General features: G+C 46.9%; 1 long non-coding RNA gene across 2 annotated transcripts; it reads left to right on the top strand.

Moving 5' to 3' along the window:
• Positions 1–14,920: 14,920 nt before the first annotated feature.
• On the top strand, positions 14,921–62,042 carry LOC132647998 (uncharacterized). Of its 2 annotated transcripts, XR_009586322.1 has the most exons (5): positions 14,921–15,289; positions 15,389–15,517; positions 16,382–16,529; positions 59,739–59,804; positions 61,825–62,042. It is a non-coding gene; the product is annotated as an uncharacterized LOC132647998 (long non-coding RNA). The 2 variants fall into 2 exon arrangements; XR_009586323.1 differs by lacking the exons at positions 59,739–59,804; positions 61,825–62,042 and adding an exon at positions 17,936–18,065.
• Positions 62,043–134,053: the final 72,011 nt, after the last annotated feature.

Raw genomic sequence — 134,053 nt, 5'->3', positions numbered from 1 at the left:
GGTCATGGTGGTGCGCGCCTATTGAGATGGGAATGGGAGGATCCTAGAGGGTCACTGGGCCAGCCATGTTAGCCAGTTTGTTAGCTCCATTTCAGTGAGAGACTTTACTTCAGGATGACACCCAAGGTTGACATCCAACCTCCACAGGCACAAGCGTGGTCACACGCATTTGTGCATGTAAGTAGACATGCGCACACACACACACCATACACTTTCTTTTAAAGTGGAAGATGGAGGATGGAGACCAGAGTCAGAGAGCCAGATGAGATGGCTGGCTTTGACCCTGGGGCTGGGGCCACGAGTCTCGCAGCTGCCTCGGGAAGAGAAGACAAAGGGGCAGATTGTCTTCCAGAAAGTTCCCGGCAGCACTTGAACCTTCAACCATTGAAGCTCATTTTAGATTCCTGCCTCACCAACCTGAAAAATGATAAATTGGGTGTTTTTAGGTGACCACGTTAACAAATTGTTAAGCCATCTAGGTTGTTGGTTTGTTTGTTTAAAAAAGCTAATGCATTTGAGACAGTTTGACCTCTCGAAGTCAGTTTATGTTGCATGTACAACAGAAAAACTGCTGTCTGCTTGCTAGAAATATTGAAAACGAAGTTCCATTTCCCTACCTGGTGCAAGTTACATGACAAAGAGAGTTACATGAGTGAGGCTTCCCAACCTGGTTTTCCTGTTACAGGAAGTCATACCCCTCCTCCTTGTTGGCCCTCCTATTGCATCCCTTGACTTATGTGTACAAGGAAACAGCACCACTAGGCTGAAGGACCACACATGCCTGGTACCTTATTGTGATTTTCTTTTCAGAAAATCTGTATTGGGGAACACTGTCCTCCAGACATGGTATGGGCATTTTTGTCTTGAAACCAGAGCAGCTCTGGCTACCCACACAGGACTCTGACAAGATTGGGAGACCTCTCAGGAGGTGCCCGTGAGAGGGCACAGAAGCCCTGCCCTCCATGAGGGCACAGAAGCAGTCAGTGACGCTTCCTGGGCAGGGCAAGGTCGACTTTTCCTCCTCCTCCAGAGTGCAGCCACTTGTACGCTGTCTATTCTTTGGTAATCCACCACTGTGCTCTTGTAAGTAAACCCAGTTAGACCCATTGTCTCCCCAAGCTAGCCCCGGTGTAGCTGAGTCTTTCCTTTGTGGTTGGTGCCATAACCAGGGTGAGTGCATGTTTTCTCACAACTCCCCAAAGAAAGGTAGCTGATAAAGTTACTGGCCCTGCCACCTAGTTTTGATTAAATACCTTCTCAGCCTAATAAGGTCAGGTGTGTGTGTGTGTGTTTAACAGCAAAAAGTAATATTCAGGTAAGAGGTGCGGAGCAAACTTTCTAGTCTAGTGGAGATTCAACCTTCCTAGCTCTCTACATACATAATACATACATACATACATACATGTATACAGACACAACACACACACACACACCATTCATCATACCCTGAGTCATACTATGGAGCTGCTGCTGTCACCTCCCATCTCAGCTCTAAGAATTAGAGGCGGTGGGGAAGATGAAGGAGAGATGGTATGAGGTAGGCTTGACATTTTCTTTTCTCCGAGTAGCTTTTACCATCCGATAATTTAATTATGGCCTTCTGAGACAGAAAAGAAAGTGTCATGACTAGTCTTGGAGAGGAAGCTATGTGCCAACTAGTATAGATGAGAACCAACAAATATATATATTATAGCATCACAGAACTGCTGCCGTTTTCTTGCTTTTTGCAGATGCATGCACAGGACATGGACTTACCTTGGTGTGATTGGCTAAGTTCCACATATATCCCATCCTTCTTACAGGTGCAGACACTGGGTTCTGGGCAGTAAATGGGGGTGATTCTTTTCCTGTGGAGCTGAGAAGCCATGCTCTCCTGTGGTCTCTCTGTGGTGAATGTGATGGCCCCATGTTTTTGCTGGTCTTGCTACCCAACACACTGGGTCCAAAGCCAACCTGCAGGGCAGAGGCCTGCTATCCCACAGAGGGGGTTGAGAGCAAAGCTTACATTTTGGAAAATGTTGTAGTGTAAAATTTATGATTCCATGTTTGTAATGAGCTCCTGGGATGTTGGAGTGGCTGGTTTCTGCAGACTTCCGTCCTTCCTGCCCATGGCTTTGGAACATGATGTGGTGAGAGCAATGGGCTCCATGTGCCCAAGAGTATTTTTCCTCCCATTTTTACATGTGCATATATGTGTGCATGTGTGTGTAAGAGTGTTTGAGATGGGTATGTGGGCACGTGGAAGTCTAAGGTTGACGCTGGGTATCACCTTTGATCTCTCTTCTACCTCGTTCATGAGGACAGCATCTCAATCAAAGTAGAGCTTGCTGATTTGGCTATTCTTCTCGCTAGCCATCTTCCCCTGGCCATTCCATTTTCTGAGGCTAGGCTCACAGGCAGGCTGCCACGCCCACCTGTGTTTGCATGAGCTCTGACCTTACATATGCTTAAACTGAGCCCTCATTCCAGTCCCCAACAGTCTATCTCTCTACAACAGCTGACGACTCATAAGAACTTTATTCCCATCTTTGTGTCTGCCACTACAGTCAGCTTTGTTAATTCATCCTTTCTCCTTAATTCCCAACACAACACACTTAGTTCTGAATAAATATGAAATCGTCCATTGTGTGTTCCCGTATTAATTAACTGTTAACAACATAGTGTGAGAACAGTAATATGGCTTAAGTACTAGAACAAGACCAGAGCCTATGGCCTTCATTTGTTTTCATTCTCAGTTGGTTTCTCAGACATTATGACTGTAGCAGAAACATCTGGGCGACAGGTCAATGTGTAGTAACAGCATATTTGGCAGCCATACTATTTCTCCCACAAGGCGAGGCTGTTAAGATAAAACCATACCCTCTGCATGCGTCTAAGAAATGTGGAAAAATGGAAGTTATTTTGTGATACTATCAAATATATTTTTTGGTTTCCATCCACACTCCGTGGCTCATGGCTCCCTCTTCAAATTCATATATGAGAATTTCTCTTTTGCTCTTCCCCTTCTATGCTGAAGTAGCCAGCGGACTCTCTGGGACTCACTTAGTGATCTTTTTGATTCTGAGGAGGAAGATCTGGTTGATGGCTGGTGGGTCAGGAGCACAGGTCACAAACTGGGGCTTACAGCCAGTAGCTGGAGGGGGAGACAGCCTTGGGGACAAAGTCCTGACAGACCTCCTCCAGGCAGCCAATCTCAAAGCTGTATTGGGCTGTGCCACTCCCAGCTGATGTCCGCTTGGGTGGAGAAGCCTGGCTGCACATGGGGGGCAGGTGGCAGGAGCTGGTGGTAGAGAAGTTGGGTTTGGGTTTGAGCTGATTTTCCCATAATCCCTGGAGGCTTTTCTGAGTTTTATCTCTGTGTAAGAGGAAGTAGGAAACACAGCCAGCATCGGCTGTAAATCACACAAGCACCACACATACAACTTAGAATAAGGAGTTTAGAGGAGTTGAGAAATGGTCATCACAGCTTCCCTTACAGCTCTGTGCTTCTGTTTCACTCTCTGGGAAATGGGGCCATTTTACAATTGAAGATACAAAGAGGCAGCTGAATCAGACTCTAATATCAGGAAAGGTTCTTGCTACAGGAGCATTATAGCCTAGCTGTTTCGTAAGTTCTTTAGCCGTTCGTGTCTGTGAAGTGAGGCTAGCAGCACTTAGATTTTAGGATTGTCAGGTGAATGAAGGGGACAGACATCCCTGGAGTTAGCTAGCACATAGTTGCTCTTACTAATCGCTCTCTCTACTTCTGAAAAATGAATTTAAAATATCAAGTATCCTAGATCATACTAAATACAGCACCCCCTGAGTTCGCTTGGCTTTTATTGTAGTGTAACATAACTCTAACTTTGGAGTAGTCAAAGTAAAGCCTGGACCAAAATAAATTTCTCCTCTCCATTTTTCTAAAGATCGTTGAGAAAATGATCAGTCTAGAAAATGGCAGTCCTGGGTGAAAAGAGGAGGAGGGAGAGGTCCGTTCTTCTATAAACGGAGATTCGCTGAGTAAACAGCCCTGCGTGGCCGAGCAGCGTCCAGATGAGCAATGATTTATGAGTGGGAAATCTGGGCTGCCCGGCTTCAGCTAAACAGCGGGGGAAGATGGAAAGCAGATGTCTGACCTCCATCCCAGAGGCCCTCGGGTGAAGAGGCGAGTGGGAGTGGGGCGAAATGCAGCCAGGAATCTCCCGGATCCTTTGAGCTCTGGGGATCCACAGAGAGAGCAATGTGGGGGATGGGGTAGGGAGAAAAGGCTGAGGGGATTAGAGTCCCCTAAGCAGGAAGCTCTCGGCCAGACCTTGTGCTTTTGTGGGATGTGTGCACTGCTCTCACAGGTTCCTATGGAAACCAGCTGGGAAGGTTCAGTTTTCATTGACTGGACTTAGATTACAGGTGTGTGTGTAAGCATGCGTGAGACTGTGTGAGGGCGAGCGTGAGTGAGCAGAAGTATGTCTGAGTGAACCTGAGCGTGTGTAAGTGAGCATGAATGTAAGTGTGTGAGAATGTGTGCATGCAAGTGTGTACGAGTAGATGCCTATGGGTGTGCAAGTGTGTGAGTGTGTGTGAATACGGCTGAGGGGGTGTGTTTGTGAGAGTTGTGCCTGTACCTTTGTTTATGAGTTGTGTGTTTGGTGTGTATGAGTAGCATGTACGTGTGTGCGTACACAAGTCCCTAGGTATACACATAGAACACATTTCAAAATACATTGTAGCATAATGTCTCATCTCCTTCAATCAAATCTCTGCCAAAGTCAAGCTTCCTAAAACAAGGTTAGGTTTTAAGGTAACTCTAACAAAGCTAAAATCGTTCTGGAGTCTGTTTGTCCTCACTGATAAACTGATGGGAAGGGAGTGGAAACACAGGACCAGACAAATGGTACTAGACAAACGGTGACCTGGAGCTTAATTCTTGTCCACCGCTTGTTTTGTAAAGTTCGTGATTACATGTCACTCAAAGACTCATGTGAGATTGGTGTGACCATTCTTGAGGAAGTCTGCTAATTCTTGATCTAGACTGTGACAATACTATAAGTGAAATTTCACACATCCATGGAGGGGCAGCAGGATGATGGCTTCCGTGAGGGGACAATGAGGACAATGACTTGAAATACAGTAGAGAGCTATAGGGTCCTTGCCTGGGTTATAAATTTACCTCCTCACCAACTGTTGAGCCTCTGTGAGCCAGCTGAGAAGTGAGGCACCCAGGAAGAGGCTGGCCCCGCTACAGGGAGGGTGTTCTGGTCTGGATGGAGTTTGGGGGCTCCCCAGCTCAGAGCTGGTACTCGTCTTCCAGGCCTTACAGGAGCATGACCCACGGACCACGAAGTCAGGGAGAGTGACGGGTTTTGCACTTTGGAGATTTCCCTAGAATAAGGCACACAAGGAGAGGCTGTCATCAGACAACCACAGTTGAGGTGTGTGTAGCCATGAGGATGAAAACATGCTACGTGTGATAATATGGTAAACGCAAACAACAGTTAAGCTGAAGGCAACTGAGATCAATTGTGTATGTGGTGTGTCAGGAACTGTGCTGAGCATCTACCGTGGGTCACCATGCTTAGCCGCCATCCTGGCCCTCTGAGTCTGAGCGGATAGACCCAAAAGGAAGGTGGCCTCTCTAGAGCCAGGTACCACAAAAGGTGGAACCATGGTGTGAGATCCAATGTCAGCCTTCAACTTTATCATGTCTCAAATGAGGAAAATCCCGATGCATATTGTCCAGTAGTGCACAAATGGAATTGAAAATATAACATATTTTCATATATATATATAATATCATCACAAAATATAATATTTATTTTATCTTCCTCTCCCTTCCCCCAGAAGCCTGCACGAAAACCCTCAGTGCCAAGAAATCACATTATGTGGTGCTAGAAGTTATTTCCCACAGAATCTGACACGGTCCCTATCAGGCCTCTCTCGGTATTGTAGACTTTGTCTTTCCAGAAAATTATGACTCTCTTGCTATTATTTCTTGTTCCTTGAAGCTAAGGTCAGCAGACAATACAATGTATCTTGACTCTACTTGGTCAATATACACATGCTCTTCCCAAAGTGTGTCAGAACATTTGGTGATCTCTTATCACAGGAGGCTATAAATGTTCAACGTGTCCACTGCAGAGGACATACATGGGGTTTCAGAGAAGGCTCACTCATGGCAGACATATCCCTTGTCCATGGGCTCTGTCCACAGGCAGAGCCCTGTTGTACAAGGAGGTCAGTAGCTAACAGAAAGGGCAGGATCTTCTCTCTGAAATTCAGTGTGCACAGCTTTTACTAAAACTGGCCAAACTCTTATCTTTGTTTTCCTGTGGGTAACATGATGGGTGCCTTCAAAACTTTCTTCTTTGACTTAGTTGTTAAACAGTTCAAATGTGAAGTGCTGGGGTTTCTGTGTTTTGAGGGAATCTTTGAGTTTCTTGAATCTGTCGTCTAATGCCTCTCATATATATATTATAACATTATAACATTAATATATAATATAATAACATAATATATAATATTATATGTGTATATATACATATACACACATATATACACATATATAATATTATATGATATAATCTTGCCCTCAACTTCTTCCAATAGTTCTTTTGACCATCTTGTCTCTTTCTTATTTATGATTAAGTTTGTGTTGGATTATTTTCCATTTGTAAGAATTGTATTTTACACAAGTGACAAAATACATATACAATTCCCAAATAGTTTTAACCTAAAACACATGCAAGTTCTTTCAAAAGTTGTTCTTTCCTCCCCAGTGTAGCTGTAGAATGGTGAATGCAGCCCGAATCCTTCTAGTAGACACTCGTGTTAAAGTCGTTGACTATATGGAAAGAACAGCTAGATTTATTTGAATGCATAATAGTGTCCAGATGCTTTTGCTTTTGTGGGAAAGACTCCTGAAATAGGATTATTATCAGGGCATGTACACATGGTAAATATTTGTAATAGCCATTAAGATATTGCTTTTGAGATGCCTATAAATAGATAAATCAAATTTAAGAAAAACAAATTTTAGCAGCCACTGAAGCTTTTCTAGTTGTGCAGGGGTTGCCATGAAGATCTTTGATATATTTTCCTGGATTTTTTTCCTATATTAAGAATAAGAAGTAAGGCTGTATAGAAGCCATTTTATGGTGTGTGTCTGTGTGTGTGTGTGTGTGTGTGTGTGTGTGTGTGTTGATGAACATACTTGAGTGTGCATGTGCCCACAAGCACAAACACACAGCCAGAGAAGAATTCCAGAGAAAAAAATCTTCTCCCGCTGCTGTGTAAGATTAATTCTTGAACGCAAGAGTGGATACTCTCGAAACCCTTACTCTTTTTTAAAGCAAAGGCTGTGTTCTTATTTTGACAAATGTTACCCAGAATGCTTGTAGCCGAGGTTACTTTAAGCTCTTTTAGAGAGGCAATACTAGGTTCAGGATTTCATGTATGTGTTAAGGATTGTGGTCTCTGTCTTGCGAGGTTGAGACCCACTAGAGACTCCCTTATGTAGGGTGACATGGGATAATACTCACTTTTGGAGATGGTAGATGCAATGGGTAGAATGGACTGATGAAGGCACAAGGGTGGCTGCATCTTCATCTCTTCAAGGTCAGAACAGGAAGGACGTGAGGTTGCACAGCAGAGACAGCAATGGGTGTGAACGAGAGTGGGTGAGGAGAGCTGAAGGATAAGGCAGCTACGGACATTGTCAGGGTCTGGCCTGGAACCAGAGGCTGCCTGGCTATCGGGTTCGCTAACGTGGTGCTGGGCTTCTCTGGGGAGCGAAGGTGGGGGATGGAATGCATGCTAAGCAGGCTGGGTCTAAGGAGCCCTTTAGAACGTCACATGGAGCTGGCGATGGTGGGATTGCCTGAGTTGAGCTCAGATGGAGGCGGGGCGAGAAACAGACATTTCAGAACATTCAGCCTACAGGTGGCGTCTGAAGTCATGACACATGCAATTGTGCAGCAGAGGGTCAGCGTGGAGACGCAGGCCTCCGCAGTCTGCAGGGACTCTGGGTGGAAGGTTAGAAGGAGCAGAGCGGAGCCTGAACGGAAGATGAGAAATTGCCAAGCAGCTGAGAAGAGAGCAGGGAGCATGTGTCTTGCAGGCTGAGATTTGAGGGATGAAGAAATTATTTGAATGAAGCATGTTCTCTCAGAGAGTGCATGTGGCTTTATGTGTAAGGCTGTAGGTTAGCAAGAACACGGGAAAGTGTGATGCTGGCTAAAATAGGGTGCATTCTTAAGAGCCCCATGTTTTACTTTAGGAAGAATGACTCTTCTGAAGGTCACTTCCGCGTTTTAAATGAGGACACCATAATGACTTCTGCATTTGGGAAGGTCTCCATTGTCCTCCCCAGCCCCCAAACTAGATGGAAACCGCAGAGCTAGCAAGTCCTGTGGCATTTAAGCTGTGGCCAGATTTTTCAGCCCTATAATCTGCTTCCCCTTGGGTGGGCTCCTTTGTCTTCCATGAGTGACTTTCAAATTGAAGTCGGAGAACTCTGAAATGCTTTTCTTGGGATAGCCCCCAAACCAGCCTGCCTTTGAGAAATCCTACCATCCAGAAGTGGTTGTTTCTGCCTTGGGCTGCGGTCGTGGGCTTCCAGCAGCTCTTTCTTGCTCATTTGCTCTCTCGGGAGTGTGCCAAAGCTTTATTGGTCCACCATTGCTTAAGTTCTCAGTGAGTCAGATCCTCTGGGAAGTGAAATGATGCTGCATTGTACACAGAACCCTTATTAGGGAAAGGAAATGTAACTAACTTAGAGGCCAAAGCAGGAATCCTTGGACACCTGAATCCAATCCCAGCTACCCTCTGCAGCATGTTGGGCTCTCTCTGCCTCCAGACTGTCCCTAATTCACTATTTAGATTTTAAGTAGACCAGATCATTCTCTGAATATTCTGATTTTTTCCCCAGTTGAAACAATTATTCTTGTGCAGAGATGGCAAAATTCCACATTTTTTTTCTGTCAGTGATAATTTTGGGATAGTACACATTTTGCTAAGTGTTCTCTATTCGGGGAGAAAACTTTTTAAAGCGATGGGTACTGTGGACTTTCTCACACAACAAACATTTTTCCTGTACACCAGTCACATAAGATGCGGTGTGGGGCACTGAGGACCCAGACAGGAACATGATGGCAGGGCTACAACTGTCTCCGCATAGCTTGTATTGGGATTGAAGCTGATTTGAAGGAACCAAAGGAAATAATGGGCCTGCTGAGACCGTCTGCTCCAACTCTCAGCTCCTACGAGTTTGTTCCTCCTCTAAGACAAGGCGCTGACATAGGTCCCCTCGCCTGTGTGTACAACTACTGGAAGAGAACAACCACCAGAGCAAATTGTTTAATACAAGCGCAATTATAGACCCCAGGGTTGGAGGGACGGCTCAGTCCCTAAGGTGCTTACTCTGCAAGTGTGGAGACCCGGGGTTGACCCTCAGGACATGCATAAAAATCATACATGGCAGTGCATGCTTATAGGGCTCCCAGCACTGGAAAGGCAGAGACAGGAGGATCCCTGGGACTTTCTGGCGACTGAGTCTTGGGTCCCAGTGAAGAGATGAGTCTCAAAAACAAGGGGGTCTTTTTAAAACCCTCGAGCTTTGTTTAGTGTCGCCAGTATGTGAATGGCTGGAGGGCCATCCACTGGAGCATGGACAGCCTATGAGAGGTCACATCCCAGAAGAAAACTCTCTCTTCCTCTTCCTCTCCCAGCAGCTACCAATCACTGATGGCTCTTCAGATAGTGGTGAGGCTGCCTGAGCCCCTTTTCATCCATTCTGGAGTTTTGGCTCACTTAATCTTGTGTAGGTCTTCCTATCAAAATACATTATATGTATTTGTAACTTTTTTAAAAAAAGAAAAGAAAGTTTAAAAAAAGTTGGGTGTCTTCTGAGTCATGAACTATACCCGCCTCCATTGGCTTTTAATACGCACGCACACGCACGCACGCGCTCGAGAAACTCCACTCTATTCATCAGTCCGTCCACTGAGGCGTTACACAGACATGGTTAGGACCACATAGACTTTCTAGGAATTCTCTGTCTACGAAGCCAGCCTCAGTGTGCTACCTCCTCCTGATAGTCTAGGGAAGGCATTCTTTATCAAGCCTGCTACAGTGAATGAGAAACACAATCTCTCCACACACACCCCGCTTCAGGCAGGGCTCTTGCAGCCCAGGCTGGCCTCAAACTCACTATGTAGGTTATACAGCTGAAGGTAATCTTGAATCACTGCTCACCCTGCTTCTACCTCCAGAGTTCCCTGGCTGCGGTATGTCCCACCGGCTTTAGGGAGGCAGCTCTGAGTGTTAGTTACTGAGAGCCGAGTCCTCTTCTCTCTGCTGCAGGGTTTTAAGGTGTTGAGATAAACTGATGTTGTTGAGCTGAAGAAAGTCTCAGAGGTTGGGTGCATAGGGTGTGGCATGTCCAGAGGGTGTTCCTCCAGGCCAGAGATGTCAGGGCGACCTCTTCTCACCACCATGGGTCAGCTGGCCTTGTTTCACTCTGAGCCCTTGGTGTGAGTGAGCGCAGAAGTTCCTGCAGATACAGACATGGCTAGTTCCCATGGCCTGTCTTGGGAGCTGTTGACGATATTTCCTTTAAGGATGAGTCACTAGGGAGTGAGCAAGACGTGGGGGAGGATGGTCTCTAATGGGTTCCCTCGCTGCTCTGGCCGATGGGTGTCAGCTCCCACAGGCACAGTGCGACTTGTTGAGGTTCGCCTCATTCCAAATAAGCTCAGAACTTCTCGGTCCTGTTAAACTGCAGCGCAGAGATTTACAGCCGTCCTTTAAAAATTCCAACTAGTCGGTTCTGGCTCCCACTCTCACTTTCCTTCCGCACAGGCTGAGGACGGACCGCTCAGACCTTTCTCAGCTGTAACTTTCATCGAGCTGCCTTGCTAGACTCCTGCCACGTCCATGCCACGTGCCACACAGATGAGGTCCCAGGAGGTGCCTGCTGGAGCTGCAGGATGTGAGGACATGTGGGATGGCTGCCCTCATGCAGACCCCAAAGCTGGCATGCGCGATGAGATGCCATCCCACAGAGCTGCTAGTGAGTTGGGCCTCTCCCGTTCCTGTCTTGCCAAACACCACACCTGCAGACTGTGCGCGCCTTCAGACCTCACCTTTTACGTGGTCCCGGGGTATATCACCAGCAACTTTAGAGCACCTTCCCACCACTACCCTTAGATTACCCATCTCTGTCTTCCTCTGCTGTATGGACTTGACTTCTAAGCATCACTTTCTCTGTATCCTCAGTATCTTTCTTCTACTTCATCCCTCAGTACCATATGCCCTGGGGTCTGGTCTAAACCAAACAAGGAAACACAGACATATCTGCCAATGTTTCTATCTCACAGTCTTCTCCACAATTCAGCTCAGTGTCACAGCCAAGCTTCTCCCACCCCCTTTAGATGTCAACTCCACTGCAGAGGATACGTCTCACGCCCTAACTCTCCAACACTGCAAAATCAGACTGTGCTTTTGTCAGTGTCTAAGGGAGGTGATTTGTGGCTTTCATACCTCTGACCTCTCTGAGAACTTGGCTTCTCTCAGCTTCCTGGACTCTATTTCCCTCTGGTCTCCCCTGCTTCTGTCCCGATCATGAAGTGATCTGGGCTCTGTAAAACTGTTTGCTCAGAGGCTTGCCCTGTTCTGTCAGTAGGTACAGCACCGGGGCCTCTTTAGAGCTCTTGATTCGTAAGTGAGATCACCACCTCAAGACACGTGAGAGTTGTCAGGATGGAGTGAGGCAGAAGCACCAAGGGGAGGGTTGCAATTTAGATAGCTCACATGGAGAAAAGCAAGCTCTGTTGGCAACTCCCTGATATTTTTATTTTAATTAAAATATAATTAGATGCTTTCTTTCCTCCATCAACCCCTCCCATGTTCTTTTTCTTTACCACTCTTTCCTCTCTTATTCTCTCTTTTTTTTTTTAATTCTTTTTTTTAAATATTTATTTATTTTTAGTATGTATACAATGTCCTGCCTACATGGACGCCTGCACGCCAGAAGAGGGCACCAGATCTCATTTTAGATGGTTGTGAGCCACCATGTGGTTGCTGGGAACTGAACTCAGGCCCTTTGGAAGAGCAGCCGGTGCTCTTAACCTCTGAGCCGTCTCTCCAGCCCTCTTATTCTCTCTTTCAAACTGATGGCCTTTGTCTTTGATGGCTATTGTCTCACACACACACACACACACACACACACACACACACACGAATGAATACAGCTTCCTGAATCCAGTTAGTATTGCTTGTATGTACATGATTTCAGGGCTGACCACTTGAGATTGGATAAACAATTAAGAGGTTCTGTTGATATGACCCTTTATATAAAAAATGTTTTATGCATTATCAGTGTGTGGAAAGGATGCTCTATATTTACCAGGAATGACAATGACTAAAGTATGGAGCGAGTATGTGGTTGTGAGCTCACACAGTAGTTGGGGAAGTGAAGGTGGCCTCCAAGTGTGTATGTTCAAGTACTTGTCTTGCCTATGGGCTTTTGTGAACATCCACTTGCTCTAATGTAAGTTCATGAGACCTATTAGCTGAATATTCCTACTCTACTCTGTAATTTGGGAACTCCTGCTTGTGTGCAGCTCTATCTTCTAAGGAAACAGCATCCCCTGCCTTAATTCACGTAAGTTGGAGTTCAAAGCCTCCACTAGCAGGGCAGTGTTCAGCCCTGTGAGCAGAGGGTGGAACTGATGTCTTCATGGCTTAGGTCCCAACTCTGACATCTATCAAGAGTTTTATGTTGTAAGTACCCAAGCACAGGGGATTCCACCTGCCCACTGTAATCCAGAATCCCCTGTGAGGCTAGAAAGTGTGAGAGATGACAGTCAAGAGACCAAATAGATGATGGAGAATGATGGACAGTCAGATAGATGGAGAGACTGACAGAAAACCAAGGAACGATAGGATCCGCCCGCTGTGAGTATCCTCAGAAGGACATGCCAAGTGCTGCTGGTTTCACAACCACATTTCAAGCTTTTATTCCCCTCTTTTTCACTGTTATTTAGCAGACTACTTATCTTTGTAAACTGTATTTTTCAACCCCCCTCCCAAATGTTGGCAAAAAAATGTAGGCCAGATGGGGGGGTTCATAACTGCCAGCCAGATGCAGGCTTTCTCCAAGGCCACGTCCTTTCCTGTCCTTTTATCTCCCTTCCTTCCCTCCCTCCTTCCCTCCTCCCTTCTTTCTTCCCTCCTTCCTTGCTTTCTCTTCCTTCTTCATTCCTTCCTCCTTTCTTTCTTTCTTTCTTTCTTTCTTTCTTTCTTTCTTTCTTTCTTTCTTTCTCTTTCTTTCTCTTTCCTTCCTTCCTTCTGTCTTTCTTTCTAATGGAGGGAACCTAAAATGACAGATGACAAGTGACCTGGAGTCATCCAGGCCACATGACTAAGCTGCACTCGGCCAGGCCTGGCTGTGGCTGGTCACAGCTTAGTGGCTGCCTTCTACTTGCTCCCCAGTCAACAGAGCCCTCCTCTGTCGCCACTAGTTCCCAAGGGTAGTATGCGTACGGTGTTTGTCCCCTTGTCCTTGCCATGTCTGCTGGCCTACCTGTGCCCTTCCCCCACATTGGGGTCTTTCAGACTGCCTCTCTGGAGCTGTTCTTCCCTCTTATGTCATGGTCCTCTAAAGTTAGGTCCAAGGACCACTTCCTCCTCAAAGCCTTCCTCAGTGCCTACTGGTTTTCTGGTTTGTCCCGAGATTGTCACTTGGTGTTAGAAGCTTTGTTTTTGTTTGTTTGCTTGTTTTTTAAATGAGAAACACACAACTGTGAGCCAGAGTCTCCTCTCCCAGCTGGTTTTCCTTGCCGTCAAGTTCTGAGATAAAGTGAAGCTAGAGTGCTCTTCCTGGAGGGTGGGCAGGGTCCTCCGGAGCAGCTGCAAAGCTGCTTGAATGTCAGGAGACCTTCACTGAGGTAGCTGAGGGGCTGATGTTTGCGAGGAGACGAGGAGGGAGGGGCTGGAGCAGGAGCTATTCCCCAAATCTCGGTGGCATTGATACCTGGTGCCTGACTGGCCACTACAGCAGCTACCAGACCTAGAATAAATGGCTTCGTGGCTCCTGTCTAGCACCTCCCTTGCTCTTGCTGATAGAAGCTGGCAAGGTGTGTTTTAGTGGCAAAGATATCCCCTTTTCCCAGAGCTACCCAGCTGTTTTGCCCAAGGTTAGGCTATCACATTATGGTTGTTCTCTACCCAGCCAGGGGCCTGAACAGAGTGGGTGACCCCAGTCCCTCTGCCATTTGCCCTCTGCTGAAGGGGAGCTTCAAGGCTCCCTAACACTCAGGGATAAAGGCAAGTGCTGCTCCCCTGATGATAAAGTGCAGCCAGAAAGCAGGGGACAAGTGGGTCTATGTGTGGACACTCCTACCTTCCATACTGTCCCAGCACCCAGCACAGACATCCCTGCCAGCCACATTTGCATTTTAGTTTCATAGGTGGTGGGCAGCTGGCTTGGTGGGAAATGCTCCCTGGGGGAGCCATTTAAATTGTGCAGAGCAAATCCCTGAAAACCCCTTCATTGACTAGAATCTAAGTATAGAGTGGCAGCTGCAGCTATTTCTCAGGTATGTCCTGAGGTGAAGGGAGGTTAGGGAGGAGGACGGGTTGAGAAGCCAGGGCTAGTTGGAGCCTGCTTCTGGGGGACAGGGAAGCCTGGGGCCCCAGCCTCAGAGCAGGCTTGGAGACAGAGCGAAGCCTCTTCTGAAGAGTTGAGGGTGAGCAGCTGTCCCTGCTCTTCCCAGACAGGACGCCGAGGCCTCCAGGGGCTCCGCCAGCAGGCACGGGAACAGAGGCTGACCGTTCATTCCTTTCCCCACTTGGCAGGGAGTGGCCCCAGTGTGGAAAAAACATTCAGACTTCTGCTTGGAGTTTTGCAGCCAGCCTTCTGCTAATGGCAGAGCAATGGAAAATTCATAAGGAGCTCAGGAGCCCCGTCTGCCTGTGTTCCCAGGGAGAAAACCCTGGCATTTATTTAATCCTTTCAGACTAATCCAGGCAGTATTTCCCCAGTGGCTTCATTTGCATATGCACTAATTGGATTATCTTTACCTAGTTGTGATTATTCATTAGCCAAGTGAATAATTTTACAGCTCAAAGCACCTAAACGCAGGCACCCACGCCAGATGCCAGCATCTGCCTAATTGAGGGCTGTTTTATTTATGTACACTTGATGGGGTGGTCTTGTTTACAAAGTCATCTTCATTGTTTCAATTGAGTGACAAGGCAATCAGAGAGAAGAGAGAGGTCCTGGAGCAAGGAGCTCTGCACGATCACTGGGAAGGTCGGCAGGTCTTTTTCAGGGTCTTGGTGAGGTCTGAGAACACACTAACTGTCCATACACAAGCATTCAGTACACGCTCAACTCTTTTCGTCATTTCAGGGTCAAGGGTATGTAGACTCCGAGCTTAGCAATTGTGGTCCCCATGGCAATTCTGTGGAGCTGGATCTCACCACATTCCGAATAAAGAGAAGGAAGTGATTTCCCCTGTATCTCAAGGCCAGTAAACAGGTAAGCTGGGATTTGTATTCCTACAATGTCTGGCGATGACCTGGAGTTGCTCTGGAGTTGAATCTTTGTTTCTTTGGGAGTGCAAAGAGTTTATCAAGGCTGTCCTACAACCAGCAAAAAGGAGACAATGGGAGGGCCGTAGGGTGTCTGGGACAACAGGGAGGACAAGCAAGAACAAGGCAATTTGAGAATGAAGCAAGTCTCTACTGCAGACAGCTGCGGGGAAGGAGGTGAGCTGGGGGCCGAGGAGGTAAGAAATCCTCCCGTCCCCTTCAGTGTCAGCAGAGCTCTGTGAAGAGGGCGCACAAGCTTGTACAGATCAGAATGGGTGACTGGGCCAAGGCTGGACCCAGTGTGTCAGAACTGGAGCTATTTCTAGAGTTGTTCTTGATATATTAGGGAAGGGGTATGGAAACTTCCAGAAGGCAAATGCCTTACCCAATGTGATGGCTTCTGAGCTATTTTCCTTGGCAGACTGTACTTCGTGGTTGCTCCAAACTCCCCATCATTCATTCCTGACAATTCAAACAGGGCACCAAGTATAGAAGTGGCATTGAGCGCAGGCTGCCAGGGATCCATGCAAAAGCTGTTTCCACAGAAACAGACCTGTTACCATGGAAACCACATGAGGTCACTTGGGACAGAAACAACTGCTTCGTATTATTGGTTCCAGAATAAAATGTCTTTTTGATAAATTCTGTCATTTTTTTTTAAATAAAAAGATTCTGTTTCCATCCTAAAAATAAAAATCTACAAATTTATTATTAGTCTGTGTTCCCGGAACCCAGGTGATCAGTTTTGCATGGTGAAAGCCTTTACCTGCTGGGCCAACTCGCCAGCCTGATTTCGTTTTTATATTCACAGGTAAATTTTATACATTCTTACCACCTGTGCACCTGGCCGAGCCTCTCAAAGCAGGCTGCTAGCCATCTCACCACAGACGGAACAAAACCACCGAGCACCCAAGAAGGTGAGAGCCAGGAGTCTCGGCTGAAAACTCCAGTGACACTTGGTAAGAAGGAGCCCTGAGCATTTGACTCTGAGAATTTGCGTCCCACGGTTGCAAAACTGTCCTCGCATCTTTTCTCAGAGACATTTCTTACGTTCCTCAGAGGGACTTAGAGACAAAACTATCTTTAACAATAATTTTACTATTAAGTAAATAAATCTTTCGTGGGAGACACTGTGAGAAAAGACGATACAAAAGAAAGATAAAGCTGGTCTAACCTCCATAATCTGTGGTTAGCTCGAGGTGTCATCTTGATACCCTTCTTTTAACTTTTCATTCAGTCATTTCTCTGCTTTTGTTTTTTCTTATGATTAGGATGAATATTTCTGTTATTTTTAGTTTATAGTTTCAAATAAGAGTGCAGTAGTATAACTCGATATAATGAAGTGTTACTGTATGGCTTTAAAATTTCAAGTAAATTACATGTATGTGTGTGTGCCTGACTGCTACGTGAATGAAGTGCCCACGGGTCCTCTGGACCTGGAGTCCCAGGAGGTTCTGTGAGCCACCCAGTGTGGGTGCTAGGACCCAAACCCAGGTCCCCCGTGAGAGCAGTAGGTGCTCTTAACCACTGAGCATTCTTTCCACCGCTGTATGATGGCTTTAACGAAACTTGTTCCTGAGAGACGGTCCTGGAAGGGCCGGGATGGCAGTGTTGTGAGGTGGTGGGACCTGGACCTTAGATCACGGGCATGTTGCTTTCAGAAGAGATTGCTGTGGTTCTCGTGGGGCCAGGCGAGTTCCCTAGTGTGCAGTTGTCACAGGAGAAGCCCTGCTTCCTGTTGCACACTTGCCACCTGCCCACACAACCCCACCACTATGACACCATCTGTCCTGAGGTCATCGCCCGAGTCATGTTGATCGGGACTGTGCCCCGAACACTCATGTCTACGAGCTAAGTAAACCTCTTTTTAATATAAAGTTAAATGCCCCGGATACTCCATTCTAGCAGCAGATAACGGTTTAACACTTTGTATTACAATACTCAAACATGTGTGTGCTCTGTCACGTGACCTTCGCAGAGACCTCTCTTTTTATGACTTCAGATCGGATACAGCCCTTCACCTAACACAGACATCAGGGTTTTCTATATATCCACATGTGGATGGACATGGAAATGTATTTTGCCTTAACCCCAAGTTGGAAATATTTTCTCCAGCCTAGAGATGGGCCCTGCTGCATGGTTCATATCATGGCAGCTGGAATGCCAACATGAGCCCTCTGGTGGTTTGTTTGTTTATTAATTTTTATTATACTTATTTATTTATTGTGTGTGGGTGGGTGTGCAGGCTGTGTGGAGACTCTCTTGTGGACATCAAGAACAGCTTGCGGCAGTCTGGTTCACTTATTTTACAATCGTTTCAAAAAAATTCTCCCGTTTTTTCACTCTATCGTGTGGTGATGAACAGCTCCACCCGCAGGACTGACAGTCTTTGAGAAGAATTTTCTAGAACCCCTTTGGCTGCACAGAAATACATGGGACAGATCACCCTGTCAGAAACCTGAACCAAGTTGTTTTTCCTGGCAGTTCTGTCGGCCTCTCTGCATCTTTGCAGCAAGGAAGCTTCATCAAGCTTTTTTTTTTTTTTTTAACTTGGTGTGTTTGGAATGATGATTTCAATTACATTAAAGTCTAATTTGTTTTGGTAATTTAAGCATGCTTCTGACATATTTATTCACTCCAGTCCTTTTTCTTTTGCACACCCGGAGTCCTCTTGCCACTTTTCTGACTTATGTTCACTAAGGAAAGATGGGTTCACTGTAATTTGATATTTATAAAAGAAAATTGCTGCCAACCACTGACAACAGAATTTCACTCTTACTTTCTTAAGTCTACTTCTCTTTCTCCTTCTGTCTTTTAATTTCTAAGAAAATCTGAGCATGTTTGCCACACAGCTTTAGAATATTTTTCATATGTGTTTAGTTTTATAGTATTGTACAGGTATTCTGTTTGCATGTCTGTGAACCATGTGCATGCTGTGCTAATGTAGGCCAGGGGACAGCTTTGCTGATGTCTTTTAGTTATTACATTCTGAAAGTACCTTCTCACTGTGCTTCTCACTGAGTCTCCGATGTCAGGAGACTCAGTCTTGGTAAAAGGATGAGGCTGGGTTCTGTTTTCCTTCTGGTCCTTTCAATCCTGATATGGAGTAAAGCAAACTCATCAAACTACTCATCGTGAAGCACACCCTTGTCATCTGTCACTCTTCCCATGGTGGAAGCATCTAGGTGATGGTCTTTCTTTGGGTAGGCTGCTCATTCCCAGCTCTGTCTGCTTGCCAAACTGCATATAATTTTTGTACTGATTTTTGCATGAGTTACTATGATTGATGGCCAGTTTTTATTGGCAACTTGACACAATCTAGAATCACTTAGGAAGGCAGTTTCAATAAGGGATTGTCTAGGTTAGCTTGTGAGCGTGTTTGAGGGAGGCCATCTTGGTTACTTAGAGGTGAGAAGAACCTGCCTACTGTGGGTGGCCCTATTCTCTAGGCAGGGGATTCTGGAATGTCTAAGAACGGAGAAAGCAGGTAGAGCAAAAGCAAAGGTACGTCCATTGCTCTCTTCCTGATTGTGGATGTGATGTGGCCAAGTCCTCCAAGCTCCTGTCATTACGGACTGTAACGGAACTGTGAGCTGAAATAAATTCTTTTCTGTCATTACGGACTGTAACAGAACTGTGAGCTGAAATAAATTCTTTCCCTTAGGTTGCTTTCATTAGCTATTTTATCACAGCAACAGGAAAGGAAGCTAAGAAAGTTGTTAGGATGAGTTTAGAACTTGTATGCGTCCCTGGTAGCATGCTTTGCCCATCTATTTTAAGCTTCCCATTCCCTTCCTTTCTGTTTACCTGGGAAACAAATGCTCAGGAGTAGTGTTAGCTTACAGCCACAGAAGCTGTGCTCTGGGATCCAAGGTGAAGCCATATGTAGGAAAATCACTGAGGGGACAGTGGGGACTCAGGACCAGCTCTGGAGTGGACTTGACAGTCACCTCTTCTTTAAAGGCTGTAGAGCTTTGGCAAGCATCCTAACCTTTCATTGGTGTATGTACTGATCTGCAACAGCCAGTGGAAGGGCACAAAGCTGCCTTGGTTCTCTTTGGCTTAAAAATCCCAGGATGCTGCACCCAAGAGGACACCTAGGTAGGGTGGGTGGGTGAGCTCAGCAGTGTGTGGAGGCTGTGGGGTCTGGTAGCTCATCCCTCCGTGAGTCAGCGCTGAGTTAGTAGCCAAAATCAGTAGCTGCATGAGCTGGTGTAAGAGTCTGCTCGCTGCTGCTGAAGGACACTGGGTGACTCCCCTGGTCTGCTGGGCACCTCCCGCCCATACTCAGTGTGGGTGAGGTTCTGCAGTCATTCTTCTAGGCAAGGTTCTGAAGCTCAGGGTCTGTTGGCCACAACAGCTTTATTTGTTCAGTGAATGGGGGAGGCAGGGCATGGGGCTTTTGCTGTATTGAGAAGTTAGTTAGAAGGTTTAAACTCTGGTTTGGAAGCTTTGTGTTCGTGTGTGTGTTGTTGTCATTGCCGCCACACTGGGAATCAAACTCAAGTTCCGGGGAGTGTTAGGCAAAAGCTCTGCCCCTGAGCCATGTGCACCCCAATCCCTGTGTTTCCTCTTCAAGCTGACCAAGCCACGCTCAAGCTCAGCCACACTGAGTTCTCCTTTCTCCAGGCTTCATGACATTTTCCTGTGTTCCAACCTGCGCACCCTGCCAACCTCCAGTATCACTCATACTGTTTTTATTGTAGTAAAGAGAGGAATTAATTATTTCTCAAGTTCTCCTTAATGCCCTGTAATGACACATTTCTTTTTCAAAAGAGAGAACACTGGTTTCCAAGAAGAAAAATGAGCAGCTGTATAAAAACCAAACCAATTGATGTGTGAAGTGAAATAACTCTGAGTGCTTGTTTCCCACCCCCCAAAAACCCAGTTTGTGTTCAGAAAACCTCCAACTAGAACAGTAGTAGTTTGTTCTACTAAACAGTAAACATTTATGAGCATTGAAAACTCTAGTGGAGAATATGACACACTGTAAAAAGAGTGCTCCAGCGGGCCTGTCCTAGTTGCTTTTCTGTTGCTGCGATAAAATACCCTGAGGAACAGTCCATCATGGAGACAGGGCGTGGCGGCAGGAGCAGGGGCCGGCCAGTCATACCTCATCACACTCAAACAGCAGAGAGTGAAGTTACAAGCGGAGCTGGAGCACAAGGCCCAAGCCCAGTGACACACTGCCTCCTGGAGGCTCCACCTCTGTGGGTCCCCATCCTTCTCAACAGTGCCAACAGCTGGCCGAACAAGGACTGGAGCACACAAACCCGTGGGGGACATTCCACACTGAAACTACACTTGAGCGCGCGCACATACACGCACATACACACACACACACACACACACACACACACACACACACACAGAGCCATTAAGATAAATTCAGCAAGTGAGGACAGCCACCCAGATATAAGGTCGTTTATGAACGTATCTCAGCAGCGCCCTGGAAGCTGGATGCTCTGCACACATGTTCTAGAAGTGAGTTTGGTTGGCTACAGACATGATGAAGAGCATTTAGGGAAAGTTAGGATAAAGGCTACTCACTTGCAGTGCAGTCTCCTTATGAGTAAGAAAAGTCTGGATACTTCCCAGGTATCAGTGCGAATCTTTGGGAACTTTTCAGTCTGTTGTACAAGAAGATATCCCAGGGTTTGAGAAATCACCTAGTTTTTAAAAGCTGAGAAAAAGTGTAAGGTTTAATGTATTGGGTCGAAGTGAGCACATATGGCCACAGCTGGGCCCCTTTCATAGTGTGCTACTTGCTCTCAAGGCTGACTCCACACAGCCCAAGATGCTCAAACCAAGTGACAGTGCCTGCTAGCATAAAGGGCTTGGACTAGGTACAGCAGCATTCCCAGAATACCCCGTGTGCTAAACAGAGAGCATGGCTGTGAGACGAGTCAGTAAACCTGGCATGGTCCTGCTCTGAGCCTTCCATCTCTCTGCATTGGGACCATGCGCTTGGGTGTGGAGGGTTGTGTGCTGTGCTGTGGTTGAATAGGAATGGCCCCCAGAGATCCGGGTGTTTGACTGCTTGGTCTGTTGAGTGGTGCTCTTTGGAGGCGTGGCCCTGCTGGAGTAGGTGTGGCTTATTGGAGGAAGTGTTGCTGTGGGCGGGCTCTGAGGTCTCAGAAGCTCAAGCCAGCTCTGTTGGCTGCCTGCAGATCCAGATGCAGAACTCAGCTCCTTCTCCAGCACCACGTCTGCCTGGGTGCCGCCATGCTCCCTGCCATGATGACAATGGACTAAACCTCTGAACTGTAAGCCGGCCCGATTAAATGTTTTCTTATAAAAGTTACTGTGGTCATAGTGTCTCTTCACAGCAGTGAGGCCCTAAGACAACTGGGAAGGCACTAGCTTCAACACAGTATCAAGACGCTGCTCTAAATCGACACAATGACACCTCACCAGGAAACAGTCCTATCCTCTTGTAGCAGTTTTGGAATCAAGACTCAGTGTTTCAGGAACTTCAGCAAAATTAAACTCATGCTACTTCCCCGCCCCCCCACCCCCCCAGGCAAAAGTGACAACTTGCTACAGGAGCTTATGATTCAATTCAGACATTGTGAACTGGCCCATTCTCCTTCACTTCACCCGAATGTCAACTCAGGTGAGTTGGAGTTGGAGTCAGGAGAATCAGTAGGAGTGGGAAGGGAAATCCAAGAGCATCTTCAGACATCAGACTTGGTTAAAATGGCTCAACCCTGGGCTGTTTGGTTTCCCATGTGTGCAAGGTCAGGAATGAGAACTTCAAGGTGATTGAGCCATCATCCTGCTCATCATCAAACACACACAGATGCCCTCTAGAGCAGGGTTCTCAGCCGTCCTAATGTTGCAACTCTTTAATACAGTTTCTCATGTTGTGGTGATCCCAACCAGGACATGATCTTGATGCCTCATAACTGTAATTTTGCCACTGCTGTGAATGGTAGTGCATCGATATTTGACATGTGACCCCTAGAGGGGTCGTGCCCTGCAGGTTGAGAGCTGCTGCTCTAGAGTCATGAAGGCTCACGTTGTAGTGTGGAAGGAATGCTAGCACGTGCTCGACCACCCACTGCGGGGAAGCTGAGCCCGTATAGAATAGACTTGACATTTGTGAGAAGCAATACTAAATACGGACCCCCTTTGCTAGCATTTTAGTAATAGAAAACCATGCTTTTGACTCTGCTGATTTTCGTTTCCTTGTTTGTTCAACCTGATGCAAGTTAGTGTCTGCAGAGAGAGAAGCTTAACTGAGAAAAAGCCTACAATCAGATTGGCCTGTCGACAAGCCTGTAAGGTAGCATCTTGATTGATGATTGATGTGGGACACCCTAGCTCATTGTGGGTGGTCCCACCCCTGGGCAAGGTGGCCCATGTGGTATAAGAAAGCAGGCAGAGCCAGCCAGCAAACAGCACCCCATCATGACCTCTGCTTCATTTCCCGCCTCCAGGTTTCTGCCTTGAGCTCCTTCTCTTCATGATAGATTATAAGGTGTAAACTGAAATAATCCCTTTCTTCCAGAAGTTGTTTTTGGACATTTTGTGTTTCTTAGAACAATAGGAATCAACTGAAGATAGACTTCAATTCAAAGGTTATTGCATTTCAGATAAATAACTGTTAAAATAATACTTATCTTTTCCATTTCTATATTCCAATTTTGAATAAAAAATAATATTTAATATCAGATGCATCTTGGTTTAGTAAAGTTAAAGTTTTGAAATCTCTTCCCTAGAAATGGCCTTTTGGGGCTGGAGAGATAGCTCAGTGGTTAAGAGCACTGTCTGCTATTCCAGAGGTCCTGAGTTCAATTCCCAGCAACCACATGGCACGGTGGCTCACAACCATCTATATTTGGATCTGATGCCCTCTTCTGGCCTGCAGGTATACATGCAGATAGAACACTCATACATAAAATAAATAAATCTTTAAAAAAAAAAAAGAAAAAAGAAAAAAGGCCCTTTTACTTGTGTCCTTACCTAATGCTTGGGTTCTTCTGAATTTGTGAACTCTGGTCTAAGGCTCTTGGAGGGAACTGTCAGATAGGGCTTCATCCAGAGGCCCCAGGAGCCTATTGGTCTAAGCTGCTTTTGGGATTTGGGAAGTGACATAAGGGACCAGTGTGGACAGTTATGACTGGGACTCAAGCAAGACCTGCCTGGGGAGGAGACAGTTACACAAGAGTATCCTGATAAACTGGATTGTGAGGTAACAACTCACAAGATCTCAGGGCAGGACAAATGCTCATGGGTCCATGGACTCTATCTCCACCTGTGTTTTGAAGCTGGGTTAGGTGCCTTGTAGCTATTGGTTGACCTCAGATCTTGATCTGATTAAGGCAGGGAGTCTATGAGGTCTACGAGGGAAATAACCGATTCCCTGACAACACAGGTAAGTCAAAGTAAGTTGGAAAACAAGAATCGTAAATGTACTTGATGCCTGGCCTGAGGAAGCAGGCTGTTTAGGTTATACCTTTAGAAATATATGCTCTGATTTTAGGGAGGTTTGGGGTTTTCAGATATGTTATGGAAAAGTCTAGCTAGGCCCTGGGCACGCTGCCGTTTCCCCATATGTCCGTTAGTCTGTACCATCAAATGGTGATGAGTGTCAGTGTGAGCAGGGATCTATGCTTGCTCATGGTGCCTCGGCCCTCCCCTTCCAGGTCCTCAGCGAGTCATCAGATCTCTGTGGGCTCCTCTTCCCTGGAGAGTGGTTCCTCTGAAGTTCTGTTTGCTTGTATTCAATGGTCTTGCCAACTCTAAGGAGCACCGGGCAGGGGTTTTGCAGAATGATTCACAGCGGGGGTGTCTGACGTTTTTGTCTCGACTAGAATGGGACTATGTCTTAGGGAGGACGGCCATGCCAAACACGCTAACAATTTGCTGTTAGCGTTACCCCTGTTCACCAGGTTGGGTGGTGTCAGTCAGATGTCTCTACAGTAGCTCTTCTTTTCCCTCCTTGTCACATGGTGCTTCTGGAGACATTCACACTCTACACCCAGAGTATGGAATCACCCTTCACTTCTCTGAGGGCAAAGTACTTATGTGGAATTCTGTGTGGACAATTGATCTCTCCTATCTATTTTGATATCATAGTAGAGTAGTGTTTTGCTGACAACCACCTTCTGCTTTATCTTCTTGTTCAAATTTCTCTGCTTGGCAAAAGGGACTTCAACAGTTGGGTCCTCTAATCCATTGTTTATTTTTCCTTTCAAAGTGTTTGAGTACTTTCTTACATCTTGGCTCTATAAAATACCCAAGGCTCATCTCATACATTTATTTTTCTTTAAAAAAAACTCCTCATTTTTATTTTAAGTGTGTGTGTGTGTGTTTGTATTTGTGTGTTAGGGAAGCAGACATCATGCATGTCTGAGTGTACCTACCTGCAGAATCCAGAAGAGGTCATTGAAACACCTTGAGCTGTAAATACAAATGGTAGTGAGCTGCTCAGAGTGTATGCTGGGTCCTCTGTAAGAGCAGTGTATGCTCTTAATCCTGGGCCATCTGTCCAGCCTATGGTCTTATATATTTCATGCCCAATTCCTGGAGTCAGCTTTGCTTCCCTTTCCTTTATTAGAGAACAATAGTCTAAATCAGGGCACTAGTATATACTGGTAAGTTTTATTTTAAATTTCTTACCAATGTCATAATTTGTTATAGCATGTTGGGTCTTTTTATTTTTTTCCTAATAGGAACCTATAATCAATTAGTCACATAAGAGGGAATGGGTGTGTGCTTTTGGAAAAGCATGTTTCAATTCTTTATTTCACAATAATATCCTCTATAAAAAGTTGGCCAATCACCAATAGTAGTAAAAAGAGCATGTGCAGGTTACTACTCGAGGCTTGAATTTCTCAGCTCTCCTCATCAGTATAGGGTTGTTTTCCCATTAAAGATAAGAGGGTTCACATGTAGACAGGTTGGTGGCCATGCTCTGTTCTGTGGCTCATGCAGGCCATCCTCTTCCACTGTTCTTTCTCTTCTAGTCTCAATGCACGGGCACATTTACACAGGGGAGGCGAGGGGCATCTCTGAGCAGCCAAACCTCCAAAGGTTCCTTTCTAAAGTGAGAGGAGGAGTTCACTCTGGGCAAAGAGTAAAGTTCATTACTATAGGACAGACTGAGGTGGATGCTGAAAGTCAAGTTCTCATCAGTCAGTGAGTTTTGGCAAACACATTAGGTTTTCATGTCCAGCAACAGCTGCAACCCTGAGTCTCTCAAGCCATGGTTTTCAAACAAGCTGTGGGCTGCTTCTCTTTTATCATGTTATCAAATATACTGAACCCAATGCTGTAAGTTCTTTCATAAGGTGGCCTGTGAACTCACTGTGCATTCTACCCCACCTCCCATCTTTCCCACATCCAATTTTTTCACCTCTTCATGACTTAAGAATTTGATTTTTAAGTAAGTCTGTTTTGAAGATCTGATCATGCAGATTTCTCTACAGACCTGTGTGAACTATGGTTTCAATGGCAAGGCTAGTAGGTTAGTAGTAGAAAAACTAGCTCACAAACCAGCAAACCACTGAGCCAGCTAGCCAGCCAACCAATTGACTAACCAACCAACCAACTAATCAGCCAGTGAACAAGCCAGACAAACAACAAACCAACCAACTAACCAAACAACAAACCAACTAACTAGCCAGATAGCCAACTAATCTATCAACCAACAAATGAGTCAGTCAGTCAGCCAGCTAGCCAGCTAGGCAGACAGTCAACCAACAAATCAGCCAGGGTATCAGCCACTCACTCAGACACAACCAACCACCATTCATTCAGCCTCATATTCATTTACTCAACCATCCATCCATCCATCCATCCATCCATCCATCCATCCATCCATCCTTCAATCCATCCAGTTGGCCTGCCAGCCAGTTAATTACCTAGCCAGCCAGTCAACCAACTACCAGCCAAGCAGAAGACCAATCAACAAACCAACCAATCAACCATCAGGTGAAATGAGGTTTGGTCTCTGAGAACCTTGAGGGAGATCTAAAGCTTTGCTCTTCTACCAGTGCCCTACAGTAATGCACTCCTGCAAAGTTAGGTGTTGCAACATGATGTACATGATTGGCCTTTCTGCTCCTCTTTTGCTGATTTTCTCACCATGTACATCTCAGAGAAAGTAGAATGAGAACCATGATTATTTGCACAACCTTCAGACATGAAGATAAGATGCCTTCAGGGTCTGTTATGGTCATGAAATCCTGGTACAAGTTTCTTTCACCAAAACTCCTCCTAATATGATCAAATGAAAATCATTCTTGATGGGTTTGGTGCACACACTCTATCGCTAGGACTTAGAGGCAGGAAGATCAGGAGTTAGAGTCATGCTTAGTGAGTTTGAGGTCAACTTGGGCTACTTGAGAACTGTCTCAAAAAAAAAAAAAAAAAAAAAAAAAACAACCAAAAAAGTAAGTACAATCACTCCCACTTAAGGCATGCCTGAAACATATTGTCAGTAACACTCAACTAGATCATAAAAATTTCCACAAATCTTGAATTAAGTATATATTAAAGTTGGCCTTTTTATTTTTACTTGCTTTTTTGGTTTGTTTGTTTGTTTGTTACAATTTATGGTGTAAATTATCTTACAGAAATGCTACTTTAGCCTCAGAGTCTTTTGGTTTCCAGTGTGTGGAGCCCAGCAGCTCCTGTCAGGTAGGGTTTGTTGACAAAATAGTAAATATAACACTAAGTTTATTGTGGCCGTGTGAGCTTCTTCAACCTTCCTTGAGTGTTTTTAAGGGGTGAAATCTCTCAGGATTTCAAATGAAAATACTGAATAAACATTCTTTTCATATGAAGTGGAAGCTTCTGGACTCAGTTTGGTCATGTGATGTTTTGCTGCAAGCTGGGCATGTGATGTTTTGCCCAGGATGGGAAAAAAAATCTAAGTCTACCTTCATATCATTATTATTTAGATCTTTCAGAATTGATTTATTCTTTTGCTTCTGCTGTCTGCTGTGGGTTTTGTTCTTATCCCATTCCTAAGATTGCTTCACAAAACATTTCTGAGAAGACTGTCTGATAAGATGCCCATCCAATCAGATGTTTATCCAATCAGAGACAACTATGGCCAAACCTCATGGCTCCAAGACCTAGGTTGCTTTATTTGCAGCTTAGAGCTTTGCAGGCTTGGAGACTTTGATGCTTTAGGCAAGAGTGCTTCTGTTGAGCTAGAAGACAGGACCCACATGTGTCCAAGTGGGGCCTGATGCCAGCCACAAAGCAGAGCATCAGAGACATTAGTCTGTTATCTGGAGCATTTGATCCTGGTCACCAAGGAGACCTCATTGGTGCTACACAGTGAGGGAAAGAAGGGCCATGCACAGAGCACAGTGGACTTTCTGAGCCTCTTAGTATTTCCATTAGCTAAAAAATAACTAGGGATAAAGTTGAGTAGAGAAGAGTAGTGAAGGCAAAGAAAAGGCAGGAGATAGAGAAGATAAAGGACTGACACTCTTTTTGAGTAAAGACTGAAGATTTCCAGCCAGGTAAAGAACCAGAGTGGCAGCTGACCTCCTAAGAGAAGGAAATGTGAATAGTGCAGAAGAAAGGAATCCACAGAGAGTAGCACAGCCTCCCACAAATTTACAGAAAGGAGGTTGTAGAAGTGTTGTTTATGCTTCATTTCTTATGGCAATATGCAAAAATCTGTAGTTGTTATTTTATATACAAGTTATTGGAAGCTAACTGTGATTTATAGGGAAAAAACAATGAGATTACACTAAGATGCGTAGGGTTAGCAATGATCAGTATGCCTACTGCAAGGATGAAGTGTCTTATTATTTTTGGGAGACAATTTCTTAGTGTAAGCCAAGTCGCTGCATCTTTTGTTGTTAGCTAAAAATAATGATGTTGTTTTGCCTTATAGGGAGGTTTTGTTGTGCTTAAAAAAATGTGGATGGCAGTTGAGTGGCCAAAGGGACATACTGGGTCAGTTGCCGACTTAACTGCTTTTCAGCTCCAGTTTCACTCTTCATTATTTGACCTGGGGAAATAAAGAGGTCTTTCAGTATTCCCCCCTGGCCCACTGGCACAAAGTTTGTCAGCAGAAGTCTCTAGAAAGTCTCTAGAAGTCTCATGATGGAAGAGGTGTTTCCTTCTTCCCTGCAAGGGGTCCTGCCAAGCTCCTGCAGCTTGGCCTTTTCTTGGCACCCAGAATGGAAATCTGTGCCAATCTTAGGCTCGGGTGATGCATAGCAGCTGTACATGCCCCACAGAGTCTTCAGGTGGATGGCTTTGTGGCAGTCCCTTTATCAAGATGCTTTCTCATGAACTGCTCTCCCTGAAGCCCCATAGAACAGACTTCAGCAAGTTTTAGAGGCTGATACCCAGCGAGCTACATAATTGTTGTACCATGGCCATTCTGTGCCACCCAGTGAGATAAAGAAGTATCTTCTCCATCAGGCCAGAATCTTCTCTACCGTGGTAGGGGGCATAGTTGCCCTGAGTATTGTCTCAGCTCCAGGGAGAGTGGCTGTTCCTCGCACCTACGGCTCCCAACTTCATTAGCTTTTCCTTCTTACCATCCTGCTCCTTGCTATGCTAACCCTGCAGGTCACAGAATAATTTTCACACCAAACTGACTCTGTTTAAGTTACTCTGTAGCTTCTGCCTCCTTCTTGTATTGGAACTGATACAGGATCATAATCTTACAACGAGAAAAACACATTTTATAAGTAATCAGGAATCACTGCTTGCATTAATACACCTGGAAATGTTTGTTGTTTTTTTTTTTTCCTGTCTGCTTTATGCATTCATGAAGTAGTCCATCTCTTGTTTTGCTCTTATTTGTAAAATAGCTTCATTGACTTTTCTCCAAAGGCAGTCAGGGTGCTTTCTTTTCCTCACCAGTGAGCATCCCCATGTACAAAATAACTGTCTTTTGGGAAAAACCAATGTTCCTAGCCTGAGCTTGACCAAGCTGTGAACCAGCTGGGTTCAGGACTGCTCGATGTGGGGCTGGGGGAAGAGGAAGGCTTCCAGCTAGAATGCGAGCATGCCTGCAGATTCCTTGGGTTTCATTTTTCTGACCTCAAACTGTAATCTGAAAAGAAAAAAAAATATATCCATCAAGACTTCAAAGGAAGATGGCCTGTTAATTGCTCGGTGGAATGATGGGAGGAGAATCCGCTGCAGCTGTCCAGGATGCAGCGTTGGAAAATCGTTTCTGATCCTGCATCAGGCCAACTCCACCCAAGTGTCAGAACCAGCCCAGGGTATTCCTGCCCCGGGGGCAGCCAGGCCAGGCACAGCTGTCCGACTTTGATTTCTGGAAGGGTCTTTTGGCCTTGCATCCTTTGGAGCTCTTTCTTGTCTAAGTGTTGAAGGATACAAGGCCAGTTCAGTTTCAGTAAGCATTTCAAAATATGTTTCCCCTAGAAGAAACAAAGGTCTCTTCAATAAAAAGACAATCTAGTTAATGTTTACTTAGCCAGCTTTACAAAGACTTAAGCAGAGTCAGTAGCACTTAGATGCATGTGTGTGTGTTTTCTATTCCTCTAAACTCTGCCTAATCCAGTGAGGATGGTCTGGTCCATTTCCACAAAGTCTTCTCAGTGGCTGCTGGCTCCATGTCAGAGCCTGGGGATGCTGACTGTACCCTAGAGGGAGTTGCTCAGTCACTTAAATATAAGGTTTATGGTTTGTAAAGGAGACAAAAGACACCTTTTTATATCACTTTTAGGATTAAAATCAACAGCATGTATGAGACCAGTGGATAGCTCCAAACCCATTTCGTGGTATGTAGCAACACCTGAATTCAGTTCTCAATTTAACTACTGTGCATTGAGCAACCGCTGTAGATGAGATGCTATTAAGATTCATGAATGTAGCAGAATAAAAGGACATGATATTACCCTTAGGATCTTTCTCTTCTGGGCACACAGGCACAAAACAAGGACACCAAGTTCTGTGGGTGACATGTTCAATTTTAAAGATTTTTCAAAGACTAGACACTTAGAACTGGCTCTTGGATTAAAACTTAAGGTGGGAAGATGCTGGAACCATCCCTACCATTTTGTCACTATGTAGGCTTTGTGTTTGGGATGGGAGGGGGTTGTGTATACAGTTTTGTGTGTGTACATGCATGTTTGGGTGGTGTGCCTGCGTGTGTGGGTTTTGTGTGTGCGTGTGAGCTTTGTATGTGTGTCTGTGTACACACACATATATACATACTTGTTGGTACAGGTACACGCAGAAGCTGGAGATTGCTGTCAGTGTGTATTTCTTTACTGCTTCTTCATTTTAGGTTTGGGGACAAGGTCTCTCACTGAAATCTTGCATTTGCCATCTTGGCTAGAATGGTCAGCCCAAAAGCCTCTGGGCATCCACCTGTCTCTATCCCCCAGCAATGGGGTTACAGACATGTGCCACCCTGCCTGGCATTATGATGTGGGTGCTGAGGATCCCAACCTATGTCCTCATGGCTCTCCAGTGAGTCCTTCACCTGCTGTACCATCTCCCAGCTCTGTGCGGACTTCTTTCCTGAAAAGCCACCACCGTACCTTACAAGGAGGAGTCAGCAATTTTCATAAAGCTGAAAAAGTTTTTGACATGCATCCAACCTGCCATTAGATTTAGTACATGAAGACTTGCTGTGCATTTGAATGTGTAGAAGCACAGATCGGCCACTTGATTTTTAGATTCAGACCAAACTGAAGGTCTTTATTCCCATACCTTCTGGTGCTCCTGGTGCAATAAATAGACTTGGGTGTGGAAGGAAAAGCCAGCTCCGCACAGTTGACAAAAATGGACCACACAGCCAAGTACCAGCATGACTCACCACCATCCTGTAAGAACCAGAGGCCATTGCTCCCCTCCTGTCTGAAGTTGTCAGGGTGGGTGTGGGGCTCTGTTTTTAGGACTTTGGGATAATTTAATAAATGAGTCACTTTCCACACACAGAGTGGACTCAAGTATGCAGTGAGCTTGAAATCTCTTTGGAAGAAGGTTTTGGACGTGGCCCATCTGTTCTTTGGGCCTTTGAAGCCACAGCTTTTTTTTTTTTTCTGGTCTCAGAGATTCTAAGGGAACTTTCTGTGAAAAATGGCTTAGCAACTCCAGCGCAAACACACGCATGTATACATTATTCAACGGTGGCCACGTCAGGCCTGGCTTGATGGGTTTATAAAAAGTCATGACTGTGTTAGCAGCAGATACCTTGGAAACAAACAAAAAGCAAAAGCAAGAGGTTCATTAGAAAAACAGACTAAATATAACAGATAAATTGTTTCTTGTGTGTTCTGCTCCGAGAAGCAGAACGCTTGACCTCGATGGCTAAGGTGGAAGCCCAGTTTAACGGCTGCTTCAGGCGGCGATGCCCAGTGGGACACCACTGCCCCAGGACTGTTTCAGCAGCGCCCACAGCCGCAGCCCCAGGACTGGCTCATCTCTAAATGCCCCGTGGACATGTCCAAGGCCTATGCTTCCTAGAAGGGACACCCTGGGGAGCTCTAGTGCCTTCTATCCCCATGTGATAGAATATTTTTATAAGTTTTTTGAGAATTTCATACATGTATACAATATGTTTAGTTCATAATCACACCCCAGCTCCTACCCTTAATCCCTTCCGCGTCTACCCCACAAGCCACACCCCCAATGTCATGCCCTATTTTTTTCAATAACTTACTTAGTCCAATCTGTGCTGTCCATGAATACCTGGGTATGGGGCCACCCACTCACGTACAGTGATCCTGCCAGGAGCCATATCCTTAGTCCTTAAAGAAAACTGAGTCTCCCTCTCTCAGCAGCTATCAATTCCCAATAATTCCTTAGCTGTGGGTGGGGTCTTTGACCCCCACTTCTCTATTTTAGAATGTTAACTGGCTTGATCCTGTATGGATTTGATGGAAGCAACCAGAGCTGCTCTGAGTTCAAGAATATGGTGGTCTGGTCACGTCCAGAAGATGACTCTGAGGAAATCTGTTGGGAAACGCTGCTGCCAAGGCTGCAGCCCGCCATGAATGGAAAAGCCGGAGCTCGGTGTGAGATGGAGAACTCCCTTTGTCGGTGGAGCTCCTTCTTCTCTGCCTGGGGGGCCTGGGTCCCCACGCCTTCTATCTGCGGAATGTCACCCAGTCCTTAGGGAAATTACAGATTCAACTTTCTTTCTCCTGGTAAGAACCCACTCATGGAGCACCTAGGAGTCCTGGAATGCCTCTCCGTGCAAATGAGACATCTCAGTACGTTAAGCCCCACCCAGTGATGCGTACCCACCCTGCAAACCTCTACCCCTCCCCAAAGTGCTATAGAACCCTTGTTCACTCCGAATAAAGGGGAACTGCCTCACTGAAGCTGGTCCTGGAAGTCAACCCATCATACCGGAGACCATCTGAACCTGCCCCACCCTTCCACCCCACCCTCACTTCTGCCTCCCTCACCCTCATGGACTGGTGGCCAACAATTCCCGAGAAAAAGGAGAGACCCACAGAAACCAAGAGAGTCTTTATGATTATCTTTAATTTTTCTGCTTCAGTTTTGCTTTGCTCATTATTATTAATTATCGTTGCCTTTTAAAGTTGTTATTATTACTGTTGTTATTATTACTACTAAGACAAGGTCTCTCAAAGCCCAAGCTTGCCTCAGCCTTGCTGTGTAGCCAGGCCTGGCCTTGAACGCCTTCTTCTCTCGCCTCCGCTGACGGGTGCTGTTACCGGTGTGTGCCATCACTCCCAGTTGGCTTGTACCCTGTTTAAGTGGGGACCTGCACTTTCGCGCAGGGCAGAATCCATGATGAAAGCGGCGGAGATGGTGGGTAGTAATGGCTATAACTGGCATTTGTGGATGCTAAACACGTAGCAAGCTTGGCAGGCACACTGTCACCCAGTCCTCACCACCTAGGACACAGTGTATTTCCCCTGCTCTCACACCACGAGAGAGAGAGAAGGCTGGGGGGAATGCCTCAGTAGATAAAGTACCTGACACACAAGCTTGAGGCCCACAGTTCAAATCTCTAGAATGCATATTAAATGCCTGGAGGGTGTAGAGGCCTACCTGCTACCCAAGCACTCTGAAAGGATAAACTGGCTAGCTAGACTGGCCAATTATGAGCTCCGAGTTCAACCGAGAGACTCCGCTTCACTGAATAAAATGAGGAACAATGGAGAAAGACTGGATGCCGAGCCCAGGCCTCCACACAGCTGCACATGCTCAAGCTCGCAGGCGTGTACTCACAGGTGCACCACACATACGTGCACCTGTGAAAGAAAACCAGTCGTCGCAGACTTCCATGCTCCCCAGGTGGGAGGGGCTTCTCTCAGCCAACCTGTAGACAGCCACTCCTCCAGCAGACCCAGGCTGGGGTTCTCTAATGCTGCTAATTCCTGCCACTGTCTACTTGGCAATGACAAGATCCCACAGACAGAGGCCTCAGTTCCCAGGACTGCCCCTGGACCAGCTTTCCAGATGCCAGCCACTAGCTCCAGAAAGCTTTGCCTGTGCCTCTGACCAGCAAAAACACAAACAGGGCACACAGTTGCAAAGCTGTGCCTATTACCCAAATAGGGAAGCTGGAGACTCAGCCAAGAGTACACATCTAGAAAGCAGTGGTCAAACTGAGACTTGGACCTCTGATGGGTGACCCCCAAACCCACCCTTTAATCCCTGCTCTTCACAGAACTTAAAAGTGTAAGGAGAATTTGGGTAGAAAGGAGGAATTTGCAGTGCTAACCAAACACAAGTAGAGAAACAGATACTTTAGAAATAGTTTGATTTTCTTTTTTACATTTGTGGTGGTTCATTCATTCAAAAGATATTATCAGACCCTGGGCTAGGCCCTCATGGTGCTCACATTCCAATGATAGAGACTGAGGAGAGACAGGGGATGGGAGAGTCCTTGGGGGCACGGGGAGCACAGGAGAGACTTGTTCTGGGTTGAGTGATGAGGTACAGATTTATCAGCACCAGGGAGGAATGGGGCAGGCATAGCTGAGCTAGTCCAGTCGAGCAGGCCAGCTGCCCGCAGAGGACCTGGCCTCACCCAGGTGTATGTATGCTTCATTGCTCAATAGCTTTGCTCTCCTGACATATTAAACTGTCTGCTTTCTTCAGACCCTTGCAGCCACATATACTCAGTTCAGACTTGTATTCACGCTCCCTAAGATGGACATTTCCTTTTGTTGACAATGCTCAGATTCACATCTGGATCCCTGTGAGCTTTGAAAAGCCACTGTGGGTGGGAGCAGCTTTTGCTTGCATTTGAAGCTTCTTCATTTTTCCTTTTGAAAACAGGTCAGGCACGTACAGCTCCACCCTTTGATAGGATCATGTGTGACTTCTCATTGCTGCCAGGATCACTTTTTCCTTGGAGGAAATGCTTCATAAATTAAGCAATCCAACCACAATGCTAAGCACCCACTTGGAAGGCAACTCTGAAACAGTCACTTTTCCACCCTGCGTTCAGTTGGCAGGATTGGAGGGCTCAAGAGGGCTCAGATACAGGGCACATACCCAAGGGTGTGGGCTTGAACAGACTTGAATGAGAAAGAGTAGAGAACAGAGAAAGAGCATGTGGGTCAGGTCTGAGCTAGCGTGGCCTTCATGCAGTTTACAGCCAAATGGTCACAAAGCAGTGAGTAGCTAGAAATGAATGGATGGACAAAAGGGGCCAGTGGGGGCAAGATGGAGATGAGGCCAAACACAAGTAGAGAAACAGATACTTTAGGTTGTTAGGATCAGGGCAAGAGTTGCCTTGCTGGGCGACAGTGTTTTCTTAGATCCACTATAAGTTGTTCTTAGTCTATGAAACTTATGATCTTGGAGCAGACTATGAAAAGTAAAAATGAACCTTGTTTGTGAAAAATGAGACCCTATCATAGACTAAGTTGCTACAACTTTTCTACTTTCCATAATTAGTCAACAAGTACCAGTTAAGCTACAACTACATGCTGGGCACCATGGTGGGGTTGCTTCTGTGGGTGGCCTTCTCTTGGGTCACATTGCCTAGAAGAACTGTCTGTCTGTCTGGTGGCCACTCCCCCTCATTCCCCACGTGCATTTCTCTGCAGCCTCACATTCCATGTGGCTCAGCAACTGGCCTATGACAGCAGGCTGTACTTTTGGGTTTGAACGAGTGATTTCATTAAGCATGAAGTAACAATAAATAATAAGCAGCAGACAGAGAGCAAGACGCTATCACATCGATGCTCATGTCACACAGCAGATGACAGACATAGCTCAACCGAGAGAGCAGACAAGGGTGACCACATCAACTCTGGGGCTTGTAAAGATCAGGGGAAATCAAGTGTGTGTGTGTGTGGGGGGGGTTGAGGCAGTCCCCGGGAGCTCCTGACTGAGCTGTTTCTTCATGGATTATTATTCTTCCCATTCCCAGCAAGGGCCTTTATACCGTTGGGTGAGCTATAGAGACCTTCCCTGAAAATGCTTTACATTTTAGCTGTTCTTTAAGAACTTGATGTTTTTGTTTTCTTTAAACATCTATTTAATGTGTGCCATGGCATATCTGTGAAGGTCCAAGGACAACCTGTGGAATTTGGCTCTCTGTTTCTGCCACTAGGATCTGAGGGGGTCATACTCAGGTCGTCAGGCTCGGTGGCAAGTGGCTTTACCCCTGAGCATCTCACCAACTCCAATGACTAGAGGTTTTATGAGCACCTGTAACTGTTTAGTGTTTTTTCCTGACCCCTTAAAGAGCCAGGTGGTACTTCTCAGTAAGTTTAAACAGCACATGACAATTTGTCAGTAAGACGTACATTACTCCCCCAGAGGCTAGAGGACTTGTGCAGATCTTTGATGGTTTCTGTCTAAACTGAAGATAGCTCTTGCCTCTGCATGGGAGTTACCAAGTCACCTTTGTATGCAGGATGTGTGCCTGGCCCTTGAGGGGGAAAGAGAGACAGAGACAGAGAGAGAAGAGAGAGAGCTACTACTTGAGGTATCCAACATGTGTGTGTGAGAGACAGAGAGACACACAGAAAGAGAGAAGCCCACTACTTAACATATCTAATGTGTGTGTGTGTGTGTGTGTGTGTGTGTGTGTGTGTGTGTGTGTAGGGTGTGGGCAGGGGGGAGATATTCTTTTTTCTAAGACCTGAGAAAAGGGCATCTTCACTGCAGATAATCCCCTGCCCAGTTCTCTGACATTTTGCCTTCTCCTTGACCTTGACATGGGAGTGTCCAGGTGACAGTGTGTGTGAGAGAGAGAGGGAGAGAGAGAGAGACAGACAGAGAGAGGGAAAATCCTACTACTTAAGGTATCCAACTTGTGTATGTATGAGAGAGAGAGAGAGACAGAGAGAGAGAAACACACACAGAAAGACAGAGAGAAGAGACATAGAGACAGACAGATAGGGAGAAAGAGAGAGAGAGAGAGAGGGAGGGAGAAAGAGGGAGGGAGAGAGAGAGAGATTGGAGTCGTAAACCAATCCTTCTCAGGTTGCATTTTGCCCACTGCGGGTGTCATTATCCAGTCTGGTTTTTCTTTGGCCCTTCCTTGAGGCAAGCAGGCTGGTCTTTGTGGAAAGCACAAAGCTCTTCGTGGTTCACAGATGACTTTGCACTGACTGATCTGAGGAGAGGCTGACGCTTGTGCCTAGGAAGCCATGGAGAAGCTATTTTATGAATAGTGGTATTCGGATTGGATGGTTTTGTCCTGGTGAGCCTGCCATCCATGAGAACTGGAAGTCACAGCACTTCCCTGGCAAGGAGTGAGATGCACAAGCCATCAACAGGAGCTGCTGTGCCTGGTCACCCCCCCTCCCAGCTTTAGAATCAATCTCCCTGCTGCAAAGACTTTCTGCTCTCCTGTGCAGCCTACAATGAAGGAACAAGGAGGCAAGTCTCACCTCCTCCGGGTGGAACATCCACATTTAACTCCTTAGAATTTTCTGCATGGAAAACATGCCTCTTTCTCCCCTACCTTTTGATTAATTCCATTCATATGAGTTTGAATCGTGGCTATTTGTTTCATGATCCAATACCATTCCTTTTGGTACTTGAATCATTCCAGGTGGGGCCGTTGAACTTGGCCCTACACATTTTTGTTTTTCAGCTTGGCCCAAAAAATGTGGAGTGTTGCCTGCTTTTGAGTTTTTGTTATTCCTAGCACTGCAAAATGCCCTAGGCTCTTCTTTCATATTTCATTCCCCGCACCCATCAGCCATTGCTCTCTGATCCCTGGTTCCTTACCTCACAGCCTGGCACCACACATGAAAGCTTGAATGAGAGGCTCACTTGTTAATTCTGGGAGCATCCCTGTCCTCCACCAGAGCAAAGAAGCCTGCAAATGCTGGTGTCCATATCAACAGATATTCTGTAGGTAAAAACCAAATTTGCGTTAAAGAGAAATGCCTTTACGCTAGTTCCGAAATCCCACTTTAGTTAGCGCTCTGCTGCTCCCTCTCATGCTCCCTTGAGTTGCTATTCCAGTATCAAGAAATCTTCCTACCAGCTTCCACCTCTATTGAGCTCTTGTAGCCGTGGGGCTCTGTGAGACAAGAGGTAGCCTGCCACGGACTGGCCCAGTCGGGCTCCTGTCGTCCGCGGGAGAACAAAGCTTTAGACAGGAAGACACGGTTTCGGCGAAGAATTGACAGACAGAGACACCTTGATGGTTTTGACTCTGCTGCAACTTTACTCAAATCAAGCTAGTATTTTTATAATGATTTCACAAAAGGCACCTTAAAATTGGCATACTTCCCAGAACATTTAGACTTTTACCAAGAATACAAAGTTTACATTTTAACTCAAAATGCAGTCAAACATAAAGCAGTACCCACGAATAATCTTGGCCTAAAGACTTTTTGATCAGAGCAAACAAAGGAAAAGAAACCTCAAATATAGTTTCATTATTGCTAACCAATGAAGAGGAAAGTCAGGAGCTAAGTCAGATGCCTGCCAAAGTTCCTCTCTATATCAAAATCTAACTACACCTTTGTTAACCCTCCTCCCATATGTCCTGCCCAAGATTTATGATCTTTTCTAGGAACAAGGCACTGAAGGGAGGGGGAAACTCCCGCCAGCTGCACCTCTCATGCTATTATTTCTTAAGAAGGAGCCTATTATTATTTTACTATTTTTAATGCCTATTAATACTAAATCTAATTCATTACTTTCCTTAAACTTATTTTTATTACAGCCTTTAACAATCTACTAATAATAAATTTCTTTATAAAGTTAGTTGTGCTGTTTCAGGTGTCACAGGGAAAGATCAAAGAATTCATTATTCCAGCCCCAGAGCCACAACTGAAGAAGCTTAGAAATCTCAGAACACGTCTCTTTTCCAAGTGGGATGAGTTTGCCAGGGACCTTCCAGGGGGCATTATTTCCGGGGAAATCATATCCTCCGCCCTGTAGCTTATGCTACTATGGCGACACTGGCGTGGGTGTGGCAGTAGCCCATGTTTCCTGGGAGACAGTGTTGTCATGGAAGGCATGAGCTTGCGTGTGATGCCCATTTGCTTAGCCTTGACTCCACTATTTTGCAGAGTTACAAGGTCGGCACCTGTCTCCCACTCCATTTCCTGCTGATTTTGGACCTTCGTCATAGAATCCAATTTCTACCAGTCAGTGCTCCTCTATAGATCCTCCAGCCTCCAAACTTACTTTTTCAGATTTGTGTACTTAAGATTCACATTTTTATGCTGGAAGTTTGCAGCCTTTTGTTGTTGTTGTTGTTTGTTTAGTAAGTGCACAATGCTATGAAAACAAACAAGTGTCATGCAGAACCATTTTATACTGTGAATCCAGTGCTTTCCCAGCTCATCTTCATTTTCCTCTCCTGGAATCCAAAGGCTGTTTTACTGGTCTAGTATTGACTTTCAGAATTTCAATCACAGTAATTAAGCACAGTTTTGTTGTTTTGTTTTGTTTTCTTTTTTTACATGTTTGTATCTACTGTGGAGGAGGCCTCCTGTATGTCACTGTGATTGTGTGAGTCAGAGGACAGCTTATGGGAATCAGGTTCTCCTTCTATCACCTGGGTCCTGAGTATTACACTCAGGTCAGATCATGAGGCTTGGCAGGAGCACCTCTACCTGAATCAGGACTAATGTACTCACATGGGCTCACTTAGCAGAGACTTTTCATTTAGTGTTTGGGGTTTGGAGAGCTCAAACTGTTTGCTTTCAAATGGCAAGGACAGTCGTGTGCTTTCCCAGTCCTACCTCAGAGGCATACTAACTAAACTAACCCCCCAGCTCGACATCATAATTCAGGCTTCAGTGATCCTGACTCTTCCTTCTACAAGACATCACCCTGGTCCATTGGGTCAATGACATTGTGCTGAGTGAAGCTGCTGAGGAAGGAACCCCGGACACTCTCTATTTATTGGCAAGATTCATGTGTCAAGATTGGGAAATGACTATGATGCCAACTTAGGAGTGTTCTTTGGGGCGATTCAAAGGAGGTTTCAGATGTACCAAACATCTAAGGTGAAAGGTGAACTATTGCATATGGACCATTCTACAGCTAAATTAAAGAGGGAAAGGCCACCTGGCTGGCCTCTTTGGACTTTGGAAGCAGCACACTCCATATGGGTGTTCCTGCCGTTTACCAGCTGCTGGGGAGAGCCGCTCATCTGAGTGGGATCCAGAGGAGAAGGAGGCTCTTCTCAACAGGTCCAGGCTGCACTGGGGGCTGCAGCCCTGCTTGCTTGGACTGTGGAATCCAGCAGAGCTGTATATAGTGATAGATAGTCACAGGCGATCTCAATGGTGAATCTGGAGCCTGTGGCTGCTGTAGGTGAACTGGCCTTAGGATACTGGGGCTAAGCACTCTGTTTGGCAGGGATAACTGCTCCTTTTGAGACACGCTGACCTGCTGCTGGACCTCAGGCTGGTGTGGGGTTTTCTGCGGCTCTTAGGCTCCACCTCCTGTGCTGTGGGACTACGCTTATGCCCACCCTTCCCTTTATGGGCTCATGCTGATATCTGCCCTCGGTCACCCGGGAGGCCTTCGTCCTTACCGGACAAGGTCCGGGGGACTATGCTAGTGACTCTTCTCTTGACTGTGGAGAAGGTGGCAGCAAAAAGTTGTAAGTAATTTCACGACAGAGCCTTCCGGGGGGCCATATGGCCCTGTCTGAAGAGCTGGTGGCGATAGAAAGGGTGGGTTCTGCATCGCCAAACCCACTTCTTCATTTGCACCCTTTTAAGCACTTGGGCCTGTTCTCTGCAATGCTACAGAAGTTCGGACAATCTGACCTCGTTGGATGTAGGTCACCATTAAATCCAAGCTCAGTCGATGAACAAAGCCAACTAGTAAAGCCATCCCAGCTGTGAAAGCTGGAGCATTAAATTCTGAATCTTGTAAAAGTGTCTCCACTGGCAAGTTCAGCCTGATCCAGCCAAGGTTCAGGCTTCTTGTCTAATACCCTTATAATTACACAGACAACACAATTAAGAGAGGCAAAGATGCCGCCTCTCCTAGCTCTTGTCTCACCAGAGGACCTCAGAGCAAAAGAGACTGACGCAGCGATAAGTCACAGCATCTCAGAGGACCTTATTTCTTGAAGTGGGTAAGGAGCTTTAGAGGCTGCCACTATGCCCCTCCCCCACCCCTACCCCCAAGAGCGAAGAGTTTGGGGATGGCATGGGGCAGATAGCCTTAGAGCTCTCCAGAAGCTGGGAGGTGGTGAGAAACTGCTTTCTGACTGGGGAACTGCCTGTTAACAGCTCCTCATCAGCCTCCCACGCTCATTTTCTGGTGGGATCACAGGGTGTTCTGCCAAGGCTCTCAGCTACTATGAGTAAGCCTGGCCCGCACAGCCACTGTGGAGATGGACAAGGACACTAGGTACCAAGCTGGAGACACTGCATGAGCCATGTTGACTCCATCCATCCCTACATCAAACTAAAGGACTGCTGCTCTTCAGCACCAAATTTGTCCACTGATGTAATTCTATAGCTACTGGTTTCAGCCTGTCAACATGTTCCTACATGGATGGACCCTGCCTGTCCTGAGCAGTGAAACCGAGAACCTGGGTATGTAGCAGAAGCATCCTAGGTCCCCTCTTCATGCAAGAAGTGCGTGCTCGGTTTCTTAGGCTATAGAACGTTGTGATTCATTTTCTAGGTAGCTATTTTTGGAACTAGGCTTGCCTATGGTGCAACTAGCTCTCCCACTGAAACTATAAAACATTTCCTCAATACTCTTGTTCCTCTTTGTCCTCTGACCTAGGAGTGACTCAATCTCGGGAGACCTTCTTACTAAGTATGTGAAAGTTTCCATCAGACTCACTCCTCCTGTCAGAGGACAGCATATATCTGTGTGAGGGAGGATACAGAAATTTCTATTCTACTAATCCACCCATGGTACCAATTCAATGCCTACTCATGGGAGTTAGGAGAAAGTAGGGAGTACACGTCAGCCCACAGGCACAGGGCTAAGGACTCCAGCAGCATGGAAAATCAGACCAACAGCAGACACATAGATCCTGGGAAACTGGAAACTTCGGAACAGCAAAGGAAATGGAAGCAAGCGAACGGGCAGTCCACACAATGGGATGCAGCACGGGCTGCCCACCAGAGGAGGACTAGCTCTTGTCTTTAGTAAATGCTTATGTTATCCCACCTGGGCCCTTGGAGCTGCAGGCTGGCCCCCAGACCTTTGCATAAACCCTTATTCTTTATGAACTCACCATTGTTTTCTGCTGTAACAAAATACTTCAAGCTCATCTAGTTCACTTCCTGACCACTCCTGGAATCTGTTACCTCTCCTGGCGGGAGTCTGTCTCACTGATCTGGAGAATGGGATGTAGAAGGAGATGCTAAGTGTGATTGTTGTCAATGGGATGCCATTCTCTCAGCTCCACAGTGGGGAAAGTGAGAAAACGCACAGGCAAAATATGTGTAGGACTTTATTTTTATGTATGTATGTATGTATGTATGTATGTATGTATGTACGTATGTATGTATTATGCATGTATGTATCATCTATTTAGCTACTATCTATCATGCTGTCTAACTACCTATCATGCATATAATGTAACTCTATTTACCATCTATTATCTGTCTATAAGTCTATTAACTATTATCTATGCATCTATTTATCATCTCTCAATTACCCATCATGTATCTGTTACATTTTATCTATTGTATCTATTATATATCTATAGCCTGTTATCTATCTATCATCCATTTATCCATCTATCCATTTATCTCTCATCTATCAATATGATCCATATATGTATTTATCTGCTTATCATCATTGTATTTATTCATCTATTAAAATGTGTACTGTCTCCAATGCACTAGAACAGCCTGGAGGTGACTCCAGCCATCACCTTCCTTATGTAGGGGATGTACTACCTCTCCTGTACTGTCTAAGTCACTGTTCTGTTGCTATGAAAAGACACTATAACTAAGGCAACTCTTATTAAAGAAATCATTTAACTGGGCCAAGCTTACAGTTTTAAAGAATCAGTCCATGAACATCAAGAAGGGGAGTGTGGTAGCATGCATGCAGGAACGGTGTTAGAGAAAGAGCTGAGAGCTTTACATCCTGATCCACAGGCAGAGAGAGAGAGAGAGAGAGAGAGAGAGAGAGAGAGAGAGAGGCAGTCAGACAGACAGACAGACAGGAGTGATACATGTTCTTCAACAAAGCCACATCTCTTCTGACAATGCCACACTTCCTAATCCTTCCAAAACAGTTCCACCAACTGAGGACCTGGCATTCAGATACATGAGCCTATGGGGACTACCACATACACTCTGTCATGAAAGATAAGTCAGGAATCTGATCATCGGAAGACCCCAACAGATCACACATCCCTCTCTCTGTCAGTGCTGCAATGTTAACAACCCCCCCCCCCCCAGGAGAAACAGCAGCAGCTGTTCTGAATGCTGCAGAAGATAATTTGTGCCAGACAGACTCAGGCATCTGCCACACTGATGGTGTTTAGGGATTTGATAGTCTGGGTACTACAACTTCTTTCTGTTGACACCTTGCTACAGCTCACACCTTCTGCTACAAAGAGGAAGGTAAAAAGCTAAGCTGATCTCTTTGGAATTTGAATGTCACGTGTGGTTGGTGGAACTGTGTTAGCATATGTGTTGAGTGACTTGCAAAACTAACATTTCATGTAGATCTCAGAGGAAGAGTGGGCTGTGTAGCCTGTCCACAGTGCAAGCTTCTTCATCTCTGCAGATCAAAGATTTAGATAGAGAAGGATGTAGTGAGGTGTCATATACAAGTGCAGTGGGTGAGCTGCAGTGTAGAGCGCTGGGGACCTCAGGAAAAACCATCTGTGGCCAGACTCGGCAAATGCTTAGATCAAATGACTGCAGTAGAAATACAGTAGACGATGGAATGAGGCACATGGGTTAAGTTTGAGTAAGCACCAGAAGGCATGGAAGAGCAAGAGCGGATGAACCTGATTCTCATGTCTCCTATGGTCACACTGCTGTGTCCCAGGTACTGCACATCATAGCCTCGTGGTGAGGTGTGGGGATGGAGAGCCCGTAATCATCTGGTGGGAGGAACAAGAGCAACACATCCTGGGTGAAAGACGAGTTTACTTCAGTAGGAGATAGAGGACAACAGTGAGGAGAAATCATCCCAGGGGGTGGGCAGCAAGAGAGAGGGTCCTTCGAAGGAAGGAGAAACAGAAGCAAGCAAGGAAATACATGTATTCTGGGTAGATAGAAAGACCTGATTGATGTTTCAGGCTCCAGAGTGAAGCAGTGAGGCAAAGGTGTGCAGATGGACTGATCAGAACAGACACAGGACATGCAAATTGCTGGTCCCATGTTTATTGCAGGCAAAGCACTTAACAGCCAGAGGCTTGGTGTTTATCTCCTTTTCCACTTTAGAGTATGCACATGGGCCCTTGAGTGAGTGGCGTGTGACAGGCTTAGCAGCCTTACATATAGACCCCATAGTCTAAGTTCACCCTTGTTAAGGCTTATGTGCTGCTATCTCCACCAAGCCCCCAAGCTGTCACTGGCAGGGTCCTCAGAACGGCATGGTTCCAGAAAGGAAGAGCTGTCTGTCTTCCTGCCTCAGATGATTACATCATGCCTGTGTATCTAGTTATTCAGGGACATGTCCTTCCTAAAATGAACACCTACTCACAAACACAAGTTTCTGGACAGCTCAATAATTCTGAAGATTATTGAGTGCCTGCTTGGTCAAATTCCATTCCACAAACCTCTGAGTCAGCACAAATGACCTATGTTATGGACCTCCTTGGTCTCTCTCAAAATCATGCCACCAGATAGTATCTGCGTTAATGATGGGATGGCCTGTTAAAGGCTCCAACTTTCTGGTTAGCTGGAAACGCTCCACACAGGCTACTAGTGAACCCCACCCAGTGCTGGCACATGGGATCTCACTACTGAGAGATCACAGTTGGGCAATATGAGGTTGAAGTAGGGTCATATTGCATATTGTGGTTTCCAGCAATTCATAGCTGGAATTCGTGCTTCTGGTTTTGATAACAGAAGGCTCTGCAGGAGCTCAGTCCCCAACAGCCAGGGATGCGACTTTCTCCAGGGACACCATGTTTGCTGATCCAGAGCTCTGAGCACAGCATGTAAAGTTTGGACTTGTCATTCTGTCATACAGGCAAGCCAGGACTCTTGTCATCAGCGACCTGTGGCTTTTCCTAGGGGGAGAAGATGCTGCAGTTTACGGGATTCACCCTGGGGAAGCAGTAAGTTTATTGGGCTTCCTTACAGAGCACGGATGAGAGGTCACTTACTGGAGTGTGTGTGTGCTCCCTTCCTGCAAAAACAAACCACATCAGAAAGTCTTTACCAGCAAGGATGACGGCTCTCCCACAGCAGACAGACGAATCCTTCTGTCTTCTCTTCTTCCCTTGTCTATAAACTCTAGTCCCTCCCTGGGGCTGCACACACTAGGTGGTAAGGGGTTGTTGAACACTCAGGTGAGGGTCTCATCACCCTCCCGGACCCTCACATTAGGGGATGTAAACAGTTAATAAGTCCAACTGAGATGAACTTTTGCATACAGATACAGATGAACGCTACGATATGGTGGTTGCTTGGCTCAGTGAACAATGTCAATGACAAGGAACCACAGTGGTCATGACCCAGCAAAGAGAAGGAGAATGCTCAGCCCTTCACCATTGGGACTGTGCCTCTTTCACTTACTCTGTGACACGTGTTTTAAAGAGATAGCTGAGCTGCCATCTTGAAGCAACCACCTGAACAGAACTGAATGGAGATGCAGGACAAGGATGCATTGAAGGAGTGGCTGAGGTTCCTATGCCAGATTCCCCACCACCCTTTACATTTTTTCTTGGCTTCCCTTAATTAGTTATGACTGTGGTACGGTGGTGAAAAAGATGAGCAGAGAGAGGGCTTTGCTCACACTCTGTCATCATCTCTGGCCTCCAGTAAGAGCCAATAGTGGCGCTTAGTGTTTACCTTAGAGCAGCTCAGATGCTATGGAAATAGCAGGTCTCAATTCACAAACATATAGGCATTCTAGCGTGGGGTTTCCAATGTGGGATGGAGGCTGAAATGATTCCTTTACTGTTTGCTCCCACCCCAGGAAGCCAGTTCTAAAAGGCATCTGTGTATTTCTCCTGATGGCAAAGCAGATCAAGACCTTCTTGTCTGACTCCCATGCTAGACTCAACATAGGCTTTCCTCCTCCCTCTGTTTCTTTCCCGGTACCTCAAATTCTAGTCTCTGAGACCAGGGCTCAAACCAAATATCTACTTACCAGGCCTAGGGGCAAATTGTTCTCAGTGGGATGGAGGGAAACCTCAAGTTCAGACATCCTTACAGATATGTAACGGGTCCAGAAAGGATAATAGCAACAGGGGAGCATGGCTGGAATTGAGCATTCTCTTAGCTCCTTGCTCTCCGTATCCAATCTGCTCTGGGTGAACCCAACATCAGTAAATGGCATGGATACCTAACCCACCCCAGATCTCCAAAGCTCTAGGGACTCACCTCCCCTCAATGCCTCATACCCTGTTGGCACATTCAGAGTACGAACCCAACACACTTCTTCCATGCTTTATCGTTCCCAGTGTTTCTCTTGGGTCTTGATATTGCCCTGTTTCCCTCTGGCAGCGGAGCACCCCTTGATTTTTCTCTTCCTTTTCTACAACCAGTGGTCCCCACCCCAGGAGGTCTCTCCAGCTTGTTCCCACCCCTTCCATTTGTGCTGATCCTAGGGGAGAGTTCCTTCATATTTGTTGGTGACAATAGTGTGGCAGCCTGTACTACCTATTTCCTCCCTTGTCAACTCACTGTGCATCATTACAAAGATTTCTGTTCTGAAGCATCTTATTCATTCATTCATTTATTCATTCATTCATTATTTATTTATTCAACAAATACCTGTGGATTCCCCATCCGTTTAAGCAAGAATGAAAATTCTCTCAGTTTTACAAAATATTTCCAAGATGATCCATGTCCACTCCTTTGGCATCTTGTTGGCAGCTTCTGACTCCATACTTTCCTGTTCCACAGGGCCACATGGCATGAAGATTGGGCTTCTCTGCTTCTCAGGTGTCTGTCTTAAAGTTAGGGCATTAGTCTCAAGTGACAGAAAGTTTTTTAACCCAGTGTTGTTCCTGGAAATAGAAAGAAGATATTGATGGCAAATGGAGCTTGACAGACACATACATGTGTGCGTGGGTCACTTTGCTTAAGGTGGAGTAGGGACCAAGTTTCAGAGACATAAAGCATGAGAATTTAGAGGGATAGCTGAGAGAACTGTCCTTTGGCTTTGGACAGCCTATGTTGATGCTGCATGACAGGAAGGAAAGCTCTGGGATGTGAAAAAGCCAAAGCCCCAGCCTCTTGGGAGAGGAAGGTCTGGCAAACTAACCTCACCTGTTCACTTCCTCTGGCTGCAAAACCTTAACCGCACACCATCAATTTGCTATTTGACTTTCTCCAGTGTTGATTTTGGTCTCCTAGTATCTGGTTCTGGCCTTGCATAGTGCCTGAACTCATTATTGGTTTGGACTTTGGCTCTTTAACCATGATCCTCTAGTGTTTGGCTCTGTTCCCATTCATGGTTCTTGCTCTCAGTGAAAATCGGGGTACTAAGAGTCCAGAGAAGCTCATCTTATTGTTCTCCATTAATTATTTATTCACTTTACATCCTGATCAAAGCTCCCCTCCCAGTCTACCCCCCCCCATTGTCCCTTCTCCTTCTCAGATAAAATGGAAGTCCCCAGTGGGTACCAACCCACCCTGGCACATTAAGTTGCTGCAGGACTAGACACATCTTCTCCCACTGAGGCCAGACAAAGCAGCCCAGTTAGGGAACAGGATTCAAAGGCAGGCCTCAGAGTCAGAGAGGGCTGCCATTCCAGGTGATGGGGAATCCACAAGAAAATCAAGCAGCACAGCTGCTACATTTGTGAAGGAGGCCGAGGACCAGTCCGTGCATGCTCTTTGGTTGGTGATTCAGTCTCTGTGTGCCCCCATGGGCCCATGTGAGTTCACTCTGCAGATCTTCTTGTGGAGTCCTTGACCTTTCCGGCTCCCTCAATCATTCCTCCAACCCTTCCATAGGACTCCCCGAGTCTAACCTTTGGCGGTGGGTCTCCACAACTGTTTCCATTGGCTGCTGGGTGAATCCTCTCAGAGGAGCTATGCTGGGCTCCCGTCTACAGGCATAGCAGAGTAACATTAATAGTGTCGGAGATCGCTTCACTCCCAGGGGATGGATCTCAAGTAGGGCCAATCCTTGGTTGGCCCTTCAGCCTCCATCTCCCTTGCTGCTTGGAGTCTCAGCTAAGGTGACCCCCATGGACTCCCTGGGGCCTTTGCTACCCCAGGCCAGAGAAGCTCATCTTAACAAGGCTGTAATCGACAGTTCTTGGGTCAAGTATAAAATGAGTGGTGATAACAGTGGGAAGAAAGGCATGGGCCCCCAGAGACGCCTGCAGAGGAAAGCTGAGGTAGGGGTGGAGAGGCAACCAAGAGAAGACAGCAGCATAGACCTTAGTGAAGAGTGAAGAAGCATCAGGCTGGAGAAGACTCAGAAGCATTCCTCATGGCCAAAGCCAGAGCTGAAAACTACAGGTCTTTGTCAGGACAGTCATGACACATGACCTCTCAATGACCTAGGAGCTAAGGGTGTCAAACCTTTGACATTGTAATGTGACTTTGCCATCTACAAATGTGTTGGCTGACGTTCATAGCAATTCTGGAACATATGAGACCCATGGGCTGATAGTTGTTACCCAGGAAGCTGCACACTGTGGATGGAGCCATAAAACGGTCCAGAGCGTGGCCTTTTTTTTTTTTTTTTTGCATTCTTATTAATAAGACATTCACTGACTTCCCTCCTCAGACATGAAAGGGTTTTGAAGTAGACCATCTAAGAGTTTAAGGTTTCCGTCAGGGGCATCATATCTTCTAATTAGGACTTAATCCATCCTGGGAAGAACTTTTAGATGGGATTTTTAATTGCCTCCTATAACTTTCGTCTTTGGGCTTCCTTGATGTCCATCTGCACAAAAGCCTTCAACTATATTCCAAGCCTGGCTCGCAACCCAATTGTTGAAGAAATGATTTCATTTTACTTTCAGTGACAGTTTCTATTGCTTATAGTCAAGAACCTAAGATTTTGTGGCACCTCTGACCCCAGACCTTTTGAGGCTGCAGGATCAAGGCTTTCACGGATGAACTGAGAACAGCAGGTGCTCCCTCCTGGGATCTGCTCCTGGGGATGAGCTTGACAAGAGTGTGCCTCAGCTCACGTGTGCCCCGTCTCAAGCCACAGCTAATGACTTCGCAGAGGCTGCTTATGGGCAATCACTGCAGGTATTCTTGGCCCATAAGGCTCCATAGTCGTACCAGTAGGGTTATTTGGGGTAAGAGGCAGGTTGACAAATATGATCACCACACTTTTGACTTGACTTGAATCTCTTTTATATATTTTCTTTATTAAGTTGTGTTTGAAAATTGCATTTCTTTACTAACAACCAAGTTTAAAATTCATCATTTAGAAGGACTTTCATCTTGAGATTTTGCCCAGATAAAAATTCACAGAGTCTGGTTTTACTCTGCCTGGATATCACCCCTGCAGGGTTGATCACTCTCTGCTAGCATCTTCTATGGGCGTAGAAGCAATTTTATGAAAAAAAAAAAAAATCTGAGCTGGAAGCTCATTCATCCTAGCTGGGCATGACCATGCACTTGATTGTGACTCAACTGAGGGATAAAGTTGGTGGCATCCAACTGTTAGTAAGGCTAAGTGGGAAGGAATTACTTCCAGAAGACACTTAGCACAAGCTGTGTGTGTTGGGGGGTATGCCTCAGAGTGATGGGGGGGGGTGGCAGCCCAGCACACTCACAGTAGCCCAGTGTTCCTCCCTTCCCACCACAATAACAACTTGGTCAGTCAGCTGCCTGCCTCTGTGTCCCCAGGCCAGCAAGGCATGCAAACAGGCAGTCTTCAGCAGTTCAGGTGAGAGCTGGAACAGCAGGTACTGAGGACATCTCAAGTCGTCAGCCAGAGGGAGAGTCTGGGGCTTGACCTCACAGGTTTTCAGTGCAAGTTGATGGAGTTAATGAGCTCAGCTGAGCCTTCAAGGACCACTGGATTGAAAAAGTGGGAAAGCTGCTATGAACATGGTTGAGCAAATGTCCTTGTTGTATACTTGAGCATAATTTGGACATATGCAACCATGTTTGTAGAAGCTTTATTCATAATAGCCAGAATCTGGAAACAACCCAGATGTCCCTCAACTGAGGAATGGATACAGAAATTGTAGTACATTTACATAATGGAATACTACTCGGCAATTAAAAACAAGGAAATCATGAAATTTGCAGGCAAATGGTGGGAACTAGAAAAGATTATCCTGAGTGAGGTATCCCAGAAACAAAAGACACACATGATATATACTCATTTATGGTATATACTCACTTTTAAGTGGATATTAAACATATAATATAGGATAAGCATACTAAAATCTGTACACCCTAAGGAAGCTAAGCAGGAAGGAGGACCCTGGGTAAGATAATCAATCCTCACTCGGAAAGGCAAAGCAAACGGCATGGACATCAGAAGAGGGAGCCTACCACAGACGGCCTCTGAAAGACACTACCCAGCAGGATATTAAAGCATATGCTCAGACTCATAGACAAACTTTGAGCAGAGTGCAGGAAATATTAGGAGAGAAGGGGAAGATAGAAAGACCTGGAAGGGACAGGAGGTCCACAAGGAGAGCAATAGAACCAAAAATTCTGGGCACAAGGGTCTTTTCTGAGACTGATCCTCTAACCAAGGACCATTCATGGAGATAACCTAGAACCTCTGCACAGATGTAGCCCATGGCAGCTCAGTGTCCAAGTGGGTTCTCTAGTAATGGGAACAGGGTCTGTCTCTGATATGAACTCAGTGGCTAGTTCTTTGATTGCCTCCCCCTAATCAGGGAGCAGCCTTACCAGGCCACAGAGAAGACAATGCAGCCAGTCCTGATGAGACCTGATAGATAGGCTAGGGTCAGATGGAAGGGGAGGAGGACCTCCCTTATCACTGGACTTGGGAAGGGCATGGGAGGAAATGAGGGAGGGAGGGTGGGATTGGGAGGGGATGAGGAAGAGGGCTACAGCTAGAATACAAAATGAATTAAATGTAATTTAAAAAAGAAAAAAAGGAAAAGTGAGAAAGAGGTTCTAGGCACAGTTTTCAAGAGCAGATAGCTTTGGAATGGGGAATCAAGCAAGATTTCTAACTAGTGGTTCATGACTACAGAAATAGCAGAAGCCATACTCCTAAGTGGAGAGAGACAACTCAGTCTCATTTAATCAGGAACTGAGATAGGGATGTCCATTGCCCTCACTCCTTTTCATCCTAGTGCTAGGAGCACTAGCTAGAGCAGCAAAACAAGGATATTGAAGGGTTACAAAGAGAAAAAGTACAAATAGAAAAGTTATCTTTATTTGCAGATGATATGACATTGTACCTAAGCGATCCCCAAAATTTCATGAACAAGTTTCCAGCAATGATCAACACTTTAAGCAAAGCACCGAGATGTAAAATCAGCCTACAAAAAAACAAAACCAAAAACAAAACCCAAAAACAGCAGTAGCCTAGCTATATAACAACTAACAAGCTGAGCCAGAAATCATCAACATTTTCCCACTCACAACAGCCTTGAAAACCACAAAATACCTAGAAATAAACCTAGCCAAAAGACTTTGGCTAGGTTTGACCGTGAAACCATCTTCCAAATATTTATCCCAGCCAGGTGCTACATATTTAACAGTTTACTTAATCCACTGTCTTTATTTCACTTTTGAAAAACGTTAGCAGCCTTCCCCTATCCCAGAAAACACACGGTGATAGCTCCATGCAAGGCCATGCTTGGGAGGAAGTGGAGAACACTGGGGCCCCATAGTGATGCCGCTATGAAGGCCGCTAGGCTGCTACATGCCACCTGGATTCTGAGCGCGATGATTCTAAAGGCTCTTAGTTTCTACTTACACTATAAAAACAAAGATGGAAATTCTAGTATCATGTGTTACATTAAAAGACTGCTCCAAGATACTTTCAGACTGCATTAAAATTCCTCAACTCCAGGAAATTACAGATTGAAACAAATTTAGCAGAAAAAAAATGGAGTTTCTCCACATATCACAGATGTGATATATAGAAAAATTTTATGAATTTTATTATTCTCATGAATTGGCTTATATAAGACAGCACACTTACAATTTATACATTGAAGTTTATAAGTTGATAAACCAACTTAATATTTAATTTAATTATAATTATAAATTAAATAGTTCTCATCCATTTCTCTCTCTCTCTCTCTCTCTCTCTCTCTCTCTCTCTGTGTGTGTGTGTGTGTGTGTGCATGCACACACGTATGCTTATACACAATGTGTGTATGAATGCAGGTGTGTGCCTGCCATGGTGAACATGTGAAAGTCATAGGACAACCTTGATGGCTGGTCCTCCCCTCCCGCCTTGTTTGTAACAGGTCTCTTCATTGTTTTCTGCTGCACACACCAGGCTAACTGGCCCATGGGCTTCTAGGGGATTCTCCTGTTTCCACCTCCCATCTCCTTGTAGGAATGCCAGGGTTAGAGATGCTTGTTCTGTGTATCTGGCTTTTATGTGGGTTCTGAGGATTTGAACTTAGAACCTCATATTGGAGAAGCAAATCCTCTTACCTACTGATGAGTCCTGAACAATTACCATCTCTGTCCATCCAAAACCTCCTATCTTTTCTCCATCGCTACCATCCACCACAGTGGTGCCATCATCTTCATACATTGCCCAGATCATTTAAGTCATCTCATTGGGCTTCTTCTACCTATTCATGGCTCTCCACATGATTCTTGAGCCTTAGCCAAAGCAATCTCTCATTTGTTGAGACAGAATCTCTCTGTGCAGCCCAGGCTGCCCTTGAAGTCCTGCTTCTCCTCCTTCAGTCTCCAAGCACTGCCATTACAGATGTGCACCATTATTCAAATAGGCTGAAGTGGTCTTTTCAGAAAGCTAAGCGTAAACCAAACTCTTCTGGGTCCCCTTGGATCATAGAATGAATTCTGAAGGTGCTTCACACTCAGTTCCTGGTTTTCTGAGCCAACCCTCTTCTGCTCTCTGCTGTTACTCTCGGCCATTCCTATCATGGCTGGTCTCTCTTAGTTCTGTGAGTGTGCCAGCCTCTGCCTGCCCTTCTGTACCTGCTCTTTTGCCAGGACCCTGTGGTTTTTGTCTGTTCCATGCGAGAAATGGAGGCCCTGGCTTTCCTTGGAGAAGTCCCTTTCTTAAGACTGTGGATTAGGATACAGGATCTGAACAGCTTCAGGCCTTGATTCTTGCATCAGTTATACTGTGATGATTTGTTTGTTGGTATCCCAACTTCTGAAAGCCCACTACCATGCCTTGAACATAGTACGTGCTTATACTTGCTAAGGATTTGAATTCCCAGTGGTCAGGGCCCTGTTGATTTGTCCTAACCTGAGTCTTTAGAAAGGACACCCTTGTGTCACCATGGGAGATATGTGTATAAAGCCAAAGAAGGTATCAGAAAATGGAAAGATCTCCCATGCTCATGGCTTGGCAAGATTCACATAGTAAAAATGGCCATCTTATCAAAAGCAATCTACAGATTCAATGCAATTCCCACCAAAATACCAACACAATTATTTATAGACCTTGAAAGAAAAATTCTCAACTTCATATGGAATAATAAGAAACCTAAAATTGCCAAAACAATCCTCTACAATAAAAGAACTTCTGGAGGTATCTCCATCCCTGATCTCAAGCTCTACTATAGAGCAACAGTAATAAAAACTGCATGGTACTGGCATGTAAAACTGACTGGTGGATCAGTGGAATTGGAAAGAAGACCCTGAAATAAACCCACACACTTATGGACAACTGATCTTTGACAAAGATGCCAAAACCATACAATGAAGATAAAAAAGATAGCATCTCCAACAAATGGTGCTGGTCTAACTGGATGCCTACATACAGAAAAATGCAAATAGATTTATACTTATACCCTGCACAAAACTAAAGTCCAAGTGGATCAAAGACCTCAATATAAAGCCAGATATACTAAACCTGTTAGAAGAAAAAGTAGGGAAGAGCCTGGAACTCATTGGCACAGGAGACAACTTCCTGAACAGAACACCAACAGCACAGCTTCTAAGATCAACAATCAATAAATGGGACCTCATGAAATTGAAAAGCTTCTGTTAAGCAAAGGACACTGCCGTCAGAACAAAACGACTGCCTACAGATTGGGAAAGGATCTTCACCAACTCTATATCTGACAGAGGGCTAATATCTAGTATATATAAAGAATTAAAGAAGTTAAAAAGCAACAAGTAATCCAATTAAAAAATGGGGAACAGAGCTAAACAGAGAATTCTCCATAGAGGAATATCGAATGGCAGAGAAATACAAAGAAATGTTCATTAATCATCAGGGAAATGCAAATCAAAATAACCCTGAGATTTCACCTTGCATCCATCAGAATGGCTAAGATAAAAAACTCAAGCGACAACACATGATTGATAGGTTGTGGAGAAAGGGGAACCCTCCTCCACTGCTGGTGGGAATGTAAACTTGTACAACCACTCTGGAAATCAATCTGGCACTTTTTCAGACAATTAGGAATAGTGCTTCCTCAAGATCCATCTATACCACTCCTAGGCATATATCCCAAAGAGGCCCAAGTACACAATAAGGACATTTGCTCAACCATGTTTGTAGCAGCTTTATTTGTAATAGCCAGAACCTGGAAACAACCCAGATGTCCCTCAACTGAGGAATGGATACAGAAATTGTGGTACATCTACTCAATGGAATATCACTCAGCCAGAAAAAAAAAAAAAACACAAAGAAATCATGAAATTTGCAGGTAAATGGCAGGACCTGGAAAGGATCATCTGAGTGAGCTATCCCAGAAGCAGAAAGACACACACGGTATATACTCACTCATATAGACATATAATATAGGATAATCATACTAAAATCTGTACACCTAAAGAAACTAATCAAGAGGGAGGACTCTAGCTAAAATGCTCAGTCCCCACCCCAAAGTCAAAGAGGATGGACATCAGAAGAAGGAGAAAACAGGGAACAAGTCAGGAGTCTGTCACAGAGGGCCTCTGAAGGGCTCTGCCCTGCAGACTATTAAAGCAGATGCTGAGAATTATGGCCAATCTTTGGGCAGAGTGCAGGGAATCTTATGAAAGAAGTGGGAAACACTAAGATCTGGAGACGACAGGAACTCCACAAGAAGAGCAACAGAACCAAAAAATCTGCACCCAGGGGTCTTTTCTGAGACTGATACTCCAACCAAGGACCATGCATGGAGATAACCTAGAACCCTGCACAGATGTAGCCCATGGCAGTTCAGTGTCCAAGGGGGTTCCATAGTAATAGGAACAGGGACTCTCTCTGACATGAACTCATGGGCTGGCTCTTTGATCTCCTCCCCCTGAGAGGGGAGCATCCTTACCAGGCCACAGAGGAAGACACTGCAGCCACTCCTGATGAGACCTAATAGACTAGGATCAGAAGGAAGGAAAAGAAGACCTCCCCTAACAGTGGACTTGGGGAGGGGCATGCATAGAGAAAGGGCAGGAAGAGAGAAATTGGGAGGGGAGAAGGGAGGGAGCTACAGAGGGTTACAAAGTGAATAAAGTGTAATTAATAAAAAAGAAAAGAAAAGAAAAGCCTTGAGACCTCTGTGAAGCCATAAGAAAATGTGACTCAGAATTGGCAATGCCAGGTGGGGTGGCAGGAAGGATATTTTTATTGGTCCCTCTTTTCTGTTTTTCAGGGATTTTTTTTTTACCTCAACGTGCAGTTAATGCGCCTGGTTTATGCATTTGTAGCCACCAAGGGGTACCTTTGGTTCCTGAGATCTGGCTGTAGTCAGACACCAGAGAGTTGCAGTAGCCAAGACATGAGTGGGCAAAGCTGACAAAGGCACTGCCAGGTTACACCAGGATGGAGGATGTCTCTAGATGACAAGTGAATCCAGATAAAGCCTATCAGAGCCACACAGAGCTGGCGGTCTCGTTCCTGGATTAGATGCACGAGTGAAGTCATCCATTGCAGGGTCTGAACTGCACAGATGTTTTGATACCTTATGTAATCACTGGCCCCACTTCTAAAGATGTGATCTCATGGATTTATAAACCGAGGTTCACTCGTTCCTTCTTGGAGAAAGGGAGATGGTGCACTCCAGGACATATTTCACTTACATGCTGGGGCCAGAGTTGCTCTCTGCAGACTTAAGTCTTGAGGGTTTTTGAATGTACGGCATGGTCACTGAGGCTGTGATGAGTAAGCCGCAGCTGATAGTCCTATCTTCTCTTCCTTACCCCTCTGGCGTATTTCCTCACCCTTCAGAAGCACTTTGGTGGGTCTGAGTGGCTTGTCTCTCAGCAGGAGGGAGTTAAACTTGTGTCCCTGAGGTCATCTGAGCCTTCAACAAGCTTGCCCTTGTCAAATGCTGAGCGTTTTCATCTGCTCTCCCACAGCAAGCACCGCTGCTCACAGGGAGGGACCTGGATTGATGACATCCATTGAGCACACCATTGAGTACAACAGTGGTTCTCAGGGGTGGTGGGCAGACCTTTGGGGGTTTCGAAATCCCCTCTCTGGGTTGCACAAGCTCAAGCCTGTTTCCATAGCACTAAGAAAACCTCCCATCTAAAGGGTTCCAAATGTTTTATGTAGATGTTTTATGCTGGGGAGGTGGAATAACTCTCCACTCGCTGGGGTGGACTGACAGGTTGAATTCCTTCCATTGGGTACTTCAGAAAGGCAGGAAAAACAACTCCAACTCCACAGTAGAGAAGCCTGGTAAATGCTGTCTCAACCAGGTGATCAAGGTTAGCATTTGATTTGAGACATTGAGAGAGCAGTATGCAGGACGCCCTTAATGCGTGTGATCAGACGGGCCCTTTGCCTTCTGTTCTTTCTTCTTAAGTCCAAAAACTCAGCCCAAGTAAGAGAGAGAACTCCAGAAAGACACTAATTGTGGGACGTCCCACCAAATATTTGACCAGCATTTTTCAAGAACACCCGGAACCCAAAACCAAAAGAAGCCTGAGTAATGAACAGTAAAAAGGAGCCTGGTCGAGACACAGAGGCTAAGATCATGTGGTATCCTGGATGGAATCCTGGAAGAGGAGAGGAACGCTAAGAGAAACTAAGGAATGTGAGTCAAGGATGACTTTAGTTAATACAGTTTTAATACTGTGTCTCCAGCCATCACGACAGACTGGGCTAATATGAGATGTTAATGAAAGTCGGGGGGGGGGACGTGCTGTGGGATTCATGAGACATCTCTGTGTAATCTTAGCCATGTTTCTCTAAGTGGAGAGATAATTAAAGCAATCCTCATTTCAATCAGGATTGAGACAAGGCTGTCCGCTGTCCTCACTGCTTTTCGTCATAGTGATGGGAGCACTAGCTAGAGCAGCAAGACAAGAGAAGGAGATGTGGCTATGTTCGTATTGCACACCTGAAGTTTGCTATTAGCAGAGTTTATTCTTCCTTCTTCTCCTTTCTCTTCCTCCTCCCTCCTCCTTCCTCATCCTCTTCTCCCTCGTCCTTGGTCTCCTCCTCTTCCCCCTTCCCTCTCCTTTCTCTCTACATCCCTCTCTCAGAGGCAGGCTACATGCAATGACAGATGTGTTGATTATACTGACAACAGGATGAGCGTGCATCTTCAAAGTCTGCATTCATTGGCCACGCGCACAGGAATGGAATATTCCATAGTAAGAAGGTATGGCAAAGTGAGAAACACACAGCAGACACCTCAGCAGGCTCCAGCTACACAGGCTGCTCTGAAGAGTAGCTGTGTGGTTCTGGGAGTTGTGGGCTGAGCATTAAAGAACAGTGGAATGCAGACGTGCACAGCTGGCAGAAGGCTGTTCAGCAGTGTTGAAGGGTCACCTGAGAACAGGTGGCAGTGTTTGTGGCTGTCCTAGTGTGCTTGTTAGTGTCTACCAACTTGACAAACTGGATTCACTCAGGGAAGAGAGAACCTCATTGAGGAACTGCTTCCATCAGATTGGCTTGTCTGTATGTCTGGGGGGGGCTCATTCATGGATTGATTTTGGAGAGCCAAGTGTTTGTCTAAAGAGTAGAACTTCAATCTCTTTCTCTTGTTCAGTTTTCTAATTATTTATATTGTGCATGCCAAGTTTTTTTTTCTCCCTCTTTACTTCTTTCTTCCTTTTGCTTTCTTTTCCTTCCTTCCTTCCTTCCTTCCTTCCTTCCTTCCTTCCTTTCTTTCTTTCTTTCTTTCTTTCTTTCTTTCTTTCTTTCTTTCTTTCTTTGTCAATTTGACAAAAGCTAGAGAGTTCCAAGAGGAGAGCACCCAAGTTGAAAAGATGCCCTCACCAGACTGGATTGTGGGCAAGGGCAAGTTTTTATTATATTATTATTATTATTATTATTATTATTATTATTATTATTACAACATATTTTTGATTGACTGTTGATGTAGGAGAGCCCAGGCACAGACGGCGTTGTCACCCCTGAGCAGATGGTCTTGCACTATATGAAAAGCAGGCTGAGCAAGCGATGAAGCAGCACACCGCTGGCAGTCATTGTCTCTCCATGGTCTCTGCTTCAGATCCTACTTTGTCTTCTTTTGGTTATCACTTGATAGTGTAAGATGAATAAACCCTTTCCTCTCCAACTTGCTTTAGGTTAGCATCTTATCAGAGAAACTGGAAATCAAACTAGAGTGCATATTTAGCTATACCTGTGAATGTGCCACAACCTATGGACACCTAGAAGAGGCTTGGTTGAGGGATTGCCCAGATCAGATTGACATGGGAGCATGTCTGTGGAAGATTGTCTTAACTGTTAATTACTGATGTAGAAGGGCTCAGGCCACCATGAGCAGTACCATCCCTAGGCTTCTGGTCCTGAGTTCTTTAAGTGTCTTAGTTACTTTTTTATTGTTATGATAAAACTCTATGACTGAGGCAACTTATAAAAGAAATCATTTAACTTGGGGCTCAGAATTAGACTCTATCATCCTCATGGTGGGGAATATGGCTACAGGCAGGCAGGAAGGCAGGCAGCTGTGGCACTAGAGCAGTAGCTGAGAGTTTACATCTTGATCTACAAGTACGAGGCAGAGAAAGCTAACTGGGAATGGCATAGACTTTTTAAACTTCAAAGTCTGCCCTAACTGACACACCTCCTCCAACAAAGCCACACTTCCTAATCCTTTCCAAACAGTTCCACCAACTCGGGACCAAATATTCAAACATATGAGCCCATGGGGCCATTCTTATTCAAACCACCACAATAGGAAAACTAGCTAAGGTGAGCTAGAAGACAGCATTCCTCCATATCTTCCTGCTTTGACTTTCCTCATTGACGGATTGTGACTAGAAAGTATAAGTCAAATAAACCCTTCCTTCCCCAAATAGCTTTTAAAAAAAGCAGCAGAGGGAAAACTAGAATGATAGCCAATAATAAAATTTGAACTCACAAGCATAAGGAATTTCATACAAGTTAGTTAGTTAGTTAGTTAGCTAGTTAGATAGAGAGATAGATAGATAAATAGATAGATAGTAGATAATTAAGTAAAATGATGCCTTGGGACCCTGAATCAGTCTTGGCTGATTCACAGTTATTTGTAGAACTCTTTTTCAGCCTCTTAATTGTCTATGGATTTGTAACAAATAAATATCATCTTGCTGATATTTGGATGAACTGTCAAAAACCAAATTTCCCAGGATGTAGTCTCTTCTGTTTTTCAGGTCTGACTATGTCCACTTACCTGGGTTTGGTGACCGTCCACAATGTCATCATAATCCTTGTCCCAGGTGAGGTTCTTGTCTGACTGACTCATGGAAGATGAGGGTGGGGTGCTGGGTCTCGGAAAAGGAGTCACAGCCTGTGAATTGAAGGCGGCAAGGAATGAGGGCCCCAGAGAAGAGGCTGACTGAAGAGGTGGCCTGACAGGGGCCTGCCTCCTCCTTGCTCCTGTGGGGAGCTGTATAGAGCTTCACATAGTTGGTCCCGTTTTGGGGTACGGGGTCTGGCCTATTGTACTGGTTGGGCACTGGCCCCTGGCTCCCTTGTGTGTGCATGTGACTTTCTGGGCCAGGCGGTCACCACTGTTCCCAGGCCCCTTCCATGGAAAGGGAAGCTGCGAGTCATCAGAAGCCCATATGGAAGGCAGCTGGTGGCTGAGTACATGCCCAGAGCTCTGGGGCGGCACAAGACGGTCAATTCTGCATTGTCCTTGTTTGCTGTGAATTACGCCCGCGTCCCAGAAGCCAGAAAGACTGGGTGACCCAGGACACACTAGACTATTGGGTCTCAACCTTCCTAATGCTGCAGCTGCTTCACACAGTTCCTCATACTGTGCCGGCCACAACCTTAAAATTATTTCATCGCTACTTCGTAACTGCAATTTTGCTACTGTTATAATCATAATATAAATATCTGATATGAGACCCTTGTGAAAGGGTCATTTGACCCCCAAAGGGGTCATGGCCCACAGGTTAAGAACCACCACACTAGAGCAATGCATTCATTCTTTCTACAGAAACTTTGGCATAGATATTTTGTAAAGCTCTTCCATTAATTTGTTTTTCTACATTCTTGCCCTCCCCATCATCACAGCTAGTTTGTTTTGTTTTTTTTTTCATATAGGACCCAGACTAATAGACCTCCTCCTGCCTCCTTCCCCACCCCAGCCACCAGGAAATCTGAGAAAATCTGACTATAAGCATGCACTCTGGAATCCTGCTCAGCTACAGGGGTCCAGTTTCCTTTCAGTGGCCCCACTCTACTGCTTTCTGCTGCTCTCTGGCATTACTATCTCTTCTAATAAAGCTTTTATAAAAAGAATAATTTCCCTTGAGTTCCAAACCCACTTTTCACAGACTAGGAGAGACCCTGACAGTCATTCAAGGGTGAATTTGGTTTTGAAGTTTCATCACAAGAGTTATCCTTGGGGAGATGTGTTTCTTTGAATCTTTGCCACACCAAGACTATCCCAGGAAAGCACGTGTGTGTGTGTGTGTGTGTGTGTGTGTGTGTGTGTACATCAGTGTACATACTCCACACAAATGGTTATGTCAAGTCCACAAATAATGAGATTCTGATAATAAGAACCAATTCAGGCCCACCCCAGCTGGCTACATAGGGTTCATCAGCTTCAGGAAGAGCACAGTTTGCTGGGTTATATGTCCTAGCGGTTTGCAGAACAACTGAACTGGAGGAGAGAGGACTGAGGGCAGGTAAAGCTGACAAACCCTACCTGTGAGGGGTTCTAAAAAGGAAGGGATGGAAATTTAGGCATGGCCGCTGGACAGGAAAGGGTTGTGTCTTCCTGGCTATCTGGCCACAGCTGGCTGGGGCCATGCCAGCACCCAAGCCAGGCAACCCACCCCGGTTGTTTTACTTTGAGAGGAATGAGTTGAAAGCAGATTTCAGAACAACACATTTGCAAGCCTGTATTTGACACTGTGCTCTGAGACTCACGGTAGGAAAACCAAGGAAACAGCACCCACAGCAGCTCTGAGAGCTCTCGCTTGGCAGTTCACTAACAAAAAACCTAAGACCCAAAGAGGTGTCCCAGAATTGCACTTTTAAGAAGCTTAATACTGAGATAGAACAGTTTGGGTGACACCGACCTGACCGCGGATGAACTTTGTCTACAAAATTGTTTCGTGCCAAGGTTTTTATCATCTGGAGAATAGCTGCTTGTGGGATGTTTCATCAGTCTTGCAGGGGCCAATCAGTTTGTCAACAGACAAAAATGTGGGGATTGTAATATTCCATCCCTGTGGTCTATTATTTTTTCTTTGCCCAATAAGATTGTTTTTCCTCCAGGAGCAAGGTGGCAATTTCCCAGCACACTGTCAACAGGAAGTGCACCACCATCTGTGGCTGCCCCCTCCTTCCAGCGAGAGCAGCACCTGCCTTCCACAGGATACAGTCATACTCAACGGCCTCTCCATGGGCGAATAACCAAGCTCTGTCGGAAAGCATGGTTCCCAGAGGGGGTGCTTTGCTAAATGCCGGTGAGCACCCCCAGTTGCCAGCTTCAGTACTTAGGAGATTAAAAATGCGCATCTGTCAAACAGCCATGACTTGGCTAGACAGCAAGCCTCTTATTGGAGTCATGGCTTAAACAGTCCCAATAGGAAGGAATGACACAGCTAACCTGGACCATCCCTACAAGGTCCCCATGAGTGAGCACTCCTGTCATTCCCACTGAGACCTAAGGCACAGAGAGGGCCACCAGCCCAGCAGGAACAGAGCTGAAATGTGAGCCCAGGTGAGCAGACCCAGCATTTTCCCTGTGTTCCCTCACAACTTCCAGGCTCAGGTCCTGTGCCCTGGTCATCTGGTCAGCTCTCCAGCCAATCTCTGCTCCCAGCTTGTGCAGAGCAGCAGCATAGAGAGCTGGGCAGCAGCGCGCCCCTGAGACACGGTGGGAGGGAAGGGCACTCGTGGCGGGATGGCTCTCCATTCCCTCTTCCAAGCAGAGTCTAGACAGTCAAGAAGGGCCATGGAAAAGGTGTACAGTTAGGGGCAGGCACCGCACCGCGCCCAGGCTCTACTTTCCTCATGCTGTGCAGCAAAGCAATGTGTGTACCTTCTCTTGCCTTCATTTCATCCTTTCCTGATGAGTAAAATAAGTAGAAATTTAATACCGGAGAAGCTAGTCCCGCACTGGCACTGGGGTGCAACCACAGCACACAGTAAAGCCAGCTCTGGGTCAGTGTGGGGGGAAGGACGGCTCAGAGCACACTGTGGACACTGTGCTGCCGGGTGGAAACGAGCCACTGGCCCTTAGATGACAGAGAACCCTCAACTTTAAAGATGCTGGATAGTTGGACATGCGGTGCCCACAGAGAACACGTGTGCGTGCTGGGAACCGAACTATGGTCTTCTGAAAGAGCAGCAAGCTGGCTTGACCACTGAACCATCTCTCCAGTCCCTGCCTTTAAAAACAAAACAAAATAAAACACCAAACCAAAACAAACAAAAGAAAGAAAAAGACAATGATTTATGTAATCACTTTTTTTTTTTTAGTTGCAAAAAAAAGTCTTTCTAAACTAAGGAAGTTAACTATTGATCTACCATAAGTTGCAATGGTTTTCCTTAGCACCTCGTTGGAGATTTAAAGCGTTAAACTAGAATTTCCTTTCAACTGTTCTTTCTTGATCGGTGATAATTTTATGTGTCTGGATCTCTTTCTTTTCTTTTATGCTTTTTGGCTGTGAAGTCAGTCTACCTCAATATTACTAAAATATCATTCAAAATCATTCCTCATAATTTTGTGATTTTTATATTTTGTTTTTGAATATTTTGCCCATCTGGAACTCATTTTGGTATGATGAGTGAGTCAAAAAGAAGCAGTTTTATTTTATTTATAAATGTTTTTACAATGTTTTTAAGGTAATCCTTCTTACTCATTTCTGTCTTAAGCTACACCCTCCTTCATTTCAATTTCCTGACTCTTGCTCTGTTCCATTACCTGCCTATTCCTTCACTATCATTTGAGAGTGTGCTTGGATATCAGACAGGATAAAGCTGGTTTCACTAAATCTCCTCATGCCAGCCTTCTTCTTAAAAATTAAAATTATATATACATAAATATACTCCTAAATATATGAATATGTATATTCCTACTTATATGTGAATATGTATAGACACACACGCACATATATATTCATAAATACATAAATACAACCTGCTCAGTCTGTAGATGTTGCTTGTATGTGTCTTTCCAGGCTGATCATTTGGTCTCAGACAACCAGCTGGCATTCTCTGCCCTAGGAGGACTATTTCTCTCACTCTGAGCATTCCTTAGGTACCTGTATTTCTTTGTGTAAGCTCCTGAGCTCCCCACTGGCCCCAAATTCTTTCAGATCTTACTCAGAGCCGGTCTCCCTTGTCAGTTGACAAGCAATAAATTTCACACAATAGCTTAAGTAGGAAAAGGGAAAGAAGAAAGAAAGGAAAAAAAATACCCTGCCACGCAGGCATCAAAAGCACCCCTCTCCCTAAACAACACAGGCTAGAAGCAAAGGAAGAATACACAGAAGTTACCTCAGTTTTAGACTCAGGGTTTAGCAAGACTGAAGAGAAACCAAAGCAAGACAGAAGAGAAATAAGCTTCGAAATAGTTCTAGGACAGAAACCATTGCTGTTTGAACTACACTGCAGGTGTCTGAACTTCGTGTATGCTATACAGAGGCCACTGACATGCATCACAGAGAAATCCCTGCCAACACAAGGACGAGTCCGCTCAGCAGCCCCTGCTGGGGAAGTGGAGCCATTGTTGATTCTCCTGCTAGTTGATGCAGAGGAGAAGTTGCTTACCAAAGCTCTCATCTGGCTGGCTGTCAAAACTCTTTACTCTCCGCTCGCTAGCAAGGGTAACTTTGTAGAACACAACTCTAGGTTGGTGTTTTTCTTCCTTTCCACACCTCCCAAGTCTATGCTGCCGGTCGGTATCAGAGGCAGGAAGTGCTGCTGGCATGCGGGCTCAGCATTTTCCTCTGCTGTACCAATCTACAGGTCTTCGTACCAAAGCTGCCTTTGCTTGGTGTGTTTTATTAGCACAACAAGGCAGTTGAAATGAGGAGAGTGTCCTTCACACATCACCCCCGGTCACTGATTCGTGCTGCACGTGCTCTTTCTGAGATGCGAGCTGCCTTTGCACTAGGTCTTGAACCAACGAGGCACTTTGGTTTGATTGAGAAGGTGTCTCATTTGTATTGAGCCCCCTTCCTCCCTAATGGTTTTGTTCTAGAACTCTCTTTTGAAGATTATTTCTTTTCTGTCTTGCTTTGGTTGTTTTGCTTCCATCAGCCTGCCACTGGAGCTATTTCTCTTCTGTCTTGCTAAACCTTGCCTCTAAGGCCCAGTTAACTTCAGTGCAGTCTTTCTTTGCTTCTAACACACATTTAGGGAGAGCGGTGTGTTTTGACGCCTGTGTGGCAGGGTTTGTTTTCTTTCCCTTTTCCTACTCAAGTTATTGCGTGAATTGTATTGCATGGTACTCAGTGAACCTGAGCTGTGTTTCTCATTTCTTTCTCCCAGTCTCTGTCTAGATCAGGAGATCCTAGCATTTTCTACAACCATGTTGCCCAAGACACACTCTTGCCAAGAACACATATTGATGTTTACCCTGAGAAAAGTGGCACTCGGCGGAGTGTAGTGTGAGGTTCTTGCTCTGCGGTGTGGAAAAGGCTTGCATACATATTTGATCTCAGAATTTATACTGTCCTTGCTTGCTGCTCTTAAGTGAGCTGAACATCTGCCTGGGATTTCCTTAACTTGTTAGCAAATCACTCCTCTGCAGCCACTCCCACGGCTCCATTTCTTGCATGGCCAGTTTTATGTGAGCCAGATGGCCCAGCAAAGCTGCTACAAAGTGGGGGAGGGGAAAAGTAGGGCATGGCTTGCCTGCAATATTTCTGCCCAACTGGACCTAAACCCTAGAGCTCTCCCATCCCTGGTTTGCTGGCCAGCCCTGCCTCCAAAAGGTTTTTCGATGAGGGCCACCGCATGCAGCAACTCAAGAAGGCTAGAAATAGGAAAGGCTCCAAATTTCAGTAATGTGAGACTTCCGTTGTTGAATTTCCCTACAGAATCAAGGCCTATGCTCCAAGTCTCCCCTCCCTGTAACCTCAAAGGCAGGACGGCACTTCTCAATTTCTCCTGTCTGCCCTGTGCTCAGCAGATGTCCAGGCCCCTGTGGTGTCTGCAGAGTCCTCAGCCAGGAGGATCCAAGTCAGCAGCATGGGGGAGGAGGTGTTGAGAGCATCGACCTGCCTGAGTCATTCTTTGTGTTACCACCGTCTCTAAGATACGGGGTTTCCCAGGGTCCCGAGCCCACAGAGTGATGTATAGTTGTTGCTTCGTGTGTCCTCTCTGAAAGCCAATGACGAGGAGCAGCTGCCTGCTGCTCCTGCTAACTCATACACGTCCATATTTCTCTGCCGTTTGAAAAGCGGTCGCTCCCCCACACCAGGGACTCCCAAGTCTGAGCAGCTGAGATTCCAGACCTGATATAAAACCCAATGCCTCAACTTCCTGTCTCCCTGCTTGATTCAACTTGGTCACGTCTGAGCTCTGAGCCAGCTTCCCACCCCCAGCCTGTGAGAACAGCAGAGGCTGTCTGGAGACTCCTGTTAGGCCGCTGCAGAAGACAAGAGGAGCTCACGCTGAACCGGTGACACTCACACGTGATCCCCGTGCCCCATGTACACATCAGGAACACTCCACGTTCATGCCATACCACGCACCACACATAAGCCACATGAATGCACATCCACACACCACAACCACGGGCGTGTACACACATATCACACACATCCTCTACACGCCATACACACGCCGCACCAGTGAACACCCTCCCACAGACATACCATCCAGTAAACACCTGTCAGGACAAAAGCATGCGAAATAAAAGACTTGCACTTTCTGCCTCCTGCCTGCACATAAGGATGCGGGCTCTCAGCTGTGCCTGTCACCACGCCTTTGCCCTGCCACCGTGGACTCTAACCCTCTGAAACCGTACGCCCAACTGAATCATTTATTTTATAAGTTTCTGTCAGAGGTCATAAGTTTCTGTGGCATTTTATCACAGCAATAAAACCCTATGGGCTACGAGAATCACTTGATTAGTTCTTTGGGAATTCTCTATATTTTCATCACATTCCAGCTGAGAAGCTACCGAAAATTGATAGCTGCTGGGAGAGGGAAATTATATTCTTTTAAGAGTGATGCCTCTGGTAGGTCAGCCATGCTTTAGTGGAAGGACACACAGCCAGGAGTAGCTGGTCTATACAAACTATATTCAATGGGGCAAAAAAAGAGGGCACACAAAATCAGATGGTTTCAGAGAGGGGCGAATCAGAAGGATTTGGTGTTTACAACCAGGGTGCCATGTGACACAAACATCTTACCTCTCTCTGTGCTTTCTATCTGCAGCCCTCCTGTTCCTTAGCACAGTGATGAGGCCTCATTCTCACAGTTGAGAACCTGATGGGGAGCAGCATGAATGACCTCCAGAATTCTCCTGAATCTATCATCAGTCCCCTCTGGTAACACCAGCTTCTGGTCTTTGAGTGGAAGCCAGGCCTCCTCCACCACAGGCCTTCACACTGGCTGTTCTGAGGGTATCATACTTTCCTCTGCTACAGTTTTTGGGAGGGCCCCTTGCTTCCTTCATGTGCCTACCCATGACCCAACAGTGTCCCCTCCTTCTTATCTCCATTTCTGACTTTATTTTTCCTCCATGATATTTCCCACGTATGATCTCATCAAGAGTAACCTAATGACTTCTTTTATCCCTTCTCTCTCTCTATGCCTGGACTGAGGGATTAAGATTTGCATCTGTTTTGCTCATTGCTGTAATACAGATCCAGGAGTCAGGTCTGATACACTGCACTCAGGAAATGTTGGTTGCGTGAACAAGTGACAGGTTTGGAGTCTAATGATGGGTAGGATCTGAACTGAGTTCGGGGCCGCACCGGTGGCAAGGGGAAGGCGGCTTCAGCTGCCAGTTTCTGGCATTCCTCCATGACCGCTTGCATGCGTTACAGTCTCTATGGGGCTGTGCGCTGGAGCTTGAAGCCGCTTTGAAGTGGGCTTCGGGGTAAATCAGAGTAGAAAGGGGCAGGGCAAGTGACAGTGTCTGAAGAGACCAGCTGCGAGCAAGACCAGGCATTTATTTTGCAAGTGTGGCTTAGTTTTCGCTAGCTTCTGACTGTGTTGGGGGGTGTGTAGAGGTGTGTGTGTGTGTTTGTGTGTGTGTGTGTGTGTGTAAATGTATGTGTATAAATGTCTGTATATATATATATAGGTATGTGTAGGTGTCTGTGTATACAACACAATTTCTCATGCAGAACATATTCATTTTTAATTTTTTTCCTTTTATTTTTTTTTACAGTTTATTCATTTTATATCCTGACTGTAGCTCCCTTCCTCATCTCCTCCCAGTTCCACCGCCCCTCCCTCTTCCTCCCTATCCCCTTCCTCTAGTCCACAGAAAGGGTGAGTTCTCCTCCTCTGCCATCTGCCCGTGGCTTATCAAGTCTCATCAGGACTGCCTGGAGCCTCTTCCTCTGTGGCTTAGCAAGCCCTCATTACCAGGAGAAGGTGATCAAAGAGCAGGCAACAGAGTTCATGTCAGAGACAGCCCCTGCTCCCCTTACTAGGGAACCCACTTGGAGACTGAGCTGCCTATTGGCTACATTTGAGCAAGGGTACTAACTCCTCTCCATGCATGGTCCTTGGTTGGTGCATCAGTCTTTGCATCCCCCACACCTGAGCCTAGAATTTTTGGTTGTGTTGGTCTCTTTGTGGAGCTTCTGTCCCCTCCGGGTCCTTCTATCCTTGCCTTCTTCAATAAGACTAGCTGTGTAGAACATATTCCTCCTGGAGAACCTTCCAGGTGGAATAGATCTCAGTGCTTGAGCTTGTACGGAATGCCACAACCCTACATCCCTTTGCTTGTCAGCACTTGGGTATGATTTCACAGATGCTACAGATTTTGGTCAGTAAGCTAGTCACATTTTTGGTACCTTGAGGCCCACAGATCACAACCTCATAACTGAGAAAGCTTTGCTGATTTCCACTGTTGGTCAAAACCCAGCATCACATACCTTAGCATGGAAGCTGCTCTTAAAGGCTCTGCAGAGACTCCGTGCCTCCTTTACTGTTCTTCCACATCCATGCCTGCCTCCCTGTTATTTTTAAAACATGACCCCCAAACCCCACAGGCAAGGACAGCATTTCACTGTACCCCCTCAGCAAAAACAGACCGTGTATAATGGTTAATTCAAGATCAAAGAGTCAGACCAATGGTAAGGATCCCTCCCTTTCTCCTGAAGGACTCATCTGGGAGGAATGGCTCCAAAGCCTCACTGGGTCAGCCTCTCCCATGTGGACTGTGCATCAGCCAGTTCTCTCTAACCACAATTTAGAAATAAGAAAGGTTTGTTTAGGCTCACAGTTTAGATATTCCAGTGAGTTCATTCGCTCTGAGGCCTGGGGTAAGGCTCCTGGCTAGGAAATGAGGTGGAAGGTCTCATCGTTAACCAGGGAGTAAGACAGGAAGATGAAAGGATGAAGTACTGCTGTCTCCTTCCAGGACATGCTGCAGTGATCTAAGAACATCCCACTGGCCTGGCCTCTTACAGGTCCCGCCCTTCCTGGTGTCAGGATTTGTCTTGGCTCACAGTTCAAGGAAACACGGTACATATCACAATAGGGACAGCATGGCAGCGGGATCATGAGGCAACCAGTCACGCTGTGTCTGTGGTCAAGGCAAATGCTAATATTCAGCTTGCTTTCTTCTTTTTTCTTATTCTTTAGGCGGTGCTCTCAGCCCATGCAATAGTCAGGGTGGGTCATGCCTTGGATGGTCTCTCCTCAGATAAACCTCCGTGGATATTCACAGACACACCCAGAGATGTGCCTCCTGGGTGATCCCAAATGCAGTCATGCTGACCATGGCAGCAGCTTCACAACTCTTTGGGACCAGGCCTTAACACAGAAGCCTTTAGCAGGCATTCAAAGTCCACACCTGCTCAGCCTGCTGGTTATCTCAGGTGTGTCCGGAGAGGTCTGCTCCATCCAGCACAAGCCTGTGGCTTCTGCTGTGTCGTCGGGAGTGCTACCTGTTGCCCACATCGCCTGGTTGTCATGCATGTTCTTCCTGGGCCTGTCAACCGTGTGAGCACATCACTTCCTCTGCTGCTCACACGGGGACAGTCCACAGGTTTCCTCCATGGAGGACTCGGTGCTGTGCTGTTGAGACAATGGATGCATGCGCCGGAAAGGAAGACAGGGAGAGGAGAGCACAGATCTTGGGGCCAGGCTGATGTCTTGAGGAGCAGAATCAAGAGCATCTTTATTCCCTCACATCCTCTTAGGCCAGCTCTGCCAGAGGCCTCCAGAGTAACAAGAGACAGAGCCTGTCTGGGCCAGACACCGAGATTTTTTATATATAGTTTGGTAAAATAAAAATGTGGAGCCATAGATGACATTAGGGTTGGAGCTCAAAAGCATGTCTATTAATCAGAGCCAGGCACTCGTGCAAGCACACGATGTAAGTGAGGAGGAGCCTGCAGTGTGTCTGCACAGCATCAAGGCCGAGGTGACTGATGCTTGCTCACTCCCACTAAGATGGCTGAGAGACCTCAGGCGGGGGTGGTGGGTGCATCCAGCACTGTGCACGTGCGTGTCACTGGCCTGCCCAGCACATATGTGCAGTTTGTAAGAATTATTTCCTCTTCTCCAGGGTGTGGTGCTGTCCATAATTTGTATGTCATAATTTGACATAAAAGGTTGAGCAAGGGAGGGCCCATCAATCAGGATAGGAGTTGGTCCCTGGACCTGGGAGCATGAACTTAGTTTGACGTGCTGGCAAGATGGAGAAGTTGTTTTGGAAATGTCTGTACTCAGACAATTGTCTCTTTACAAGTTATCCCTGAGGTGGCTGGACTCTGACAACTGTCTCTTTATAACCGAAGCTGTTCAGCTATTGGGAGGTCCCCAGCACCCCTCACCCCACTAGGACCTGGGACCTTGAACTTAGTTTCTCCCTATGATTAAATGGAGTCTGAAACCAAAATGGTAGCACTTTCTCTTGTTCCCATAGTGTATTTCTGAATCTCAGCACAGGGTGAAGCCAAAGCCACCAGACAGCTCTTTCGATGTTTAAGTACCTGGACAATAGCAGAGAATGGCAGAGAGTTATATGAGTGCCAGGAAACCTGGCAACAGAGCAAGGTCTCCTGTGCCATCATGGTATCTGCTCTGCTTATCGTCACCTCATCACAGGACATGCTAGGAAGCTGGGACTCTCTTCCTAGCTCATAATAGTCACAGACCTACAGTTAGCCAATCAGGGGAGTCTTCTTGAGCTTCAGGGCTTGCTTTATGAGCCCCCATGGGAAAGAACTCTGTTTAAATCAATGTGAGGAACCCGATGGGCCTATTGAAGCTACCTGTGAGTGAAGCTGAACACACCTGTTTGGGAGGAGAACGGTCCTTCGGGGCCAGGGAGAATGTCAGACAGTGTGGGGCGTGGCAGGTGTCAGCAAGTCTGTGGAAGAGGGGACCTGCTGTCCCATGCTGCTTTCCGCACTGCTGTGCTGTGCATATCCAAAACACATCTGCTCCTGATCCTCGCCAGGGAGTGTCTGTAGAGTGCAGACACCTTGCTGTCTGAATCTCTACCCTCCCACGTCCTCCGTGCTCTCAGATAGAACCGACCCCTCCCTAGGACATCCTTTGAACGCCTGTCCATGGACCTTGATGCACTAACAACTGAAGCCGCCACATGCAGGCGGGACACATTGCAGAGTCAGTGTTGACCAGATGACCCGAACCATCCTGCCCTTTACCTCTGAAAGAGTCCAGGAAAAAAGAGTTGATCGGGCCCATGCAAGGAGCGATTTCACAAGCAATTTGCAGTCTTAGGTGTTTTATTTATCAGGTGTATTTTATTTATTTATTAACTCCAGCTGCATGCTGCCTGTGGATCTGTTCACACATTGTAATCACAACACACGCTTGACAGTGAACCTTCACACTTCTTGACCTAGTTCCTAGGCCCAAGCTCTGAGTGCATCACCACCCCACTTTGCCACCGGGAGAATTAAGTATCTGCTTTATTAGGATGTTCTATGCACACATATAGATTTTTAAAGGAGCAGGATTTCCCCCAGCGATTGTGACTTTTTCAGGGCAGTTTATTCTTGCACAAGCATCTTTTCACACACGAAGTGTGTTTGCACAGCACCTCACCCAGGGACAGTCCCTGTTCTACTGCATGGCACGGTTCCTGGGTCAAGCCTGGACGAGCTCCGAAAGCAGAGTCCTAAGGTTCCTCCTTCTGTCTTTCCAATTCCACATCACTCTTGAAAGAGCTTTCTGAGAAGGGCCAGCCTCCTGCTTCGCAGGGACATCTTTATGTTGTCCCGGCTGGTTTTTATGTCACCTTCACACAAACCAGACTCATCTGATAGGAGGGAAGTTCAATTGAGAAAAGGCTTTCTTAGAATCGGGTTATGGGAAAGCCTGTCATGCATTTTCTCAATTGATGATTGATGGGGGAGGGGCCGCCCCTTGTGGGTAGTGTCATCCCTGGACTGCTGGTCCTGGGCTCTATCAGAAAGCAGGCTGAGCAAGCCACGGGGAGAAAGCCAGCAAACAGCAACACTCCGTGGTCTCCTCATCAGCTCCTGCCTCCAGGTTGGCAAACTCCTGTGTGAGTTCCCGCCCTCAGTGCTTTGGATGATGAACTGTTATATGGAAATGTGAGGAAAATGAACCCTTTCCTTCCCAAGTTGCCTGTTGTCACAATGCCTCATCACAGCAATATTAACCCTAACTGTATCTCCTGTGATATCTGTTTAGCTGCTCGAGATAGTTCCCTTCCCTTCCTTTCAATTCTTTTCTTCACTGAAGTGAGTCCATCTGGCCTGGTCACCTTCACAGAATATTTTCAGTCAAATGCCTCTTTTTAATTTCAACTACTTATTGTGTGTGTGTGTGTGTGTGTGTGTGGTTGCCCAGGGAGACCAAATGAGGGTGTTAGATCATCTAGAGCTGGAGTTACAGACAGTGTGAGCTGCCAGATGAAGGTGCTGAGAATGGATTCCAGTCTTCTACAAGAGCATCAAGTGTTCTTAACTGATGAGCCATCTCTCCAGCCCCGTCAAATGCAGGCTCAAAGAAACAACTATCCCCTGCCCACATGGACCTGCCTGGTGGGCCTAAATCCTGTGAACAATAGGACCTGAGTGTAATTTCTGAGACTACAATGTCTTCATTCAGGTTAGGATAAAAAACAAAAAACAAAACAAAACAAACAAACCCTGGCTTCTCTGGAAGGAAAGTGATAGCTTCGAGGTGTAGAGGTGGAGCCCCAGGATCACAGGTCCTTGAAGTTGGCTTCAGTTGAGCACCCTGAGGTCCTCTGAACACCCACCTTCTCCCACACTCAAGCCTTGCCCAGACCCGATAAACCACAATCATTGGTGCAAAGTAGGAAGGCTGAGAACTATCCGTGCCATTGCAGAGGAGACGGAGTGCTGAGAGGGTGGGGCAAGCCAGGAGATTTTCCCCTGGGTGAGAGAGCAGGCACAAAGGCCCCTGTAGGTGGTTACGGAGCATGCTGGCACCTCTTATAAGCCTTTGCAAGGCTTACTAAAACAAAACCAAAACACAGCCTCCAAGCTTGGAAGAGAAAAAAAGCAAAGACGTTCATCTGCATAGACACTTTTCTAAGTTGCCACCTAGCAGAGGGTTGCGTTTATCCGGTGCTTTCTCCAGGTGTTCGCAGTGAAGGCAGCTGAAGCCTCAGCTTCTGAACTTGCAAGGCTAGGAAGCTTGAGCAAGCACAGCCAATACAGATGGCTATCACCCCAGAGCAGTATGGAGCATTCTTCCATCCACTCCTAGATTTATGGGTTTCATCTCTGATGCAAATAATTATCCAAACAACTTCTGCTTTGTTTTAGTGGCTTGATGATTCTTGAAAGGCTGTCCTGCTGGGCCTTTCCCCTGGGAACAGTCATCCAGCCACCCTTCTGGAAGAAATTCCCATGGCTTTGCTCCATAGCAATGTTCTCAGCACGGAGCCTTCTGAAGGAGGCTGATTAAGACTCAAGAGATAAACAGAACCCACTAGATTCAGGAAGTAAACACCTCACAAGTCCCAGGAAGTTCCTGAGTTACAGAAGTCATTAGGCCCCTCCCTAGAGTTACACAAGCAGTAACAACTGTGCAGGAGGGAAGACTCTCTGACAGGCCCAGCAGCCTGCAAGGCCATGCAGGGAACTCTAGAAACTCATCTAACATGAACAGTCATCCATGTTGGAGTGGGAAGCTTGGTGATGGAGTGACCTTTGAGTCACCCGTGCTCCTGTAAGTAACCCCAATAAACTGGTTCACTAAGCCAGACTTGGGTGGAATGTATTCTCTGGTCTGTTGTCTATGCCCTATCTGGCATGAGTAGACATTTCATCATCACTCCCTAGGGACAGTCACATGACAGCCATTCACTTGCCTCCTAGTCATCACTACTACCCTGCTTTAATTTCTTCTGAGAACACTGGCTAGTGCTGGATGGCTGAGGATCTTCCCTCTGCATGTTCATTAGATATGTTATGCAATGCTTGGATGTAGTTGTTTGATTTTGAAGGTCTTTCAGAAGAAAACTTAGAACTCTTCAAGTTCTACAAATATAGGATCATGCTTCCAGTTGCCAGAGGACAGCATGGGGTCTCTCAACCGTGTGTTTGTGTAAAGAAGAAACTTTGAACCACATAGGCTTTGTGCTGTGTGCCCAGAAGTGTAGGAGAGAAGACTGTGGCAGAAATGACTGGCAGCTTTCCCACAGGCCCCACCCAAGCTGAGGCACAGCTAACAGGAACTTTCAGAATGGGGAGTCGGGTAGTTGTTCTCACGAGGAACTGGCTGGCTTTCGGTGTGCTCCATCAAGGACAGATGGGGAATAGGTGAAATTTGACAGAAAGTTTAATAATTTGATTTTTAAATTATTATTGTTATTATTGTTATGTATGTTCTGCATGTAATATGTGCATTGTGTGTGTGTGTGTGTGTGTGTGTGTGTGTGTGTGTTTGCACATGCCATGGCACTTATGTGGAGCTTAGAAGATGACTTTTGGAAATTAGTTCTCTCCTTCCATAGTGAGTTCCAGGATTGGAATTCGGGTCATGCATAGCAAAGGCTTTTATCTTCTGCACCGTCTCACAAGCCTGACAGTAAATTTTCTAGCCAAGTTCACACAAGCTTTCAAGAGTGATCGGAAGCAGGCTCCTTGGGAGTTTTCCATTTTCATCATGAAGTGTCCTTCAGCTCTTGCAAAGAACAGGAGAAAGCACGTTTAAGGATGCTGAGAAGGACAGATGTGCACTCCTTCAACAGCCTGTTGTCAGGGTAGTTAAGACACTTCTCGAGTGATGTCCAGGACAGCTGCAATTCTGTCAGGCAGAGCTGACCACAACCTTCTGTGCACCCCACTAGTCCCTCACTCCTGGGACACAGGTCCCACCCTTGTCCTTTTGTAGTACTTGACTTCCTGTCAAAGGCTGAGCCAACAGAGCCAAGGGGCCAGAAGTTCCCACCACTTCCAGCACTAGGCCCTCCCACACCTGCGCTGGGCCCTCTGGCTCCAAAGAGACGAATCTTCCCAGAGCACATCTAACCTCAGCTGGAGACACAAGCATGTGACTCCTCTCTCCTTCCCCGTGCACAGCAGACTCTGCACCAGGAATGACTTATTTTGTTGTTGTTTCTTTCTCAGCTCTCCTTCCCATGAGCCTTTGCTGTGTCTTTGCTTCAACAGTGTAAATTACATGGGGAGAGGCCCAGCCTCTTTCCCTTCAGACACAAGAAAGCATGGAGATGGCCAGACCTTTTCAGAAAGCAGGATCTCGCCAGGGCCCCCGGTGACACTCTGACATTTGGACCCTGGACTGAATGTGGAGTACAGATGCAGGCAGAGAACATGGTCTGCAGTAGGACACGGACCCTGCGTTCTCCATTGACCTCGGTGGCTGGAAGGGTTAGAAATTATCTCTGCACTTCAGTGTGAATACACAGGGTCAGCCTCAGATCTGGGGACTGAAGAAAGATAAAAGTATTCCTTTCTCCACAGACATGCACGCAACAGCTGGAAATCGTGAGCTGGGATTATGAGGGGCGCTCTCTCTCTCTCTCTCTCTCGCTCTCTCTCTCTCTGGTTTTCCTCCCAAAATGAGCTTGAAATGTCAAGGGTGTTCAGAAATATCCAGATGGGCTCAGACATGGTCATGCACGTACATATGAAAGTAGCACAGGGAGATGCGACACGCATGGGGAGAAGGTCACATTACCTCAGAGGCAGCAATGGAAGTGAGCCAACTCCAAGTCAGCACCGGAAGCTGGAGGAGGTGGGGGGAGGCTTCTCCTCTGCAGCGTCCAGAGGGATGGACACCTTGTCCATAACTTGGTTTTAGCCTCTTGATATTTATTTCAGACGTCCAGTCTCCTTGTTATTTTAAGCCAACAAGGATGTGGCAGTTCATTGCAGAAATTACAGAATCCCAAAAGGGATCAAACAGAATAGGCCCTGGGATGCAGCCAGGTCCTGGGCCTAAAACATACCCAATGTCAGAGACCTGAAAGTCAGCCAGTTAGGCAGAAAGATGGAAAAGAGGGGTAGAACCAGGCTCTCCTTTCTCAAGAGATCCAGGGCACTTCAGGTCTCTCCCAATAGAGGATTCTCCTCTTTATGTTCCCAAGAACCTTATGATCCGGGACTCAGAGATGTGGTTCCATCTCAGCACAGGTTTATACTGGGGGAGCTGCATGCTTCCCAACCTGTGAAGATCCAAACAAAGCCATGCAGACTCATGACTACCACAGTGCCCAGCCATGAATCCCAATCTTCCAGAGAAGGACTGTGTCCTGTCACAGGGAAACAGTAGAGTGCCTGAGATAACAGGAGCAGATGGTAGGGCCCATGTACTGGCTCTGAGAGAGAAGGGCTGATGGCAGAGTCTGTGTCCTGCACATGTTAGTCAGCCTTTCATCAAGGTAACAGGACACTTGACTGTAAGCATGATGTTACTGTGTACTGTGTAAAGATTCAAATGCTGGTTTCTGTGTCCCCATATCTGATTGCACTACTTGTACTGAGAATCTCCTGTCTAGATGTTGTGTAAACATTGTCCCAATTGTCCCTTGATATGTCAATAAAGAAGCTCAACAACCAATGACTAAGCAGGGGAGAGAACAGGGCTGGACTTCCTACCAGACAGGGGAGGAAGAGAGAGAGAAAGGAAGTAGGATTCAGCCATGAGGAGAGGTCCAGGAGGCAACAGGAAAGAGCAGCTGGAGCAGAGAAAGCCATAAAAGCAAGTATCTCAGGGATTCACACTCTGAGGAAGCCATGTTAGCTTAGAGATTTAAAATAGACTAATACTGCTCAGTTCTTGTGCCATAAAACTTGTCGAACAAATACAATAGTTCAGTCTTAATTATTTGGGTGCTAACTGGGTTAAGAGAGAAGCTGGAACACATTTTTAAAAAACCACTAACACTTGAAATCTATGCCTTAAAAGGACGATTTGGATTTGTGGCTTCAGAGGTTCTGTGGACACAATTGATATAGACCTGTGTTAAGGCAGGAGGCAGGAGCATATGGCAGAAGCTGCTTACCTCAGGGCAGCCAGGAAGCAGGGGCCAAGAATAGAAAGAGGCAAGATACACCTTTCAAATTCATGCCTTTGGGGACCCACTTCATCCAATCAGACCCTATCTCCCGCTGGTCCGTTCACTTATGGATTCATTAGTAGGGTAACAATGGTGAAATCCAACTCAGAACCCTCAGTGAATTAGACCATTGATGAGGTCAGAGCCCCTGTGATCCATTCACTTCCCAGCTGTGCTGTCACCTAAGAATGAAACCTCCAACACATGAACCCTTGGGGGGGGCCTTTATGTTAGAGTTTGAATATGAAATGTCACTCACATGCTCATGTTTTGAGTACCTCATCACGAGCTTGTAGCGCTAATTTTGGAGGAAACTTGAAAGGTGGGACCTAGCTGGATGAAAGACACTGTGGATGGATCCTAAGGAGTATCTCGTCTCTAATCCCCTTGCCTCCGTTCCCCTGCTTCCTGTCGGCCAAGTAGTGACTAGCAGCCCCTCTCACACTGCTACCACTATGATGTTCTTTCCAAGCTCATGGGCCAAGCAACCGTGCGCTGAACCCTCAAAAGCCACCATAAATACTTTTCCTTCAAAGGGTCTGTATAAGAAAATTGGTCACCATGAATTTTTTTTAAAGTGAAATAATGCACTCCACATCTAAGCCATCCACAGCCACTTCCTAAAAATTCTGTCCACTCTCCCTTATACCTCATAGCCCAGAATAGGCAGTGGAGACACTGGCAGACTCCTAAGGGAACTTTATGGTGAATTTGCTTTAGGAGCCTCTTGTGACCTCCCTCTGTTTTGGAGATTTTGCCTTGAAGTGTTAGCACTCCTCATCAGACCCCAATGCACTCCTGACTGAGCAGTTTACCAAGCAGCTTCGTGTTGCTCTCGGACTTCTCACAGAATGCTGAAGTCAAGTACTGTCCTCCCAAGCAACACCAGAGGCAGGTGGGTGTGATGGGAAAAAACCCACTGATAATTTCAGGCAGCCTGGGGCAGGAGCCAGAAACTGCAGGATGAGGTGGGAGGAGCTGACTGAGCTGTGGGTGAGGACTTTCCTTCTGAGCTGTGAGCAACAGGACACCCTACCAAACCTCTGGTGGAGGAGGTTGCCTCCCCAGAGTTGTCAACCATCACCAACCCTTTTTTCAAAGACAAAGCTGTGAGATCCTCTGCCTGAAGTATTCTCCCTTTCCCAGAGCTTGGACACCTTCTCTAATTCTGGCTTTGTTCCATGGTGCTAAACTGGTTGAGAACTCTCAGCCATGGAATTGAACTAACCCAGCATATCCCCTAGAAGACAGTTCCTTATCCAAATGCCAACGAGATAAACACTTCCATTCTCCAAGTGGAGAATCTTCCAGGCAGAAATAGCTGCTCATTAAGTTTCCTGCCCCACAGTTGTGGTTACAATCCCCATCGGGAAGTCTTAGACATTGCTGGGTGGGAGTGGGTAAAAGATTGAGAACAAATGTCTTGGCTGTGTGGACTGTCAAAGCCCCAGGGACACTAATGCATCCGTGGGACTCAGACTGTGACTCAGCCTACGAGCAGTGACAAATTACTGAAGAAGAGGAGGCAGGGTGGGTGAGTCAGCCTCGGAGACTCCCACGAGAAGACAGAGCTGGGACCACCAAGATCTGTCCCACAGCCCCGTGAAAGTGCAGAGCAGAGTGGCCTGTGCATGCACCCCGAGATCTTCTCTCCCCGAAGAGCTGGATGCTGCTGGAGGTTGTGGGTTTAGACTTGGCCCAACTCTCCAGAGCGGTACAGAGCTAGAAAGCTGTGGCTGCATGGAAAACTTGATTTTAGTCTCCTAATCCAAACAGACTTGGATGTAACAACCTCTGAGGTTGTGTAGAAAATAGTGCAGAACTTTCTAGAAACGCAACAATCATCATAGCTTCAATAGGGCCGTGCTTCCTATGAAGCAGGCTGGATAGGTGCTTCTAGGGTGTCCCAGGCTCTCATTGACTCACTTGAAATCTGTGCACCCCTGCAGAGAAAGACACGGGGTCCCGGACGTTGGTAAGGACTTGGGGGACCTTGGTGAAGCCAGCTCAGCTCTCTAATCATTTCCTTCTTCTCCCCTCTTTTCTGCAATTGGATGACACACTCAGCTCACCTCCCTGCTTTTCATCAGCAGGAAACACCAACATGCCAAAGGAGGCAAAGACATTCCTGTGAGCACCTGGCATTGTCCAGAGACTCTGACACTGTCCTGGTTCGCAGGCAGAGGATGGTTGACCTGGCTGTGGGCAAGAGTTGGTAACACAACCTAGAGTCCAGGACTCACCTTGCTAATTCTTTACTCCCATCTTAGACCAGTCATAGTGTTGAGGTGGCAAACTCCCTTCTGCTTTCCCAGTACTTAAAGACTTGCCAAAGCAAGAGGCTTAGGGCTGTCTGATCTCCCCGCAGTATCTGTGGTACCCAGAGTCTGTAGTGCTTAATTGAACACCAAGCCAGGCTGGATGCTTTCACTCTAGAACTTGCAACATCGCGTTGTAGAGCCCAGGAGTGTTTGCGGTGTTTTCTGTTTTGTTTTTTGTTTTTGTTTCCTTTTAAATTTCTATTTTAGATGGGGAGGGTGCAGAAAGTCTCTTTTTAAACTCATAAGATACTTGTAAACTACAACCACAAAGTGGTTTTGTTACCTAGTGGAATAAAGAAAAAGTCAAAGTAAGCAGTTAAGGATCTTAAGTAGTTTCTTAATTTGTGTCACAAGAAGAGAGACATTTTTAGTAAACGGATGGAGATTCGACACAAACTAATTAACCCCGAGCTTGAGGACACTGGATGCCCTACCACTCAGTGGTTCCCCTACTCCTCCTCACATGCCAGTTCACACCATCTGCCCCTCATGACATGAACACGTGACCACCAGGGGCAGTTCTGGGAGTCAGCCACCAAGATGCCAGGGAGCAGAGCAGACCCACCTGGTGTTGCCAGGGCTTCACAGTGCCCCTATTCCCATCACTGCTTTTATGCCAACCACACGGACTCACTCTACAGAACTGAAATCGGGCACTGCGGCCCATTTAAACACAAGGGAGAGGGTGTGCCTGGGCATGTGAGCCAGGAAATTAAGCACACGGATTCTCCTGGGTGTGATTGTGTTAAACTGCCTGAGGCAAAAACCACGTGAGGGAAACCTGGAGATTTCTCTAGATCTAGGGAGATTTGCAAACAAGCCCTTCCTCATACCATCTGGTATGCCCCCTTGTGTCTTTGCACCGTCTGGAAGCCTCAGCTGCAGGCAGAAGGGACCCTCCCCAGGTTAGCCTCATCTCCTGCTTCCACACAGCTTTCTCCATCATTCAAAGAACATGGACTTAGTGATGACAAACCCGAATGCTGGGAATCTAGCATCGCCTTAACTTTGGTTAATCATACAACCACTTACTGCACAATAGTGCTGCATGAAAACATTTCTTCAGGCATCTACAGATAGTTACACCCGTGTTCATGAGTCAATGCATCCTCTGCAGCTGAGCTGGCTAAACCTGAACTCGGTGGGGGGGGGGGGCAGCCTGATTCAGGCTGTGTGGGTCAGCTGGGCGTGACTCTGGGGCTTGAGTTCCACTCAGCTCTACCGCCAGGTTTTCAGTCCAGGGGTCTGGCTTGAAAGGGAAGCAGCAACCACTAAATCTTTCAGAAGCTGGTGACAGTGTACAGCAGACAACTAAACCTCTCAGGCAGTGACAGCTCACATTCCATTGGCCAAAGCATGTCCCATGGCTAAGGCCAATGTTGCCGTAGCAAGAGCAGGAACTCCTTACATGGAGCTGAGTAGAACTGGGGGTGAATGTTTGTGAACAACAATCCAAGTTTTCAGACTGCCCCAAAGAAGCCCATCTGTAGATGCAGGGGCAGCACTCCCCCGTCAGGGGCTGCTGGGAGTGTGTGAGTTGGACAGGCACGTCTGGCCAGCCTCTGAGGTCAGTATTGTCCTGGTGATGTGCAAATACTGAGTAATGCGCCTGCTGCACCTACACACACAGCTTACGTTGGCCTGGGGAAGGCGTGCAGCTACAGCGGCTCCCCTACCAGCTGTTCGCTTTCACTCTGAGGCCTCCTCCCGGCACGCCTGACCTCTGTCACCAGAGGAGTCTAACAGCAGCATTCTGCTGGTCCTTCCTGGTCTTAAGAGACCAGAGCAAAAGTTGCTTTCACCAGTCACTTCCTCCCTCCTCCCAAAGCCATACCAAGAACAGTTCTCATGCCAACACGCCTTTGATCGTGCGATGGGAATTTGGCACCAGCGTAGGGTTCTTAGGAGAATTTATATTACCATTAGGATAATGAGACATTCTACTAGGGTTCTCCAGAGTGGCTGGGGGAGTTGCTTTTGAAGTGGACCAGCTCATGATCAGCAGCCATGAGCGTGACTGCGAGCCTTTTGGCCTGGGGACAAGGGAAGCCTGGCCTTCGAGGATGGTTGCCTGACCCCAAGCCAATGTTGGAGCTGAGCCTATCCACAGGGTCTTTCCAAAGGCTCCACAATTATGGGTGATGGGTTCATCTTCTGGCTGGCCACATGTCCTTGGCCTCTTGACTGCCTCTGTCTGATCTCAGCCTGAGAATGTCACAGGTGTCGTGAAGATGAGCTGAGGCATGCAGAAGAAAGAACCTGGCAGGTATGCATAATAGTGATGCCCATGAGAGTGAATTCTTCATGGAAGATGAAGGTACAGATAATGTGACAGACCAGGGCCAGGTCTCGGAAGTAACCACAGGGACCTGAGTGGGAGACAGACCTGCACAGCCACGACAGCTCAGGTCACATTGCTGGTGGAAGAGAGACAGAGCTACAAGCTCTGCTTTTAGGTGTCCTACCTAAGCTCTAAGTCTTTTCTTGTGGGACAGACTTGGATGGCACTGCAGATGGGCTCCACAGTATACTGTCCTTATGAAAGCCATACAAAGCTTCCTTGATGAGGAGAGTGGGCACAGTACAAGTGAGGCAGGTGACTTTTCCATCAATCTAGAGTCTCAATACTTTGATATCTTGTTTTAAAAAGGTATTCTGGCTTCCGGCTATACTGCCCTGAACATGTCTGTCTCATCCCGTCTCATAACACTGTTCCTGGTCATTTTTACCTCCACTTCTTCAGAAGGAAGCTTGTCTTTTTCTTTTCTTCATTTCCCTGCGGTGTTTATCCTCAGACAAAAATGTTGTCTCTCCTTTCTTCTTTGTAGGCTTCACCTTCACTGTTGGTAAAACACAGAAAACTGCTAGTCAAAGGGTCGCCAAAGTCATAGCGAGAGCCAGCAAAGCTGTCATCAAGAGCTAGGGAAGGCGCCTTCAGAGGCAGTGCCATGACCCCCTCAGTGGTGCACTGAGCCCCAATAGTTTACAAAGGGTTTTACCCACCCACCCACACACACACAGGGAATCTTGCCTGGCTAAAGTTTCTGCTGGCAGGCTCCCCCTTCAACTAGCACTTCCTCAGTGTCTGCCCGTGTCTCAGTCCTGCCAGGTACCAGGTAGGACTTGCCTGGCTCCTGCCCTCATGGAACGTGGGAGCATACTCAGACCAACAGCAAATCAATCAATACTGGGGAGAAAAGCCCTTGAAGCCACAAGTATATCCAGCCAGGGTGGGCAGAAAAGCTGGTTTACACCTGAATTTAAATAGCCCCTCCCTCCCCTCTACCCAGTGATGCTAGCCATTTCTGGAGATAGCACTAGAACTCAAGCCAATGCTAAGGGCCCGCATCTCCCTTTTCCACACCCCAAAATAGCCTACCTCTGAGTCATCACTGCAACCAGGAAAACCCTGACTCAGATGTTCTCTGGGGCTGAGGACAATTCCCAGCAGGCATGTGGTTGTAAGCCATAATCCCACAGGGCCAGCATCTGGAATGGAGCAGCCGAAAGGAAGCTGGTGAAACCCCACAATGCCATTGTGGTCACACATCCTCACTGAGCTTGGTGGGAGTTTGGCTCCTTAAGTCAACAGTTATGCAAGAAGATGTTCTGTCTGGATACAGCCCGGGCTTTGGGAACTGGGTCAAGCAGGTAGCAAGAAAGAAGGCACAGGGAGAACCCTGCATCCGGGCTCATTCATCAGGCAGACGCCGGTGGGGGCTGGGCCACTGACCACGATGAAAATGGGTGTTTCAGCACCTCTAGATTATGCTTGTTGGAGGGCCCTAGGGCTTCATCCCTGACTCTCTCCATCACTAGAGATCCCTGCATGATCTCAACTGGCCTCAGGGCTTAAAATACCTCACAAGAGGACGGTTCTGGGCTCCCCTATCACTTCTCCCTTGGGCTCCAACAGAACATACAGCTACTTCTCATATGAGTCAAATACACAGGCCCGTGCTACTCTGCTTTCCACCTCTTTGCTGTCCCCCAAGGTGACTTTCCCACAGCCTTCCTATCTCGTCTAAAGGAAGATTCATTCTCCCAAGAAAGCAAGCACTTGCTTCCCATCAGAGAAAATCCAGAATTGGACCACTGTGTGCACCTTGACTGAGCTCCCATTGCCACCTATTTCAGGATATAAAGTACATCCAGGCCTTTGGAATGGGGGTTTCCTCTACTTTCTCTCCTGCCATCATTGTCCCAGTTTGTATATGTACAATTATATTCTCTTTGTTTGTTTGCTTGTCAGGGTTTCTCTGTGTAGTCTTGACTGTCCTGGACTTACTTTATAGGCCAGAATGGCCTTGCACTCACAGAGATCGGCCTGCCTCTGCATCTCAGAGTGCTGAGATTACAGGCATGTGCCACCATGCCCAACTCACAATTATATTCTTAATGGTGTTTGGCTTTTTAACATCTTAACAGAAAATTTAAACCATTTTGTGATTTAAATCTGATCATTTTGTGGTGGTGAATATGGTCAACTCAACGCGTCTGTGAGAGACACCTAGATTAGCTTGACTGAAATGCAAAGACCCAGCCACTGTGGATGGCACGTTCCCTAGGCTGTGGTTCTATACTGCCACGGAATGGGAAGAGCCCATCTGGAGGAGCAGTACATCAAACAGCATCCGACCCAAGAAATCTCGAGAGCTGTGGGACTGAGGACCACTTCCTCCCTTACTTTCTGCTTGCCCAGAAAGCAAGGTGAGCATTGGCATTCGTCTCTGTTATTCCCAATCCCCCCCCTTGCCACAACAACGTGATGGCCCATGATCAGACAGGTGGCCTGAGAGAGAAAGCAAGGCAGGAACAGCTGTGCTGGATGAGCTCAATAAGAAACAGACTTCTCAGGAGGCAGGCTTCATTGAGCAGCCCATTTAATTGCGGAACAAAGGCTATGGCTATTTAAACCTTTGAGGAGTGGGTAGAGGCTTTGGGATGAGTGTGCGTCACTGGTCACGGCCAAGGCACTCACCAATGACTGCCTTATTTGCATGAAGAGGAATTCTAGGCGCTGGCTGGACATAACCATATAAGGAAAGGGAAGTTTAAGCTTACTGCAACTATGCAACTTCCTCTGGTATGGGCGAAGCTGGGGGACACAGGACTAAGTGTGCCAGGACATGCAGGCCCTGGGGTGGGAGAGGGAGTGGTTCTTGAGATGAGACTACTGAGGTTGGACATGATGCAGCCCAACTCCTGCTGCAGACCGGCTCCTCCCAGTTTCATGATACCCTGGCCCCACACACTTTTTCCATTTCTGACTGTGGATGTACTGTGACCAGCTGCTTCATGGTCTTGCCGCCATGACAGATAGTACCTTTACACTGTGACTCCAAATAAACTATTCTTTCCTTCATTTACTTGAGTAAAGTTACTGATACACAACTCCTTTACCTATGTGTTTTTATCATCTTATCTTTTCTATTAAAATAGAGGTTAATAGAGGTTCAATTTCGTGGAGGTCTCTCTTTTTTTTTAATGGTTTTGATTCTTAATCTATTTCTAAGACCAAGAACAAGACCTGACCTAGAGAATGGTGCCTGACCGGTGGGTGGGTCTTCATATTTCAATTAAGCTAATCTAGATACTCTCACAGACAGGCCTAGGTATTAGCAAGATGACATATCCTTTTCAAAAATGCTTCATTTATAAAAGGACATCTTGACTGACAAAATCTCTACCCAAAGCTTTGGGGGGGGAGCATTGGAATGGGATGCAATCCCAGCAAGTAACCTGGGGTTGGCCATCCCTCTACAAACAGAGCTCAACCTATCTGTGGTGCCCCAGTGAGACAGGATTAACTTCTCTACAACTGACTTTAGGAGCTGACATGAGAAATTCCTGGCTAGCCTATATTACATAGGATGTTTTCTGTAAATAGCCCCTGTGTTGAGCCCACACTAGCAAGAGCCTGGATTCTGTCTGAGTGGGGTCTTAACAGAACTGATAGGCCCTCCAATATCTTTATCAGCATTTTGCTACCTGTCGAGAGGAGGAATGAAGCCGGTATTTACCTGGTCGTGGGACAATGAAGGATGTAGGAAGAGGAGGGTCAGGAGAAGCATTGAGATCCCATGAAGGGCTGAACTCCTTCTCAGTTATCCCAAGGTGAATGTCAGGAGGAGTGCCTGACCCTATACAGAAGAGTCAGACCAGCCTGTAGTGTGATGGATGAGTTCACAACCTGGTCTTTTTGCCCCAATACTCTGATGTGGATTGAGGTCAGACACACTGCATTTTGCACAGGCACAAAAAAGCAGATTCCATTTTACCAGAATTGCATGTGTGGCCTTCCATCAATGAGCACCCTGAGAAGCGGATGCTTTCCTCTAGTTAAACGGGGAAGCACTGGCCTATGGCTGAAATTCTGTAAGAACAACCTGATGTGGACTCAGAAGGACACCAGCAGATCCAGCTGTACTTGGAAAGGAAACCTCTGGGCTGGGCTCATGGATGTTTTCCCCCCTCTTTGATTAACAAGGTGAGGTGGGAACTAGACTCAAGCATTTCCTGAGAACAGCTTCACTGGACTCAGCTGTAATTGCAAATATGATTCTCAGAACTGTGAAGTTAATTTTTCCACTTTATCTGACAGCTTAACAAACAGAACTGAAGCCAGACACAAAGGCAATGCCAAAGGCATCTGTGAAGGCTGAGGAACTGCTGCCTGGTCTGGGCTGAGGGTGGTGGAGGATTGAAAGGGACACACACGGATGCCTCCTCCCTGACCTTCCTGGTCCTGGGAGTTTGTGCTCTGTCAACAGAAGCAAAGAACACAGAGTTCTCCTGGGCGAAGGGAGTCACCTAGCTCATCCTGTTAGAATGATGAGAACTGCCAATAAGGAGCTTATGTCTTCCTCATGATAACAGGCTCTCTGCTTGTGTCTACAAGAGAGGCAGTGGTCTGGAGACACCCATTGTGATCCCAAGAAAAGAAAAACCAAGTAGCTATATGTGAAAGATGGGGCCAAATGAAACCAGGAAGAAGGCCCATGCAGCATGGTGAGGACGGGGTGGGACCCTTTGTTCCCTATGCAGGTGGCTCCAAAGGATGACTGAGTGGCTGGTCCTGCAGCAATACTGCAGAGCTAAAGGAACTATCATGGCTTTCTTCTGTTCTTCTCTCCAGCTCCCCCTGCACCCTGGCATGAGTTTCCTCTGAAGAACATCCCAGAATTCCAAAAGTTGTTCTCACTGGTCACTGTGGAGAACCAACCAACACTCCTTTCTCAGAGAGGGCAGTGACTCGTTCACTCAAAAAGATCCTTTTCCCCAACCAGATCCAGGATCCAGTGAGCATGGACAGAGTCCTCCACAGGCCCAGCCACCTAAGTAAGTTGCTGCAGACTCACTTAGCACAACACCAGCCCTGGCCATGGAGAATCATGACTTCTACATGAGGAATGCACAAACTAATGTCTGTCTTCTGCAGACGAAACACAAACACAGCTTCCAGAGCTGCACAACCCCATAAGGACACAATCCTTAAAATGCAATTTGGCTTCTCTACAAAGACCAGACAGTGAAGACCCAGACAGCAGCCCAACTTGCTTAAAATAATATGAGGAATTGTAGGGAGTGGAAAGAAAACATGATCCAATTTTTAGCCTACAAGAATATTTCCTTTTTTATCAAAAGAAACATATAAATTCAGAATGTATATATGTGAAGGCCAGAGGCCAGAATTGGATGGTGTTCCCCAAGAAAGCTGTCCATCTTGGTTTTTTGAGTCAGAGTTACTAAGTGGGACTCAAGACTCATTGCTGGGCTAGGCTTTCTGGCCTCCGAGTCTTCCTATCTTGATCTCCCATGTGGATAACAAGCACGCTACCACACCCAGCTTTTAAGGGGGTTCTGGGGACTGGACTCTGGCAGTCATTATTGACTGGGCTATCTTTCCCAACCACTCTGCTTCATTTCACATCAATTTTTCTTTTTCAAGTATTATTGACTATGAATTAGATGAGCCTTTGTGATGTGAGTATATTTGAGAGAATTTCAAACAAAGTTTCATTTTTTAAACTTTTGAGAGGGAGGGTACAAAATGTGGGAAACAAAAGATGGAAGAGGTGGTAGATATGGTGTCTTATTTAGGGTTTCTATTGCTGTGAAGAGACACCATGGCCATGGCAACTCTTATAAAGGAAAACATTTAATTGGGGCTGACTTACAGTTCAGAGGCTTAGTCCATTGCTGTCATGGCAGGAAGCATGGCAGCATGTAAGCAAACATGATGCTGAAAAGGGAGCTGAGAGTTCTACATCTTGAGCCAAAGGCAGCAGGAAGAGACTCAGCAACTAGGCCTGGCTTGAACTTCTGAGACTTCAAAGCCCACCTCCAGTGACACATTTCCTCCAATAAGGCCACACCTACTTCAACAAGGCCACACCTCCTAATAGGGCCACTCCTTATGGGGGGCCATTTTTATTTAAAGCATCACAGATGAGAAAGGCAATAGAAATACAAAGAGTGAGGTGAGACTAAGACAGAAAGACTGCAGGGCTGAAAGTATACACAACAGGTCTTGGAGTGAAAGGAAGCACCATAAAGACTCATCTTTGCCCAAGTTTTTCTTACTGAGGTTCCTGAGCTGTTTCCCTTAGTTGCTTTCCTCTTCCAAAGACATGATTTTCTGGTGTGGAATAGCATCATTCACATTTATGACATTAAAGCCCACAAGCTAACCTTACAGATCTTAATCATATTATCTTAACTCTCTTCATTTCATGCAGCCAGTCAGCTGTCTGTTGCCGTAACAAACACATGAGCTATATCAACTTATAAAGAACAAAGGTTTGTCCTGGGAGTCTCTGTTAAAGCTTGGTTGTGAATAGTCCTTTGGTGCCTGTGGCAAGAAGCACAACACAGCAGGAAGTGTGTGGCACAGAAGACTGTTCACCTGGAAATGGGAGTGTGAGGGGAACATGGAAGAGGCCAAGATTCTCAGGGTTTCAAGCTCAGACATTTAGAAGCCTACAGTCACCTACTAGATTTCACCTCCCAAACATTTGAGTTCCACAAGAAAGACGCAAGCCTTTCACTCTGGTGCATACACAGCCATCCCAACCCAAGGAACAAGACATCATGCCATTTGTCTTATTTTTTAAGTGCCCCATAATGCTCATGAAAGCACCAGCCAGCACCAGCATGAACTAGAAGGCTCAATGGCTAAAGGATCAGGTATTAGGGAAGAAACAGGACCTAGTCCTGTGGGGAACGTGTGATCATGCATTCATTAATCACTTGTATTAGTTACTTTTTCTGTTGCTGTGATAAAACACCATGACTTAACCAAGTCATGGAAGAAAGAGTTTATGTGAGCTGTGGTTCTTGAGGCATGAGGTCCATCATGGATATGAGACAGGTATGGTGGCAAAACAAGGAGCTGGAGGATCACATCTTTAAAAGCCAGGATGGAGCAGAGACAGAAATCTTGAAGTGTCACTAGGCTCTTAATTCCTACAGAACTGCCCTAGTGATGTGCTTTCTCCAGCAGGATGCACCATTTAAACCTCCCCAGACAGTACCACCAACTAGGAACTGGAACAGATGAAAGGCATTCCCATCCAAGCCACAACACTCCATCTTATAGCTAGGATGCTGAGCCTTGAGTCATCTATGCAACCTTCCGTGACAGCATCACAGCTGACCAGCCAACCCAGGGCCCCTGGATTTCAGAGCCCTCGCACTGCTCCATGCTATGAATCCAGACAGGATAGGGGCTAGCTCAAGATGGATGTTTCTGCTGCCCTTGGGTCTTGCATTTTTAAACCCTTATATGTATATACACACAGACTCCTAACGTGACTCCAAGAACCCTTCTTTCCTCTTGTTTCTACTGTCCCAAACTTGTTCCGTGTAGGAAAATGCATTCCTGTTAACTAATATCCAGGAAAATGTGCCGTTGATATCCCTCTTACTTCAGCTATTTGGTGAAACATGCTTTTCTAGGATATATGAGAACTCACCGCTCTAATACTTGATTAAACTCTGCTTGAATCCCTTATTCACGGTGAATGTCCAAGGTCAGCTCAGACAGAGCTCCCAGTGTCTCCCCAGCTAACTCAAGTGCAGCCCCCCTTTGGGGATTGGCAGTCCTCCTTCCTTACATTTTGTTCTCTGGTTTATGGGTCTCACATGTGGAAATATCAGGTCCACATCCTGTCCATTGCTGGCCCGAGAAGCAGGCAGCATTCTTGAGGAGCAGCCAGTTTATTTCCTGACTTAAAGCAAGGATCTCTCTCCTTCCTCTCATTTCCTCAGCTTGAGTGCTCAGGAGAAGAGCTGAGCCACGTGTTAGCACAACCGATTCTGGAGCTAAGGCGCTGGCTGCGACAGATGGAAAGCATTTGGCACAAAGGCTATTTTATCCTCTCTGGACAGCCCCAAACTTGGTCCTTGCTGGTGGGGGTATATCTTGGGCTCCTCAGGAAGGACTGTGAACAGGTCCCTCAGGACCACCTTCCCACCCTGACACAAGCTCCCCAATTCACCCCTTGCTCCTGACTTCCCAAAGCCTGGTTCCAGAAAAAGAACAAATTCCCGGCTAACGCATTCGGACCCAGGAAAATATGTCAGTATCATTTTCCCTCATTATTTGGTTGTTTGGCGGGAAATGCCCTGGTGTGAACAGTCCAGCTGTAAACCAGCTGGAAGCCACAGAGTGTGTTAGGTGCGCACGGTCCCTTCTCTCTTTCATGGAGATTAAAAGGTGGGAGGATCAAAGGCAACACGTTATATTTTCATCCTTAGGCTTAGTTTACTAAAAAAAAAAAAGGAACCTCTCCATTTGGATCAGGAGCCTCACATTCACAGCAGCCTGTCTCCCCTGGGAAAGACTGAGAAAACATGGCGCCTTCGCAGCACTGGCTACAGGGCATGAATTCACAGGGAACCTGTCAGGTGACGGGGGGCACAGAGGGGCGCTACCTCTGCTTAGAAACACTGTCAACTTTTCTCACTTCTCCCCGAATTGGAGGAAATGTCCTCCAGGAACCTTTCCCTGAAACGCTACCACCTGAGTCCCAGCGGGGACAGGGCACCTGACCCCAACAAACCCACAAGGACAGAGTCACATGAGTACTCCAGGAGACGCTGAGCACGTGAGCAGGGTGACTGGAACATCTGGAGGATGGAGGTGAGAGAGCTTCGAGAGGAATAAGATGGGCCTCGTTGGAGACCGTTTTATGTGATTGACAGCCCATAGGTTTGAGCAAGGTATGCTGGGAAAAGGGTAGGGCCTGGTGTACACACCCCCCTTGGAGTGGCAACTTAACCAAGTTATGCTTGGTGACTGTTCCTCTGTCCATACATGGCAGCGCGATTCTTAGATGGAGGGGAAAGAGGGAGAGGCGGTGTGGTGGCGGGGAGTCTGGAAGGGCCTCTGAGCGCTCCTTTTCTGGAGTGTTGTGCCACCCACTCACGTGGTCTTAGACTCCGCAAGACGCTGTCTTAAATGTTTTCAAATACATAGTTGTCCTTAGAACCTTTCGTACGCCGTAAGTGAGGATGTTGGAACACAGGAGACTGTGTGCGTCCCCAAGAAAGCAACGCTGATTTGTGGACTGCAAAGCTTTTGGGACCCACACCTGTACCTGCCAGGCGGGGCTACTTTCCTTGCCACTGAATTCCGCATGTCTTTGCCCTCCAGCCACCTTCCACACATCGATTCACATCTGCAGAGAAGACACCCTGCTCTGTGTGCCCTGGGAGAGAGGGAGGACGGACCCAGGGATTCACTCCAGGCAGATCCACCAGAGTGAGCCAGCTGACACAGCGGAGCCCACCCAGACTCCAGCGACTTTCCAGAACAGGTCAGCTGACAAGGTAAACCACGGCGAAGTACAAAGGAGTTGCCACCACCTAGGCCACTGCTGGTCTGAGGCAGGTTGTAGCGGGTACCCCTCCCCAGGCCGGCACCTCAGCCCTCACTGTTCCACACACTCCCCTAGGGCAGGAACTCACAGTAGTCCTCCCACGAGTGCCCGCTGACCAGGAGTTGGCCCGGCCATGGCACACATGGGCAGAACACCTTGTAGCTAACACCCTGGGAGCATGTGGGTCAGCTGTAGGGGAAGGTGGGAGCGTGTTCTAGCACAAAAATGGAGCACCCTCAGCTGCTCATATGTTGTCAACTTGACCCCCATCTGATGGCACTGTGGAGAGGCCATCATGGGGTTCTTAATCTATGGCCAAATCCCTTGACGGACTGTGAGATGGGGAGACCTGGAAGATGGGGTCCCTGCAGGAGAATCTTTGAAGGGCACATCTTTTCCCCAGGCCCTTCTTGCCTGTTTGTCCATCTCAGTCTTCTGTCTGTCGTGAGCTGGGTCACACGCGCATGCACACACGCACTTAGTCACACGCTCACCTCTCGTGGGTGATCTGCCATGCGAGGGGCCAGAAGCAGTGGAGCCAAGTGACAATAGATAGAAACCTTTGAAGCTATGAACTACAGTGTATCTTTCCTCCTTTTAAGCTGCTTCTGTCTGATGGTTTGTCACTGTGAGGAGAGGCTGTCAGCTGTTCCTCACTGAGCATTCTTAGCCTCCAAGCTGAGTGGCCCTAGGCTGCAGTTTACCACCAGGGAAACTTGTTTATCTTGAAGAGCTCTTGTCCAGTGGATGGAGTTCTTTCATCTTAGAAGACTAATGGGTCATGGAGATGGAGGTGGCGACAGTGGTGTGATGCTATGGATGTGCTTGGTACCACCAAACTCTAAGCTCAGATACGGAGCTGATGGTAAAGCTCAGGTATGTTTTGCCACATCCACTTTGGGAAAAGGTCTGACAGTTCCTTACAGTTAAAATACCCAAACCAATGCTCCTGTGCTGAAAATCTATTTACCATAGCTGTGTTCATAATTGCTCCAAGCTGGACATCATTAAAGGGTCTTTCATCTGGCGAGTACACCCATCCTCGGACACAGATACAGTTGAATACTAGGCAACCGTGAAAAGGAACCAGCTGTGGATATGCAGCAACATGGATGAATCTCCAGGGTATCCTGATGGAGGCAAAAGACCAGAAATCTAATTCTGTTGGCTCGACAATCGGAGCAAGGCAGGACCATGAACAAAGAGATCAGCTTTTGGCAGGGCCCAGAAAGGAAATGAGGAGCTGACTAGAAAATGGCCTGAGGGGCTCTTAAGAGTAATAACATTCTATGTATCGGTTACTGTTAGTGGTTAGTCAGCTGCAGGCATTTGTCAAAACACAGGACTATTCATCGGAAAGGGATGATTTAGTGTACATAAATTAGTCTGGAGAGCCTGGCTTTGAAATAAACAGGGAGCCAGAGAAGCTGAGTGTGTGAGCACATCACTAATCCCAGGACTCAGGAGGCTGAGGCTGGAGGCTCTCAAGCTCCAGGCTAGCCTGGCACACAGAGTGAGATTTTTTTTTTTTTTTGCTCTCCCATTTATCTATCTATCTGTCTGTCTGTCTATCTATCTATCTATCTATCTATCTATCTATCTATCTATCTGTTTGAGACGGGGTCTTGTGTATCCCAAGCTGGCCTCCAACTTTCTCCATAGCTAAGGACTTCTGATGCCCCCCACCTCCACTTTCTGAGTGCTTTCATTACAGACTGGCACCACCACACCTGTAATGGTGAAGCCTGAACCCAGGTTGCATGAGATCTAGGCAAGTGTGCTCCCAAATGAGCCACACCTCCAGTCCCTGGCATGGTTTGTTTTGTTTTGTTTTATGAGTCAGTCTTCAAATACAGCACTCAGGCTGTTCTCAAACCTGTAGGCCCAAGTGGCCCTCCCGCCTTTACCTCCTGAGTAGCCGGGACTTTGTGCGTGAGCCGCTTGGCTCAGCTTGTTTGAGTTTTAATTATGGTAAAATCTATAAACACAGAGACAGAACCCATCTGTGGAAGTGGCTCTCAACCTTCCAAATGCTGTGAACCTTTGCACAGTTTCTCATGTTGTGGTGACCCCAACCATAACATTATTTTTGTTGCTACTTTGTAACTATCATTTTGCTACTGTTATGAATCATAATGTAAATGTCTGTGCTTTCTAGTTGTCTTAGGTGACCCCTACAAAAGGGTCATTCAATCCCCAAAGGCATAACGACCCACAGGTTGAGAACCATTGTCCTAGAGATCCTGGAATGTGGCCTGTTATGAACTATTTCAATGGCTAGCAGAATGCCATCATGGTTGGACATTGTTTTTCAACTGTGATGATCGTTTCTTTAAAAAAAAAAAAAAACAATAATGCTTGAGATTCTAAAAAGCAAACACAAAATAATTATTTAGGATACAAAATAGAAACAGTTGAAACTACAGGGATATGAGGACAGAAGACTCTTTTAAAGCTGCAGCTTAGAGCAAACAGATGTGAGTCCTCTGTTCCCAAGATTCCTGTGCAACTGGCCCCGCCCAGAGTCATTGACATTTTGCTTGAAGAAAAACTGGATTTCCGTTAGTGAGTTCTTTTACAAATGACACAATTAGCATTTACAAGTGGTGCACATGGCAGGGATTTGTGGATAGCATGGAGCCTGGGCTCCGCCATGTCAGGTGGCTCTTGACAGCTGTGTAAGACGGAGAAGCTGAAGAAGACTGTTAATTCCGATGCCACAGAAACCTTGAGGTTTGAGGAGCTTTGATGTGGCCTGAAGAACATGAGTGGCCACAGCCCCAGAGTATGGTGGGTTGTCAGAGAGGGGTTCTGATTTGTTGACACAGTACAGGGAACCAGAATGAAGTCATGTGGTTCAAAGGATCTGGTTTTTTTACACACAGACTCATAAGTGTCTTCAAGGAACACGTTACTCACAGGAATTTTGAAATGAGAGATACGTAAAATATGATTCTCATTGCCCTAGCACGGGCAGCTCAGCTCACTCAGTGGCTTCAAGTGGCTTAATCAGGAAGTGTGTTTCAGTAACAGTAAGATGCCTCAACTAGCCAGCTCTGCCACTGGGAAGTCATTATTGTTCAAAGGGATCAAAGTTTGCTAAGAGCCAAGTGTGGGCAGATGGCTGAAGTGTCCATGGTCTGCCTTTTGTCTGCTCTCTTAGCTTTTCTGGGGGGAGAGCAAAGTCAGCAGGCAGCTATTAAGCATTAAAAAACCGCATCCAAATTCTGCAACCAAAATGAAGACACACTTCCCGGAACTGTATGCCACTGCTGACTGGATTTGGAGTTGTCACAAAAATCGTGCCTGTCCCTTGGCGATGTCGCAGATAGATCATGAAGTGAAAATGAGCTTCTCTCCCCAGCGTCCCCATCTCCTGGAGTGATCCTTCCTAGAGTTTGCAGATGTCTTGTTCAGGCTTGTCTTCTTTGCATACGCATGTTCTCAAACATACAAGGACACGTCACACACACACGCCCCAGATGGCAGATGAGGTAATTCGTCTTTGAAGATTCAAATAAAATTGGCTGCGCCCCCTTGCACATGTGGTGGAGTCCCTCATTGTCAGGCAGCTTCTGAGTCTGTCGGAGGAGGCGGGGTCAGAAAGCACTTTCTCCAATCCCTTCTGCTTCTCAGCTTCAGCTCTTGCCAGATTAGGTCAGGGAATGATTGCTTTGGTATCCCAAACATAGACATTTTCTTTTCCCCCTTAAACCTCAGATGCAAAAGGCTTGAGTTATTATTCTTTAGCTCATTGTCTTAGTTCATTTCCTGTCGCTGTGATAAAATACCCTGACACAAGCAGCTCGGGGGAGAAGGGGTTTGATTTGGTCCACAGTCCAGGTTACAGTCTATCTTTGTGGAGAGGCCAAGGCAGGGGAGACCTGAAGTGTCAAGGCCACAGTCAAAACCAGAGAACAAGTTAATGCACGCATGCTTGCTCTCTGCTCACTTTCTGTGTTTTTGCTTGTGTGTATGTGTGTGTGTGTGTGTGTGTGTGTGTAGAGTCCCAGGTCCAAAACTAGGGACTGGTGTCACCCACTTTTAGCCTGTGTCTTCCCGTACCAATCAACATTATCACCATGATCTCTCACAGGCAGACTTGACGTAGACAATCCCTCATTGAGACTCCTTTTGCAGGCGATTCTAGATCGTGTCAGGCTAACAATTAAGCGAATCATCCCATTCCCGGACCATTTTCACCGGCGATTGCTGCTGCATGTTCCATCTGTCTGTCTGTCCCCGTCTGCTCACCCACGCGTTCACATACCCACGCGGGCACCATCTATTCCTTTTCCTCACTTCATGCCATGCCATCTGTGACAGTTAAGATTAATTGGCAGGCTGACAGGATTTGTAATCACCCTGGGAGCACTTCTGAATGTGTCTCTGAGAATGTTTCCAGGAAGATTTAATTAATCCATGATTTAAATGAGAAATGTCCCCCAGGGTCTCAGGCATTTGACTACTTGGGCCCCAGTTGATGGAGATGCTTGGGAGGTTTAGGAAATGCGGTTCTTTGCTGGTGGAGTATGGCACCAGAAGAGGACTTCAACGTTTCAAAAGCCACTCTCCATTTCCGGGTCACTTCCTTTGCTTCCTGATTGCACTTCAAGATGTGAGCTCTCAGCTTCCAGCTGCCACAGCTCCACTCTGACATCACAGACTCAGGAGGGCCTTGTACTCACTCTGGGCCTGAGGTGACCTTGAACTTGAGCAAGTGCAGGAGTCACCGGTGTGTGCCATAGCACATGGTGTGTGCGGTACTGAGGAAAAAAATGCCAAGCTTTGTGAATGCCAGGAGAGAACAGTGCTAATTTTGCCACATCCCCAGCTCTCCTTAATTCTTAAACACACCCAGTTGGAGGCAGGTACTGGTTCACTCCAGTCTGTCGCCTCTTTAAATGAAGGTGATGACATTCTAGATAGCGAGAACCCCGGACAAAAGGTCTACATTGAGAAGGCAAACTTTGGAGAGAAGGAAAACTCTGAAAAAAAAAAAAATCCCTCTCGACTGCATGTGTAAGCCGAAGCTGTCATTGTGCCTCAGCTGGCCACACTTCCTCCAGCAGCTGTCCGTGTCAGAGAACATTTGGGCCTCACTGACCACATCCCAGCCCTTCACTGTTTACTCAGTAAGACCCTCTTGGGATGTCCCGCCCACCTTCCCTTTCCAAAGCTAGCCTGTCCCGGAGTAAGAAAACTTGTTCAGCATGATAGTCAGCTTTCCTCTCCTGCTCTCTCTCTGCCACACTTTTCATCCCTTGGGATGCATCCTTCTCTCCACCAGATCAAGGTTTGTAGGGAGAGCCTACCCACCATTCAGACAGGAGGAAGCGGTTTCAAGGGGGAGCACGGTCAGTGTTTGGGCAGCCGGGCTTCCCACTTCCCGAGTCCTCCTGAGGGCCTCTCATGTGATGCTGGCTGAGTAGCCAGCATTTGTCTGTTCCAAGTTCTCTCACTCAACTGTAGCGCAGTTTCTGATTTTAAAACCACATGTTATGTGGCTTGTCTTTCTTCACTTTCCACAGAACCCGGCCGTGAGCCACCAGCAGTGTGGGAAAACCGGTCAAGACGTCTCCTTTTGGTTTGTGCTCTTTCCTGGTGCTTGAGTTGGAACCTGGGGCTAGGCTGGCACTTTACCCCGAGACAAGCCAGAGCCCCTTAAGGAGGCATCTTTGAAGGGTGTTCTCTGCCAGAGCCTCCCAGGGGAGCCCAGGTCTCTTTCTTCCCAACCTTCCTTCTTCATCCAAAGTCACTTGGCCTAATCCTTTTTCTGGTTGTTTACAACATAGCATGATAGAAGGAAAATGTTCAGGATGGACCAAAGATAACCATAACTCAAAAAGCCACCTAAGGGCAGCATTCACGAACTCTGGGGCAATTATGTGGATTTCACAAAATGGCCTCAGGTATCAACTTCTAAATGTCACTTTCCCTGCAACTGTGTTTTCTCCATTCTCATTTTAAATCTTTGAGTCTCCACACTGGCCGATGCACTAGTATTCTTACTATGTCATTGATGATGACAGGTATAAGTATTTCTTATTTTTCAGGAGAGTAAATCACACCACAAAAGATTACCTCAAACATGGTTGTTCTTTTCCATCCAAACTCTAGGGCAAAGCATATGCGTGGGTTTATGTGTTTTGACAAAAAACAATCACAGACAGAGAAGTTTGGAGAACAGTCGGGCTGAGAGCGTTCTGACAGGTGTGGGGAAATGACCCCCAGGACCCCTTCGTGCTCCCCACTTTGCTGCAGCCTCAGGAGTCCCCAGCCCACAGGCCCGCCAGGCTCATTTGCTGGTGAGGTTCTCCCCGCCTGTCTTTGTTTCTCTGGTCCCTGCTGAAGATCAGCCTGCTGTCTCCCCATACTCTTGACCACCACACTGGCCTTGGACATGGCTGGGATCACCGCAGCACTTGACTTTCTCATCTGACGTGGAAGGTGATCTCTTATCTCTGTCCAGCCACATTCTTAGGGACCTTTGACAGGTACTCCCAAGAAGTAGCTCGGGGGACTTGTGAGGACCTGCCCAAAATCCGGACTGCCTCTGGCCTCAGTTCTCTGGCTATGTAAGTTAAAGCTAAAGTGGGGGGGACTCATTAGTACATCTTCCAGCTACAGCCCTGCCATCCTTCAGCATGGTTCCTGGCCCCCACCCTGTGTATACCATGACCTCCCTTCCCCCTTCTCTTCTCCAGGACCCTGAAGCCTTCCAGGCTTCCATAGCCTTCTTAGGTAGACCATGGCATGCTACCTGGAAATACAGAGCACGATATTGTTAAATGTACAAGAAGGCCATCCCAAGAAAATTCTAGTCCTATTATCTAACATTTCTTTAGACCATTTTTTGGAAAGCAGCCATCCTGTTCTCAGCTCAATAAGCCCTTAGAGATTTGGCCCAGCTGTCCTTTTCCTACACTAAAGCCTTGCTCCATCACAGGAAATGAACCCTGCCTTCCCCACATGTGCCAAGTTTGCCACAAACTTCTGCATGCCCCTCTTACAAGAACTGGGTGAGTCTCACCATTACCATCCAGTGGTGTCTGGGGGCTTTTCAGGTAGGCACACAGAAGTCACCTTTGGAGGAAGTCAAAGGCAAGCTGGTCTGGTTTTCCTCATGAGCTCCATGCAGGGCCAGTCAGGTCAGTTACCCTGGGGAGTGCGAGTCCCTGCTAGCACTGCATGGTTTGGATGGGGATCCTTCAAGGGCTGTTTGAGAAGTGGGGCTTTCCCCAAGGTTGTCAAGAAGGTTGTTCTGGGCATGATTGATTTTGACAGTCGTCAGCCTTCCCAGAAGTCTGGGCATCTCTAGACTTAGGGGTGATTTTTTTTTTTTTTAATTCACATTTGCTGACACAGATGGCACTGGAAATTCTGAGACCTTGAAAAGCGCTGAGTGTGTGTTCTGACCTGAAGCTCTGATCACATCTAGCAACAGCTCTTCTGGAAAAGCAAAAGCAAAAGCAGGTGACCTATAGAATGCTTTCAGTTTTCACGTTGGCATGCAAACCTCTATCTACCAGGGCTGGGTGTGATCTACTGGCACAGAGCTCAGAAAGGACACCCAGGCATCACACCATTTTACAGAACATCACCATTCAGGCTTGCTGCGTGGACTTCTGAGGAGGCGTGCATTCGCATGCTCACCTCAGGTTCCCCACCCTTAGAACGACTCCTCCCAGGCCTGACTTGGTGAACCAAGTTTATTGGGCTTACAAACAAGAGGATGGACGAAGGGTTATTTACAGCATAGGTGACACCCAGCATGGGTGATGACTTTCCATAGCTACCTAGCTGGAGTCTCCCCCACTTTAGTCAGCCTCCACCCCCTTTTCATCCTAGCATCTCTCAAGACAATGTTCTGAAGAGACATGTAACTGGGAGGCAGATGCAGGAGGGAGGGAGTGGCTGAAATCTCAGGAGAGGGTTTAATGACACCTCCTTCCCAGCCTTCCTTCTATGAGGAACATCAACAAGCCTGACCTTATAAAGGTCTAATGACACCCCCCAAACCCTCCTTCTGTGAGGGAGTGTCAATAGGCCTGGTCGAATTGACTGCCTCTTGTCAATATTCATAGGCATTTTGGTTGAGACTGTGATTTCTGTCTTGCTCAAAAGATAGCATTCCACACAGGATTTAACACCTGAATAACCGATAATGAAATAATAAAAAAGTACTAAGTTGGGAGGGGGTTGTAGTCTTTATTAATAACTTATTTAATTATAAATGAACCTGGGGTCATTTTAATAATGATCATGTGTGACAGCTGTCTCTCTAAATGGTGGAAGGAGTCTGTCTGGGCCAGCCACAGAGCAAGCCATTTCTTCTCTGCAATCAGAACAAACTGTCTCTCCTCGTATAAGAAACCAGCAGGAACCCACAGGTGCCGAGGCAGCACTGTCCTAGGAAGTTGTTTCCAGAGAGTAACAATGGGAAGAGGGCAGAGCGCTAGACACAGGGTTCACATGTAGACACAGGGTTCACGTGTAGACACAGGGTTCACGTGTAGCCACAGGGAGAGTCGGCCAAGAAGAGCTGGAGGAAGGAGAGTGTCTAGGAGAGTAGATAGGACTTGGGACTCTGCTGCCACCAGTCCTGAACCCCTCTGCTGACTAAGTAACCCATCCTGACACATCCCTTATCTGTCCTGAGCCTGTTTTCTCACTTGCGGAGTCACCACAGAGACACTGCCCATCTCTGAGGAATTTGATAGTATCAGTGATGATAGTATAGGGCCATGCCAAATGCAGGCATCACAGTGGCCCGGGAGGCAGTGACAATGTCTCCTCTCTCAGGAGGGCATGGAGTCCTGCAGTTCTGAGAAACCTGTTTTAGGCTGAGGACCTTGGACTGTGCTGCCCCTGGCTGATGGGTACCCAGCCCCTCTGCTGTGTTCTGGGCTACTGTACCCACCTCTCTGTGGCCATCACTATAGGAAAACGAAGGCTGTATGAAAGCCAGGGTCTCTTTAAATTTGGGTTCAGTGAGCTTAGGATATGTGTGCAATGGGAAGGGTTTCAGAGCATGGAGTCTTATTAGAGAGCTTGAAAATGGACAACACTGAAGCACCTCACTTTCTCCCTCTGAGAAACAGGTCAAAAGATGCACAAGGATCTACTTGTGCATCCTACTTCCAGGGATGCACAGTGGCCTAAAAGGATTAGTCTATTCTCTTGTTTGCTCAGATCATCAAGGCTGAGCTCATCAGCGCCACAGGTGGCATCGGGGTAGGGTGACAAAGCTGTCATTTCACTGAGAGCATACCACTTAGCCACAGACACCGAGGCCTAAGAGAACAGGGGACTGAAGAAATTGAACTGCCAGTAAAGAATTGCTCCCTAGACGGACATGTGCAAAACAGCTCTGGAGAGCCTCGCTTGTGACTCACAGGCAGCGTGCCCCCACACTGCAGCTGTGGGGCAGTGTGGCCACCTTCTGATTCAGGTTTTCCACGGTTATCCGGAAAATGAAAACCATCTGGACACACCAGCGCCCACTCGGACCAACGCCGGAGCCCACACTGTACTCAGGCTGGCGCTGAGGCTTCCATCGTCCCTGCTCGCCCAGAGCCGCATCCTCAGCCGTAGCCTCTCTCTGCTTCCACCATCATCAAACTCCAGGACCACTGACCCAGAAGGCACCTGCAGAGGGCACCAAATGGACACAGAGATGCCTGCCTGCAGCCAGGCGGGGTGTGACATTGGGGTCTTTTAAAAGTCCTCTTTCTCACTGTTCTGGGCATCTGTCTTCACACCAATCACAGGATACTGTGTGGTCCTTCTTTAACGAGCCATTTCTTGTCTGACTTGGGCCATGACACTAGGATTCCTGTCTGATTTGGGGTTTTGAGTATTGTGCAAAGGAGTAAGGAGTGTCCAGAAGGGAAGGCTGTTCCCCTGAGAGAGTTTTGGGAGGTTCCCAGCATTTGCTGCCTTGGGAAATCGGCTCTCTAGTGTGCACCTGGCTGCTGACAGTCGATTCCTTTTGTGTGTGCACACAGACTTATGAACAATTCTCCCATAAGATAAGCCCCACCTGCACTTTAGATACAAGAGTACCCGTTCCCATCTGAAGCCTGGTAAAGGCTGCTCTCCTTGCCAGCTGCAGGGCCAGACTCCCTGGCTCTGTTCCTACTCCCACATGGGCTGCCTGGCTCAGTTTCCTGGGGACAGTAACTGCTCATCTAGAGAATGCTGCAAGCCTGGAGAGGCCAGACCTTGGGGAACACTCAGGCAGACTTGGGGGTGGGAGAACTGCAGAGAAAGCGCCAGTTATAAAGTCACTCCGGTGGGGTCCTGGGGCATTCCCTGCCCTGCCGGGAGCTTACGTGCTCCTGTCAACAGCCACGGGTTCCACATGCCTTGTATTAGTCACCCCTTCAAGGCCGGCGAGTGAAGCTTACATGGCTGTAAGGACCCTCCTTTTCTGTTCTCACAGACAGGCTAAACTCCCATCAGTTACCCATCCCCTCTGTGGGCCTCACTCCTATCTGCTGCCTCCTCCCATTCCCGAGCTCCACAAGTCTGAGGAAGGCTAGGACCCTTTTCTTGGTCACATGGAGATGCTGCTCTGAGCGAGGTCCTTCCGCTAGACTACAGCAGAGGCCTTTGTGATGGACAGTGGAAGGACTGGTGTGGAGGTGGGCCTGAGAAGCTATTTTCCTGTGTCAGCTGCATCTGAGCAGAGGAGAGGGAGGTTGGGTAGTCAGTGCAGGGAGGATGGGGAGAGGCCAGCCTGGAAGCAGTTGGGTGGGGGTGGGGCAAAAGGAGAGGGTGGGGACTTAGACAAGAACAGGGATGACAACCTGACAACCGAGGCTCTGTGGAGCCACTGAAGGCTGTGCGCTTCCCAGGAGGGTGATCTGTGCTCCACAAAGCAGAGAATACCAGTTAGGAAACAGAATACGTTATGGAATGTGCACTCAAGACCCTTGGGGGTGGGGGGAGTAGGCTAGAAGTCAGAGGCCAGCACTCACTTCCTTTCTGGAAGCGTGACTGGAGGGAAAGGATGGTGGCATGCTGGATGTGCAAGGACTGGAGTTTGTCTGGCTTTGGTGTGGGCCCGGGGCATTTCAGGAGTGTGGTGGGAATCTGCCGCTCAGACTACAGAACACCCCCTGGCAAAATGCCCGTGCTTCAGAAAGTGGCTGCCTCCTGGCCAGTCCAGGAACCAGAGCCAGACAGTCTTTTCATGAGGTGACCCTCTGCAAGGAAGGAAGCACAGGCCTCTGAGATTTGAAGTAACCTCCCCCACTTAAGAAATTTGAAGCAGCTGCCAGACTGCCAGATTGACCACCACCCCATGTTTCAATGCTGCCATCTGGTGGAAGTCTGGGGAATAGCAAGTACCTTAAACAAGGCCTTTTTCATTCTACGCGCTCCAGGCAGCTATTGACTGACAGTTGTTGCAGAGTACTGCATGCACCCCTGAAGATCTTTTCAACTGGGAGAAAGAGCATCTCTGGGCCTAGCTGACTGACTTGCAAGCAGAGATTTTGGTAACTGACCTACGAGGTGTCACCTGCCTCCCTCCCTCTTGTCCTTACAGTACCACTCTAAGCAAGGCACAAGACCCATGTAACTCATATGTTCAAATCATGTCAACCTTTGACACTAACACCCATGAACACACGTGCTTATGTGTAGGGTGTGACAGCCACAGAGATCGGTTTCGTCAGGTAGCACGTGCCTGCATCACCATGGCAACCCTGATGATTATTGCTCCGGCCTGACTTCTAGTCACGATTCACCTTGTTGTTCTCGTGACCTATCAGCTATCAAGACCCACTGTCTGGAAGACCAAATGATGTCTCCTCCAGTGAAGGCACTGGCATGGGACAGATTAGCCTGGAGTGGTCAGTCCCAGTAAGAGGGACATGGAAGGTCAGATCTGAGAGTTAGGTAGACATAGGTGCTCATCCTGGGGTGATGATCTTCAGGAGGTGTGGGGGCTGGGCAGGCCCTCCAAGGGGTCTCCAAAAGAATCTACCTGCTGAAGCTCGGGCTTCAGTCCCAGGAAGCTGGGTTTGGACTTCCAGCCTCCAGAGCAACAAGGGACTGAATCTGCGTGGCTTTAGCCCACACAGAGATGGTATTTGTTGCACTTGGCTTGGAAATTTAATGCAGACATAGCCTCAGGGTCAAGGTTCAACAGCTAGATGCACAGCCAATCTCACGGGCACCACAGGGTGCAAACAAATGACCTGAAAACTAGTGTGTTTGCACCTTTGTGTCCCTTGGGTTGGTTTTAGGTATCTATCTCTATCTCTCTCTCTCTCTCTCTATCTATCTATCTATCTATCTCTTAAAGCTCACTGGGTAAAGTACCTGCCACTCAAGCCTGATGACCTGAGTTTGATGCCCCTGGAACCCACACAAAAGTGGAAGGAGAGAACCAACTCCATAGATCATCTTATCGACTTCTACAGTATGCTGTGGCAAGTGCACACCCACATCATACAGGCACACATAATAATAATTGTTTTTAAAATTCAAGTAAGCATTTAAAGATCATGGCATTTCTATACTTTTTTTTTTTTTTTACCTGAAACCCACATTTTCTCAGGACAATATCTAGACTTGGGAGCCAGAACCTTCCAAACCTACTTCTCTCCCACCAGACTTTAAAGATCATTTTGTCACTCTAACACAGCTGGAAGCTTAAAGCCAGTTATTTCTCCACCTGAACTTTCTACTTCTAAACAGTATGCTCAGCCTGGTAGGTCAGCCTCTTCTGCCGAGTGTCTAGCAGGGAAGAGGAAGCTTAGCTCACTGGACCCCAGGCCAAGCGCACTCCTGTTGTCTTCTCCCTCTGACTAACCACAGGATTCAGACTCCAGAAGGTCTTCCAGAAGATCTACGAAGGCGGACTGGAGCACACGCACAAGGTCACAGTCTGGGACGCTGTTGGAGGAAATGCTGAGATTGGGGTCTCCGGTTCCTGAGTCAAAGACACTTCTTTCCAGGGCCACATCACATCTTGCTAGATAAAAAGAATGAATTAGAAAGAAAAGAGGGATGGAGAGACCTCAAGGCAGGACATGTAAGGGAGGCAGCCTGAGGGTGCCATGAGATCCCAGGGGCTGTGACCCTGGAAGACAAGGGTCATGGGAAGGGTATTACCTTGAACCCCAAGAGGGCTCTGAGGACTCCATCTGTGCTGAGAATCCCTGAGGATCTGACCAGGTCCCTGGACTCTGCTAAGGAAAAAGATGCCCACCCACAACAGAGGGCAGTGGAGCTGGAGCCCAGCCTGGAAACCCCAACATCCCAGAGCAAGTTGGGCACTTAGAGAAGACAGGGGATGCTGTCCCAATTTGTGGCTTTAGGGCCAAATCAGCAAGAGGGTTCCCTTGTGGTGGACTGTCTTATAACTCCCCAGGACAGGGTCTTGTATGTGCTTGGAGTGTGGCAGCTAGTGTTACGGGCACCATTAGGAACACAGAACTCACCAGCTGCATACCCAAAATCCAAGCTGGGACAGAAGACCAGGTAAACTCCACAGACCAGAACATTCTAGTGTGTTTGAAAAGTGGGTTTCTGAGCAGTGGGGATGGGTCATGATGGCAGAGGGCAAAAAAGTGAGCAAGTTTCCTCTTAAGAATACGGAGCTCTGTCCCAGGAAGTGCTGCTTACTGTGGCCACTTGCAAGGCCTTCCCTTCTCCAAACCCTAGCTCATCCATCGATGAAATGGGCTCTCTGAGCACTTCCCATCATGAGAATCATTCAACATACTGCTATCCTCAGCAAGGGCCCTTGGTGGCACACAACTTAGAGCTATGGACTTCCAACATCCATGGCTAGAGTTTGAGAATCCTGCATGTCCAGAGCCTGGCTCTGATCTCAGTTGCCCCTAGGTCAGCTGTCTCTTGGCTATGTGATCATGGCCCCTTTCCTCCAATCTTCTCCACCATCCTTTCCTCCAAATGGCTTCCACACTCCCAGAACTCTGCTCACACACAGCCTGGACTGCCAGGTCTAATTGAACACTATTTTTAGGGACTTGTATGCCTGGCTTTATGCCCTACACTCTCCCTAAACCACCTTCCCAGAAAAGTGCTAATTGGGCCAGGGAGATGTCACTGACGGGTCATTTGAGAATGACTCTTTCTTGGGGTTCACCTGTGACCTATCACCAATCCTAAGGAAGTGTGAAAGTTATGCTGGCATGGCCTCAGACAGGACATCTCTAGCAGATTGGGTGGTGAGGTAGCCCTAAAGCATGGGTAGGTAAGGACAGAAGGTTTCACTTCTTTTTTGCCCAGCCAGTCACAGGGCTCTTGAGCTGGGACAAAGGCCTCTGTCCTATGTTTTACTTTCTATTGCTGCCATAAGCATCAATGGATAAGCTACTTGGGGGTAAAGAGGCTGATTTCACCTCACACCTTATAGTTCATCATGAAGGGAAGCCAAGGCAGAAACCGAAGCAGGGACCAAGAAGGGACCCTACTCACTGGCTTTGTCTCCATGGCTTGGTCAGCTTGTTTGCTTAAGCCACCTGGGACCACCTGCCCATGGTCACCTGGGTTCCCCCACATCAGTCATTAAGCAAGGAAATACCCCCACAGACATTTCTACCTGCCAATCTGATGTAAGTATTTTCTGAGATGAGATTCCCTCCTTCCAGGCGAGAAGACTCTTGCTTGTGTCGAACAGACAAAAACTAACCATGAGAGCCCCCTTTCTAATTATCCCAATGATGCCCACGGAAGAAAGCCTGCAGATATCCCTATGCCTTCATTCCTGTGTGTTTCCCAATTCTGCCCAATGAAGCTCTTGTTCCTCCTGGTGGAGGAGCCCCTGTGGGGAGCACAGTTTCCTGGCACTTTGGAGGTATGCCTGAGGGTGTAGCCAGCCCTGCTGTTTACAGCAGGCTGCAGTTTGGTGTGACTCAGCTCTAGCCCACTGTCCCCAGACACCCTCAAGTCTTACCCAGCCACCGCACACTGTCCTCTGAGGAATTCCCACACTCTAGCAAATACTCGCAGCAAGTCTCTTTATCCCTCCCCGCAAAATTTTCATACTGTATTCATGTTCTCAGCAGCAAGAACGAGCCTGAGGCGCTGAACACCTTCATGCACGCTCAGGCAAGGGAACACGGGAGGCTGCCTCGTCCTGTTCCTGGCCCACTTGTTTGCTTGCTTGTTTGTTCTTTAAATATGACTCGCCCACAAGTCGGTGCTGGCTGCTTTCTCCCACCGCCCTGCTCAGCCAGGAGCTGGCAGCTGCGGTCTTGCAGCATAAGCAAGAAGCTCGGTTCTTCTCCTGAGCCTGCTGTGCCATCCAGAAGGTGCTCCTGCCCTCAGGGTCGGGTGGGCAGGAGCCCAGCCCTGGAGGGTGAGTGTGGAGGACTGGACTGAGAAGGATGGTAGCTGCATAGCTCAATTGCTTAGTTCACATGTTCTTATCCTGAGTGTTTTTCCTGTCACGCCAGCCAGTGTTAAAGAGCCATTCAGGCTAACAGATTATCAAATAAGAATAGAAATGTGAAAAGCTGCCTCCTAAGGAGCCAAGGCCAGGTTTTCCAAGGACTACTGCCCACTGAAAATGATGCCTGTGTTCTCAGACCCGTGGGCAGGAGGACCTGGCCCCACCCTAGAAGTGCAGCAAACTAGTAAGGAGTGTGAGGATACAAACTGTCCCCAGGCGTTCATGCAGAAGGGGCCCCTCAGGAGAGGTGAATAGCTATTACCAAGGTACAGGGGAGGGGATGCAGGAGGAGCGGGTGACATTTCCTTGACCCCTGAAGGCCATCTGGGAGTGCTGTGGGCTGTCCTGGCTCTGCAGGTGCCTGTGGGGCAGGAAGGTCGTGTGCTTGTTATTTAAGGTAAAGGTGGTGGTAGAAGTGGCCCCAAAGGCCATGGTTCCCAACCCGTGGCTTGCAACCACACCTGGGAAGGGTGGAAGAAACCTTTAATGCCTTCACCTAAGACCAGCAGAAAACACAGATACTTACAGCACAATTCACGACAGTGGCAAAATCACAGTTATAATGTAACAACAAAAATAACTTTATGAGGAACTGCTCTAAAGGGACAGGAGACTCAGCCTGCCTCCCCGGCCACCTGGAGGAGGTGGAGAAGGGCATCAAAGGCAGAACATTCAGACGGCCCTCCCTAAAAGACAGAGCGAAGAACCCTCAGAGACGTGAGGCAGAAAGAAAAGTACATGTGTACCGAGCACGCGCAGATTTTTTCTTTCTTTTTGTTATTTCCCAACAACTTAGATGGCATCTGCGAGGTATTTAGTATTGACAGTGGTCTAGGGAGGAGTCAAAGTACCCGAGGGGCTGGTGGGAGGGCTCCTGGGGAAAGGCACCCGCTGTCTAGCCTGGCAACCTGAGGTAGATTCCCAGGACCCAGTGGTGGAAGGGGAGAACTGACTCCCACATGTTGTCCTGTGACCTCCACACCCACACTATGGCGCTCGCTCATGTGTGCACACGCGTGCACACACACACACACACACACACACACACACACACGCACGCACACACAACTAAAATTGTATCCTTTTAAGTATATGAGGGGGCATATAGAAGCTATCTGCAAAAGCCATAGCACTTTATGTCAGGAATCCTCCTGCAGTTTGTTTGAATCCACAGTTCAGAGTCTATGAATGTGAAGGCTGTCTAGTTGTTTTGTTGTTTGTTTTGTTTTTTTATCATTCTCACTGCTCTGCTAGAACCTCCATGATACATCTGCTGATACATTTTAGTGATGACGTTTTGCAGTCTCTGGAGCGCTATCTTTATTATTTGTTTTTATTATTTATTACTGTCTTTATTATCTCACTTTTTTCATCAATTCATCAAGTTTGCTGATTCGTCCTCTGCCTTCCCAAATGGGCTGTTTTGTCTCCAACAGCTGACATCTCTTCTCAGGTCTCTAAACCTGACTGTTGTTTTAATCTTGTGGCCCAACTTCTCCAGGGCTCAGGGATCACATGGTGGTTCTGAAGTCTGTGCAGACTCATCTCCAGGATGAGTGAGATCACAGTAGGGATGAGTGTGTCTGTGGGTTGGGGATGTATTCAGAGACCAGGCAGTTCACACAAGTTCCTGGGTTTTACTCTCTGTGGGGTCTTCCTAGATTCCTTCTCTTGGTTTCATGTCCACGTAGGTGAGTACTAACAACAAGGCGACTCTGTCCACTCGAGCATGCTCACATCTTTGCACATGAGCACACGTTGGAGCTTTCCTGGCAACACTAGGGGTGTCTGACAACTGTGCTCCCCACTAACCTTCTTGCTCCTCTGGTCTCGCTTGCTGTGAGCAGTGCCCACTGTCAGGCTGACCCAGGCATTTCCTCTTCTTCTCCTGTTCATCTGCAGCTGAGACTTCTATTTCTTCTGAATGATGCGTCTGAGCCTGGGATAGTTCTGTGCAGGCATGGGATTAAGTTCCCGCTGGTGGCAGTGGCCACTTGGCAAGGCAGGTACCAGGTAACGAACACGCGATTGTATTGACTGAGCTAGGAAGACACAGCAGCTCTGGGTGAAACACCTCAGACTCTGGGTTTTTCCACTTCGGTTGTTTATCCTGAATAAATGTTCTCTATTGGATTATTGTTGGGTAAATTTTCAGCCCTGAAATGGTTGTTTGGATATGTTTATCGAGTTTTATTATCACTATTTTCTGACATTCCAGAAGTCAAGGAGCTGACAAGTTCGGAAATTACAGGCCATACTGGCAAGGCCATAATTGATGTTTTGTTAAAACATCTGTATGGCTCAATCACACACCCAGATTGCATGATCCCCATGTCAGCACCGAGACGTCCTCAGAATTGCCAGATTAATCTCAGGAAGAGTTGGCTTTACACTCTGCCAAAGCCACCAGCTCAGTGGCTCCAGACCTCTATCAATTAATCTCTCTGGCTTTCAGGATGGACACGGAAGGGTGGAGCACCCAGAATTAGCAATGTAAAAATTAGATCCAGTGACCAGACAAATGTGTCCTGGAAATTAAAATATGCTGTTGAGCTTCATTGCCTGGCTGGGTGCCTGGGGCTATGATGCATACTGAGACCCACGATGCATACTGAGACCCACGATGGACAATGCTGAGGTCCCTGTCCTCATGGAGCACAGTCAGGCATCGACTGTTCATGCTGGAGTTTGAACACCACCACAAACAATGCTGCTTTGTTCTTTTTTCAAATCGTTTGCTAATGGAGAATGAGGTGCTAGCATCTAAACAGATAGAAATGAGAAAAAAAAATATCAGTTTTGTTATTGATGAAATTAAGTAGAAAGAAATATCCATTCGGTACCCACCACAGAGATCCCTAATAATAGTCCTTATATCCCCAAGGCTCCTCCATTCAGCCAGCTGATCAGGTGGATAAAGCAAGAGGTACCCCCAGGGAGGAGTACTGTTGGTGGGCTGGACCAGAAAGACTGGTTGCTTTTAATCAGTGTCTCCTCAGAACCCATGTGGAGTAGGAAGAGGAGAAGCTGTCAGAAGGGTGTTTGAGAGACTCCAATACCTGTGGTCAGGTGAAGGAAGTAGACTAAGGAAGCAAACTGAGGAGCCTCCTGGATGAGAGGCCACAAACGAGGATTGTATTTTGTCTGGCAAATAGCTGGACTATGTATAACGTAGCCCTCGGCACAGACTGCTCAGGAAGGCAGGTCTGGTGGGTAGGAGGCCAATGTGTCCACTGTGGGAGCCAAGCTAACAGGACATGCAAAAGGAAACCAAACTATACTGAATACAGGGCTGAGTGAGCAGGAGGAGTGGAGACAGAGAATAACAATGGCTTGGTGGGAGTGGGGTGGGGGTCATACTGGTCAGAGGAGAGCAGGAAGGTGGGGCCCTATCTGCAGGGATGGGAACTGATGGAGCAGGGCATGCACGGAAGGCAATTGTCCTGGCAGCGGGAGTGATTTGGCTGCAGGGGTGACTCTGATTTTGTATGTGTTTCTACCTGACGAGGGAATGTGTGGAAGGTTCAGTGGAGTGGAAGCAAGCCTGTTGCTCAGTAGGAAGAAGAGCTGGGACAAGGATGAAGAACAGCAGGGGATGCCTACGTCTGTAGCCTGGGAAAGGCTACTCTTCCTTAGGACTGCAGGAAGGAGGGAGATGCAAGAAGAGAGCAGACCCAGGGAGTGAAGATTTGCTGCTGGTGTGAAAGCCACAGAGAATTTAGGACTTTGTGTGAGAGAGAAGAGAGATCTTGGGAGAGGAAGGGGTTAAACAGGGTAAGAGGACTGAACAGTGGAGAGGCCAAGTCTTCAGGAGGTTGTTGTCCTAGAAACAGCAACCTGGAAACCCCTGCTACCCACAGGGGTAGCATATCAGACATCCTGCACATCAGATATTTACATTGTGTTCCATAACAGTGGCAAAATTGCAGTTATAAATTAGCAATGAAATGATTTTATGGTTGGGGTCACCACAACATGAGGAACTGTATTAAAGGGTCACAGCATTAGGAAGGCTGAGAACCACTATTCTGGACTTTCATAGACACATGTTTTGTTCTGTTTCTGTTTTCAAGCGTAAGACTTTTTCACTATGATACAAATCTGGCAAATTCTTGAAGCGTTCTTTACTCTTCTGGATTGCATCCTTCCTCACTACTCAGCCAAGGCTCTTATTAATGGTTTCCAGACTCTATAGAGCTAGATGCTTGGCGTGGAGACACGTAATGTTCGCACTGGACCAGACAAAGCACGTTTTCAGTGATCAGTAACATGTGGAGTCTCTCTCCCAAATTTTAATGATCAGAATATGTCCAAGTTTAGGTTCCAGAAATACATGTTGATAGAAATGACTTGTCTTCACCTGTTTTTTCTTGTGGGGTCACTGAGATGCTTCTCTGAGAGGCGTGGGTCCCTCTGTTTAGACCTATGCTGCTTCTCTCCCTCTCCCACTCTTTCCAACCTTTCTTCCTCCCTGCCACCTCCTCTCCCTCCTTTCTACTCTCCCTCTTCTTTCTCTCTTTCTCTTTCTCCTCTCTTTCCCTCTCTCTTCTCCCTCTTTCTCTTCTCTCTTTTTCCCTCACCTCCTCCTTCCCCCCTCTCACCATGAACTAGAACTAGATGTTTCTCATTGATAAAATACCTGATGGAGGCAACTTAAGAGAGGAAGAATTCGGTCAGTTCATGGTTTGAAAATACAGTCCATCATGTCAGGGAGGGAATGGTAGAGGGGGGTGGCTTGTGATTGTGGAAGGAATTATGTGGCTGCTTGCCACATCCTGGAGGGCCAAGAAGGACTGAGGGAGGGACAGAGGAAGGGAGGGAAGGAAGGAGGAAGGGAGGATCTGAGAAAGAGTCAGAGAAGCAGTAGGAAGGAAATGGGGCCAGGCTGTAACTAAAGCCTGCCCCCAGCAAGCCACTTCGTCCAACTGTCTCACCTCCTCAACATACTTCAGTCTCCCCAAACAGTACCACATTGGAGATCCAATGTTCAGACACAAGAGCCCAAGAGTGCATTTGGTTTTCAAACCATGACAGGACCTGCCATGTAAGCTCTTGTGTGAGAGATCCCAAGTATCCCACACCACTTAGAAAAGCCACGTGGGAAAGCCATGACCCTCTACAGCTTGGCAGCACTAGCTTGCCAACTTTGGGAATGAGCCACTCTGGAAGTGAGCAGTGTGTGCCTGGATGTCAGTTACTCCAGCTGACACAGCTGGAGCCTCTGGAGGAAGCCCCAGTCAGAGTCAATCTGCGCCTGGATCCCTGTCCCAAGGAGCCACTGGAAATACTTAGTCATTGAGTTTTGGAATTTCTTTTGTAGATCAGAAAACTAAGCCAGCAATAGTAAACTTAGCCAACAGAACTTTCACGCCCACCTCTGTGTGAGTTGTGTGGAGTCTGGGGTATTGTTAGAGTCAGCATCCTGCGGTCATGGCATTACTAAGGATAGACCTCAAAGAAACCTGGGTGTCAGACGATGAGAGATGAGTCACTGATGCTGGTGACTGGCAGGCCTGTGCCTCAGCCCCATGCTAGTATGGGTCTTCGAGGCTCTGCAGGTGTCGTCCTGTGACTTCAGTCTTCTCACCTGCAGTCCAGTCCACATCACCAGGATATTGGTGAAGGATGCTACCTCGCCGATGAGGGACGCCATCTTAAAGCCTTCTCTGTACATCACTGCTTCCCATGTTGCTGCCCACTGCCGTGGCTAGTTGTGACGATGAGTTTCATTGTCAATTAGACACACTCTAGAATCTCCTGGGATGAGAATATCAATGAGAGATTGTCTAGATCGGGTCGATCAGGTCAGCCTTTGGGCAAGTCACTAGGGGATGTCTTGATGGCCTTAACTGATTTGGCCATCAAGATCCAGCCTGAGAGAGGCAGCATCATTCCCTGCTTTACAGCCCGGCACTAGGTGACTAGTGCTAGCTAGATTAGCACTGAGCACTCATTCCTCTCTGCTCCTCTCTGTGGATGTGATGGCTGCTTCAAGTTCCTAGAGTGATGGGAAGAGACCTGTGAGCCAAATAAACCCTTTCTCCCTCAAGCTCTTTTTTCTCAGAGGATTTTATCACAGCAATGGAAATGACATTAGGACCCCCTCTGCTGGCTTGTCTCTAGAGACTAATGTCCTTTTGAGGTTGCTTGTGTATGATCAAAGGTCTGTGGACTGTGAAAAGCAGGGCTGCTCTGCTGGGGGTGGGAGAGTTTGCTCATGCATAGCAGAAACCTCCCACTACGGTATGTCCCCACCAGGAACCACTGTTTTAGCTGATGGGAGCAGGGCTGGCAGAGCACACCCCCACAAGATTGTCCCAAGAGAAAAGAGCAACCTGGAGCTGTCAGTGGTCATATGTTGACCATGCTGAACTCACCACAACTGCTCCCCAGTCCCATGCCCTCTCACACATGCCACTCTGAGCCTGAGGACATTTGGGGAATCCCCCAGAACACCACCCCATCTTCTTCCTGATAAACACATACAGTGTATATCCCAGCTAGCTTTCCTCCAAGATAACCTACTGCTGAAGCTGCTCCTGGAGGGTCTGGACTGTGAACTCAAGCCTCCTTGTCCCCACTGTCAATGCAGCCCTCAGCACTGTTCTTACAGCCATTTGTTTCCATAGGAGATTGAAAAAGGACGAGTGTGAGCCAAGAGCTGAAGACGTTCATGCTACAGGTTTCTCCTCTGCATGAAGACAGGGTGTGGCAGCCATGTCTGAAGCACAACAGAGACCCAGGCAGCTCCTAGCCTGACCCATCTTACACTTGGTGAGTAGTGTAGACTTCTCAGGGAACACTGGGGCCTTGCCACATGGGGTGTGGTTCATGTCTGTGGTTGGAAACCATAGATCTGTAAATGACTTTGCCCTTTCCCAGTGGTTAGAAAGGGTCTATTAAAGGAGAACACGAAGTATACTGTGTCTCAAAGATGTAATTTTCCCACCCACAGCCAAGGGCTGATGACCAAAAGCAGTTTCTTCAAGTCTAAGGAGCGATAGCCAGCTTGTGGGAACATGAGTCAGTGGCCTTGGCTTTGGGAAGACCTTCATCTACCACAGTGCCAGTTGGGGTCACTCGTTGGGGTCACTTGGTCCTCTCTCTCTTTCATGTGAATCTAGTGAGACCTTGGGTCAGAAACTTACCCATGATACAGCATTTATAAGCAAGGAGTCTCTAAAAGGGTGAGTGTGGGTGTGGGTGCAATGCTCTGCCCTGTACAGAGCAGAAGGCAGTCCATCTCAGGCTCAGACTTACTGCAGCCCAGTCCAGTCTTCACATTCGGGGCAGAGGCTGAGCCCCGGAACTCACGCCCATACCCTATTAGCCTAATCACATGTGGTTTCTCTCCACCCACACCTCCCACATACTCAGCATCCTAAGCAAACTCTCTGACCTTCTGGGCCAGCTCAAAGAGCCACAGAAAGTGAGCAAGGCCTGGCTGGTTTGCCCAGCCACAGCAGGGCTTGTCCCGATTGTCTTCGGGCTGGTTGGTGATCCCACACTCTCTCCATTCCACTCTCAGAACATGAAGTCCCAGATATTGTATGTGATCTTTGAGATGAGGCAGCTTTAGGGCTCTGTTGACAACCTTCCCTAGCATCCCAGGCCTCCTGGGTGGCTATGTCATACATGACAACTCTCCGTGTTTGGTCTGTGCTTCTGTCCCATGTAGTGGAAATGCTGTTTTCTTTAAAAACTCAGCTATGTTAGGTAAATATGTTTTAGTTTTCATCTCAGGTGTGAGATATGGGACTGCCTTAGTTTATCCATAGCTGAAAATTGCCTCATGAGGCTCAGTGAGGGGTGTGGTCTTTGCCACCTGGAGATAGTTTAATCCTGAGGACTCAGAAAAGGTATAAATATGAGAACCCAGAAAAAGAAGGCTTGAGGGTTTCCAGGAGACAAACTGAGGAATAAGGAGGCTTGTTTGTCCTGCTGAATTTGCTGTTTGCTGTTGCTGGACTGCTAGATATTCTGATGACCGAGATTGGCATTTTCTCAAAGAACCCAACCACCATAAGCAGCCAGAACTAAGTCTAAAGAGGTCTATGTCCCCTGTCCCTTCTTACTTTCTTTCTCTCCTACCTAGGATCGGGCACCGGAAGGGAGGTAGCAGCATTAAGTAACCCCAAATAAAATAGTTTAAAAACCAGCGCCCACAGTTCTGTTCTTGTAACAATCTCTCAGCCTGAGATTCACTTTCAAAAAGTGTCTCCTTCACTACATCCCCCAGTCCATGGCTTTGCGTACGTGCCAAGCCTTCCACAACAGGCCTTCCCTGATAATTTTTAAGTTTCATAAGGCAACATCATTTGGTAAAGAGAAGACAATGAAGATTTATGTATGAGAGATCATAAGCCCATAGGGATGTGGTCATCAACAGGAATGAGTGCCGTGGGGATGACGTGAAGCCATGGTATCAGCAGGGGCAGCAATGGCCAGCTGTGTCGTTTCCATTGTGCAGGAGGATGCGCCAGGACCCAAAGCACTCAGGTTGTCCCAGGAGACCTGAGCATCCTGGAGCTGCCAGTGAAGTCTCCTCTTTCCAGATGACAACTCACTAGTGTTTCAAAGCAACACACGCATACAGAGAGAGAGAGAGAGAGAGAGAGATGTAGGTTGGCCCATGGGCCACCATTTATGAACTCTGCTCTGGACAGAGTCGTCTAACAATAAAAATAAAGAAAATGGTGATATTGCTGGCAGTGAAGGGCACTGAGCGCTCACCAGGGGCTGTCGCTGTCCTGGCTGTCCTCTGTGGGACTCCTTTTCACTGTGGTGCCAGAAAGTCTATAGAAACAGTTGCCATCCTCCTACTCTCTTCAGGGACATGGGACAAAAGAAGTTGTGAAAGTCCCCAAACCACGTCCCTAGAAGCCCCTGTGGATGAGCTCTTCCTGGCTACCACACTGTGTCTCCTTCACCATCTCCATAAGGCTGGGCAGGGAATTTGTTCTTCTAAAACACTGGTGAGAAATACACAGAAATGCGAACTGTCCCTAGTAAAGAGACAGACTCATATGTAACTCTTCTTTCTCTTTGGCTTGCAAATATGGCTGTAGATTTTTAAAACAGAATTGGTAGGACTCCTTGTTAGCGAAGGCCCCGGTCTACAATTCCCAGCTAGGAGGAAGAGACACTCTTTTTGGAGCAGATTCCCCAGTCCCACAGTGAATAAAGAGTGTGTGTGTGTGTGTGTGTGTGTGTGTGTGTGTGTGTGTGTTTATGTGAGTGCATGTGTGTGCTTGTGTGTATGTGTGTATGTGTGCATGTGCTTAAGCTTGTGTGGGTGTATGTACACCTATGTGTGCATCCGTGTATCCGTGTGCTCAAGCTCACCAAATGTCCACCCAACCGTTGCCTGGAGCTCTGTTTCTCAGCTTACTCTCTCACCACCCGCAGCCTCCCCGCCCCGGCGTGGCTTACTGGGGAGGCTGTGCAGGCTCTTTCATATCTGTCAGAAGGCTGGTAGTAACTTTCCACCTTCCCTGCGCTGACTGTCTCAGAAAGTGCCCTGCCCAAGTTTACTATCACAGAAAAAAAACACAAAGTGACCCCCTGGGTTTATTTTCATTTTCTCTGGATTGAGACTCGGATCTTCAGAGTGGAAGTCCATGAGCAAAATACCATAGATGTCTATTTAATGTCTTTAAATGTGTTGCCATATTCGCTACATAAATTCTGAAATGATTTGTTTTCCACCCAAGAGTGAATGCAAGGGCCCATTGTTGTGTGTGTGTGTGTGTGTGTGTGTGTGTGTTATATAAACACATATATGTATATATACTATAACATATAGTCTATATAGCACATATACTATAGAATATATACTACATACAAATATATTATATACTGTGTATAATATATAACATATATACTATAAATTATAGTGTATATAGTATATATACATACATATGTATATAAGGTATGCATATATGTGTATGTATATATTTCTTCTGGCCCTGGGCAATGCCACCTAAGCACAAGCCAAAAAGAGAAAGGAGGCATGAGCATTCTATTTTTTTATTTAATTTTTTAAATATTTATTTTACTTTTTACTTAGGTATCTATTTTTTATGTGTGTATCTTTGTCGGCTATGTATCCATGAGTACAGGTAGCCTTGGAGGCCAGAGAGAGTGTGAGAACCCCTGCAGTTGAAACTATAGCAACCGTGGGTGCCTGACATGGGTGCTGGGAACTGAGCTCCGGTCCTTGGCAAGAACACTATGTGCGTACTCTTAACCTCAGAGCCATCTCTCCAGATCTCAAATTCAGGTTTTTAAAATTACATTGTTAGCCGTTTATGGAGCGGTGTCAGAGGCCCTGGGAGTTGGCTCTGTACCTCCACTATGTGGGTCCCAGGGATTAACTCAGGTCACCAGGCTTGGCAGCAGGTGCCTTCACCCACTAAGCCATCTTGTCAGCCCAAACTTTCTGTTTTCAAACAGCACACTGCATGGTGCTCACTGTGAGAGAGACAGCTACTGCACCGTTCAGCTCGCCCCTTGCCTGGCCAGTGGTTGTAGCACAGGCTGACTGGCCTTACTGGAGAAGCTGAGGGCCAGAAGTGTTTTACACTGTGGATATTACTTGGTTATTTTTTTGGTTTTGGTTTTGTTTTTGTGTGGTACCAGTGTCACAGTTTTTAATGGTGACCTCTTTGACATGGGTGAGAGTGCCAATCGTGCTTTATAAAATATCACTGAGCCCTTAGGTCACATGCCTTTGTTGTTTCATTGAAAACTTACAAACCAGAGGCCAGCGAGATTGGCTTAGTGGATAAAGGAGCTTGCTGTACAAACCTCACAGCACCAGTTCAGTTCTCAGACCCCAGATGAAGGTGGACGGAAAAAACTGATTCCACTGTTGTCTTCTGACCTCTCCATGTGCTATGGCCCACAGGTGTACACACACACACACACACACACACACACACACACACACACACACACCATGCTTTGCACACATATAGTAATAATAAATTTAATAAGGAACTAACGAACTGACAATACAAAATTTGTTTCAAGGCTTCAGAGTAAAATTAGCTAGGAAAAGAAGCATGTTTCTGTCGTGAGGGGTGAGGACAGGTCATCCAAGCTCAGCAATGAAGGCTGGACAAAGGTTAGGTTCAACTGACCACGGCAACGTTGGTTGCATTGATCTGAAAAGAACTCAAGTTAGCATTTATAGGGATTCCCAGCGAAGACCCGTCTGGAGCTCACACGCTTGTGTGTGACCCAGGCATTCTAAGAGAGTTTTCGCAGCTGGATTGCACAGCGAGGCAGTTAGGTTCCCAGCTGAGGCCAGCTGCAGCTTTACAGATCGTTAAGCCAGGACCACTTGGGTCACTGAAATGAAATGTGCCTTGCCAAAAGTTCAGACAAGATGGTGGGGCAAACTCGCCAGCTGGCAGTGGCTATGGTCTATGAGACTACAGTCAGAAGGCCAGGTGCCAGTCAGGTGGTCTCAGAACCTGTCCTTTGACAGTCACTGCAGACGCTCTCCATCTCAGGGCGTCCACGAATGCTCCTTGTTCAAGATGTCATCTCAACCTTCCATTGCTGTTTATAGCCATTGCATCACACAGTTCCCTCTAAAGTGATCCAACAGAGCTAAGGAAAACAGTCTGTGACCGCTGACCACTAGGGAGAGAAACCACCTGCTCTGAACTCGTGGCTGAAAGCATCGCACAGCTAGATTAAGGCAGCCACTCGTAACACTTCCCAGTCCCAAACTCAGTGACGCCTAGGGAACTTCCGTGCAGTTAGTCTGGCCATTCTAAAGCTTTAGAACATGTGACCCACCTAGATGTCCATCAGCAGGTAAGTGGATCGTGAAATCGTCGTGCAAATACAAGACGCAATGTTACTTAGCCGAAAAGAACAACGAATCATGACAGCTGGAGGAAAATGGGTAGGCTTAGGAAACCGTATTAACCAAGGTCACCCAGACTCAGGAAGAAAAGCCTCTCATGTTTTCCCTCATGGGTGGAGGGGGGAGGAGGAGGAAGAGAGAGGTACACAGCATAGCCCAGCACGGATGCAGCCAGGCTTCCAGCGCACACTCATGCTCTGTCTTGGGCTGTCAGGCTTTCTTCACCTCCCTTAACACATGCTGTGTCCCCATCTCACCACAGAAGAAGAGAATGTCAACAAGGCACGGCCAGCTCTCTCACTGCTGCCTCTGTTCGTTTGTCCTCGTGAGCTGGGCAGCGCTGAGCCCTGTGTCCAGCTACAAGCAGAACTCAAGACTCTTGTAAACATCTCTTGAGGCAACAGAGGACAACCCAGGTAAACAAGTAGGTGTGGCCCACAGAAGGAGGCTCTGTGGGACCTCAGGGCCAGGCCCAGCAGGGCAGGGCGGGTGGAGGCGGCGCACTGAGGTGGTCCGTGGAACAGCCTGGCATATTAACCAGGGCTGCAGAGGTGGCGTCATCAGGTGTCCATGGAAGGAGCCTGTTTCTCTCCCAGAGAAGGCATTTGAGGTAATACAAGGGTGAGGGAAACAGGGATGCATGAGTGTCTTCATACGAGCACACAGAACACAGGCTGCCTTACACATACACATGTACACACGGTCTCATACACATGCCCACCTATGCACACGTGAGCACAGACTCTCCCCATTCATTTGTATACACATGCACATTGGCTTTATCTATCTGTCTGTCTATCTATCTATCTATCTATCTATCTATCTATCCATCCATCCATTTATCCATCTATCGGTCGATGATCGGTCTATCTCCGACAGTCAGGCATCTGCCTTGCCCTTACGAAGGCCGCCGAGTACTCATGCTTCTCTCCAGTTTCCCATCTGGGAGCAGGGCCAGCCTCCAGCCACCCCCACAACTCAGGTCTCCAGAAAGAGGCACCATGTGGTTTGGCTCAGCTCTTGAGGCCGCCACAGCCTGCCTTGAGTCTCAGGCTCCTTGTTTGTTCAGCCTTCAATAGGTTGGCCTTGTTTCAGGGGCTTTCTTGGGCAGCAAAAGATGGGAAGTGAGTGGGGAGCCAGAAAGCAAAAGCAAAGGAATCCTTGCAGTGAAGAGGGAGGGAGGGAAGGGCCAGAGACACCCAGTGGGGCAGCTTGTGCCCTGCCTGTGGGCCTCTGGTGCCCTCTGCAGATCAGGGGCAGGCAGGCATCTTGGGCCGGTCTGGTCCTTCAGGTCCTGAGTGGAGGTCTGGAATACAGACTGTGGAGGAGGCTGGGTCTCCCACCTTGGAGCCATTGCTTCCAGCAGGATGGCTGTCATGCCTTTTGAAGAAGATCTGAGCCCACCAAAACCTCAGGCACGAGCCTTGCTGAGCAGACCAAGTGGAAGAGCATCACTGGGGAGGTTTGTGTGTTGGTATTGTGGTACTCACAACCTCCTGGGAACAAGAAATTTCAGTGGAGAAAGACACTTCCCTAAGACAGGGGAGGTCCTTCATCCAAGTGACAATGGGACCAGAACAAGACGTTAAATAGACAGTACTTTCTCTGCCTAGTTCTCATGGTATGGAGAGAGAGAGAGAGAGAGAGAGAGAGAGTGTTTAAGTACCCATGCCTATCCATGTGTGGCGACAGAGGTTGACACTGGATGTCCTCTTCTGTCACTCTCCATGCTACTTTTTGAGACGGGGTCTCTCACCGACCCTGGACCTCACTGATTGGCCAGCTGGACTGGTGGTGAGGCCCCAGCGCCCTCCTCTCTCTGCTCTCTGTCTGTGATTACTAGGCGTCCCCTAGGCCTAGCTTTTTATCTGGGTGCTGAGACTTAAGCTTGCCCAGTGTGTCATCTCAACATGGTTTGTGAAAGGCATTTTAAGGCACCTGGACACCTAAAGAAGGAAAATGTCTGAGAGAGGGGACTGCTAATGGTGTGTGTGTGTGTGTGTGTGTGTGTGTGTGTGTGTGTGTGTGATCTGAACAGAAGCCAAGTGTGTGAAAACATGTGGACAGAAGAGTGTGTGTGTGTACACGTGCATGGAGTCAAGGGGTCGACACCATCCTACGGTCCCAGGAACCCTGGGGTCCGACTTCAGCTCTGGCAGGTCTGCCCAGCAGACTCTGGCCTGTCAAGGAGTGGAGACCCCAGAATCTTTTAAACCAGTTTCTGTCTCCAGGCAGAGGACCAGGCCAGGCTGAGACTGAGGGCTACTCCTCCCTCACAACAGCTATGGTAGAGAAGGCCAAATGCTGGAGGTGGACATTTAGTGAGTGGTTCTTTAAAAATATCACAAGACTCCCTTTACCACCCATGTATGTATCTTTTCTCATGACTGAAACCAAACAACCCGTCCCCTTAGTAAAAAGCAGCTTAAGAGGGGAAAGGTATATCTGGCTCAAAGTTTAAGATGGGACACGGTCCGTCACAGTGGAAAGGCGTGACAGCAGGGCTGTGAGGTGGCGGTCACATTACATTCACATCAGGAGTCGGTGAGGTGAAAGCTGGGCTCAGCTCACTTCTTCCTTGTTATTCAGTCTCAAGCCCCTCCCCAGAGGATGGGGATGCTGCCCGCATCCAGGGCGGGCCTTCCCTCCTCAGTTACACCTTTTTGGAAACTTCCTCACAGAGTTGTCTGGAGATGTGTCTCCTGGATGACTTACAGTCAGTATTAACAGTCACAGACCTAAGGACACATCAGAGGAGATTGTTAGCATTTATCAGTAGCATGAATTTGTTAATGTATTCCCCTCTGGTTCTAGCAAAGATCTGGAGGGTGTTTTCAGAAGTACATTCTAGACAAAGAAAGTCACAAAGGCATTGTGGGGATAGGACAATAGAGGGAAGGAAGAAGTGGCACACTTCAGAAGAAATGAAGAATGTTCTTGTCAATACTTGCTAGATTCTACATTTGGCTCTGAGCTCTCTTTGACCCTGGAAAAATGGCAGAAATAACACCTGTGAGGCAGCTGGGATCCACAAGACAGTCTCCAGACTCAGACACCTTAGGGATTTTTCACGGTGAGGAAAAGGGACTTCTTATTGAGAATATTAGTATGTGGTATGGGAGACAGCATTCTCTATATTTTAACAGAAAATATAATACAATGTCTGAAGGCACCCTCTCATACTTTCTGTGTTGGGGCACAGCCCTCCAAATGTCTTAGTTTGGGTTACTATCTGCTGTAATAAAACTCCATGACCAAAAAACAACTTTGGAAGAAACAGGTCTATTTGGCTTATGCTTCTAGAGCAATGTTTATCATTGAAGGAAGTCAGGACAGAAACTCAAGCAGGGCAGGATCCTGGAGACAGGAGCTGATCAAGAGGCCATGGAGGAGTGCTGCTTACGGCTTGCTCACATGTTTGCTCAGCCTGCTCTCTTATAGAACCAGGACCACCAGCCCAGGAATGACGCCACCCACAGTGGGCTGGCCTCCCCGGTAGTTAAGAAAATGCCTTACGGATGGATCTTATGGCGGCAACTTCCCAGCTGAAGCTCCTTCCTCTCTGGTGACTCCAGCTTATGTTAGGCAGACATGAAACCAGCCAGTACACCAGGCAAGCATAGAGCCATACTAGAAAGGTGGTGAACCCTGAAAGCAGCCACATCGGCTTCATGGGGCTCAAGACTCGGCCGAGTCTCGGTGAACACATGCTTTGAGTCAGTAGGTCTAAGGCAGTGCCCAGCTAGGAGTCAGGACACGCTTTGAGAATCAGGTCTATAGAAAATTCCCATGGCTATCTTTTTATTGTTGTTTTTCAAACAGAACTTTGGGTAATCTCTGTAAGGCAGTGCTTAGAGTCAATGTTCTGTGGATAGACAGCTGAGCTAGCCTGTGCTCCCATCAAATGTCCACGTCCTTTGGCTGTGAAAAAAAGGCTGGGCTGGGCCAGCTAAAGTCCCTGCACTTCTCTACAGTGAGGGACTTGCCATTGATGTCCAGCTGGGGTTTCTTTACACCAAGCATAAATGGCTGGGATACTTTGCTTAGAAGTTGTGTGTTTTATTATTTTAAACTTTAATATGCATTTAGACTTTCTTTTCTGTGTTGGGGGTTGTTCTGATGTTTTATTTTTATTCCTCACCCTCAAGATCTAGTTACTCCTATCCTTGCTTTGTAAACCTGTCTAAGACATTTTACCTGACTGGGTTGATTAAAGGCCTGGGCAGGGCAACATGGGATAGGCACGGCTAAGGTTCCCAGGGTTTTGAGTTCAAGAGAACCATGGGAAAGAGATGGACAGGAAGAGAGGAGGAAGGAGGACACCATGATGGGTTAGCTTAGAGAAGAAACCATGTGGACCAGGAGGAAGGACTCTAAGGATGACATGTATGGAAAAATCACCAAGATAAAAATATAAGCAAGTATTTACAAGATGTCTGGATGGAAGCTAACCCAGATGAGGATGGTTAGGACGAATGGCATTGGATGGGGGCTGGGAGGTGGATGGTGAGGTTATTGAGACAGAGTAGGTGGAAATATCTGCCCAGCCCAAGGCAATAAAGCAATTATAAAATCTAACAGATGTCTATGTCTTATTATTTATGATAACAGGTTGGATGATAACACCACAATAATTATAGCACTAATAAATGAGAACATTTAGCCCAACATCATTATTATTTACTCCATCACTTTGGATTCATGAACTGGGCCACACTAAGAACACTGGCTAATATTTCAAATCTTCTTAAGTTACCAGGGTTCTGACTCTAAATTCACCATAGATATTGTTTTTATATTTTGCCTCAGTAAACTATGTTTTACTCAGCAACCACCCTGAACTGACAGTCAAAGGACAGAGTGCCTGGAGTGAACCCCAGCAACAAAAGAGTGCTGCACACGTGGCCTGAGAGTGCCAGCCAGTGTGAGAAGGTGAGCTGCACACGTGGCCTGAGAGTGCCAGCCAGTGTGAGAAGGTGAGCGTGAGAAGCCAGTTCTGGCCCTGCTACCAGCACGCCAAGGACACCTTGCCCCCCAGGGATGTCTTCCTTGTCCAAGCCCTTCCGAGACCTGGAAGAGGGCAAGGGTGAGAGAGCAGAGGAGCCTCCCAGCCAGCAGCAGCACCCCCACACTGTGGGCACAGCACCCCCACACTGTGGGCACAGCACCCCCACACTGTGGGCACAGCACCCGAGTGTGCAGCCCACATCACATCAACAACGGAAAATAACTCCCAAAGTGGGCAAAAGTAGGCAAACCTGAAGCGCAGGGAGCCATGTTTCCGAATTTCCACTCAGATTGTCTGTGAAATGGGTAGGAAACCCCCATGGGCAGCCTAACTGAAGCCAGGACTGTACGAAGAGGCAGCCAGCTGCCGTGAGGCTGGCAGTGGACTGGACTCCTTGGCTCACTCTCGTTTGATCGCAGCCTCACAAGAAACCTATTCTATCTTTTCCACCAACTTCTGCAGTGGGCACAGGACATCATGGATGGAACCCCATCAACTTAGCCATCACAGGACATTTCCCTCAATGTCCTGAATTGCTCTTCTTGGAGGCTGGTCTCAGGCTTATGACTGGGAAAAAGTAATCAACTCCAGACTGGCCTTGGCAATTGTTTCCATCATGAGATTCGCAAGTGGAAAAATGTCTGGTTCCTCTTTTCTCCCCAATGAAGGCTTTTCTACAACCCCACCCAGGAGAGGAGCATGGGCGCTAGGCCAGGGCAGGGGTGGCTCTGGCACACTTAGCCTCCTCAGCAAGACCCACTCACTTCTAGAGGAAACGTCAGGAACAAGATCAAAACCTGCTTCTCACAACCCCAATTCAGCCAGGAGAGTGCTGTCAGTCATTTCCACACTAGCTTTAGCTTGTCTGTAGTTATTTAATAGTTTAATAAAAGTGCACAACCAGTTTCCATGGTGTTTTGAAAGCTTCCTTTAAAGCACTGTAAGTTCAGAGGAAACTTAGAACATTTTCAGCCACGAAAAGGTGCTCGAATCACCTAAGGTTGTCAACGTGGTTGACAAGCTTCTCACACTGCAGTGCTGCCAGGGGTCTCCACAGGAATGGAGGCACAGGAGCAGATGTGGCCACAAAGGCGACTTGGCACAGCTGGTGAGCTGCTCCAGCGGAGTCGCTAGGTACCCTTGTTTTCTTGTTTTTCGGTGCCCAGCTTCCCTGAAGGTTCGCAACACACACACCCCTACACACACACACATACCTCTCACCCCAATCTGTGAAACTATGACAGGCACAGCATCTTATCCGAATGGTTTGTGCAGAGGAATGCTAGGGTTACTTTTCTCAGAGCTGTGACCTAGCTGACAAAAAGCAGCTTGCAGAAGAGAAGGTTTATTTTGGCTCCTGGCTTGAAAGGATGCATCACTGCAAGGAAGGAAGAACACCTGATCGTGCTCATCCACAGAGAGAGACCACGGAGACATCATAGAGAGAAAAATACCAGTGTTTTCCCCACCACCACCGCTGCGCCCTGACCCAATATGTTATTCAGTCTGGTCAAACCTTGCTGGAGACACTCTCAGAGAGCACCTCAGGGCTGTGTCTCCTTAGAGAGTCTAAGCCTTTGCCAAGTTGACAGTGAAGATTAGCCATCAAAAGCCCACCCCTTATCAACCTGACACCTAGTATGTCAGTTTTAACTCATGACATCCCACCCTTATCACCAAAGGTTTATTATGGTTCTCTCATAACACAAAAATACTTTTATTCAACATGTGTAAAAGTCCATGTCTTAGTTAGGGCTTCTGCTGCTATAAAGAGACACCATGACCATGGCAACTCTTAGAAAGAAAAATATTTCATTGGGGCTGTTCAGAGGTTTAGTCATTATCGTCATGGCAGGGAGCATGGTGGCGTGCAGCCAGACATGGTGTGGAGAGGTAGCTGAGAGCTCTACATCCAGGATTGGCAGGCAACAGGAGGAGATAATGACACCAGGCCTGGCTTCAGCATCCGAGACCTTCAAGCCCAGTGACACAGTGACACGCTTCCTCCACGTCCACACCTCCTAACAGTGCCCATAGCCTATGGGGCCATTTTCATTCAAACCACCCAAATCTGCAAAGCTTTAACAGTTCCAATGTAGTTCGAACAGCCAGAGTTAAAGTCTCTTCTAAGAATCAAGACATTCATTTAACTCTGATCTGTAAAATCAAATACGAGTCACATACCTCCATGATACAATGGCACAGAATAAACACTGCCATTTGAAAAGGGGACAATGAGGCCATTACAAGGAAAAAAAAAAAAAAAAAAAAAACAGATCAAAACAATATGGAAACCCTGCAGCTCCGTGCACAACACTTGGAGCTTGTAACAGCATCTATCTAATTACCAGTGGGCATGCACAACCCAGCACAGAGTCTCTCTTGGGCTGGCTCCACTCTGTACAGCTTTCCTTGCCATACATCCCATGGTCCTGGCATCTCCAACATCCTGGTATTTCTATGTAACTTGGGCTTCACCTGTGTAGCCTTGACCCCCAGGACTTTCTTCTTCTCTGTTTCTTTTTCTTTCTTTCTTTCTTTTTCTTTCTTTCTTTCTTTCTTTCTTTCTTTCTTTCTTTCTTTCTTTCTTTTTCTTCCTTCCTTCCTTCTTTCTTTCTCTTTCTTTTTTTGTCTCTGTCTGTCTCTCTCTGTTGCAGGAAATCTGACCCTATGACACATTGCCTGACCTCAGCTGCTTTCTGAAACTATGGTACAAGCCCTGGGAATCCTATAACTCTTATATCTGCATGCTTGCAAAACCATATGGACAGTGTTGCTGAATTCTGCTGCCAACTCAGGAGGAGTCTGCCTGTCTCCTTCCACAGCTGTCAGCCTCGGTGTTCCATAGCCTGAGAACCTCTTCCCAAGGTGGTTGTCTTCCAGCAGGGTTATCAAAGCAGCGACCCCACTCCTGGAATTGATTTTCTTTATTAGTTACTCTTCTTGTTGCTGAGATAAAAAAAAAAAAAAGTTCCTGGAAAACCAGCTCATAGAGAGAGGGGCTTGCTCATCCTGGCAGCTATGTGTCTGCCGTCCCCCCGTGAGGGTGAGGGGGTTGCTGGTCTGTTGCTCAGCCCACTTTCTCCTTTTGTAAGTTTTCATGCAGTCTTGGACCTCAGCCCATTACACTGCACACACTCAGGATGAGTTTTCCACCCTCAGTTCAATCCTCTGGAAACAACCTCACAGACACAACTGGAAAGAGTCTCCTAGATGATTCTAGATTAATCAAAGTGCTAAAGAAGATTAACTATCATCAGTAGAGTTCTTGTGTAATGGTGTGTGTGTGTGTGTGTGTGTGTGTGTGTGTGTGCTCGTGCATGCAGGAGTGCTTGTGTCTGCAGTGAGAATTCCTTCCCTGGGGAGGGGTAAACAAATACCTATCTTCCCTTCCTAAGATCCCTAATAACAAACCAAAAAAAACTTTTGAAGGGATTCTGGCCAGCTGGACATGGTGAACATGGTCCTGGCAGGCCTTGCTATTCTCCCCAGTTCCCTTTGCCTTGCTAAAAATCATTGGATTAGATTCCTGAAGGTAGACACCAAGGTCTAGTCCCTTATTTGACCAGCCCCCCACCCTACCCCAGCCTGACTACAAAGGTCTGTCTATCAAAATATTGAAGTCCAGCAATCAAAAGCCCCCTTTGGCTCACCTAATTAAAATGCCCAATTAAAACTGGGTTTCCCCTTGTACCTTTATAAACTGCCATTTTCCTGTCTCCTCTCTATCCAGAGGGAGTCCTTTGTCCCACTCTGGGACAAATACCCCTTACCAGGCCCCTTTCTGCCCTCTTCTTTGTTCCCTCCCCACTTCTCCCTCTTCCTCTATCTCCTGTCTTTGACTCATCCTTGACATCTGCCTCCCTGGGGCAAATAAATCTTTGTGCTGAGAACTTGTCTGAGAACTTAGTCTTTGGGGATACTGAGCCAATACTTTTCCTTTCAAATTTCACCAAAGTCCAACTCAGGGAACCATTGAGTTTATTGGACTTACTTACTGAGCAGGTGTGAGGAATTGTTGAAAAGAATGCGGGTAGTTCCAAGGCAGCCATACTGGAAAGTTCACCCAGCACAGATGATGGCTTCCCTACAGAGGCATAAATATTTTCCCTCCTAGTGAACTGGCCACAGTTTACACTCTAGCACCTCTTGATACCAAGAGGCCATATGCAATTAGAGAAAAATTACATGCAAATGGCTGAAGGTGCAGGAGTGTTGCAGCTGGAACCTCAGCTCAGGGTCCTGACTCTCCCCTTCCTTTCCTGTGAGGAGAGCTGCAGTCCTGAAGCTCCACCATGGTGGTCCTTGCAAGCGAGCGCTGCTGATCTCATGAAGACGTTCTGCTCAGAGAAATGCATCTGAAACTCTGTGCTTTCCTGTGTGTGTGTGTGTGTGTGTGTGTGTGTGTGTGCACTCATGTGTACACACAAGGAGGCCAGAGGTTAACCTGGGATGTCATCCTCAGGACACCATCCACCTTGAGTTTTGAGACTGGGTCTCTCACTCCCAACCTGGCCAAGCAGCAAGCCCAGGAGATTCACCTGCCCGGAGTCCCCCCAGCGCTGGGTCTACAGGTGCACACCACCACGCCCAACTTTCCCATGGGCTCTGGAGACCAAACACGGGTCAAGCTCGCACAGCAAGCACTTTACCCACTGAATCTGTCCTTCCTGCTTCTGTTAGGAGTGGAGAGGAAGGCAGAGAGTGGGGAACCTAGAATTTGGCCTGTGCATGAGCATTCTTCCCGACAGCTCGTCAGTAGGAATCAAGCTTTCCTTCAGGGATTCTGAATGGCACAGGGTCTCACCAGTTCTGAGACTCTGACTGGTTCATGTGCATTAGTCACATGTGCTCACTCAGGGTATAGAACAAAAACTCACCGTGGCTTCTCTATAACTTAATAGATGATGTTGGCCTTCTGTCATCAGAAAGCAAGGGTCTAGACCAGTGGTCCTCAACCTGTGGGTCTCGACCCCTGAGGTGGGGGTGGAGGCAGCAAGCAACCCTTTACAGGGATTGCCTAAGACCATCAGGAAACACAGATGTTTATTTACATTACAACTAATAACAGTAACAAAAGTTATATGGGGGGGAGGGTCACCACAACCTGAGGAGCTGTATTAAAGGGTGGAAGATTAGGAAGGTTGAGGACCACTGGACTAGAAAGTTTGAAAGATTTTCTTGGTGTTAAGATTAAATTGGCCTTTTAAGCTCTCTTGATTTTGCCTTCTGAAGAATCAACAGAATTCTTTCACAGGACAGTCAGTTCAGTATTTGAAAACATCCCCACCTCATCTTTTTATGACATGTGTTAGAGATTATTTATCCAGCCTTGGAAGACAGTGGGCGGAAGATTTTAATAATCTGACTGGCTGGACTCTCAGGGGACAGAACTGAGTTCACAGCTTTCCCCTTATCAGTTATAAGTAGTAACTTGGAGTTCAACCGGAGAACAAGGAATGTTCTTTGAATATGAGGTGAAATGCAAAACTCCATTAGCAGAGCATGGACACTGCGGGAAGGGCATCCTGTTCAGCCATCATCTCCATCCAGTTACTGGGACCCAGCTCCACACAGACTGTGGCTTGTCAGTTGATGCTCTTCATCTTGGAGGGAAGGGTCTCACTGAGCTGTTCTCTGAGCTAGTGCCACCCCTCCCTGAAGCATCAGTCCAGAACAATCGACCCCCCAGATACTTCTGTGAAAGGCAGTACTCATGCTTCGTAATTTGCTATCATTCCACCGAGCTATTGAGATTTTCTGAGCTATTGGCTACTAAGCTGGAGACGCGTGTTTGGTCTCCAGAGGCCGTGTGAGAGTCAGGCACGGTGGTGTGCAGCTGGAAGCCCAGCACTGGGGAACTGCAGGAAGGTGCATCTCTGGAGCTGGTTGGCCAGGTCCAGGCCAGAAAAAGACAGTCTTAAAAAGCGAAATGGATAGTGTCCTGAGGAACGACATCCCAGGCTGACCTCTGCTTCTTTGTATATATCTTCAGGGGATGGCTACCCGTGACTGTGTCTTGAACTGCTTCCCCTGTGTTTTCTTTACAAGTTTCAGAGTTTGGGGTTTTATATTAAGGCCTTTCCTCTATTTTAAGATGATTTTGATATAGATATCACAGATATTCATGACTGCTATTCAGCAAATGAGTATGTGTGTTCATATGCTCCTTTAAAATATTTATTTTCCCAAAGGAAGGCTGTTCTCAGTTGTAGCAAAATCAGGCAAATCTGCAAAATTAATGTTGATGAAAAATAACCTAACCCAAGGATTGGAAAACATTTCAATGCAGAATTTGGGTGGCAAATATTTCAGCTTCAGCAGGGTACATGCTCTTTGTCACATGTCTTGAGATTCAGCCAGAGCCAGAGCATGATAAATGGATTTGGATACCTTCCAAAAAATGTTATTCGTAAACACTGCTAGCCTGGTTTTGGCTCACAGGCTATTGTTTCCTGAGTGAGGATCTAATCTGTAGCATCTACCCAGATCTCAGCCATTTTCCAAGAGGGTGCCATAGTGTTGCCTTTTCGGTTGCTTTTTCAGCTTCATTTCAACTGGAGCTGTTTCTGATCGGTCCTCATCTCTCACCGACAAGTCAGAGGAAAAGACAGATACAGTGCAGCATCCTTCGGCCTGTGTCTGTCTCCTGCACCTCTTTTATTAACACAGCCTTACATCTGCCCCAGGCGCCATGGCACCAGTGTGTTCATTTCACATGCAGAGGCCCATCTGCCAACCTAAGCTGACCTGACTATGGGGCTGCCAGTCTCAAGTGCTCAGATGAGGACACCTGTAGAAAGGAAGCTTAGGCCTGGAAAAACCTCCAGTTCCCAAGGGTCCATCTAAGCATGTATTCCCACAGCTGAGCTTCCCTTTTAACAGCTTCTCCATAGTGACAAGCTTGAGGTATCCAACTTCGTCAGGAATTTGCTCAGCTCTTGGCTTCTGAACTCCCAAGTCTGTGGCTCTGCATGCTGTTGTAAATAAAGTGGGTTGGGCTATATAATGTTTATTATTCTTAGCCCTATAATTATTATGGTGGTATTATTTAACCCACTATCACAATCAATAAAACAGACACCTGTTAAATTTTAGAAATGCCTTGGGCTGGGCATATATTTCCACCTATACTGTCTCAATAACCTCTGCATCCATTTCCCAGCCCCGATCCCATGCCATCTGCCTTAACCATTCCTACCGGGGGCACCTTCCATCCATAATCTTATAAGCACTTGCTTATATTTTTCATTTTGGTGTTTCTTTTTACACCATCCTCGGAGTCCTTGCTCCCGGCCCACATGGTTCCTTCTCCACGCTAACCCACTGTGGTGTCCTCCCTCAGTCTCTCTTCCTGTCTCCTGTCTTTGTTTTCCCTGCTTCTCCTAAACCTAAAGCCTCAGAACCTTAGCCACACCCACTGCATTCTACCCTGCCCAGGTTTTAGGCCTTTAATCAACCAATCAGGAATAATGTCTTAAGGCAGGATAGATGTATCCAGGCAATAACCAGATCTTAAGGGCCAATAATTAGCATCAAAACACAAACATCAGAACAACCCCAAAGAGCAGGTGGAGTAGATGACAAAGCATCAAGTCAGCAGTGTGTAGCTGTCCAGTCACCTGCTGGAGAGAAAGACAGCTGGCTCCTGGCATGCCTCAAGGGGTCTCATAGGTTCCCAGGGCTCTCCCCTAAGGGCATGCCCTGTGTCCTGATGACCTCCCACAAAGCCCCTGTCCTCGAGTCCAGGACCTAGGGCCACACCTCAGCACAGGAGCTCCCGAGGAAGTCCAAGTGTCCTGGCCGTAGTTGTTTCCAGTGGACACACTCCACTTGGAGTGTGTATGTCGCCCCACACCTGAGCTGGAACAGTCCTCCACTCCTGCTGCTTCATGTGTCGGGACAGAAGTGTGGCTTAAGAGCTTGTGCTTTTTAATGATCATTATTTATTGTGATAGGAAGCTGGCCCCCAGCCCTTTGGCATGACTCCTCTTCTTTGACCTCCTCCTCACTTTCCAGCACAATGTGCTCACGATGTCCCAAGCTGTTCCCTACCAGAGCTGGCGTTAGCTTCTTCTCCAAGGAGCTCCAACTCCTTTTAAAGAAAAAAGCTTTTGCTTGCACTGATTTTAATCTGTCGTTGTGTGCTTGCTGTCTCATACATCTCTGTTTCACTACTGTTCGTGTGAGCCTTGGTTTGCTCTGCTACTAAGTTATTGAGGTACAAGCTTACGTGCCTAATGTAAAAACCAAAAAAGATAAATCTCTGAGTGGAGCTGTGGTTCCGCAGAGATGTTGCAGATGCTTCATTGCGTACTCACTCAAAGCTATTTCCTTTCTAGTTTCTTCTTTAACTGCTCGGTTATCTAGAGGCACATTTTAAAATTACTGAGTATGGGAAGATTCTCCACATTTTCTGGCACTGGTTCCTAATGTGACTGGTTCCTGTTGTGGCCATGAAACATTCTGTGTGACTTTAAACCTGTTAAGTGACTGGGCACTTTCCTGGTGGCCCTGAGCACACTTATCTGGATGAAAGGATGCTCTACAGTGTTGGAGCAGATGTCCTCTGGATGCCAAGGAGGCTCACAGTTGTCCTGTTGCTCAGGCCTGCTGCGTCTTACTGATTTTCTGTCAAATATTTATGAAGAAAGAGGAACTGAGACTTCCAGTTAAAACCGTGAGTTCAAGAGCTTAATGATACAGGCATAGGCAATGGCTTCCTGAGAAATCCCCAGCATCCTGGGAAGCAGCAGCAAGGCCTGCCAAATAGTTACAGCAAAGTAAGAAACGTGCCCAACAAAGAGGAGTCGACAGAGTGAAGAGACAGCTAGCCTGGAGATGAATCTCTTCCAGCTACACACCGGACCGGGAGATCTCTACCTCTATACCCAGGACAGGGGAGACCTCCCTCTCTTTCTGAAAGATTAATAAATAAAGATCCAATAAACAATTGGAAAAATGAATTTCTCATTCTTAAAAGAAGAAATACATTGGCCGAAAATATATTGAAAACATCTCTAAGTTTGGTCATTTGATCATGTACCATGGTTCTTGGACGTTGCTTTATTTGAAGTCTGAATGTTGCAGCTACTCAATCCTGTCTTCTGGCCCTGCTATTTATTCTGCCTCATCAAATTCAGCAGTCGTGGTTTCCACTGCTCTTTAAGTTGTCTTCTCTTTTCTGTTTGGTATTTTTCAAGCTGTTTCCTTGACTTTCTCTCCCATGCTGCTGTGTTCATGTATCTGTCTTGACTCCCTTACTTTCCTTGTCCATCTGTCTCCTTCACCTTTGAAGCTGTTATTTTTAGAAGCTGACTTTTGAATTCCTTTCCCTGCACGCAACCATTTCAGTATCACTGGATTCACTGATGGAAGATTTATCATCTCTCAGAAGCATCAAGTTTGTCTTGCTTGTTCATATTTCTGTGTGTGTTTTTGTGTTGCGATTTGCCTATCCGTTGTGTTTGGCTATCTTTTCTGGATTTATTTGGGTATCTTCTTCATAAGCGACTAACTGTGGAGAGATCACTGTCCAGAGCCACTCCCAAGAGAAAATGTTGCTTGTTTGTGACACCAACACTACACTGCTAAGATCTAGAAACACTCAAAATTGAAAACTAAAACAAAACATTAGCAAATATATAACCAAGGGCTCAAAAGAGAAAAATGGCAAGACATAATGGACTATGTTATGAAGTTAAAATTTGGGGCAAATATGGAAATAGTAAATGAAGGAAATAGAGGGAGCAGAGAAAGGAAAGCAGGAAGCAGAAGCAGAGAAGAGACATACCAGGCTTCCACCAATTCATTCTCTCAGTCTTGACTGTGGTCTTGACTAGGAGCTTCAAGTTTCTGCCTTGACTTCCCTGTAATAATGCATTCTAACTTGGACTTGCAAGCTAAAATAGACCATTTCTCCCCTAACTTGTGCGCCAGGTGATTTTTTTTTTTTTTTTGGAAGCAATAGAAACTAAGGCTGCAATTGGTACTGAGGAAAGTGGAGTTGTTGCTGTGACCTGACCACAGGGCTTTTAAAGGCCTTTGTTTGGGAGAAGAGTGTGGAAGTGTATGGCATGTTGGACTGGAAAAACAAACAAATAAACAAAAACGACTGAATGCAGGAAGCAGAGCTCAATGGTACCTCTGAGGGAGCTTGAAAGACAATAATGTTGAAGAAAACATGAACAGCAGAGGTCTGGCTTACAATGTCTCAGAGGAAGACACAGACTCCATCAGTCTTTGGGGGGGGGGTGCACCTGTGTGGT

This window comes from Meriones unguiculatus, chromosome 15, assembly GCF_030254825.1.
Source record: "Meriones unguiculatus strain TT.TT164.6M chromosome 15, Bangor_MerUng_6.1, whole genome shotgun sequence".
NCBI classification, from domain to species: Eukaryota; Metazoa; Chordata; class Mammalia; order Rodentia; family Muridae; genus Meriones; species Meriones unguiculatus.
This window is presented reverse-complemented; position numbering and strand designations above follow the sequence as displayed.